Source organism: Bos indicus x Bos taurus, chromosome 4 (genome assembly GCF_003369695.1).
Source record: "Bos indicus x Bos taurus breed Angus x Brahman F1 hybrid chromosome 4, Bos_hybrid_MaternalHap_v2.0, whole genome shotgun sequence".
In the NCBI taxonomy this organism is placed as follows: Eukaryota; Metazoa; Chordata; class Mammalia; order Artiodactyla; family Bovidae; genus Bos; species Bos indicus x Bos taurus.
In genome coordinates this window covers 6015031-6143987 of record NC_040079.1, presented here as the reverse complement: position 1 = coordinate 6143987, position 128957 = coordinate 6015031, and the positions used below count along the sequence as shown (strand labels likewise).

General features: G+C 54.5%; 7 protein-coding genes and 1 pseudogene across 17 annotated transcripts; 3 read left to right on the top strand and 5 right to left on the bottom strand.

The window, feature by feature from the left end:
- Positions 1–21584: 21584 nt before the first annotated feature.
- ASB10 (ankyrin repeat and SOCS box containing 10) lies at positions 21585–37230 on the bottom strand. 3 transcript variants are annotated; one of them, XM_027538571.1, is made up of 6 exons: positions 36886–37230; positions 35831–36098; positions 30701–31220; positions 26309–26422; positions 25873–26058; positions 21585–24923 (listed from the first exon to the last, which is right to left on the bottom strand). In XM_027538571.1, exons 1-5 carry the CDS (start codon positions 37154–37156, stop codon positions 25873–25875), a joined length of 1359 nt encoding a protein of 452 aa, XP_027394372.1. In that variant the 5' UTR covers positions 37157–37230; the 3' UTR covers positions 21585–24923. The 3 variants fall into 3 exon arrangements, with proteins under 3 accessions (XP_027394372.1, XP_027394371.1, XP_027394373.1); XM_027538570.1 differs by lacking the exon at positions 21585–24923 and adding an exon at positions 25387–25725; XM_027538572.1 differs by lacking the exons at positions 21585–24923; positions 36886–37230 and adding exons at positions 25387–25725; positions 36290–36873.
- Positions 37231–39080: 1850 nt separating this feature from the next.
- Positions 39081–56652, bottom strand: IQCA1L (IQ motif containing with AAA domain 1 like). The gene is made up of 19 exons (XM_027540270.1): positions 56642–56652; positions 55479–55806; positions 54112–54231; positions 53672–53857; positions 50721–50792; positions 49166–49371; positions 48144–48228; positions 47597–47719; positions 47387–47462; positions 46944–47050; positions 43708–43791; positions 43554–43612; positions 42789–42871; positions 42517–42624; positions 41690–41889; positions 41159–41245; positions 40731–40908; positions 39782–40020; positions 39081–39372 (listed from the first exon to the last, which is right to left on the bottom strand). The coding sequence occupies exons 1-19, from the start codon at positions 56650–56652 to the stop codon at positions 39265–39267; spliced, it is 2460 nt and encodes an 819-aa protein (XP_027396071.1). The 3' UTR covers positions 39081–39264.
- A 2005-nt stretch (positions 56653–58657) lies between these two features.
- On the bottom strand, positions 58658–61326 carry LOC113890991 (late histone H2B.L4-like). The gene is made up of 2 exons (XM_027538568.1): positions 61074–61326; positions 58658–58919 (listed from the first exon to the last, which is right to left on the bottom strand). The coding sequence occupies exons 1-2, from the start codon at positions 61203–61205 to the stop codon at positions 58683–58685; spliced, it is 369 nt and encodes a 122-aa protein (XP_027394369.1). The 5' UTR covers positions 61206–61326; the 3' UTR covers positions 58658–58682.
- A 2944-nt stretch (positions 61327–64270) lies between these two features.
- On the bottom strand, positions 64271–79094 carry ABCF2 (ATP binding cassette subfamily F member 2). 2 transcript variants are annotated; one of them, XM_027538566.1, is made up of 15 exons: positions 78943–79094; positions 78033–78235; positions 73416–73628; positions 72585–72767; positions 72330–72501; positions 71095–71190; positions 69729–69831; positions 68177–68272; positions 67915–68034; positions 67734–67823; positions 67262–67372; positions 66571–66633; positions 66236–66364; positions 65565–65768; positions 64271–64894 (listed from the first exon to the last, which is right to left on the bottom strand). In XM_027538566.1, exons 2-15 carry the CDS (start codon positions 78190–78192, stop codon positions 64757–64759), a joined length of 1878 nt encoding a protein of 625 aa, XP_027394367.1. In that variant the 5' UTR covers positions 78193–78235; positions 78943–79094; the 3' UTR covers positions 64271–64756. The 2 variants fall into 2 exon arrangements, with proteins under 2 accessions (XP_027394367.1, XP_027394368.1); XM_027538567.1 differs by lacking the exon at positions 78943–79094 and adding an exon at positions 78422–78690.
- A 332-nt stretch (positions 79095–79426) lies between these two features.
- On the top strand, positions 79427–84746 carry LOC113890990 (annotated as a pseudogene). Its single transcript, XR_003510644.1, has 2 exons — positions 79427–79690; positions 82546–84746. The product of XR_003510644.1 is annotated as an HAUS augmin-like complex subunit 1 (transcript).
- Positions 84747–88599: 3853 nt separating this feature from the next.
- On the top strand, positions 88600–96245 carry CHPF2 (chondroitin polymerizing factor 2). 3 transcript variants are annotated; one of them, XR_003510642.1, is made up of 6 exons: positions 88601–90426; positions 90888–91452; positions 92147–92329; positions 93026–94822; positions 95146–95296; positions 95519–96245. XR_003510642.1 is itself a non-coding variant. In XM_027538559.1 (5 exons), the coding sequence occupies exons 2-5, from the start codon at positions 90146–90148 to the stop codon at positions 94322–94324; spliced, it is 2328 nt and encodes a 775-aa protein (XP_027394360.1). In that variant the 5' UTR covers positions 88602–88794; positions 89109–90145; the 3' UTR covers positions 94325–94468. The 3 variants fall into 3 exon arrangements, 2 of the variants coding, with proteins under 2 accessions (XP_027394361.1, XP_027394360.1); XM_027538559.1 differs by lacking the exons at positions 95146–95296; positions 95519–96245 and having other exon boundaries at positions 88602–88794; positions 89109–90426; positions 93026–94468; XM_027538560.1 differs by lacking the exons at positions 92147–92329; positions 95146–95296; positions 95519–96245 and having other exon boundaries at positions 88600–90426; positions 93026–94468.
- SMARCD3 (SWI/SNF related, matrix associated, actin dependent regulator of chromatin, subfamily d, member 3) lies at positions 94602–128033 on the bottom strand. Of its 4 annotated transcripts, none has more exons than XM_027538563.1 (14): positions 127738–128033; positions 126080–126220; positions 100694–100905; positions 98939–98981; positions 97980–98102; positions 97710–97868; positions 97406–97501; positions 97105–97206; positions 96694–96855; positions 95838–95935; positions 95538–95673; positions 95168–95290; positions 94958–95059; positions 94602–94782 (listed from the first exon to the last, which is right to left on the bottom strand). In XM_027538563.1, the coding sequence occupies exons 2-14, from the start codon at positions 126116–126118 to the stop codon at positions 94729–94731; spliced, it is 1449 nt and encodes a 482-aa protein (XP_027394364.1). In that variant the 5' UTR covers positions 126119–126220; positions 127738–128033; the 3' UTR covers positions 94602–94728. The 4 variants fall into 4 exon arrangements, with proteins under 4 accessions (XP_027394364.1, XP_027394365.1, XP_027394362.1 ...); XM_027538564.1 differs by having other exon boundaries at positions 97746–97868; XM_027538561.1 differs by lacking the exons at positions 126080–126220; positions 127738–128033 and adding an exon at positions 103717–104216.
- On the top strand, positions 106372–110362 carry LOC113890987 (translation initiation factor IF-2-like). Of its 2 annotated transcripts, XR_003510643.1 has the most exons (3): positions 106372–107343; positions 109122–109842; positions 110324–110362. XR_003510643.1 is itself a non-coding variant. In XM_027538565.1 (2 exons), the coding sequence occupies exons 1-2, from the start codon at positions 106456–106458 to the stop codon at positions 109212–109214; spliced, it is 981 nt and encodes a 326-aa protein (XP_027394366.1). In that variant the 5' UTR covers positions 106372–106455; the 3' UTR covers positions 109215–110345. The 2 variants fall into 2 exon arrangements, 1 of the variants encoding a protein (XP_027394366.1); XM_027538565.1 differs by having other exon boundaries at positions 109122–110345.
- Positions 128034–128957: the final 924 nt, after the last annotated feature.

Below are 128957 nucleotides of genomic sequence, written 5' to 3'. Positions count from 1 at the left end.
TCTCCTCTCTTGCTAGTTCATCAATGTTTTCTCCTGCCCTGCCCCTCCCACCCCTTCCCCTGCCCTTCCCATGGGTTATTCTGTTTGGAATACTAGATTCTTCACCTAGATTCTGGCACTGGCTCATTCCCTATCTCCTTCAGGTCTTTATCAATGAGAGCTTACCCGATCTTCCTTTTTAAAATCAAAACTCCCTACGCTTCCCATCTCCCTTCTCTGCTTTACTTGTTGCTATGGTATACATAACCAACTTTGTTCATTTATTTTTATTGGGTTTTCAGGCCTCTATTGCGCAGCAAGTATGTGGCTCCTCAGACACCAGACCTCTGGGCCTGCTCCCAGGGCCTCAATTCCCAAGTCAGGCCCGAGTGTCAGCCGGCACTCTGCGAGCCTTGCAAACACATTCCTAGGTCAGCGCAGTCCTGCCCATGGGGAAGGAGGCTGTGGGAGTGTGTCTGATGGGGCCGGGTGCCGTGCCGGGGTCACCTGGCTCGAGGGCACCTGGCACCTCCCGTAGGCCCCCAGCGAGGAGTGGCGGGCCGGCCCCTGGCTTGCCAAATGCCCAAGCGGGGAGCAAAGCTAGCCCTGGCAGAAGGAAGCAAATAGCAACGGGATGCCTTTGCAAGCAGTTGCTGGGCTGCCCCACGTTAGGGCTCCCCGGGAGAAAATGCCATTTTGGCCCCTAGGCCTGGGATCCAGGTAGGTGCCCAGGGTGTTCTCCCCACAGGATCCGAGCACGGTGCAGACAGACCTAGGCTCACAAGCTCTCTCCTGCAGAGCAAATGTGACGGAACAGCCATGTGGAGGTTGCCTTGACGTTCCCTGGGAGTGTGGGAGCCCTCCCTGGGCGCAGGGCCTCAGGGGCCATGGCCACTGCAAAATGAACTCTATTTTATTGGCTGTCTCTTCCTACTAAAACGTTAAGTTCCATGAAGGTGGGCTTCCCTAGTAGGTCAGCTGGTAAAGAATCCGCCTGCAACGCAGGAGACCCCGGTTCGATTGCTGGGTCGGGAAGATCCCCTGGAGAACGGATAGGCTACCCACTCCAGTATTCTTGGGCTTCCCTGGTGGCTCAGCTGGGAAAGAATCTGCCTGCAATGAGGGGGCCCTGGGTTCGATCTGTGGTGGGAAGATCCCCTGGAGAAGGGAAAGGCTACCCACTCCAGTATTCTGGCCTGGAGAATAGTCCATGGGGTTGCAGAGAGTTGGACACGATTGAGTGACTTTCACTTTCTTTCACTTTCCAGGAAGGTAGAGATTTATATATTATATATATATTTCACTGCTATATTCTCAGCATCTAGAAAGTTACCTGCACAGAGCAGGCACTGAGAAAATACCTCCTTTTTAAATGTATTTTTATTTGGCTGCACCAGGAATTAGTTGTGACATGAGGGACCTAGTTCCCTGACTAGGGATCAAACCCAGGCCCTCTGCAATGGGACCACCAGGGAAGTCCTGGATAAGTATTTGTTGACTGAAAGAAAGAAACTACTCCGGAGCACTTTCTGACTCTCCCTCTCTGTCCCTCCTTTCTCAAGCCTCCCCTAAAATATTCCCTACAACCCTGTTTCTCCAGCCCAGCTCCAGACATAAGACATCCTCTCCATAAATATTCTCCCCACTTTCCAGTGAAAGTGAAAAGTGAAAGTCACTCAGTTGTGTCTGACTCTTTGCGACCCCATGGACTATACAGTCCATGGAATTCTCCAGGCCAGAATACTGGAGTGGGTAGCCTTTCCCTTCTCCAGGGGATCTTTCCAACCCAGTGATCGAACCCACATCTCCCACACTGCAGGCAGATTCTTTACCAGCTGAGCCACAAGGGAAGCCCTAGGTCCTCTGATCTGAGAGTCGCTGGAGAGAATTTGTGTGGGGTGGGAACGACAGGATCTTATGCTAAAGGAAATCAAGGGCAACCCCAAACATCATTACTAAATCCTCTAACTTTTAATTTCTAATTTTTAAAACATGGCTTGCAGTAAACAACAACAGAAAAAAAAAAGCTTGTTAAAACCCAGCCCAGTACTACACTACTTTAACCAGCTGCTACAAAAAGGCAGAAACTAGGATTCAGGGCTTGAAGGATGAAATCATTTAGCACAGCTCTAAGCACCCAGGGGGTGTCCAATAAATCTAAATTGATGATGACTGAGATGAGGTTCCCAGGTTCCCAATCTGGCAGGGCCCTCCTGAGATCACATCATCCATCGCTCTGTCTTCACACAGATTCCGTGAAAGTCGAGCCCACACGAGCAGGCCACCCCCAGCGCTGCTTTTAAAGCCATACAGGAAGCACAGGTTCACAACCTCTCTTGGTTACTTGATCCCGGCGGGATTCTGCGTGGTGAGGGGTTGGGGGAGGGGAAGAGTTTTTCTCTGAGCCTTTATAATCATGACATTGAGGGGTCTGATAAGCAACTCTTGGAAGGAGATGGCAGGGAAATAGAAGAAAGCAACAGAGAAGGGAAAATACTGCTAGCTCTCAGAGGAAAGGGTCAGGGACAGTGAGTGAGGCTGGGGGAGGCGGGGCAGGCAACCAGGGGCAGAAGAATCAGATGATCAGTCAGAGAAACTGAAAGGGCTGAAAAGTTTAGGGAGAAAATAGAAAAAAAAAAAAAAAAATCGGGGAGTTGCAGGGGGAGAGAGTAAAAAGCCTTCCAAAAAAACAAAAACCCAACAGATGCTACACTCTAAACCCTGATGGATTTGGAGCCCAGCCATTTGCTCTTTGCTCCACCAGCGCTGGGAGCACTTTAGAACTCAAGACCCAAAGTGACCGAAACGTATTCTGAAGGACTGGCTGAGCAACAGAGCAGTCCGGTCCTTTACAACACAGCAATCCCGAAACAGCCTTACTAGTTTCTCATGAGTTAGCTAAAAAATTAATGCAAACTCTTTTATTGAATTCATAATACATACCAAATAGCTGCTACTGCTAAGTCGCTTCAGTTGTGTCCGACTCTGTGCGACCCCATAGACGGCAGCCCACCAGGCTCCCCCGTCCCTGGGATTCTCCAGGCAAGAACACTGGAGTGGGTTGCCATTTCCTTCTCCAATGCATGAAAGTGAAAAGTGAAAGTGAAGTCACTCAGTCGTGTCCGACTCTTCGAGACCCCATGGACTACACCCTACCAGGCTCCTCGGTCCATGGGATTTTCCAGGCAAGAGTACTGGAGTGGGGTGCCATTGCCTTCTCCGTACCAAATAGCAAGCACACTCAAAACAAAAATTGCACATAGAAAAATGGTTTTGACTAAAACCTGAAAAGAAGCACATCTTGTTGATAAAATTTCTATTTGCAAAATTTGATTGAGAATAATTGAACCTGGTGGATAAACTGTCCATGAAAGTAAATTTCTAACTGCAGATGCTGTATAGCTGGCTGATGTGAACCAAAAAATTTGATCAATAAAACATCGTGAAAAATTTTCCATGGGAAATAATGATCTTGGTGAGAAAATTTGGGGCAGAAGGAAAAGTGTTTCATTGGGAACAATCTGGCTGTGCTAGGTAGGGTGGCCAAACAGAGAAGCTCTGTCCTTTGTGATTAAAAGTGACATTACTGGTTATATAAGAGAACATTGACCTATATGTAAAATAGATAATCAATAAAGACCTACTGCATAGCACAGGGACCTCTACTCAATACTCTAATTACCTATATGAGAAAAGAATCTTTAGAAGAATAGATTTACGTACGTGAACTGAAGTGAAAATCGCTCAGTCGTGTCCGACTCTTTGCGACCCCATGGACTGTACAGTCCATGGAATTCTCTAGGCCAGAATACGGGAGTGGGTAGCACCTCTCCAGGGGATCTTCCAAACCCAGGGATCGAACCCAGGTCAGGCAGATTCTTTACCAGCTGAGCCAGCAGGGAAGAAAATTTATGTATATGTATAATTAAACTTGGACATGGAACTGGACATGGAAAAACAGACTGGTTCCAAATCGGGAAAGGAGTACATCAGGCTGTATACTGTCACCCTGCTTACTTAACTTACATGCAGAGTACATCATGAGAAATGCCAGGCTGGATGAAGCACAAGCTGGAATCAAGATTGCCGGGAGAAATATCAATAAACTCAGATATGCAGATGACACCACCCTTATGGCAGAAAGCAAAGAACTAAAGAGCCTCTTGATGAAAGTGAAAGAGGAGAGTGAAAAGTTGGCTTAAAACTCAACATTCAGAAAACTAAGATCACGGCATCTAGTCCCATCACTTCATGGCAAATAGATGGGGAAACAATGGAAACAGTGAGAGACTTTATTTTCTTGGGCTCCAAAATCACTGCAGATGGTGACCTAAGCCATGAAATTAAAAGATGCTTGCTCCTTGGAAGAAAAGCTATGACCAACCTATGTAGCTTATTAAAAAGCAGAGATATTACTTTGCCGACAAATGTCCACCTAGTCAAAGCTGTGGTTTTTCCAGTAGTCATGTATGGATGTGAAAGTTGGACTATAAAGAAAGCTGAGTGCCAAAGAATTGATGCTTTTAAACTGTGGTGTTGGAGAAGACTCTTGAGAGTCCCTTGGACTGCAAAGAGATCAAACCAATCAATCCTAAAGGAAATCAGTCCTGAATATTCATTGGACAGACTGATGCTGAAGCTCCAATACTTTGACCACCTGATGTGAAGAGTTGACTCATTGGAAAAGACTCTGATGCTGGGAAAGATTGAAGGCAGGAGGAGAAGGGGATGACAGAGGATGAGATGGTTGGATGAAATCACCGACTCAATGGATATGAGTCTGAGCAAGCTCTGGGAGATAGTGCACGACAGGGAAGCCTGGCGTGCTGCAGTCCATGGAGTTACAAAGAGTCTGACATGACTGAGCGACTGAACTGAATGGATAACTAAATCACTTTGCTGTTTACCTGAAACTAACACAACATTGTAAATCAACTATACCCAATATAAAATAAAAATTTAAAAAATGAGTACAGTTTCCAGCTTGTTCCCTGTGGGCAGCCTTTGTTTATCTATCCAGGGGAAATGGCAGTGGGGCAGCTTGTTATTAGGAAACATCAAGTCCTCCTAGATGCTATTGTCCTGAAAAGCAGAAATCACATGGTTTGAACCATGATTACTTGTAGGGTCCACTTCAGGGGCATTGTCCCTCTGCAGAGAGCAGCACACAGGCTTCAGGGGCGCCCTTGCAACGAATCTTCCTTGGGAGAGGACAAGAAGCCCTAACTTGGGGCCAGAGACCCCGTGGTAGGTGTTCTCCAGTAGGAAGAACAAATACCACCAGGCTCATACCACCTAGACAGGAGTCTATGGCCGCCAAGGTCAGCGAGGATGACAGGCCTGGGTCATGAGGCAGAAGAGCCCCCAGGATGCAGAACCACCTTAGACCCCCAGCCATGGGAACTCACAGAGCTTCTGCACCGTCCAGCCCTCACCCGGCCTGCTCTGGTCCAGCTGACATATAACCAAGTCATTATTATTTGCTGAGAAGCCTCCCCCCCACTACACTCAGTTCTGGCTTCTCTTCCCTCCATTTAAAGAACAACGACCTTCACAGGCAGGTCTCCCCTGGTAGCTCAGCGGTGAAGAATCCGCCTGCTAATGCAGGAGATGCAGGTTTGATCCCTGACTCGGGAAGATCCCCTGGAGGAGGGCATGGCAATCCACTCCAGTATTCTTGCCTGGAGAATCCCATCAACAGAAGAGCCTGGCAGGCTACAGTCACTGGAGTCACAGAGTTGGACATGACTTATCGACTAAACAACAACCCTCACATGCCCCAAACCCCTCTCTGGACAACTATACCCAGCTTCCAGAAGGGTGGGGTCAAAAGGTGGGAAAAATCCAGGTCATCTCCCCAAAAAGAGGCACGTGTGCGCCACCTTCATTTTACCATCACACCCAGTTTGTAATTATTTCTCTTTTTGGAGACGGTACCTTCTCCCACCCTTCATGGCAACTGACTTGCTTTCAGTGTGTCTTTCATTCGTCCTCACTAATTTCATGCCCTGCTATGCTGCTACTCCTTGCTATACTTTTAGGTAAAATAACGAATATTCACTTCCTCTCTCTCCACTCTCCCCGTGACTCTTCAGCATTCTTTACTCCAAATCCACATGAGAACTTCGTCTGTGTCACTTCGGTCCAGAGCCCCTCCCACCTTCCTGACAAGGTCACAGAGACTCCCCCACCACCACCTGCCCACCCCAAGCTTGGAGCTCCTTTCAGGGCATGCTAATGCCACTCATTGGAAAAGACCCTGATGCTGGGAAAGATTGAAGGCAAGAGGAGAAGGGGATGACAGAGGATGAGATGGTTGGATGGCATCACTGACACGATGGACATGTGTAAGCTCCGAGAGTTGGTGATGGACAGGGAAGCCTGGTGTGCTGCACTCCGTGGGATCACAAAGATTCAGACACGACTGAGCAACTGAACTGAACTGAATGTGGTCATTGCCAAGAGCACCCTTGCATGACCTTTAACCTTCCCAAGCAATTTCACACTTAGTACTGTCATCTTCAGGCAACTCACTGAAGTAGAGCTGACCTAGCAGTGGTAGTAATGGGAGGTTAGGCACCTTATTCTCAGGTGGAGAAACAAAACTGAATTTCAAAAAGATTAAATGATTTCCCAGTCACACCACTAGGGACAGAGTTGGTCCAGAACCCTGCTCTCCTAAGTCTCCAATCAGCTCTTCCTACTCTTCCCAGTAAACTGTCTTCCTCCCTCCACTTGGAGAAGTCCTCCCCAGATGCTTCATCAGATCAACAGCTTTCCTATCAAAGCCAGCTTAGGTTTAGACCTGGTCCTTATCAGGACCACTTATCACCTCATCCTCAACACCTTCCCTTAACATTCTCGGAGATGATCCTTAAAATCGCTGCAGGAGAGGCCTCAATCCCCGAATCTCACCTTTGTCCTGTAACAGGCCATTTCCTCTTCATTCCCAAGACAAAATTCCCACCTGATCTTTCTCCTGTTTGCTTTTTCTATTATTACTGGTTTGTATGAGATCACCTTACCAGTCACTATTTCTTTTATTTAAAAGTGTATTTTCTCACTTAAAGAACAATACTGCCCACTGATGGAAACAGTTTTTCTCTCCCCAAATATTTATTTATTCATTTGGTTGCCTTGGGTCTCAGCTGTGGCACGTCGGACTTTCACTGTGGCTTTCCTCCCTGATACCGAAAGGGAGTTCAAGGAACATTCTTTCCTTCCTTTCCCCTTGCGCCTCCTGTTCACTCATGGCACCTCCTTCTTTGGCCGTTGTTCTCCATCAACTGCCCAGGGGAGTGGGGATGTCAGTCACATTTCCCCACCTTCACAATCACAAGGACAGTGACCTAGAGCTGGTCTATCCACACATTCCCATCTCCTGGGGCCTTGACTCAAGCTAGTGAGTCGGTCTTCTTAGGACTTCACACGTGCTGTGCTCCACTGGGGTCCCGGCCTGGGATGATAAGAATTGAGGGCGGCTTAAGCTTGTGCCCTCCCTTCTCACTCACCAGGAGAAAAGGAGGTGGAGGCAGAGAGAGGAGCCAGACCAAGAGCAAGACAGAAAGACCCAACAACATGGCTTGCATTTTTGGATCCACATGAATCAATAAATATCCATTTTAGTTTAATTAGGGAAATGTCCCGAATATTCACTGGGAGGACTGATGCTGAAGCTGAAGCTCCAATACTTTGGCAACCTGATGAAAAGAGCTAACTCATTGGAAAAGACCCTGATGCTAGGAAAGAATGAGGGGAGGAGGAGAAGGGGGCTACAGAGGATGAGATGGTTGGATGGCATCACCGACTCAATGGACATGAGTTTGAGCAAACTCTGGGAGACAGTGAAGGACAGGAAAGCCTGGCGTGCTGCACTCTGTGGGGTCGCAACGAATTGGACATAACTGAGCAACAGTTGTGCCAAGCAACCCAAAGAGTTCTGATTACAGACACCGCTGTAACTAGAAGTGACAGGAATCACATGACTCCAGGAAAAGGAAGCCTCCTGCCTCTCTCCCACACCTCTCCCATCCAAAATAATTTCCCCCCAAAGATACCTAGGTCATCCCTCAAATTACTCATAATAGTGCCACCTAAAATTTCACAAGTTTGAAAGTTATTTGGACTTTTAAAAACCCTCCTTAATCCGTCCAGCGTGAATTATTTTAATCCAATAGCCGTGCTCCTAACACTAAGCTGAGATAAGACATATGAGGGAATAGGGATTGTGATGAAGAAAAAAGTTTTTTGTTTATCTGTTTGCTGCTTTTGGTTTTACGTTTGTTTTAACGGGAAGAAAGGAAGAACAGGCTCCCTGGGACGCAGCAGAAATGCTTTGGGCAGCCGTGTCCACAAGGTGTCTACACAGAGTTTCTCACCAACATGTAAGACAGGAAAACTGAAAAGAGGGAGAAAGAGCCAAAGAGAAAACCTGGAATCTACCTGCATTAGATACATGCAGCGTTCTCTCCAGGTATGCCCCATGTAGACTAAGTCCTCTGGATACAAGGCTATGTTACCATCACCCCCAGAAACATCTGTCCTTGCCAGTTCAGAGAGTGTCACCCATCACCGCCTCTAGGAAAGATGCCTTTCCCAGCTTAATCCCCAGGAAAGCTCCCCATCCATTTCTAGCACGTGGACAATACTGATAATTTCTCGCCCACCTATTACTTTAGGAGGCTGGACAAACCGCTTCTCATTTAATCTTCAGATCCATGAGGTAAGGATTGCTGCCGTTTATTTTACTGGTGAGACAACAGAGACTGCAGAGGTTAGTCTTCTGCCGTAGGTCACAAAAGAGGTGGTGCTGAGATCGGTATCCACTTGACCTCAGCCAAAAGGCCAAGAAGCGATTGAGATCGGTATCCAAAACCTGTGTCTGTTCCTCCAGGCAGCACGGTCTCTCTGTTATCAATGAATGAGACAGAGACTGAAACCCAATGTCACCCTGTCATAAATCCTGTACCAGGGACATCCCCGATGGTCCAGCGGTTAAGAATCTGCCTGTCAGTGTGGGGGACACGGGTCCGATCGCTGGTCTGGGAACTAAGAACCCACATGCCACGGGGCACCTAAGCCCGTGGGCCACAACTACTGAGCCTGCGCTCCAGAGCCCAAGAGTCACAACTACTGAAGCCCGAGCACTCTGGAGCCCATGCTCCCCAATGAGAGATGTCACCACGGTGAGAAGCCCGTGCACGGCAACTAGAGAAAGTCGGGGCGCGGCAACAAGGACCTGGTGCGGCCAAAAAATAGCCAAATAAAAGTTACTGTTTAGAAACCCTGACGGAGAAATAGCACAGGGGACCAGGGGCTGACCGCACAGCGCAGCTGTTCTGTCTCTCACTCGCTGTCGGGCACTTTTTCCTTCCTCACGACATCCAGTCGGTCACAACTGATCTCTTAATGGAGATCAGTTAAGATCTACCCCCTTTTATCAAAGGTTCTCTCATTCCGTACGACGGCTGTCCATGGCCTCCACTCAGGTAACACACCCCTGGTCACAGATGATGGAGCCTTTTCCACCCTAGAGCCCAGCCCTGATTCCATCCTGAGATGTGGGTGTCTGGGTGCTGCCTCCTTGACACTGACCAAGACAACTCAGCACTGAAAAGTAGAATCTGCCCCCCCGACCTGCCGACCCCTTGCTTTTTTTGTGTGTGTGTGGTGGCTTTTTTTTTCTATTTTAAAGGGAACAATTCACTAAGAAATGTATCCTTACAGACAACAGAACTGTCAAGCTGGAGTGACCTTAGAGGTTACCTAATTCAAACCTCTAATTTTACTGATGGGGAAGCTGGGACACACAGAGGCGTAATTTGGCTAAGACCACTCTGTTACACACTCCCAGTACCTGTGCATAATTTATAGGAAAGTTGTCATCCATTCCAGCACAACCCAGGGCTTTCCAAGTGGCTCAGTGGTAAAGAATCCACCATCCAATGCAGGAGCAGAGGGAGAAGCTGGTTCAGTCCCTGGGTCAGGAAGATCCCCTGGGGGAGAGCATGGCAACCCACTCTAGTGTTCTTGCCTGGGAAATCCCCTGGACAGGGGAACCTGGCAGGCTACAGTCCACAGGGTCACAAAGCGCTGGGCATGACTTACTGACTGAGCACCCACGCATGCCAACACAAACTGCTTCTCACCTTCAGTCTCGGGGTAATTTCGTCTCCCTTCTTCCTGGAACACCTGCATCGCTTCTCTTCCCATTGCTCCCAGTATAGAGTTCCGGCTTATCTAAGACGTCTACTTTAACACCTGAAGCTCCAATACTTTGGCCACCTGATGTGATGAACTGACTCAATGGAAAAGACCCTGATGCTGGGAAAGGTTGAAGGCAGGAGGAGAAGGGGACGACAGAGGATGAGAAGTTTGGATGGCATTACCAACTCAATGAACAGGAGATTGGGCAAACTCGGGGAGATAGTGAGGGACAGGGAGATAGTAAAGGACTGGCGTGCTGCAGTCCATGGGGTCGCAAAGAGTGGGACACGACTGAGCGACTGAACAAAAGCTAACATAATTCTCAGTCAAGGAATCCATCTCCCACTGCCCCCAGCTCAGAAGGAGTTTCCAGTTTCCCCCACCCTCATTTTCACAAAGTGCTTTCTCCACACAACCCTGGTCTCTGTTACTCTTGGCCCCACCGTGCCTTTTGCTTCTAATAAGACACCTCCTCTCATCTCAGGGAGAATATTCCTTTCCCTTCCATGATGGAAAGGGAGGGAAGCCACTGCCTCCGGACGACTTGCCTTGCTGTGCTGTCCCTTCCGACCACAACTGAATTCACCCGTGAAGGTCACTCTTCTGTCACACCAATTCAAGCTTCTCTTTTCCCTCTCACTCTCCCAATGAGCACTTCAAAACTTCTTCCACATGACTCTAAGCTGTAACTTTCTCGAAGAATGAGTCTTATCGTCAGTGAAATACCCCAACCTCTCCTCTCCCATTCCTAATCCAGACCTCCTGCATCACCACGGCAGCACCTGAAGAGGGCGCTCTCCACTCTTCCTTGGTTCGGAGGCAGGGAACCGCTCCCCCGCCCACCCCCACCCCCCCGCCCCTACCCCCCGGCCCCACCATTCCCTCTGGGGAGACTTCTCTCCCAGGGAGTCCTTTTCTTCCCCCTGCTCCTCTTCAAGCGCCTCTCTTCTTTGTATATCTACCCCACTACTTGTATCATTGCTGCTGCCTAACTCCCAATCCGTTTCACCGCAAAGATCCTTCTTTCTCTGTTATTTCCAAGGCAAAAATCCTTGCCTGTAGCTTCTCACTCAAACACTACCCTCAATGCCAATACTTTGCTCAGAATATTACGGTCCTCCTTTCCGGTTAAAACATTTGCCCCTCCTCATTCCAATTACTGCCTCTCTCCCACTAGTCCCAGTATAGACTATTCAAGCCCATTGCACTGAGTCTAAGAATTATGCCCTAACCTTCTAGACTCTAGGCTTCCCTGATAGCTCAGTTGGTAAAGAATCTGCCTGCAATACGGGAGACCCTGGGTCGGGAAGATCCGCTGAAGAAGGGATAGGCTATCCACTCCAGTATTCTTGGGCTTCCCTGGTGGCTCAGCCAACGGTAAAGGATCTGCCCGCAATGCGGGAGACCAGGGTTCAATCCCTGGGTTGGGAAGATCCCCTGGGGAAGGCAAAGGCTACCCACTCCAGTATTCTGGCCTGGAGAATTTATACTCCATGGAGTCACAAAGAGTCGGACATGACTGAGTGACTTTCACTTCTAGAATCTCCAGTTCCCTAGTTAACAGCAGAGACCCCTCCTCTCCCAACCCTCCCAAGTGCTGCCCTCACTGAGGCACGAGGTATCTCAATATCCATTCCAATCCTCCCAATAGCATTCTCTGTCTCACCCAGGGTCAGCCAAAGGTGGCAGCCTGAAAAAGCCTGTGAGCCCCTCCTCAGAACAGCGCTTTTAGGTGCATAACAAAGAGGATTACACTAGGGAGCAATTATATAAAACACAGTTATCAAATATTTTAAATGTATTTGAGATATGCTGCTGCTGCTTCTGAGTCACTTCAGTCATGTCCAACTCTGTGCCACCCCATAGACGGCAGCCCACCAGGCTCCCCCGTCCCTGGGATTCTCCAGGCAAGAACACTGGAGTGGGTTGCCATTTCCTTCTCCAATGCATGAAAGTGAAAAGTGAAAGTGAAGTCGCTCAGTCGTGTTTGACTCTTAGTGACCCCATGGACTGCAGCCTACCAGGCTCCTCCGTCCATGAGATATTCTAGGCAAGAGTACTAGAGTGGCTTGCCATTGCCTTCTCCGACTTGAGATATAATCACTTACATTTCTTTATCAATTCATTAAACAACAATATGTCTCCAAAAATTGTTAATTTGTATGAAAATATCTGTGATCTCTATTGGCGACAAAACTCTCAGGTACTGTGGACCCTGCGATGGTTTCTGGCCTACCTTCATAATCACAGGATGTGTCAAATTTCAGTGAGAAGCTAGTAGAAATGCAGACATAAAAATTTTTTTCCACATCCATAATTAACAGATTTCCTCACAAGGGGTCCATGGAGTCCATGTTAACAGTCTGACTCTAAATTCTGAGGCTAGAAAACCAAGCTTTTAGTTCTATAAAGCTGAAAGGAATGTTAAAAATAATCTGAACTAAAACTTTTACATTATAGGTGAGGAAACTGAAGCCTAGAGAAGTGATAAGATTTTGAATCACTTATAGGGTCTTAAGTGGCTTCCCTGGCGGCTCAGACAGTAAAGAGTCTGCCTGCAATGCAGGAGACTCGGGTTCCATCCCTGGGTTGGAAAGATCCCCTGGAGGAGGAAATGGCAACCCACTCCAGTATTCTTGCCTGGAAAATTCCGTGGACAGAGGAGCCTGGGGGCTAAATCCATGGGGTCACAAAGAGTCCAACATGACTGAGCGATAAACATAGCATCTTAAGGGCTTCCCTGGTGGCTCAGCAGTAAAGAATCCTCCTGCAATGCAGGAGCTGCAGGAGATGTGGGTTCAATCCCTGGGTCGGGAAGCTCTCCTGGAGAAAGGAATGGCAACCCACTCCAGTATTCTTGCCTGGAGAATCCCGTGGACAGAGACGAGTACAGCCCATGGGATCGCAAAGAGTTGGACAGGACTGAAGCGACTTAGCACCCACCACGCAGAGTGTCTTAAAACTAAGGTCATAACAGACACACAACAAATGTTTCCTGAATTGAACTCAGTGGCTTGCAGAAGCTGTAGAGCTAATGACTGACAAAGTTGAGACCTGAACCCCTGCGTCACTCCTAAATAAATGTCCATTTTCACTCACATGAAGTTAATGCAACATGTGCCTTTCTGTAAACGTCAATGGAGCAGTCCCTTTCCCTGTATGCTCATCCTCAAAATTTCTAGGAAAACATGCTCTCCATCACTCCCAAGAAAAATCTCCCTCCTGTTTCTAACAGAAGTCTCTAATTCCACGTCACATCATTCTTCCCAGTTTTTTTCTCTTGTGAGTAAATATATTCCAGCAGTCATAATGGATACCTGTTCAGAAACTAACTGATGGGTCGTCTTCAGCGCTCCCTGGCTACAGCCAGGTGCGTGGCTGACCTCAGTCAGCACTCAGATATCACACTAGCCTCCTTGAATGGTTTCCATCATTATTGCCAGTCTCTATTCAGAAATTAGCAAATTTTTTCTGTTTAGTTTTAGAAAAGAATGCTCGCTACCCTGCCATCGCCCTCCCAGGTTAGTCCCCCCACGTTTTCTTTTCCATACCATCTCAACCACAAGTGGTTTTTCCCTCTCCACGCTCAGCAGTGGCATTATCTTTCAAAACACTCTCACTCTATTTGTGTTGCTGACACAACAATCACATACAGAGTATCCACCATCCCTTAACTATTTGTTTTCAGGCAATCCAGCCCTTTTCCTCCTTGAATGAATTGCTGCTCTGAAACACCTCCAAATCAAAGTTTTCTCCTGAATTTTTCCGAACGGACAGCTCTTTTCATCATTCCCTAGCACGCAGCATCCGCTTCCCCCATCTTCTCTGTGACGTGTGTGAGCTCCACGTTCTCAAGTCAGCTTCGATAACTCAGTCAGAGCTCACACACCTTCACATGCAAGATCATCTCTGCCCATCCCACTCAAGGCAGAACTCTCTTTCTTCATGTCTTTTGGGGCCAACTGGTCTCTTCCCTCCATATTCCTAACACATCAACAACTTCACTACCCACCTGTTTCAAAGCTCCTTTCCCCTCATCCCTTTCACAGGACCGTTCTTACAATTCTCCACATCTGATACGTCAGCTATGGTCCACACGAGGCTACAGACCACGTGAAACGTGGCTGGTTTGAACTTGAGGTGCGCTGAATGTGTGAAACAAACACTGGATTTCAGAGACAGCGTGAACAGAGGATATCAAACATCTCATTAAATTTTTTATATTGAATAATGCTGAAATAATATTTTGGACATGCTGGGTTAAATAAATTATAAAAATTAATTTCACCTGTTTCATTTTACTATTTGAATGTGGCTAAGAAAATTATTTTAATGACATAAATGACTTGCTAGATGGCACTGCTCTGGGAGCTTCTGTTGATTCATACTTTTAAATCTTCCCTGCTAGTTCAAAATTCTGTTATCACTCCTATTAAGACATCTCTCCCAGTTATCCACATCGACTGCTCCCATGCTCCAAACTTAGAATTGCTTTCAGGGTACCATTTTCAAATCTTTTCTGCCCCCATTATTTCTGTACATGGTATTTCTCTTTGCCTGCTAATATAGCTTCTACCCTGCCATCAAATCATAATAAAGTTCTGCTTTCTTCCTCATCAATTCTAGTAGGGCGCTATCTGTCTCAACTCTCAGCAAAATTTTTAGAAATAGTCCTTCAAATTCCCAACAAAAAGAACTTCACTCACCATCCTCCAAATTGGCCTATCTTCACTGTAATTTCATTTAAATGATAGTAATTGTAAGACACTAGACAAATGTAAATTAATAACTTCAGACCCACGTTACCCATTCACAGTAGAATAGCAATTCCTCCTCTGTCACTTTAAAGATGCCATCCCGTCTCCAAAATCTTCTGTAATGAGGTTCCAACTCCATTATTCGCTCTAAGAACTCTTTTACTTCATACTAAATACTCTAATACAATTTGCCAAGCGGAGTGTTCGCTTTCCCACCACTTTCAGCATGGGCCATGTGTCATCACTCCTCAAACCGATTTTATGTCTAACGTTTCTGGAATTGCTATTTTCTTTTCTCAACTCTGTTGGGGAAAAAAAATCAAGACTGGGAAGGTGGACATGAGTGGTGAGGTGAAGACGAGTCGGGAGAGTTTGCACTAAGAGGGAGAAGAAGCCGAAGTCACAGGAAGCCCTCCCATTCATTAACTGTGAACCTTCCATTTGAAATCTCGCCTTTCTGCTCAGCCCCAGAAGCCCCACTGAGAACCCTTTCTGTGCCTCTCTTCCTAATGGGGGGATGACCTTCACTCCAGCACCTCTCAGAATTCTTCCTCTGGGAGGTCTCCTTCTCATCCTTCTTAGCAAAGAAATTCCTTGTCGTTACTCCAGGAACGATGAACAATCCCCTTTACTGCTTCCAACGTTCTCTTTAGGTGATGAAGCTCTTTTCTTCCTCGTTCTGTATATAAATTCATTTCTTGTAACTCTCAATATTGACAAACCTTAAAAAAAAATTATTCCTAGTGTTGAAACGTTCCCCTCTCTCCTACTAGTATATTTATTTAGCTCCTTCCCAGTCCTCTCAGGACAGAACTCTTGCACACACACACACACACACTTCTGGCCCAGAAATGCTGCTCCCCTTTTCCTGGAGCCAGCACTGGAAACCCCTTGCCCGTCTCTTCCAACAGGCAGCCCTCTCCATGCTCGCATCTCTGGACAAGCTGGGCGCGCAGTCCGTCTGTGCGCCTCTATTCTATTCCTCAGCGTTTCTCTCCTGTCCTTTCCTTCTGCTTTCCCCACCTCCACACCTGGTGTTCCTGCCGATATTCTACCTGCTTCAGAAAAGAGGCCCCACTGCACAGATGGGGCAAAACAAGAAGCGGGCGGAGTGGGGAACCTGAAGAGCAGGACGAGTTGCTTGGTCTCCCATGCCCTGGGGATACTCCACCCCTGCTCTCCTCCACTGGGATGTCTTCCTCTCCCCTCCGGCTCTGCTCATCTGCTCCTCAAGTGTCTGCTTCTCCTACTGCCTCCAAACCCCTTCACCCCCCAACGCCACCAGCCTGGCTCTCCCTTCTGTCTCAGGACTCCCCACCGACCCTTCCCTCCTCCTGTCCTCCTGTGGCTCCTCCCCACCCCCACCCCTTATCTTGTGGACATCTCCTCCCACGTTCCAGCTGCTGCTCTATCATTTCCTCTGGATCCTTCCCAGGAGATGCTGCCTAGATCTCAGTCACTGGTTCCTCCTGGTCCAACCAGGTACAAAAAACCAGCAGCTGAGTCCCCCAGAGCCAGAATGCCCAGGGCTAAAGGGGGAAAGAAGAGGCAGACAGACTCCAGAGCAGCCCTTGGGGTCTGGAAGAAGTACTGGCCCTTTGGACAACTCTGAGAAAGGGCCCAGGAACCCCTCCCCAGGAACAGCTCTCCTGACGAAGGACAAAGGGGGTTCCTGGCTCTCCTTGTACTAGAGTCCTCCCCCAAGCCTCCTGGGTCCCTTCCACCTGCTAAACTGGATGTGATGAACGGTTAAGCAGAGGCAGCTTCATCCTGATGTTAAAGAACTTGAAGCTTCAGAACACCACACTTGCAAGAAGTCCCTGTTTTTCTTAAATAGGGCCCACCCACCAAACTGCATAAGCTGTGGGTCTCAGCACACCTGAATCTGCCTCTGGAGAGTGAAAGCTTTTCCAGCTTCTAGGGGTTAAAGGTCAACAGGGAGGCCTGTTTGGACTAATTAGAAACAGGATTGTTTGAATACACCTCACCTCTCCTGAGAGGTGAGTCTCCTATGGAGGATTGGGGATCCCTGAACGATCTCTTAGCTGAATCTCACTGGTTCCAGGATCTTAGCTGGATTCTGGACTCCCAGGCCTTGGGGCCACACCCCACTCAGCCCTGCCTTCAGCCTGTCTCTCCGCCTCCCAGACCACCTCAGTCCGCAGTGCGAGGCCCTCGCTTGATTCTCCAAGGCCTGGCTGTAAATCCGCCAGTTCAGAAGCGACCTCCACACCCAAGAGACACACAGGTCCCCCCACCATCAGCACCACTTTAAGACGCTCCCTTTGCCCCTGCGTTCCCAGGGCCCGCAGGGGGTCAACCACCGCCTCCGCAGAAGCCCTTACTGAACTGAAAGCTGCCCCACTGCCCCCTCACCCGGGGGTCTGGCTGGTGTCCCCAGGAATCCCACACTTGCAGCTTCTCTATTCCCAGCAGAGGAGCAAGAGGTTCTGCAAGCAGCCGCGGGAGCCGGGGCCGGAGGACTAGACCGCCGGGAGGCAAGCCGCTAGTCTGGCCGGGAGCACGGGCGAGTCTCGGGGCCGAGGCTGCAGGCTCTCTGGAGGCAGAGCGGGCGGCGGATCTGGGACCTGGAGGTGGCTCCGCACAACGGCGGCGCATATGGGGCTCCGGGACTCAGGGGGCTCTGAGCAGGTGCCGGGGCTCCGAGAGCAGGCTGCCGCCTCGGACTTCCAGGGGGACCAGCCTCCCGCCCGGCGACTTGGTCGGCCCCGGGCACTTACCCGGAAGACTTGGGAAAGTCTCGGAGAAGTGCGCAGGCGGGGGCGCTGGGGGTTCTGCCACTTTCTCGCGGGCGGGCAGCGGCTCGTCGGTGTCCAGCCCGCCCTCCGGGCGTCGGCCGCCCGGCTCGGGGTGGTTTCGGGCTGCAGTGGCGGCGGCGGCGGCTGCGGCGAGCTCCGGGGGCCCGTAGAAGGCGTCGGGTGGCTCCGCGAAGCTGGGCAGCGCGGTGGTCAGCGCCACCATCGAGGGCACGGCCTGGCCCAGCCCCGCGCAGAAGGTGTTGGTCAGGCGGCCGGCGAAGGAGGCAAGCGGGGCGAGGGGCGGGAGGCCGGCGGGCAGCGGCGCGGGAGCCAGCGCCTGAGGCAGCACGAGGGGCCGGTAGGGCATGAACATGGGGTAGCCGGTGTACAGCAAGTGGCCGGAGCGCGGCGGCGGCGGCCCGATCAGAGAGTCGATGGAGAAGGCGGTGCCCGGGCCCCCGCCGCCGCCGCCGCCGCCGCCGCCCCCGCTGCTGCCCCCGGAGGCGCCCCCGCCGCCGGCTCGCTGCATGGTGCCCGGAGCAGCGGCCACCCCGGGGCGCTCCCCTCCGGGCGCCGCCGTGCGCCCCCGCGGCTCGGGCGCCCCGCGCGCGCACGCCGGGCTGGCTGCCTGGCTCCCGGGCCGAGGTGGCGGCGGGGCGCGGGCTCGGCGCAGTGTGGCTCCGGCGCCGCGCTCCTCTCGCTCATAAGGAGGGAGGGGGCGGGCAAGCGGGCGGGCTGGGGGTGTCGCCCTCCGGACTCATCCATCTTCCTCAAATTACGCTTCACTTCCTCCCTCCGCCCGCAGCCTCCGCGCCCGGGCTCCCGCTCCCTCCGCAGAGCCCGTTCCCAGAGGCCCGGCCGGCCGGCCGGCCCGGGACCCCCGCCCGCCCCCCGCAGCCCAACCAACTATTATTAATGGAGATTGATGAGGCCGGACATGCCGCTTTGTGAAAGTTTGCGGCCGCCGAGGAGGCAGCGGCAGCGGCGGGACCGGTGCCCCTCCCTCCGGCCCGCCCGCCCCCCGCTCCCCCACCCCCCTCCGGCTCTGCCCACTCGGCTCCAGGCGCGGATCCGGAGGCTGGCCCCCGCGTGGACCGAGTGCGGGGCTGCGGGCGCGGCGAGGGGGTGGGGGCGGGCGCGCGATCGGAGCGCCCCCCGCCCCTGCCCCGGCCCGGGCCGCCGCCCTCCGTCGGACTCAGGGCCAGTCCCTCAGCGTGGCCTGCAGCCTGCCCCCCGACGCCCCCTCCCGGGTCCCCCGGGCGGACCGCGCGGCGGGCGCCCCCTCGGGCGGCGAGACGCGGACGGCAGGGGGCGCGCTCCTCCGCGGTCCCGCGACTCTGGACCGCTCATCTCGGTGTGTCGTGGCGGGGAGGGTGGGGGGGTCCTTTTCGTCCTCGGGAGACCCGGTTGACCCTCGCCCCCGGCGGTCCCCCTTGTCCCTGGCTCCTCCTCACTCCCCCTCCTTCGCGGACTCCCCGGGTCCCTCACCGTGGCCTCCGTGGGCGATTTCCTCTAGTGCCCACACTGTACCAAGTACTCACCGTTCCTCTCGCCCTGCTCCCTCCATCTTTCCCATCCTTTTCGTCCTTTCCCTCCCTCCCGCAGTCTCCTTTCCCGCCCTCCTTTCTATCCCAATTCCTATTTGATGGCTCCTGTTTCTCCCTCCCTATCCCATCCGCCTTTTTCTATTTGCCCCCTCATTTCTCGCCTACATCGATCTCTCTTGTCTGTCTGTCTGTCCGGGTTTCCCTCCCTCGCTCGCTCTCCCTCTCTTCCGCTATTAATTTTCCTGATTGGCTCCCCGACTCCCGCGCCGCTGATGAGCCCTATTCATTCCCGGGCCTGACACTCTCGACCTGCCCTGGCTGATTGCTGGGGGCTGGCCCCGGGAGCGCTGATGAGCCCCAAGGGTCAGCGGCGCTAATTATCCGCTAATTGCAGATGACTCTGCTCACCTCCCCCCTTCTCAGACACGGGAATGGCGCGCCTTTTACCCTCCCCTCCTTCCTCCTGATTTCCAGAAGTAGACTCGTCAATCTAGAGGCAAAAGTCACGGGGCTCTGCTGCTGGATAGCAGCCTCAGGTCAGTGGGCAAGAAAGACTTTAAGTCAGGAAAGTTACCAGAAGAAAAGTGACCCGAGCCTCAGGAAGGAGAGCAACCCTGGCTAACTAAATGAAGGTCGTCTGCTCACTGCTATTCAGGTGGGGCCAGGGAGAGCCAAGCAAGCTTAAATTCACAGTAGCAGAAGCAGGCGAGTTTAAGAAGATGCAGTCTAAATGGAAGAAAGTTATCTGGTTCCGGTGAGGAGGAAAACTCACACTGGAGTCTCAGCGTTTGGACAGAAGGCAAGGCAGGTGGGAACTCTGGATCTCGGGGAACTTTATTCATATTGGGAGTGTCCTGTTGGCTCATGTCAGGCTGATGTATTCAAGTCAGCACCCTGAAAGACACTGCCACCAAAGAGGGACAGAGAGGGTGGGACTTGCTTTCGTTATGCTTGACTGGCAGTGCATGAGAGGCCGAGGGAGAAGGGTGTGGTTTCCACATGGTCCTGATCTGTCTCAGGCTCTGTCTTGAAACTTCGCAGAGATCCAGTCTGGAGGGACATGTCCATATGGAGGAAGAAGAGGTGCCTTACCTCAAGTCTGCGAACGCCAGTCACTACTAAAGTACAAGGGTAATCCTTGTCCATCCTCCTAAAGGTATTCTGAACCCTGTGTAAAATTGACCAAGTACTGCATGGTACCCATGTGGAAGACCAGACTTCAAAAATGTATTAAAAAGTGAGAGGTCAGTACTTGGGGTGATGACTTTACAGTGTTGGGTAGATAATAGAATCTTATTGACTTGAAAAATTACCAAGGCAACTTTGGGGCTACAATCACTGAAATTAAAGCTGTATGAGTATTAACACCACCAATCAAATATAGCATGAAGGAAGAGCCTTTTTTTTTTTTTTAAGTAACTACATTCACTTTTTGCATATGTAAGAAAACCACCAAACACAAAATTCCAAAAGTTCAAAAGTATATATATATATATATATTGAAATCTCCTCCCTGACTAGCCAACTAGTTCCCCCAGTAAAGGGCCACTTTAATAAGTCTGTCACTTTTTGATGGGATGAAATGGATCAAGTGTTGTCAAGGATTCAAGGTTAAAGACCCTCTAATCTTGAAGAGGTTGATCATCTGGTTCAAGCCAAGAATGCACTGCCCAGAACTACACTCTGTAAAGTGGAATTCTCTGCTCAAGCTGTCACAGAGCGTAAAGGCTTAAAGCTTGTTGCCAACAAGTCCCAATGGGCCACCAACTCTGAAATAAGGCGTGTGAGACTTCCGGGGCTTTGTATGGCTCTGGTGTGGTGTGTGTTTGTGAGATACTGTATTTGGTAATCCATTTATATCCTCAATCTGTTCCCTTGCCATGCTGGGGTCATGAAGTGTGACTTCTGCACAGTCCTTGACATTCAGTAGCTGAATTTGAATAAAACCCTCACATACATAGTGGCAACTGAAGCAGCCCATTTCCTTTTCCTGCCCTTTCATGGACCGTGGAACTGAGGCTGCATGGTAAATGGAAAAGAGCACTGGTTGGATTAAAAAAAAAAAAAAAAACCCTAAAATTAAGTTTCTGTTCTGACTCCTCTCTGGGCCATGTGATCTTGGCCCCCTTTTGACTTAACTTCTCCACCCATGAGCGAGAGCAATTAATATCTACTCTGAGTTTCTCAGGTGGCACAGTGGTAAAGAACCCACCTGCAATGCAAGAGATGCAGGAGAGGCGTATTCAGTCCCTGGGTGGGGAAGATCCCCTAAAGGAGGAAATGGCAACCCACCCCAGTATTCTTGCCAGGATAATCCCATGGACAGAGGAACCTGGTGAGCTACAGTCCAAAGAGTTGAAAGAGTCAGACACAACTGAGCGACTGAGCATACACTCTGTCTTGTCAGAAAGCTCCTGCAACAATCACGTGAATATAAGGAAATACCCTTCAAAATGAGTTCTTCCTTCACTAACCGGACAAAGGAAAGCAGAGTGGTCGATTATGGACGTTCCTCCTATCAGTGGCTCTCCAAACACAGCTTCTAACTGATGGGAGATCAGTACCAAGGACAGAAGCTGTCACTCTCAAACCTGAAAGGAGCCGCCTCATTTCTCTACTGAGAAGAAAACTCTCTGGTTCTCCTATTGAATCCCTGGACAGGCCCGTATAAGTAAGCACCTCCTCTCAATGTCTAAAATGGAATGCTAAAAATGCTTCTTTGGCTGCCCACGTGCTGACTTGTCCCATCTAACTACTCACCAATTGGGGAAATTCTGTACGGAAGAATTTTATTTTGAATCTACCCTCTCTGCGTGTGCCTGTGTCGACCTCCTCATCTGGCCACCCGTTCACGGACTGGGAGCCAGCACTCAGAAAAAACAAACAAACAAACGAAGTACTCTTAAGTCAAATCCAAATACACCTTCGCCTCCCCCATTGGCGGGCGAGTGTCCACTGACGGTGGGGAGCTTCGGGCTCTGTCCGCGGATACCCTCTGGTGGCAGCAGCGCGCAACTGCGTCACCGCCAAAGAGGCGCGGAGTGCTGCAGCGCCCCCTAGCGTTAGTCCGGGAGACACGCGGAGAGCAAAGGAACCGCACCAGGTGAGCCGTCCAAGGGCCAGCGCGCTGGGCGCTGCAGGTGCCTTCACTGTGAGTGCACCGATTGGGGCGGGAGGGGCGGGTGACTGTTGTACGCAAGGGTCTTAAAGCCTAGCAAACACACGTGTAGTTTCATGTATGTTGGCTGTATCCAGGTACTTGAACTCTGCATATCGTGGGGTTAAATGTGTGCCGATTGTGTGCCGCGCACGTGATACACGCGGGTAGGTTGGTGGTGGGGAGGTCCGCGCTCCAGTGCAGGGCGGAGTCCTCACGGAGGCGTGAAATTGGTTTGGAGCAAACACATTACGGAAAGCAATTACCGGGGAGAGGTTCTGGGCCCGCGGGACCCGCAGCCAGGAGGCTGAGGAGGAAGCTCCCTGGCTTGCAAGAAGTGTCTGGATGTCTAACCCCAGAAAGGACCTTCCCAACACTGCCCTGCTAAAGGGAGAACGTGCGAAGCTGGCCAGCAGCCTCCTGTATTGACCACTCCACATCGCCTTTCTTCCCTTATGCCCTACATTCTTAAAAGGCCTCCTGCATGAACCAGTGCTCTCCAGATATGGCCAGAAATCCTCCCCCTTTCTTACCACTTTTGGGGAGGCACTCCGATTTCTGTGCAGTCTTCCCAGGACCCCCTGCTGCTCCTGCTCTCCTTCCTCCTTCAGGCCTTCAAATCCTGCTCCCACAAGTCTTTTGCATTCACTACATTGCCCTTTGTATCTGAACTCGGTATTCACACACTTGTTTCTCAGACTAGATGGAAAATTCTCAGACTAGGGTGGGAGCAGGTCTCATTCACAGCCCTGTATCTAGTGCCTAAAACCTGGGACTCAGGAAGCACAAAATGAATGATGTGGATGCAAATGAACTAGAATTTCCATCAAAATGCATATACAGGACTTTCTCAGAAAAGTCATCCCCATGAGAGTCAAGATTCTCTTGGGACAGAGCTTTAAATATTTTTCACATGCAAACACATGCATTCCCCCCTATTTATATCCTTAGGCCTGTCCTCATCCTTGGATTCCAAATTCATAGATTTAAATGACCATGTCACACAGCTTCTTTGCTATCTGTAAGAGGCAGTTCAAACTCAACATCTCCCAAACAGACTTTCTGACTCCCCTGCCATCTGCCCCTTTCTTATCTTTCCCACCTTAGCAAATTAGTCCCACCCTCCATCCAGTGTTGCTCTGCCAAAAAAAAAAAAGGGTGGAGGAGTCATCCTGGACTGTTTTCCTTAAGCCTTCCATTTCTACTCCATCACCAAGTTCCATGGAGTCTCCAGAAAGGATCCCAAGTCTCACCCACTGCTTTTCCATCTCTGCCAGGGCTCCTGAAGTAGCCTCTGAACTGGTCTCTCACGCTTCCTCCCCACCTCTTCCCTCGCCCAAGCCACTCAGTAGCCAGAGCCATCTTTCAGAATACACATCAGTTCATGTCACTTCCCTCTCTCCCTCACTCCACTCATGTGGCTGGCTCCTCCTTGTCACTCAGGCCTCAGATTAAATGTCACCTACTCAAAGAGGAGGTGTCCATGTCACCTGCGCTCAGCGGCTGATCCGCTCTTGGACAATCACCAATGAAACCCTCTGCGGAGGTCTTATCACTCTGAAACTTTCCCGTCTGTTTGCTCAGTCTCTGTCACAATTGGAGTGAACTTTCTAGTGGGGACGGGAGAGCCAGGCCTTTGTGTGGCCGGTGTCCTGCCCACCGGAGGCCCTCAAACCCCTGCTGAACCAATGAATGGAATAAGGGGCATTCTGCCCAGGTCCCACGCTGGGATAAGACGGGGCTCCCGAGGACGGGGGCGGGGGAGGCCCCAAGCCGTGAGCGAAATCTGTGCCTGTCCCAAACCGCTTCCTGATTTCTTCGCCTGCGCCCACTTCCCCTGGGAGGGGGCCCTGCGGGGTCTGGCCGGGTCTGGACCGTGTACAGCCTAGGGGTCAGGCCTCAGTCAGCCACTGTCCCGACCGCTTGTGGGCCTGGGTCCCAGGCGCAGCCCTTCCCGTCCGGCTGTTCCCGCGCCCTACAGCTGGAAGCCCACGCGGGCCGGTCAGCCCAAGGGCCGTGAGGCCGGGTGGGAATCAGGGCCCGCTCACCTCGGTGATCTCGAGATCGTCTAGGACTTCGCGCCGTCGGTCCATCTCAGGCCACGCCCCCTCCGTCTCCCACCCTCTAGGCCCCTCACCTTGCTGCCTCGCTCCTAGCGACTGGTGGGAAAAATTGCGAACTCCGGCGCCTGCGCATCCTGGGCCGCTAAGAAATCTGTCCGGCGACCTTGACGTCACGGGTCACCGTGCACTGGATTGGCTGCCCCGTGGCTCCGAGCAACGCCACCTCCCTCCTGTGGTCGCAGACGGGCTCCTGGCTGTTGGGACTGCCTGTTCTTAAAATCCCGGGACTCCAAAGACCCTCAGGGACCCTCTCCTTCTCTCTTGTTTGACAAATGCAGAAGCTTGCGTCCAGAGCAGGAAGAGACGTCTGTTCCGCAAGTTAATGGCAAAGCTGGGACTAGAACCCAGGGGTGTTACGTCTCAGCTCAGCTCCCGAACCCAGGTGTACATCCGACCTATGGGACAGGCAGCAGGCAGAGTTTCAGCTTTTCTAAACCTGCGTCTTTCACTCTCGCCTGGTCCAGGGCTACGCCAAGCTGGCTGCCCTGTGCATCCACCTCTGGTTGTCTTCCTGCCCTCACTTCGCTGCCCAAGCCTGGGGCTGCCTGTACCGCCCTGCCCCACAGTCCGCCCGGCCTCATTCCACAGCCTCATTCTCTTTACCCAAGCCTCTTTGCTCCCCCGTCCTCCCGCTGGCTCTCTTTCAGGCCTTTTCTGCACTATCTCACCTGATGGCTATTCCCCCTCATCGTGGCCAGAGGGTCAGGTCTGCCTGGGATCCCTCAGTAGCTTGTGGAGGCCAAAGGAGGCAGGTGATAGAGCTGGCACCATGGGGCAGATCCAAGGGACCCCATAAATCTGCCCATCTCGGGTCCCCGTGAACCAGCCAGCTTAGAGGAGGGGCTATTGGAGACAGCATCCAATAACACAGGCCTGCATATTTTTAATGTGAGCACAGGGTTTGGACAGTCTGGAGGGGGCCTCAGGAGACACTCCCTCCCCCGGGAGAGTATATATCATTTGCCATGAGTCCTAGCTCTCTCTCCATCAGATGTCACTTGGCCACCTGGTCCGTCTGCCTCTCCTGGGGGGAATGACAGCACTCCTCCCTGTGGAGTTGGGCCTCCTGCTGAGAGGGCCACCTCGGCCTGAATCCGTTCAACTCAATCCCAAGTCCCAGGCGCTGTGAGCAGTGGGCTGGCATCCCCTAGGGTCTGGGGCATCTGCTTTCAGACTCCCTCAAAAGGCAATGGACATCTGGAAGGAGAGGGGTGGATTCAGAAAGGTCTGGTGGTCTGGGGAGTTCTGTCTAGGGCCCTGCCCCCACGTTTATCTTGCCTTGGACCCATTTCCACCCCCTCTGGCCCCCAGCGACTGGGGCGGTCTGCAGAGCCTTGGGCTCACCTAGTAGAGCACATCCTCGAAATCCAGCTGCAGGTAGCGGAGCAGGCGGGGCGGCAGGGGCAGGCGAGGCAGGGCGTGGGGCAGGCAGGCCGCCAGGTGGGCACGGAGCGCACAGCGGCTCAGATGCTGCAGCGATCTGGGCTGCCTCACCAGGGCGAAGAGGGAGGAGTAGAAACGATGGTGCTTCTGGGGGCAGAACGAGGGGCTCAGAGGGAGCCCTGGGCAGGGGGCACCTGCTTCTAAAGTGGGGGGCGGGGTGGGAGTCTCCAGGAGCCTCTTAGAAGTCAGGAGCATTTCAGGTATTCACTCTGAGTTTTCGTTTCCTTAGTAACTTCTGTGGGGGCCGAATGGGGGAACCCACAGGGCTTCCCTTTAGGAGCTGGAAGTCTCTTGGGGCAGGCTGGGTGACTGTGTGTTCAGGGTCCGAGAATCTGACCTGTAGAGTTTCAGGAGGCACCAGGCCCACGGCGTCCTCAGGAAGCTTCACGACACTGTAGGTGTTCATCAGGACCTCAATGGTCCGCGGGGACGTGCACCAGCGCTCCAGCACCTGCAGGGGGCAGAGCTGCGTCAGTGCTCCAGGGGTTACCACACGCGGCTGGTCCCTGGCGGAACAGGCCTGGTGACGAGAAAGCCAAGGAACAGCTATTGTGGGTTGAACTATGTCCCCCAAGAGATATGCTGACGTCCTGATCCCAGTACCTAGAAATGTGACCTACATAGAAATAGGGTCTTTGCAGATGTAATCAAGGTAAAAATGAGGTCATTAGGGTGGGTCCTAATCCAATATGACTGCTGTCTTCATAAGGGAAAACGGACACACAAGGAGAATGTCATGTGATGATGGAGGCAGAGACTGGAGTGATGTGCCCACAAGCCAAGGCACGCCAAGGATTGTGGACAGCCACCCGACATTAGGAGACAGGCCTGGCATAGATTCTCCTTCTGAGTTTCTGGAAGGAGCCAACCCTACCTACACTTGGGCTTTTCGAATGTCCAGCCTCCAAGAACTGAAAGGGAATACATCTCTATTGCTTTAAGCCTCCCAGTTTGCAGTACATTGTTATGGCCATGACAGGAAACCAGCACAACAGCTAGCTTTTCTACTTTGCGTAATTTATGCCAGATATTTTCTTAGCACTTCACGTGTGTTGACAATTCTCAGCCCTGCCGGTATGGACTGTTGTTGTCCCCATTTTACAGACAAGGGAAGCTTAGGCACAGAGAAGTAACTTGCCCAAGTTGTGGTTGCAGCCATCCAAGGCCGGCGGTGTACTCTCTGCCCTTAACTACTTCCTTCTCCTGCTCTCCTATCTGCCTCTACAAGGCTCTGTGCTGCATCTTCCTGGGTGGGAAAGCGGTCCCTAACCTGAGGCTGGAGCTCCTGAGCAGACAGAAAGGTCAATCACGTATAAGGCAGAACCCGCTGGTGCCAGGGGAGGGATGGAGACGGGGCAGGAGTGCTGGGTGGTCCACGAGGGATTCACAGAGAGGGAAGCTTGGGCTGTAAAGGCGAGGAGAGCATTTAAGAAGAAGGAAAGAGGCCAGCAGACACCTGATGTGGGAGTGCGCCTAGGATCAAGCTGCAGCCGGGTTCATCTTTCATTCTTCCTTTAACAAACATTTACTGAGGGTCACTCTGGGCCAGCACTGGGGGACCCAGCTGTGAGGAGGAGACACAGGTCCTTGTCATCTGGGAGCTTCTCTTTCTGAAGGAAAACTTGGGATTTCCCAGTGTTTAAGAATCCACCTTGCAATGCAGGGGACGTGGGTTTGCTCCCTGGTCAGGGAAGTAAGATCCCACATACTGCAGGGCAAATAAGCCCGCGTGCTCCAAGAACACATGTGCCTCAACGAGAGAGCCCATGCACTGCAATGACTGAGCCAGCATGCCACAACCAGAGAATGCATGCTCCATGACAGAAGACCCCACGTACTGCAATAGAGCTCTCGCGTGCCACAAGACCCGAAACAGTCAAATAAACAAATATCGAAACAAAAAAGAAGGAGCACACAACACATTAATAGCCACTTACGTATATGCCGCTACAAAGAAAATAGGCTCAGGGGCTAAGTGCAGTCAGGAGGGCACGGTCCTAGATGGGTGGTCAAGAAAGGCCCGTCTGAGGAGGTGGCCTGTGCTGTGAGGGGCGAGCCATGCTGGGCAGCAGCTTGTGCTGGGCCACCGTCCTCACGGTCAGAAAGTCAGCCGTGCACAGCTCGGACATACCCAGGAACCATCATCTGCTCCAAGCCTGCACCTGATGCATGTAAGCCGAATCGTGCTTCAGCCACTCTGTCTCTTGCTGTTTCTCAGGCAGTGGCCCTGGACCTTCCATAACACCTGAGAACAGCTGAGAGCAGTCACTCGGGCAGCGTTCCTGAATGTAAGCTGCGCACACTTGCATGTAACACTAGGGTCTCTAATACCCCTGCCTGCAAGGAAAGGAGACCTTTCTGCCTGGCAGGCTGGGAGTGCTGCACGTGCTGGATATTGCTGGGCAGTGGGAGCAGGTGGAAGGCCTTGTCCAGGGAGAAAGCATCTCACACACCAGAGTCCCTCTGCTTCTGTCCCTGCATCTGGGCAGTGCTTACCGGAACCGCCCCAGTTCGTCTGCCTGGAGCAGGCCTCTTGGTCTCGCTCCTTCTCAGAGCTTCGGGCTGGTTATGTATAACTTTCCTGTTCTTACCTGCTGCTACTGCCTGCCGCTTATGCCAGTCTCTCTGCCCTTCCCAGGCCACTCTGGGAGTTCTGCCTCTGCCCTCCGCCCGGAATACCTGTATCTTCCTCCTCCATCTCTCCAAGCCCTGCCCATCCCAGGTCCCACCCCCTCCAGGAAGCCTCCTGCGGCTATTCTAACCTGCAGCACTCCATCCCTTGTCTAAAAATCCCCTACATTGGGATCATGCCCAACAGCTTCCCAAGTGCTTTCATCTACATTATTTAACTTTAGAACAACACTGGCTAACTGGCGAGGAGCAGTATCTCGAGGTTAGGCCTTGTCCAAAGGGCTTGATATATGTGACTCATTTGTTCTCACACTAACCCGTGAAGCAGGCATACTGTTATATCCCTATTATAAAGAGGAAAACGGAGAACTGGAGAGATTGAAGCAACTTGCTGATGGTCACACAGGTAGTGTCCTTGGCTCCAGAGCCTGTGTTCTCAGTTGCCATCTACCTCACGGGGTTGTTGGGAGGACTGAAGAAATCCATGCGTCTAAGGTAACACACCTTAGAACAGGTCTGGAGCGTGGTCAGGGCTGTGTTTGTTTCTATTGTTCCCACTAAGTTTAAGTCAAGACTGTATCACACGCAAGGAACAGGGGTTCAAAGAATCCCAGGACTTGCCTAGAGTCACATGAACAAGCATCACAGCCAGTCCCTGGCTCCAGTCTGAGCACCCAGACCAGCATGGTGGCTTCTGCAGCACTGGCTGGGGGCTGACAGTGGTCACCGATGGGCCAGGGAGAAGCTCTGCGCTGGAGGACAGGCAGCCCAGCCAATCCCAGAGCAGCTACAGGTTGTGGGAGATGAATGCCAACTGTTTGATCACCTGGGATACTGTGGAGCCCAGATGAAGGGACACAGGGGGCACTTTGCTGTGTTGGCCTGTCCCCAGGGCAGTGAGGACAGAACAGGGCTGCAGGGGCGGGCAGTGGTGTCCCAGAATATCCGTTCGCTGCTCTGCCTTCTCTTCCCACCCCCTCCCCAAAGGGGAATCATTAGCTGTCAGAGCCACTGTCAGATTACCAGGAATTGCTCCTCTCCTAATTATCTGGTGTTAATAGGAGATTAATTAGTGTTAATTGTTGATTTTCTTGTATTTTCCCAAAGGGGAGACCAATCTGCCGAACTCTCGGGCTGTTTAATTATTTGGCCTTGCTTAGGAATCTACACAGATGCTTCTAGGTTTATGAGTGAAGGGGAGAGGTGGGGATAGCAGGGAGCGTCCAGGACTGGGCGGGGCTGGATGGTTCAAGCCCAGAGGCGGGTGAGGGACCTGCACGCAGCCTGCTGCCCTACACCCATCCTGACCCAGCCCCTATGAGAACCAGGGTCCCCACCCCGGGGTCCATCATCCTCCGAGATATTATATAGCCCTTTCCAGACACAGCACAGCATGGACAGGGTCCCCTGCCAGGGCATCGGTAGCGCATGTCTTCCGCCTGAACCCGTCTCGGGGATATTAATGTTAAATATAAGGCAGAGATTGGAAATTGACAGTGAGTGTGTTTTCTTTGGTGCCAGCATAACAGCTGCTGGTGCCCCTGGTGCATGTTCTGCTAAGCTCTCACGTCCATCTGCAGATGGTCAGGAGGCCTTGAAGCTCAAGACCAGGCTTATCACTCTGCCCTGGGCCAGTGTTTCCTGTGACTGGAGTTTCTCTCTGAACGGGTCCCACTGTCAGGGGGAGCTTCCTAAACGCTTCATTCATCAGCTCTCTCCTCTGAGGAAGAAACTAGCCCTTTTGGCCCCCATCAGACCTGATTCCTCCTGTCTTTTCAGATCCTTTAGAGACCGGCCCCTCCGCCCTCGGTTCACATTCATCACCCACGCACGTATACACACACGCACATGCAAACACGTGGATATGCACAGCACGCAGTGGATGTACATGTGCGCAGGCGCACAAGCAAACATTCCCCACCTGCTGGTGTGCGGTTTGCGCCCTGCTGGGCTGGGCTTTCTCGACGAAAGAAACGAAGTACTGACTCCCCCGCCCCCCGGTCTGGAGCTACCTACATCCAGAGCAACCGGGCGCCGATCGGGTCTCCCCACACCCCTACCCCGCTCTCGCGGCCCTCCTTCCGGCCCCACCCGGTACCTTGGGGAGAGCCCCTGGCCACACGCGGACGGCACCGTGATTGAGCAGCGCGCGCACCGTGCGCTCCGGGCTCTGGGCCAGGGCCGCGGCGGGCCCCTGCAGAGCGCAGTGCAGGGCCGTGTGTCCCCCGTAGTCCATGGCGTTGGCGCCGACGCCGCGGGCCAGGAGCAGCTCCACGACGTCCGCGTGGCCGCGGCGACAGGCCAAGTGCAGGGGCCGTTGCCTGTCCTTGTCGGCGGCGTCGGCGTCGGCCCCAGCGGAAAGGAGCAGGCGGCACAGCTGGAGACAGCGGGCCGTGGTGGCCTCGGCGTCGGCGGGGGACATGCAGCGGGCGTCACAGGCGGCCAGCAGCGGGGTCCAGCCTTCGACATCGCGGGCATCCGGGCAGGCCCCGCGTCTCAGGAGGAGGTCCGCCAGCTCCACGTGGCCCAGCCGGGCGGCTACATGCAGAGGGGTCTCCTCCTCCTCCTCCGACCGACCATCCACTTTCGCCCCAAATCTCAGGAGCAGATCGGCGCACCTAGTAAGGGCAAGACAGCCGTGGGGGAGGAAGAGAGACGTGCAGACCTTCGCCCCTGCATGATTGCTGGTGTGAGCAAAGCAAACCCCGGACACCCTTGGGCGGCCCTGGTGCTGTCTGCCAGTCCCCTTCCAGCCTGCCTCGCACTAAGATCCTGGCAACATTCTGCAGCATCTCCAGTGCCCTCTCTCAAGCCCCGTGCTCTCGGCAGAAGTGCCCTAAACCCTGGATGGGAGCAAAGGCGCCAGCAGCCCTTGCTCAGTTAGAACAGGCGCCTTCTGTGGGCACCACATGCCCTGACTTGGTTCATTCCCAGGGCGGGTTCAGATGAGGACACCGAGGCCGTGAGGGTGGAGGGTCTTGGCGGGTTCACACAGCCAGTGAGGGAAGAGTTAGCATTCCGGTCCAGGGACACCAGGATGGTTGGAGGGCTCTGCATGCTGGAACTGGAGTGGGGAGGGACCTGAAAGTGGGCACACATGGAAATTGGGGTGGTGGGAGAAAGACCAACAAAACCAAAATTGGCCAGCCAGATTTGCAGCAAAACAGTCCTCTTAGAAGACTGTGTATTACTATTACTGCAAGGACCTGTGCCCCAGAATTCAAGGCTAAGGGAACTCAGTCTCTTTGAGCTCCGGCAGAGCTGTAGAAAGGAGATAATTGCTAATACCTAGACTCAAGAGGTTGTTGTTAGTACCGTATGAGACAATGCCTGAAAAACTATCAGCTATGGGAAATAGATGGGGAAACAGTGGAAACAGTGTCAGACTTTATTTTTCTGGGCTCCAAAATCACTACAGATGGTGACTGCAGCCATGAAATTAAAAGACGCTTACTCCTTGGAAGGAAAGTTATGACCAACCTAGATAGCATATTCAAAAGCATAGACATTACTTTGCCAACAAAGGTTCGTCTAGTCAAGGCTATGGTTTTTCCTGTGGTCATGTATGGATGTGAGAGTTGGACTGTGAAGAAGGCTGAGCGCCGAAGAATTGATGCTTTTGAACTGTGGTGTTGGAGAAGACTCTTGAGAGTCCCTTGGACTGCAAGGAGATCCAACCAGTCCATTCTGAAGGAAATCAGCCCTGGGATTTCTTTGGAAGGAATGATGCTAAAGCTGAAACTCCAGTACTTTGGCCACCTCATGCGAAGAGTTGACTCACTGGAAAAGACTCTGATGCTGGGAGGGATTGGGGGCAGGAGGAGAAGGGGACGACAGGATGAGATGGCTGGATGGCATCACTGACTCGATGGACGTGGGTCTGAGTGAACTCCGGGAGCTGGTGATGGACAGGGAGGCCTGGCGTGCTGCGATTCATGGGGTCTCAAAGAGTCGGACACGACTGAGCGACTGATCTGATCTGATCTGAAGAATTGAAAACATCGATGGGCAGCGGAAGTGGGTGGTATAGATGGTGCTGGATCATGGGGCTTATTGTATTATCCTTATTGTATTATCCTGTCCACCTTTCTACAGGTTTGAAATTCTCCATAATGATTAAAAAATATTTATTGATTGATTTATTTGTTGGCTGAGCTGGATCTTAGTTGCTGCATGCAGGATCTTTAAGTTGCACTATGCAAACTTAGTTACAGCACGTGGATTCCCTGACCAGGGATCAAACCCAGGCCCTCCACATTGGGAGCACAGAGTCTTAGCCACCGGATCACCAGGGAAGTCCCTCCATAATAATTTTAAAAATATGTGTACTTAATCAAGGGGCTCGGAGAAGGCAATGGCACCCTACTCCAGTACTTTTGCCTGGAAAATCCCATGGACCGAGGAGCCTGGTGGGCTGCAGTCCATGGGGTCTCGAAGAGCTGGACACATCTGAGCGACTTCACTTTCACTTTTCACTTTCATGCATTGGAGAAGGAAATGACAACCCACTCCAGTGTTCTTGCCTGGAGAATCCCAGGGACCGGGGAGCCTGCTGGGCTGCCGTCTATGGGGTCGCACAGAGTTGGACACGACTGAAGTGACTTAGCAGCAGCAGCAGCAATCAAGGGGCTTCCCTGGTGGTTCAGATGGTAAATAATCTGCCTGCAATGTAGGGGACCAGGGTTTGATCCCTGGGTCAGGAAGATCCGCTGGAGAAGGGAATGGCTACCCACTCCAGCATTCTTGCCTGGAGAATTCCATGGACAGAGGAGCCTGGTGGGCTACAGTCCATGGGATTGCAAAGGTCAAACACGACTGATCGACTAACACTTTCCCTTTGTTTTTTTTTTTTAAAAAAGGAATGATTATCACCAAGTGTGATCTCGGGGAGCCGGGCTGGAACACAGGGACTTCACTAAAAATGTGGGGCTTCACAGAATGGCATTGTCCGATTCTGTGGCCACCAGCCACATGTGGCCACCAAGCACTTACTGGATGGCTAGTCCTGACTAAGATGTGCTGTAAGTGCAAAGTACACACCAATTCTGAAAACTTGGTACAAAAAAAGAATGTAAAATATCTCATATGTTCTTTTTATATTGGTTCCATGTTGAAATGAGAACATTGTGAATACATTGTATTAATTAAAATATATTATTAAAATTAATTTCACTTGATTCACAGATATTTATAAGCTCATGTTCATGGCAACATTATTCACAATAGCCAAAACATGGAAGCAACCTACATGTTGCTTCCTACATGTTGCAACCTTTCTATATCATGCAACCTGCATGATGACTACAAGCAGTCATCAATAGATGACTGGATAAATAAAATGTGACATATTCCATGGAATATTATTCAAGCCTTTAAAAGGCAAGAAAATTCTGTTACCTGCTACAACCTGGATGAATCTGAGGACATTATGCTAAATGAAATAAGCCAGTCACAACAGGACAGATACTGTATTATTCCACTCATTAGAGGTGTGAGACCATTCCAATTCATTGAGTCCAAAAGCAGAGGGTAGTTTCAAGGGGCTCGGGGGAGGGGTAGGGAGTTATTGTTCAAAGGATACAGAATTTCAGTCTTGCAAGATTTAAAAGGTTCAGGGGTTAGATGGTCCTGCCAGTTGCACAACTGTGTGAAGGTACTTAGTGCTACTGAAATGCACACTGAGTAACAGTTAAGATGGGAAATTTTATGTTACATGTAATTTACCACTATTTAAAAATGAATTTCACCTGTTTCTTTTTCATATCAATTAAAAGACACTTGCTTCTTGAAAGCAAAGCTATGATAAACCTAGACAGCATATTAAAAAGCAGAGACATCACTTTACCGACAAAGGTCCATATAGTCAGAGCTATAGTTTTTCCAGTAGTCATGTATGGATGTGAGAGTTGGACCATAAAGGAGGCTGAGCTCCGAAGAATTGATTCTTTTGAACTGTGGTGCTGTTCAGAGTCCCTTGGACTGCAGGAAGATCAAACCAGTCAACTCTAAAGGAAATCAACCCTGAATATTTCCTGGAAGGACTGATGCTGAAGCTGAAGCTCCAATACCTTGGCCACCTGATGCGAAGAGCTGACTCATTGGAAAAGACCCTGATGCTGGGAAAGATTGAAGGCAGGAGAAGGGGACGATAGAGGATGAGATGGTTGGATGGCATCACCGACTCAATGGCCATGAGTCTGAGCAAGATCTGGGAGATAGTGAAAGATAGGGAAACCTGGCATGCTGCAGTCCATGCAGTTGCAAAGGCACTACTTAGGGACTGAACAACAACAACAGAAAATTTTAAATTACATATGTGACCCATGGTATATTCCTACTGGGCCGTGCTATCATAGATACATCTTCAAACATAATATGAGTGAGTCAGTAGAATCCTTTGAAGGCCAATGAAGTTAACAGGAGGGAGAAGGCCCAAAAAGGGAAGCCCAAGGATCAAAAACGGGGCCATTCAGGGACAAGATGTGAAAATTGGCAGGTGTATGGTCAGTAGAGAGAAGACCTCTGTTGTATGTACAGTTAGTACACAGATGTGCCAAGTTTCCCTTTGCTGGGATTCCAGACTCATCAAAAAATTGTGAGAACTTACTCTCTAAGGCCCCCGATACACAGAGCATAACTATTTGGGTCACTGTAAATGAATATCCCCTACAGTTATAATACAGGGTCACATTTGGGTATAGCCATCCGTTTCTTGTGAGTTTGGTTAGTGGGGTTCAGTCCCTGAGCCCACTGATCTGAGGGTGCCTGCCAACATGGAAACGCCGGACCTGCCAAGTTGCAAACCAGACCCTGCCCTCAAGGACAACCGCAGGCTCCAGCTGGGGGTCTTCTGTCCTCTACAGCCTGTCTGGACAGTAGAGGGCAGTTCCCCGAGGGCAGGATCGGGCCTTAGTTACAGGGCTGTGTGTTGTGCTTCTTAGCACAGTGCCTGGGATGTAGGGTAAGCTCAGAAAAATGAAAACCTTAACCACCTCCCCATAACAGATCCACAACTTCCCCAATGCAGGCCATGTATCCAGGCCCTGCCACAGCCCTCTGCCTACACTGGGGAAGCAGAAACCGTTCCAAGCACAGGCCATCCTAAAGTCCACTCCGACCAGCTCACCGGACCTGCCAGGCCCAGACAGGCTCCCTCACCCTCCCTGCGGCTATCTCTGCCTCTCCCTTAAAGAGGGGAGCAGAGTGGTTGGGGTGAGGGGTCACTCACTCGAGGCTGCCAGCCCCCCCGCAAAGGTGCAAGGGGCGCCTCCCGTCCTGGTCAGGGATGTTGGGATCGGCTCCTGCCACCAGCAGCACGTGGACGCAGGCGGCGTGGCCCGCGGCACAGGCCTCATGCAGGGCAGTCCGGCCCCCGGGGGCACTGTCGGGCCTTGCCCGCCGCCTCAGCAGCAGCCGCAGGATTTCCACGTGGCCCCGGCTGGCCGCCACGTGCAGGGGGGTGGTCAGCTCCTCTTCATAGGTCAGCGACCAGAGTCCTAGGGAGAGATGGGGACACAGGACCTCAGAGCCTGGGTGGAGGCAAAGACCTGCCATGCAATGGGGGGTGGGGGTGGGAGGTGGGCAGAGGCTGGGAAGCCAGAGCCCAGGCTCCTTCCCAGGCTTCCCTCCCACCCACCCCCCACTTGGAGCTCCGAGTCCCCCCCGCCCCCATGACCCTGGCCCATACTCAGAGCGCGGATGTTGAAGCGGAAATCTCTCCATCGCTCTGGGTCGCTGGTATCAAAGATGGAATCCGGAGCCAGGCCGTTGCTGGAGTCGGCCAGGATGCGGGAGACAGAACCCACGTCCCCGGCCAGCACTGCCTGCCAGAAGGCCAGGGCAGGTCCCGAGGCCGTGCGGGTGACAATGGGCCCTGGGCCAGACTCCGGGGACCCTCCGTGGGGCTTCTCCACCAGCCTGGCACAGAGGGCGTGTCTGTCACCAGGGGGCTCGCCCAGCCCCCTGCACTCTTCTGGGGACCAGCTCATGAGGGCAGGGTGTAAGCGTGCAGGGGGTGTTGGGGGAGGGGAGGCGGGAGCCCAAGAGGAGGAAGAGGGGGACGGGCCAGCGTCTCTGGGTCCTCAGCGTCTCTGAGCCTGAGCTGGCCACTCACTGGGCTTCAGCAGGAGCTATTCTGGGCTCCGCATGACTTGTCTCCTGGGCCAAGGTTTAGGCAAGCCTCGGGCTGGAAGGGAAACAGCCCCGGGGCCTGCTCCTTATCCTCAAGCTCTGGGTGCCACCGCGCCCGGATCCCCTGCCCTCAGCCGCGTCTGGGGCCCTCACCCCTCTGGCAGCTGGTCCAGCGAGGCTCCGCCGCCCGACTCTCCAGCAGCAGGTCGGCCGTGCTGTGTGGGGGGAACAGCTCCTGCAGCCTCGCCAGGTCTCCCGTGTACAGGGCGTTCTGTAGCGCCATGTCCGGGCACAGCAGTGGCGGGCGCCCAGGGCGCTCCTGGGCCTCGTGGGACCAGGCCCCCCAGAACTGGCCGGCCGGGGCCGAGGGGGGGCACCCCAGAAGGCGTCCCCGCTGGGGAGGGGAGCTCCTACTCCCAGGCATGGCCACTTTCAGGGCGAGAGCAGGGCCCTGGGCTATGCTGCTGGCAGTTGGGGCGGGTGGATTCTGGGCTGAAGCCAGGCTCAGGCCCTGGGGGGTTGGGGGGGTGGGAGGGGCAGGGAGCACACAGAGGCCATGCCATAAATAGCCCATCCATAGGCCATAAATAGCCTGGACATCCCAGCCTTGCCAAGCAAGGAGGCCTCAGGCTGGGGAATTAGGGAGGAGCCTGGAGGAGGTGGTCAGGGCGGAGCTCAGAACTTCCCCCGCAGAGCTGGACAGGCGGCAGGGCTGAAGGGACCACCCAGACGTGGAGTCCAACCTGCAGTTTCCTGGGTGAAGGGAAAGGGAGCCCCGGGGGCGGCGGGGGGAGGGGGTGGTGGTGCTGTGGCCAAGGTGTGACGTGGTGTTGCAGGGGTCGGGGTGGGGGTCAATCCCAAGCTGCTGTCTCTCAGGCTTTCTCATCTGTCCTGTGCTTCATGGAGCCAGCTTCCAGCAGCCCGGCTCTGACTTTAGAGGTAGGGCAAGAGGGGGCCCTGCCTTCCGAATGTCACCAACTACCCCATACCTTCCCGCTCCCAAACGCAAGCTAGGGGTCTCCAGCAAACAGCAGAGAACACCTCCCCCTGTGTGAGGAATCCCCACCATGGGTGCTCTGCGCTGGGGACAGAGGGCTCAGCCTGCAGGCAGCCCAGCTTGGCGCTGACCCTCATCTCCCTGGGTGACCCCGGGGGTCTCCCATGCCATCATTACCTGGAAATCAAAGAGGAAGTACTCTGTCCATTGGGGGTACCTTAGGATAAAGAGAGCACTTCTCCAGGGGAGATGAAAAGGGGAGAAGGGAGAAAGGAAACTCGAAACCAGCCCCCAGGGGGACCTCCTGCCCAGCACAGGACCCTCTCAGGCCGGTCCAGTGGTCTCCTCTCCCTTGGCTCTCAAGACACGGGCCACACGCTTTGACCTTTATTCATATGATCCTTACACAGCTTTTTCGGCGATCACCCTGGGGCTCCCAGAACTCGGTGGCATGGTCATCCCGAGCTCCCTAGGGTCCCCCTCGAAGCCCGTGGGTGGCCCTCCACCAGGAGCAGGAGGCTGCGTCCCTTTCATCCCCCACCTCCGCCACCGAGGGTCATAGGAAGGAATGCAGAGCTCCGGCAGGTGGGAATGGGAGAGGTGGTCTTCAGAAGAACGCTGGAGACCCCTCAGTGAAGATGCTGGGTCTGCCCACAGCCCTCGCCCTGCCCACGGGTGCCTGCCTTTCCCTACCGCCTTTTACCCTAGAACCATTTCCCCTTGCCCCTACTCCGATCCACTGCTGCCCCAGAGACGCTTTTGTAGAAATAAACCCTAGAATAGAAGGGACCTTGGAGATACAACCTCTCCTCACTTCACTGAAGAAGGAAACTGAGGCCCAGAGACAGGAAAGGACCACGTGAGACCACTCAGGTTACAGCCAGGGTCTGCTGGTCCCATGCTCCGGCTTTTTTTTTTTTTCCTTCTACACTTATTGTAGACCTTTTTTCCCTTCTTTTCCTATGTTTCTCCCTTAAACGCCTCTGACCCCCCACGTGGCAGTAGTACTAAAGAGCTCGCCTGCCAATGTGGGAGACATTAGAGATGCAGTTCAGTCCCTGGGTCAGGAAGATTCCCCTGGAGCAGGGAATGGCAACCCACTCCATTCTTGCCTGGAGAATCCCATGGACAGAGGACCCTGGCGGCCTCCAGTCCACGCGGTTGCAAAAGGTGGGACACGACCGAAGCGACTAAGCATGCATACACGAACACCTCGGGGAGGGAAAGGGCTGGGGAGCCAGGGCGGGGAAATGACAGCAGGCGAAGACACCAGGTGGGGGTCAGAGGAGTCTGGGAACCAGAGCGGAGCCGGCTTGTGAGCAGCGTGGCCGGGGGTGGGGAGAGGGTGGGTGCAAAGTGGAGCAAGGCTGAGCCGGGCAGGGGCACAGAGAAAGGGGCAGGAAGCATGGAAATGGACAAAGAGAGCAGGTCCCCGAGCCGTCCGGCCGTTTATACCTCTGCCCCGCCCCTAACCCCTCCTGGCCCGTGGGGCCCCACCCGTCCTGCTCCTAATCTCAGGCACCCCAGCCTCAGCATCACTTCTTCTTCTTCTTCTCCTTTGCCAGCTTGGCTTCCTCAGCAGCGTCCTGGTCCTTGAGAAGCTTCATCCTCTTCTTGCCCAGTGGGGTCTTGAAGTACCAGTCCTGGGTTGCAGGAAGGGTGAAGGTGACGGGTCAGACCCTCCGCTCTGCTGGGTGACCTCGCTCTTCCCTTCCAATGGATCTGTGTCTTCTGTACGCAGGTCCTCTGCTCTCCTCTGGGGTCCTAGGGTTCCTGCCAGAGCCCTGGTTTCCCTCGCTCGTCACCGGATACTCTGGGCCATGGTCAGGGGCGAGAGGCCTCCTCCCCTGCCCTGTAGCCCCTGGTCCTCCCCCAGCCATCCCCGGGGTCAGTGGCTGTGGGTGCCCAGCTGGCCCTGCCCACAAGTCCTTCCCTTCTGAGCTCTGTGGGGAGCAGATGGAGGGATCCAAAGTACACTATGGGCCTGGGACGGGGGGCTTCAGAGGGCTGACTCCCCCATTGCTGTTGGTCCTGAACCCCCCAAAGCCTCACCTTCAGGGACTCCTCCTCCTCCCTGTACACCGGGTCCAGCTTTGCCAGAGGCCCCAGGAACTCTGAGGTCAGGAGGGGCCTCTTGGACAACTGCAGGAGCCGCCGCTCGGTCAGCACTGCCTGGATGGCTTGGAGGATGCAGCCAGCTGTGTAGCCGTCAGACACCTTGGCCAGGGCACTGATGTCCAGGTGCTGGGTCCCCTGGGCTCCCTGGGCCTCGATCATATGCCTCCAGAGCACTGCGTGCAGTTGGGGGTGGGGGACACATGGCAGGGAGAGGCAGTGGGCACCTCCGTGTCTACAGAGGAGCTCTGTGCTTCTGGAAGCCGCCCGGCGTCCAGCAGCAGCCCTCCTCCCGGGGAGGTAAGGATCTTCCTCCCCACTTAACATGGCAAGCGAGACTCCGAGGACTTGAGAGGCCTGCCCATGTCTACAGAGGCACACCAGGCCCCAGGCCCCAGGGCAGCTTGTCTAGCCATCCTTCCAGAGCACCTGGAGTGGAGGTCAGGACTCAGCAGGGGCAGATGGGGGAATCGGGGAGCTTTGGCAAGGGCAGTCCTTCAACCCCTTCTCTAACCTGACCCCACATTCCCCGGCCTCACCATGAAAAAAGTGAAAAAGTGTTAGTCACTCCATCGTATCCGACTCTGTGCGACCCCATGGAGACTGTAGCCTGCCAGGCTCCTCTGTCCGTGGGATTCTCCAGGCAAGAATACTGGAGTGGGCTGCCATTCCCTTCTCCAGGGGAATCTTCCTGACCCAGGGATCGAACTTGCATCTCCTGCATTGCAGGCAGATTTTTTTACCATCTGAGCCACCAGGGAAGACCTGGGTTGGGAAGATCCCCTGGAGGAGAACAGGGTTACCCACTCCAGCATCTTGGCCTGGAGAATCCCACAGGCAGAGGAGACTGGTGGGCTGCAGTCCACGGGGTCACAAGGGGCCTCACCATAGCGAGAGGCATAATCGGGCCGAGGCAGGAGGAGGATGCGCTCGTAGGTGCGGCAAAGGCCCTTCATCTCGGCCACCTGCGGCCGGTCGGTGGTCCCGATCAGCATCACGCGGTCCCCGGGACTCAGCAGCCGCAGGGCCTTGGTGAGGTCCTTCTTTATTCGCTTTGGGTCCATCTGTTCCGGGGACAGTGGGGAGGGCGGGGTGGGTGGGAACCAGGGACATCATGCTGGCTTCTAATTCACAAACCTCAGCCTCACAAGGACTGCGGTAGGGGTGGGGGCAGATGGGAGGGGCCGTCGGTCCCGCTTTAAGGGTAAGGAAGTAAGGCAGGAGAAGGACTTGTCCGAGGCCACCTGGCGGGTGAGGTCTGGAGTGACGTGAACACACCCACGCCTGCCAGCCCTGCCCACAGGCTCTGCCCACCTCCTCCTCTTCTTTGGGGACTCGTTTGTAGAAAGTCTTCTCCGCATTCCCAATCCAGATCACAGAAGGCTGTAGGTATCGAGCCACCTGGACACATCAGAGAACAGAAGCCCAAGGTTAGACTTTCCTTGGGGAAGGGTCCCCTCCCCATCTGGTCAAACCCAGGGTCAGGGCCATCCTCGGTCAGTGGCCGGATTTGTTCACACATCCTGCCAGCCCCACCTCTCCGCCCTTCCAACACCCATCACCCCACACCCTGGGGTGGGGGGTGGTAGTGCAGGGGGGGCTATGTGTTCAGCTTCATCTCTGCCAAAAGAAGAAACTACCCTGCCTCCTACTTCCTTCCCACCTCCCCCATCACTGGGGCTTTGGGAATCCACAGGCTCCCAGCAGGGACTGACTGGTAGGGAGACCTCACCAGCTCCTGAAACGACACTGCACCTGGGTGACCCCCCCGACCTCCCCGCCAAGCCCACCCGGCCCTGTTGTCACAGTCTGAGAACTCGAGATGCCGTCGGGAGACTCCCAGACCTTAAAGACAACGTGCACCAGCATCTGCACCCCAGTCTTGCCGGGGTATTTGCCCTGCAGGTTCTCCGGCGACAGGTCGAAAAGGTTGGCACCAGTCTCCGTGCATACGGCCTTCACCAGCATCTTCTTGCCCATACCGGAGGGACCCACCAGGAGGATGGAGCGGATGAGGGGAGCCATGGAGTGTATATCTGGGGAGCCTGAGAGAGAAGATGGAGGGGGTTGGCTAGGGGCCGGCAGGGGGCCGGGGGTGGAGACGTTGAGTGAGGGGAGGCCATGGTCCCCAGGCTGGGCAAGACGAGGGTCAGGTCATGGCTGCACTCTTCTGCCCCAGGGCCTGGACAAAGCCCCCGCGAGAGGCAGCCTGGATGGAGCCTAATGGTTTAGCAAGCCTAATTCCGAAGGGCTACATGGGAAGGGGGGCACTGGGGGGGAGAAGGGGTTCAGAAGAGAGCCTCCCTCCTCCCAGTGCCCCTTCTTTCCATTCCACCTGTTTCCACTCCTGGATTTTGAAGGGATGTAATTAAAGGGCGTAAGCCCTTCAGAAAGATCCAGCCTCTGGTGTGTTTCAGGCGGTTGGGGGCTGGTTTTCTGGGAACAGGACAGACTAGGGGAGATCGCTCAGGACTGAGGGAGGGGCTGGAAATGTGGGGTCCTCAGCAGACTGAGGGCCTGCCTGGCTTCAGGGTGTGACCTCCAGGGGGGCCCTGAGGAAGGCACAGGGGGAGCCCAACACGCGCCCACAGCCCAGGACGGATCCACCTGCCTCGGCCGCCCACCCTGAAGCCGCACTGCCCCAGGGCCTGCCTCCCCGCCAGGCCTCTCACCTAGCCGCAGAATCCCATACAAGGCCATGTTCTGCCGGATGTCAGCCAGGGAGGGCATAGGCAGCTTGTTTGCCAAGTTCAGAGCCGATCCGAGATAGAGGCAGTCACCTGGGGAGGGGAGGAGGGCACAGCTGGTGAGCAGCACACCCGCTGGGGCAGGGCACACGGGGAGAGGGGTCACGCAGGGCTGGCAGTCGGCTTCGGGGATGGCCACAGCCAGGGGAACCGCTCCTTGGTCCAGCCCTGGAGTAGGCGCTGGGGGGAGGTCTCACCAATGTAGTCTTTCAAGGGCACTGTCTCACTCTTCTTTAGAAGGCCTAAGACGACGAGCTCTTCAAACAGGGAGTCCATAGGCCTGGCAGAGGGTGGCACAGGGGGGCGCCCAGGACAAAGGGAAAGGGACATAGATTGGCGGGGGTGCTGCTGCAGGCAGGAGCAGGGGGCAAGGGGGACTCGCCAGTGGTGCCCTGTCTGCCTTCCTGTGGTCAGACAGCATCAGAAGGCACGACGCTGGCCCGCTGGCCCAGCCGGCAGCGTGCCCCAGCTGGGTGCCCTGGGGTCTGAATGGCGTGTGAGAAGGACCCTCTGAGACCCAACGTGGGTGACACACAGCCCCTTCCTAGAAACCACACGGAAGATGTACACACTCTGGGAGGCTGGGGGCGGGGCTGGCCCCAGTGCACTCACACCACCAGAGGAGTGGAGAGGGGCCACTGGCAAGGATGCCCAGCGGGATGCCCAGGGGTGGTGGGGGAGAGCGGAAGGAAGGAGACACAGGAAGCAGGGAGCGTTTGGAACAACGCCCCACTCACAGCTCATCCCCAATCTCCACTTTCCAAGCACTTTCTTGTGCTTGAGTTCATCCTCAAGGCTCTCCCGTGAGTTTGGCGGGGCAGGGACTCAGGTTACCGAGGACGGGGGCTCAGGGAGGTTAAGTGACTTCCCCCAGGTCACACAGCCACAGAACCAGGCCCTGACATCAGATCTGTCCTGGACAAGGGCTCACTCCACCACCCCCAGTGAAGTGCAGGCTCTACCTGTCTGGGGTCAGGTCTTTTTCCTTCTTCTTCTTCCCAGGTTTCTTGCCCGCCTTTTTCTGGTACAAAGCAAACACAGAGGCAGTGGTCTTCTGTTCCTTGACTCCCCCGCCTGAGAGCCCTGCCTTGTTCCAGCCCCAGCCCCTCGTCTTGCCTTTGGAGGCTTCACGGGTCTCGTCTCCTCCCTGTCCACGGCCAGCCTCAGGTTCTTCAGCTCCTGACGCATCAGATCATCCACCTGGGGGCCGGCAGGGGGTGTGCTCGGGTGACCAGGGCTTGGGAAGGACAGGTAGGAGGCTGAGGATGAAGTCGGGGTCAGGGGGCCCTCAGGGAAGATCCAGCCCAGCCCAGTGATGGCAGCTGGTGGGGGTGGAAGGTTCTTTCAGAATGTCCCAACCCTGACCCACATCTCACTCATGCTCAAGCCTGGCATTCGTGTGGGCAGAAGCTCCGAGGATGGAGCCAGTCAGCTTTCAGTTCAAGCCCCAGTTCAGTTCAGTTCAGACAGTCGGGTCCAGTATTTTGCAGACCCATGGACTACAGCACGCCAAGCCTCCCTGTCCATCACCAGCTCCCGGAGCTTACTCAAACTCATGTCCTTCGAGTTGGTGATGCCCTCCAACCATCTCATCCTCTGTCATCCCCTTCTCCTCCTGCCCTCAATCTTCCCTAGCATCAGGGTCTTTTCCAATGAATCAGTTCTTCACATCAGGTGGCCAAAGTATTGGAGCTTCAGCTTCAGCATCAGTCCTTCCAATGAATATTCAGGACTGATCTCCTTTAGGATTGACTGGTTGGATCTCCTTGCAGTCCAAGGGACTCTCAAGAGTCTTCTCCAGCACCACAGTTCAAAAGCATCAATTCTTCAGTGCTCAGCTTTCTTCACAGTCCAACTCTCACATCCATACATGACTGCTGGAAAAACCATAGCTTTGACTAGATGGACCTTTGTTGGCAAAGTAATGTCTCTGCTTTTGAATATGCTGTTTCGGTTGGTCATAACTTTCCTTCCAAGGAGAAAGCATCTTTTAATTTCATGGCTTAGGTCACCATCTGCAGTGATTTTGGAGCCCAAGAAAATAAAGTCTCTCACTGTTTCCATTGTTTCCCAATCTATTTGCATGAAGTGATGGAACCAGATGCCATGATCTTAGTTTTCTGAACATTGAATTTTAAGCCAACTTTTTCACTATCCTCTTTCAGTTTCATCAAGAAGCTCTTTAGTTCTTCTTCACTTTCTGCCCTAAGGGTGGTGTCATCTGCATATCTGAAGTTATTGATATTTCTCCCAGCAATCTTGATTCCAGCCTGTGCTTCATTCAGTCCGACATTTCTCGTGATGTACTCTGCATGTAAGTTAAATAAATGAAGTGAAGTGAAGTGAAAGTCGCTCAGTCGTGTCTGACTCTTTGCAACCCCATGGACTATATAGTCCATGGAATTCTCCAGGCCAGAAGACTGGAGTGGGTAGCCTTTCCCTTCTCCAGAAGATCTTCCCAATCCAGGGATTGAACCCAGGTCTCCCGCACTGCAGGCCAATTCTTTACCAGCTGAGCCACAAGGGAAGCCAATATACAGCCTTGACGTACTCCTTTCCCTATTTGGAACCAGTCTGTTCTTCCATGTCCAGTTCTAACTGTTGCTTCTTGACCTGCATACAGATTTCTCAGGAGGCAGGTCAGATGGTATGGTATTCCCACCTCTTGAAGAATTTTCCACAGTTTGTTGTGATCCACACAGTCACAGGCTTTGGCGTAGTCAATAAAGCAGAAGTAGATATTTTTCTGGAACTCTTGCTTTTTTGATGATCCAACGGATATTGGCAATTTAATCTCTGGTTCCTCTGCCTTTTCTAAATCCAGCTTGAACATCTAGAAGTTCATAGTTCACATACTGTTGAAGGTTGGCTTGGAGAATTTTGAGCATTACTTTGCTACTGTGTGAGATGAGTGCAATTGTGAGGTAGTTTGAGCATTCTTTGGCATTGCCTTTCTTTGGGATTGAATGAAAACTGAACTTTTCCAGTCCTGTGGCCACTGCTGAGTTTTCCAAATTTGTTGGCATATTAAGTGCAGCATTTTCACAACATCATCTTTTAGGATTTGAAATAGCTCAGCTGGAATTCCATCACCTCTACTCTTGCCTGGAAAATCCCATGGACGGAGGAGCCTGGTAGGCTGCTGTCCATGGGGTCACTAGGAGTCGGACAGGACTGAGCAGCTTCACTTTGACTTTTCACTTTCCTGCATTGGAGAAGGAAATGGCAACCCACTCCAGTGTTCTTGCCTGGAGAATCCCAGGGACGAGGGAGCCTGCTGGGCTGCTGTCTATGGGGTCGCACAGAGTCGGACACGACTGAAGCAACTTAGCAGCAGCAGCAGTTACTAGCTTTGTTCGTAATGATGCTTCCTAAGGCCCACTTGACTTCACATTCCAGGATGTCTGGCTCTAGGTGAGTGATCACACCATCGTGGTTATCTGGGTCATGAAAATATTTTTTGTATGGTTCTTCTGTGTATTCTTGCCACCTCTTCTTAATCTCTTCTGCTTCTGTTAGGTCCATACCATTTCTGTCCTTTATTGTGCCCATGTCTGCATGAAATGTTCCCTTGGTATCTCTAATTTTCTTGAAGAGATCTCTAGTCTTTCCCATTCTATTGTTTTCCTGTATTTCTTTGCACTGTTCACTGAGGAAGATTTTCTTATCTCTCTTTGCTATTCTTTGGAAGTCTGCATTCCAATGGGTATCTCTTTCATTGTCTCCCTTGCCTTAGCCTAGTCCAGATCCACTGTTTCAAGTCTGCGTGGAGGACTTTCCTGCTGGTCACGTTGTAAGAATCTGTCTTACAATGCAGGGCACGCAGGTTCAATCCCTGATCAGAGAATGAAGATCCCTTATGCCACAGAGCAACTGAGCCATGCTCCACAACTACTGACCCCTCACCCACAACTAGCGAGTCCGCGTGCTGCAATGAAACGTCTCAAGGGCCAAAACGAAGATCCAATGTGGCCAAATAAGTTAAATAAAGTCTGCATGACCTTGAGCAATTTTGTGACCTCTCAGCCTCGGTTTCCTCACATGTGATGTCAAGAAAATCAAGGCGCCTGCCTCATGTGTTGTTGGAAAGATTGTGTGATCCAATGCTCCCAAGGTGGGCAGCACAGGGTGGGCAGAGGATCGTGGGTATGGCCCTGGCATAGAGCCCCTTGCGTCCCCCTCCCTCAGGGCTGCGTCAGAGGACCCCGGGGACCAAGATGCACCCAGATGGAGCCAGGACTACGCCGGGCAGGCGGTGCCTAGAGGCAGGGTGCTGCAGAGGCTGGCGGGCCGGGGGCCGGTGGGCAGCAAGGATGGAGCCTGATCCTTGGAGGCCCCGCAGGGACGCTCACCTGTATCCGGATTTCCTGTTCCACGTCTTTCCTCTCTTCTATCTTGAGGGTCTCAGAGTCAAAACTCTGGCTGGGAAAGAGGCTGTCAAACCGGTTCTTCCACAGATCTGCCGGTGCAGGGGCGTGTGTCCGGGATCCAGATGTACACACACACTCACACTCACGTGCACACAGAAGCTCACAGGTCCATGCACGCCCGCTGGCCCAGCTCTCCTCTCACCGAACTGCCTGGCACTTCCACCCAGACTGCAGATCGAGGCCTATGGCCACAGCATTCAGACCCACAGCCCAGGGAGCACACCTCACGCCCCTCTCCTCTTTGGCTTTCTCCCCTCAGCCGTCACCCGCACGTCCCCACGTCCCCACACGTGGCACGGGCCCACTCTCCCGGGGACCAAGGTCACCCCAAGACCCCACAGGCCTGACCGCCCCTCTTCTCTCACTCGTGTACTCCTTGTGGCCGGCGTTAATCGCAGGGACGGATTTGGAAGGCAGTGCTCTAAGCATCGTGTCCGCTTCCTAGAACAGAGACATCCTCCCCTCGAAGCCCTCACCTGCGTGCATCACCGCGCATCTGGGCCTGATCTTCCCAGACCCGCCTCCCGCCAGGAATTCTCTGCCCCCTTGGTCCGTGGCTCCAGGCGGCGCCTTACTCCCTTCTTGGTCTTTTCTCCCTTCTTCTTCTGTTTCTCTTCTTCCTCCTTTTCTTTCCCCTTACTTTTCTCTTGCTCTTTTTTTTTGTTCTCCTGGACTTGCACCTCCAGTTCCATCCTCACCTGTGACAGACACAGGAAGATGCTTCGGGGAAGACCGAGGGGGTTGATACGAGTCAGAGAATCCCAGGGCCTGAGCTAGGGGTGGACCCAGGATTCCCAAGGCCTCGAGTCACTGGTGGGACCCAGGCGCCGAGAGTCCAGGAAGAAAGGGGCTCAACTGAGCAGGTGGGTGCTTGCTCAGAGCTGCTGCTCTCCCCGGGGGTCTCCATGGAGGTGGGGAGCTGGAGTCACAGTGCTCTCATCAGACACATCTCCTCTCTCTGACCCAGGGGGCCTTCTCCAGCTCCTTCTGGGGACCCCCTCCTCCACCACATCTGCAACCTCCCACCCATCCCCCACTACCCTCAGCTGACACTCAGGTTACTCTCTCTAACCTCAGATTCCACCTAACAAAGAAACGCCTCCATTCCCACCTCTGGGGTACCTGTTCTGGAGTCTTGTCTGCAAAGATCAGGGAGGATCCACCTAAAGACTCGTCTGGATAATCAGGGAATCGGCCGGTGAGGGCACTAAATGGACATAAGATGGTCGGAGAGATGGATGGATGGAAGGATGGGTGGACGGATGGCTGGACAGAAAGGTGGATGGGTGGATGGGTGGGTGGATGGATGGACAGATGTATGGATGGGTGGATGGGTGGGTGGATGGACAGATGGGCGGAGGAACAGAAGGATAAATGGATGATGGATGGATGGACAGATGGGTGGGTGGACGGATGGTGGATGGACGGATGGTGGATGGATGGATGCATGGAAGGATGGACGGATGGGTGGATGGGTGGGTGGATGGACAGATGGGTGGGTAGACGGATGGGTGGATGGATGGATGCGTGGACAGATGTATGGATGGGTGGATGGGTGGGTGGATGGACAGATGGGCGGAGGAACAGAAGGATAAATGGATGACGGATGGGTGGTCCCAGGGGGTGGGTCCATCCCATGGACAGATGGGTGGATGGGCGGAGGGGTGGACAGACGGGTGGAGGGATGCATGGATGGATGAACAGATGGGTGGAGGAACAGAAGGATAAATGGATAATGGATGGGTGGACAGATGGGTGGGTGGACGGACAGAGGGGTGGACGGATGGGTGGCTGGCTGGATGCGTGGATGGACGGATGGATGAAGAGGACAATGGAGAAAGATGAAGAACAAGGAAGACAGAGGGAGAGGGAGAGGGAGTGGATTGTTACAGAACAGAGTAGGGAGACCAGTGAGGGGGTGTCCCTGGACACTTTCCCGTCTTATTCTGGCATTTTCTCTGCCATCTGGGGAAGCAGGAAGTCACGTGTGGAGCTGTTCCCGCAGGCTGGGGGCCCCGAGTTTACACCCCGTGTGTCAGCAGCATGTCAGGGGTTGGGGGGTAAGCCGGGGTCGGGTGAGGAGGGCAAGAGGGGGGTTCACAGCGGGGGAGAGGGGTGGGTCCGCGGAGGCCGGGGACACTGACTGGCACTCAATGAACCACTGTCGGATCTGCTCCTTCATCTTCTCCTTCATGTCGGGCCCCTCCACCTCCCTGAGGTGGTCGTGGGCCTTCACCACAGCCAGCTGGAACTCCTCCTCCTTCTCGGTCTGCCGGAGCCTGCGCACATCTGCCCCGAGGCTGGCCTGGGACCGGGCGCCCATGGGCTCCACCGGGCTGGCTGAGGGGAGCTGGGGACGTGGACGGGGAGGCAAGGGGCTCAGGGGTGGGAGTGGGGCGCCCCAGCACCCCCTCATCCCCGCACAGAGCCCCGCGCGCACACACACCCACGCGGAACAACAGGGCTTGCCTGCATCAGGAGAAATTGTGTTTGGAGCCTGAAACTCGTCTGTGTAAATTACTCTGATAATGAGTTTGCTAGATGCATCCGGGCTGGCCCCCTCCACCCCGCCGGCTCCCCCAGCACCCGCGCCGCCCCCCGTCAGCCTCCGGCCCCAGCCCCACCCCCACGCCCAACGCCCGTGTTGGCAGCCGCTCCGCAGCCACTTTCCCGCCTCATTGGCTCCCAAATGTATTTTAAATATCACTCTGTGCAGAGACAATTACTGAAAACGCTGAGCTCACACTGTTGATGGGCCCAGGCGGCCGGGCTCATTCCTCACCCACCAGTCGTGCCATGGCCCCCTGCCCCCGCGCCCCACCAAGACCCGACCCAGCCCTGGCCTCCTGGGGTCCGGCTGCCCCGGTCATCAGCGAGCTCCGACCTCCGCTCCCACGCGTGGGGCCGCCCGGTCCCTCCCTCCTTTTGAAGCCCCCAGCCTCCTTGGAGCAGCCATCCCAGCCCTGGTCTCCAATTCTTCTGCCCCCAACCCCAGCAATCCCTCCCAGACCCTCCTCCAATCTCCCTTTATAGGCCAGGCTTTTGCGGCTCTGCCCAGGGCCCAGCGCCCTCTCAGGGATCACAGAATCTCACCCCTGTGATGGCTTCCTCTCCTAAGTCAGCAGAGACCAGCTGGGGGCCGACCACCGCAGAGCAGAGGACTTGGGTCTGTCTTCCCCGCCCTGTACCCTCACCCCTTTCGGCCCATGCTCCCCGCCCCCACCCTCCACGTGCACATTCGTGCCCATCACCTAGTTCACACTTAGCCATTCTGCCTGCAGGGCAGAGGAGAGGAGGGAGTCGGGGATCCCAGAGTGAGTGGGGAGCCTGTGCCCTCTGCGGAAGGCTCTGGGGTGAAGGGGGTGTGTCCTCATCCCAACTGGCCCCCCCACATGCTTCTCCCAGAGGCTTCAGGAAACCCACTGGCCCTGGGAACTGGCCTCGTGCCACTGCGGGGCCCACCCCCTGCAGCCTCTCCTGCCAGCTCCATCATGGGCCAGGGGACAGGATGCTCTGAGCCATCGTCCCTCACCCCACCCCATGTATGACTTCCTTCCAAGGGGCTCTCGGCAGGGGGGAGCGGGAAGGGACGTGGCTTGGCAGTGGCTTTGTGGTGACCCTCCATCAGGGTCCCCAGACCCCCTTCCCGCAGTCCTCAGTGGAGGGAAGTATGCACAGGGCTGGGGGCAGGACGCTCACCATGCCAATGAACTCCATCTCGGTTCGCCGGTCCTGCTGAGTTCGTTTCCTCTGCAGGTAACCCTTCCATACCTGGGGGGACACACGGGCCCGGACACTCCCACACTGCCTTTCTGCTGGGACGCAGGGTAGGGGGCAGAGCTCTGGGGAGGGCACCTCTAGGACACAGCTCACTGGCCACTGACCCCTGAGCAGAGATAGCCCAGATGGGGTGGGGCCGGTCTGCACTCAGACGCCCGGCACTCTCAGAGCCCCCCAGGAATTCCCTCTGTCTCATCTCTACCTTCTAACCTGCCTTTAAAAATATTTCTTTTCTTAGTTGCGGTAGGTGAACTCTTAGTTACAGCATGTGGGATCTAGTTCACCAACCAGGGATCGAACCTGGGCCTCTTGCATTGGGCGTGCAGAGTCTTAGCCAACGGACCACTAGGGAAGTCCCTAACTTGCTGTATCTTTTGAGGCACAAATCAGAGTTCAGATTCCACCTCCTCTGAGAAGCCCTCCCCACTCTCACTTCTCAGCATACTTCCAGCATCTGGAGTAAATGCTTGCTTCCACTCAGGCCCATAGACCTGGGTGCTGTTGAGACCATGCAGCTCCCCTAATTAATTCCTACGTGTTACAAGGAAACTGAGGCCAGAGATGGGACACGGCCTCTCCCAGGTCTCAGGGCCGTTCGGCGCAGAGCCAAGACCAAGGCCCTGTTTTTTGACTCCTCACCAAGGGCTCCTCTCCCACCTAATCTTGGGCCCGTGGACAACCCAGTGCCCTGGGGAGGAGAATAGAGGGAGGCAGGGCCAGTGCCTCATCTGGCAGTTTGAGACAGAGCCTCAGCGGGCAGGCTCCTGGCCAGGCTTTGTCCTCCTTCTCCCACAATGAGCACAGCAAAGACCCCTGATAACTGAGGGCCTCACATACTCTCCCCTCTGATGAGGCCAGTGGGGAACCCAGGACCTGGGACGCAGTGTTTCCATACCCTCGACGTCTGGAGACAGGGACGAAAGGACTCGCTTTGACTTTCAGGTTGGGGGAGGATGCTCCAGCTTTGGGGCTGACCCACCTTCTCCAAAGGCTTGTTTCAGCGAGCCCCGAGGGCGAGGACCCCCTGTTCACCCATGGAGCAGCCAGACCTGGGTACGGGACGCACAGCACCCCAGCCCGAGTTCCCTGATTTGCAATCTGAAAATCTATCTCGCTTGGAGAGGACATCTGTTCTCAAGGCTGCTGTCTGTTAGTTGGCTGGTTTGCTCTGGATTTTGGGGAAGAAGTCCTAAGTCCCCTGTATTGGGCTGGGAAACAGAAGTTTTTGAGGCTCTGGGACTTGATAGAAGATGGGAGAGGAGCTTGACTTAAGAGAGAAAGCTCCAGCAGCCCCAGGTCAGCAGTCCTGGGCCTTCCTGCCCTGGCGTTCTCTAGGGCGCCTCCCATCTTATCAAGCTGGTAACCACTGCCCCCATGTGGGTCGGCTTAGCAGCACCTGGGGGGAGATCCACAGGGCTGCCAGGAGACAGAGGAGAGGCCGGCCCACCAAGACAGTGGGGTGGCACGGGGGATCTAGAGATGGAGCTGGGTGTTCTGTAGTGAGGTGGGAGGGGGTGTGATGAAAGGGTGACCTCGGGCGGCCCAGATCCCGAAGACACCTGGAGTCATCAGTTCTCAGACTCCATATTCTTCATCATGCTTCCTTTTGCCTCAGCTACCCGGAGGCTCAGGCTACAATTCAGTGACTCATTTCTTTGCCTTTCTTTTATATTTTTTCAGTGATGACAGAATGATAACGTTTACAGGAGACTTGGGAAATACAGAAGAGTTACACATGGTTCCACTACATATCACAACTAATATTTTTAAGTAGGTAAACTAAGATTTTAGCTGGAGCTTCCCTGGTGGCTCAGACGGTAAAGTGTCTACCTGCAGTGCAGGACACCGGGGTTCGATCCCTGGGTCGGGAACATCCCCTGGAGAAGGAAATGGCACCCCACTCCAGTATCCTGGCCTGGAAGATTCCATGGATGGAGGAGCCTGGTGGGTTACAGTCCACGGGGTCGCAAGGAGTCGGACATGACTGAGAGACTTCATTTTACTCACTTTCAATATCAAACTCTCAAAAATTCATAGAATGAATAGACATAAAAGCAGAAGGATATAGCAGGCCGGAAAAGCTTTTGTGACTTATTTTTCACCGTCTTACAAGTTTTGGGGATGATCATCTACTCTGTTCTGCTGCTGTATTATGGATCTTTCTCCCGTAATTTCAAATTTTTATTTATTATTGTTATTTTAAAAATTTTTGGCCGCACCATGTGGCTTGTGGAGTTTTAGTTCCCTGAACAGGGATTGAACTCAGGTCCTTGGCAGTGAGAATGAGGAGTCCTCACCATTGGACTGCCAGACAATTCCCTTTCTCCTCTGATTTTAATGATCCTTCTGTTTGGGGGGCTTTTATGGCATCCCACTTCAAGTCTTTTGGGGGAGATGGAGAACAAATAATAAATAAGATACATGTTTATTACCGATGAAAGTCCCTAGCTTAACATCTCGGAGAAGGCAATGGCACCCCACTCCAGTACTCTTGCCTGGAAAATCCCATGGACAGAGGAGCCTGGTGGGCTGCAGTCCATCGGGTCACTAAGAGTCGGACACGACTGAGTGACTTCACTTTCACTTTTCACTTTCATGCATTGGAGAAGGAAATGGCAACCCACTCCAGTGTTCTTGCCTGGAGAATCCCAGGGATGGGGGAGCCTGGTGGACTGCCGTCTATGGGGTCTCACAGAGTTGGACACGACTGAATTGACTTAGCAGCAGCAGCAGCTTAACATCTAGTTGTGGGGCAGCAGAATCCAAGCGCCTGTATTTCTGTCAGGCAGAAATACTGCTGAGCCAGGCAGGCTTCCTGGAGGAGGTGACTTTCCTCCAGGGTGCCTGGTGTGGGGGGTGGGGGGGTTTACCTTCTGTATGGTGACGGCTGCTTCGTCCTGACTGAACTTGAACCGACCTTCCTCCCGAATCTTCCGGTCTCGCTCCTCCTCTTTCCGAATCTCCCGCATGAAGGTGGCCCGGAGCCTGCCTTGCCTGGCCCGCTCGGCCTTTTGCAGTAGGATTATGGCCTCAGTCCGGCTTAATATTGGAAAGCTCTGGCCACAGCAGGAGCAAAGGAGGAGGAAATGAGGGAGGGTTTGCCATCTCCAGTTGGGAGACCAGTCCCCCAAAGACGTGCTGGGGGCATGTCCCAGGGCAGTGAGGTGCCCAAGTCGTGTGCCTCTGCCTTGGCGGGGGAAGGTTACGAGGAGCATAGCACAGCCGTGAGGGGGCCAGGACTACCCAGAGCGCACTCTGAGGTGGTGAAGGACAGGCTCTGTTCCAGGGCCGGGCTGTCTCCCTGACTCACCCCCTCTGAGATCTCTGGCTTCAGTCTGGACAGCAGCTCCACCAGCATGTGTTCTCGCTCCTTCAGGATGCTGGACCGCTCCAGCTCGAAATACCTGGGAATCGGAACCTCCAGGTCTGCCTTTGGGGCAACACAGGAGGAGAGTTGGGAATAAACCTCCAGACACTCTGGCCAAACCGTTACCGCCTTCAGCTGCATACACACCCCTGGGGCTGGCTTCCTCTATCCTAGAGCTGCGGGGTGGCGGGGGGGGGGGGGGGCGTGGAAATGTACAGATTTTGGGCAGATGGCCCCTAGACTCATTCCCCTCTTCCTTTGACCCTGTCATGTGGCCAGAGTTGAATTCTGAAGGATCATGGTAGGTAATGGGCAGTGGTCCCAGTCCTAGCTGTACATCTGAGTCAACTGGGACCCAAGCTCTTAAAATGCAGGCTCCTAGGCCCTCCCTGGGCAACCACATCAGGATGGCAAGGCCTGGAGAAGGTCTGTTTTATCAAGCCCACGGAAACTCTGAGTCCTCCTTAGACGTGGAACAGGGAGCCCTGACCTTGGGGCGGGCTGGAGGCCAGTGCAGAAGCGCTGTGCTCTGGGACTTGCTGATGCACAGACATCCACTGAGGGTCTTGTGAAAATACAGAGGCAGAGTAGTGGTTTTGGGGTGCAGCCAGAGATTCTGCATCTCTAACAAGCTCCTAGGTGATGCTGATGCTGCTGGTCCATGAACCACACTTTGAGGAACAAGCCTCCAGGGGACCCTTTCCAGCAATCCCCTGCAGAGGGGTTCGTGGATTCTCCGAGCCAGACAGAACTTCCAGCCTGACTCCCCAGCCACCCTTAACTACTTTTTTTTTTTTTTTAAGATTTATTTATTTATTTTTGGCTGTGCTAGGTCTTCGTTGCTGCACACAGGCTTTCTCTAGTTGCTGCAATGGGGGTTGCTCTCTTGCTGGGGACGCACAGGCTTCTCACTGCGGTGGCCTCTCTTGGGGAGCTCAGGCTCCAGGCTCAGTCGCTGTGGCTCATGGGCTCAGCTGCCACATGGCACGTGGGATCTTCCCAAAGCAGAGATTGAACCCGTGTCCCCTGCATTGGCAGGGAGACTCTCAACCGCTAGACGACCAGGGAAGTCACCTCCTAACCACAATGCGTGGATTTTCCAAACCCCATGGTCCGATCGCCCTGCCCGCCTTCCCTTGCAGATGACATCCCAAGGCCTGGGGTGTCCGAGGAAAGTCAAGGCCACCCCTACTCCCAGCTGGCTGGGGCTTGGTTTGTTTCCACAAGGAGGGGGAAATCAAGGCTAGCCCTCCCCCCAGCTCCCCGCCCCCCGAGCTGGGGTGGGTGCACTGCTTGAGCAGCCCGCGCACCGGGGTGAGCTTTAAGTCCTGCAGGACTTGGTCCAGGCAGTGGGTCTCACACAGGTCGGCGCGAACCAGATCGTCTTTGAGCTCCAGCACGCGGCAGGCCACGCTGTCCAGCAGGCGCCGCAGCAGCCGCCGCTTCTGCGGCTGCACCATCTGGTCATAAAGGGTGTCGAAGCGGCGCAGCAGCCCCAGGTAGTGCAGATAGAGCGAGGAGAGCCGGTACTGGAAGGGCTGCCGTTCGCTCTCGGAAACGGCTTCCCCCAGCAGTGGCTCCTGGTCCAGAAGCTCTTCCAAGATCAGGTGGGAGGAGTCCCAGAGGCGCTGGTAAGCTCTGGGAGGAGAGGGCGGCAGGGGGCGCCCTGAGCCTCAGAGGAGCGGGTGGGGGGCAGCAGGGGGCGCCCTGAGCCTCAGAGGAGCGGGTGGGGGGCAGCAGGAGGCGCCCTGAGCCTCAGAGGAGCGGGTAGGGGGCAGCAGGGGGCGCCCTGAGCCTCAGAGGAGTGGGTGGGGGTTCTGAGGAGGGGGCGCCCTGAGCCTCAGAGGAGTGGGTGGGGGTTCTGAGGAGGGGGCGCCCTGAGCCTCAGAAGAGTAAGGGCGGAGGGGGAGGGATGGGCTCCCCTGAGGCGCCTGAAGACCTGAACTCGAGGTCCCAGATGTGATGCTAAGGAGACTCATGGCCCCGGGGTGGAGTTCTGGGAAGGGAGAGACCTTCAGGGAACTGAGATGGTGCCCCAGGGAGACACCCTGAGGCTTAGAGAAGCCAAGGGACTGGGGCTCCTGGGGCTGGAGCCCACTGAGGGAGGAACAGGGAGGGTGACGAATGGGCACCTGCCACGGGTCCTGCCAAGGGAGGGGCCTTTCGGAGTCTGTGGCTGGTCCCTCCAGGCTGGAGGGACACCCAGCAATGCTGCAATGGTCTAGGATGGTGGGCTGGAAGCAGGGGTGAGGGCGAACTGTAGAGAAGGGGACTGTACGGAGGGACTGTTCTGGAATCAGTAGCCCAAGGGAAACCTGAGCGCAGGCAGGAGCGGCCAGGGTGGCTGTGTGAGTGTCCGGGGTCCAGGTGGGGCCGGCCCTCAGAAGCCCCTCTCCCACCAGCCTTGTCCCCAGTGGCCTGGCCCGAGGACCAGGGAGGCGCCATGCCCTTCGTTCTCCCCTCCTTCACTCACGCCTCGGACATGGTGCCCAACTCCACTCTGCCCTTTGTGAGCTGGTCCTGGAATCCACAGAATGTCTGTGGTTCCACCCGGACTCCGCTCCACAAAGCCAGAATAGCCCAGTTTTAAGAGTTCTGTCCCATTGTCTCAAAGTTCTAAGGCTATGAGGGCAAGGGGTGCAGGTACAGGATTGGGGACCCTTATCTCGGAGGACACCTCGGAGGTGGCATGCCAGAGGGCGTGGGCTCCCTTGTAGCAAGCCGTGGCCAGGGTGGACAGTAGGGTCAGCCGCGGCCACTTCCCTTGCAAGGATCAAATGAAAGAATGGGCTTTGTTTGACGTCACCCTGTAGACCGTGAGGTTTTGGATGGTTGTTAGTCCTAAAGGCATTTGTCCAGCTGTCCTCTCGGCTGGAGACCAGGCCAAGCCTCCCTATGCTCGTGTGTGACTGCACCGCAGGGGTGAAGGGGCAGGAGTTGGGTTTGGCAGGCCTGGGTTCACGCGGCTTGTGGAATCTTAGTTCCCCAACCGGGAACTGAACCCAGGCACGCGGCAGTGAAAGTGCAGAGTCCTACCCGTTGGGTAACCAGGGATGTCCTCATGCTTCCCCCTTTAAGTGAGCACAAACACGCCAGTTCCCCTGGGGTCTGACATCAATTCACATGATTCGAGTGAGCTGTACCTGTGTAAAGAATGGCGTTGCAAGGAGTAGTGGGTGGGTCTCAGTGGTGTTTGGGGGCTCCTTCTGAACTCTCTGTGGGTTTCCCCATCACTGCTTCAGGCTCACAAGGACATTCTTTGGAAAATTCAAAGCATATCAGCCTGGCTTGGGTCTGCTGGGGTGTGCTTTTGGCTCAGTGTCGAGTGGGGAACGTCTGAATAAATATATGAGGCAAGGGGCAAAGGACAGGGGAGGAGAGAGACAGAGGCAAAGAGGATCGGGGGAGGAATCCACGTGTCCCCAGAGCTTCCAAGGACGTTGCCGAGATGCAGATTCCCATCCAGCACTCTGAGCTGGGGCCCAGGATTCTGCATTCCTAACAAGCTCCCAAGGTGTTACAGAGCTGCTGGTCTGTGAGTCACGCCTAGAGTAGCAAGGAGTGTAAACACAGCACAAGTGGGGAGGAGCTGAGCTTCTGGGCCAGGTCTCCTGAGCCAGTCTTTTTCCTGCCATGGGACAAAAGCGTGGATAATTAGTTCTCACCACGTGGCATCTCCACCGTAGGCTTGACAACGGAGGAAACATGCATGACATATGTTGGGTAACAATTCAGCCATCATTACAGCGAGCCTTTCAATATATGAACTTGAAGTTACAAAGGGAATGTAAAGGATTTTGGACTGTTCACTCAGTCCTAGCCAGCCCTTCACTCCACCGCCGCAGAGGCTGAATTAGAGACAAAAGGAGACTGTGGTCGTGTTATGTAGTGAATCTAGGTGCCGGGTGGACAAGTGGTTATGGTACTATTTTTGCTTTTTTTTTTTCCCAAAATAAAATGGGGGAAGAAAAGTTAGGAGTCTCAAAAACATTCTCACCAATTTGTTCTGAAATTAAGGGGAAGAAAACCTTAGGGGAAAATAAAAACACCTTCAAGGATCCCAGTAGGTTACTTCAAAGCTGGTTTGGGCCTTTAGTTTTTGTATCTTGTAGATCTGTGTAGCCCCTATGCCCAGCACAGGACAAAAATAATAGTCTTCTAGAAATGGCCTCACAGAACCCCATCCCGAAGGAGGGATGCACGTGGAATTTCAGGCCCGGAGAGGGCGTGATGGAAACAGCCAGCGGCAGACTCGGGATTCCAACCCAGACCAGGTCGTGCCTCGTCTCACCTAAGAACAAGACTGCTGTACATTTACAGTCACATGTCACTCATGGGCCCCACCCAGAACGCAGGTGTTAAGAGGTATGAGGTATGCATAAGTGTTCTTCTATCTTGGGGGCGTGAGAAGTAGTGACACCCTGCCCCACACCACACCTCCCCTCCACACACCCCTTTTGGAATCAGCACAACACCGGACGGCAGTGCAGCCTTTATTAAGGCCGGGCCCCGGCTCACTTGGAGCTCGTGTACTTGGTCACGGCCTTGGTGCCCTCGGACACAGCGTGCTTGGCCAGCTCCCCAGGCAGCAGCAGACGCACGGCCGTCTGGACCTCCCGGGACGTCAGTGTGGTTCGGCCCGAGTACTGGGCCAGCCGGGCGGCCTCACCGGCCAGCCGCTCAAACAGATCGTTCACGAACGAGTTCATGATGCTCATGGCCTTGGAGGAGATGCCGATGTCGGGGTGCACCTGGGGAAGCAGCAGGAGCAATCTGTTAACAGGGGGGCTCTGCCTGATGCCACAAGCCCCACCCCCAAGTTGGGGACCGCAAGGCTGCCTCATCACCCTCTTTCCAGAGGCCAGACAGGTTACTACTATATCCAAGTTAAAAAACAGAAAAGTTTGTCCCAACTGCAAGAGATAAGGAATGCTGCCTTTTTTCCCCCCTTTTTCCATTTAATGATTTGCAGTGTTTTGTACCATGGATGCATCATAGTTTATATCACCATCCCTCTCTTCGTGGACATTTAAGGGGTGTGCTTTACTTTTTGCTATTACATCGTGTTATAACAAATACATGTCTTTGAACACTGAACACTTGTACGAGCAAGCTGGTTATCCCTAGAAGTTCCTAGAGGGCTGGTGCATATAACTTGGTAGATCGTTAACCAGATTATTTTCCAGAAAGGGCGCACTCGGGACACACTCTCCGCACCAGCCTGGGAGTGAGGAGACTGGGATCTGGGGCTGTCCCGTGAGTCCTGTGGGACCTTACACAAGGCACTTCCCTCTGAGCCTGTTTCCTCTTCTGTCACACCAGCTTTTGAACTAGGTGATCTCTAGTAAAACAAATGGGAGGGACCTTATAACAATCCTAACACGTGAGCAGGCAGACACCATTTCTCTGAGAAAAGTAAAAGTAAAGTGAAGTCGTTCAGTCGCGTCCAACTCTTTGTGACCCCATGGACTGTAGTCTACCAGGCTCCTCCGTCCATAGGATTTTCCAGGCAAGAGTACTGGAGTGGGTTTCCATTTCCTTCTCCAGGGGACCTTCCTGACCCAGGGTCTTCCGTGCTGCAGGCAGACACTTTACCATCTGAGCCGCCAGAGAAGCCCATTTCTCTGCGAAGTGGGAGGGAAGTGACTGCTGACATACACATCAGGCCAGTGATGGAGGTGAACGAGCACCCTGGCTCCTGGCCCGGCCACTCCCTCTCCACACAGCCGCTAGTGGCCACGGATCTGACAGCGGGAAACCTGAGCTGGACCCTGGTCATCACATCTTCTTCCCTCGAGGTGCCAGGGCAGTGGCCCCTCCTCGACCCAGGGGACCCGCTCAGCAGCTGTCTTCGGGGAGCCCAGTCCTGCCCCAACACTCCCTTCACAACTTTGGAGCTGAAAAGCTAGGCTAAGCTGCAGGGGGCTCACTAACACCGGCTCCCACCCCACTTGCATTGGGACCCCGGAGTCTTCTCTGCTGCTGCCCTTTGGCCCGTCCATGTGTGTGCCGGGCCCACCCTGTGAGAGCGCTCCTGGAGACCCTGGCCGTCCGGTCACTCAAACTGCTTATGGGATTTCAGACCGGAGACAAGGCCCATGTCTGGGGTCTGGTCTCACAAGGGGTGAGACTCAGGCAGGGGAGGGGAGGAGACCCAGGGCAGGCAGCTCCCTGCCGGGCCCAGCTCTGCTGAGCAGGGCAGAGCATTTGAGGCCAGGCGGCCTGGGATCCTTCAGACACCACGGTTGCGTGCCCTTTGGTGGCAGTGCGTGAGTCCCAGGGGTAGATGGTCCTCACAGGCATGCTGGGAGTCTGAGTGTGGGTTACGGTTGGGGCTTACCCAGGCTCAGGGCCGGCCAGGGATGGGGGGCTGGGGTAACCTCCACTGCTGTCAGGTCACGTGACCCAGTCACCCCGCTGAGCCCTTAGTACTTTAGGTTCCTTATCTATAAGGTAGACCAACCCCTCAGCCCCTCAAAGACGGAGCACCGCCCAGCTGGGGGGTTCCCCCAAGACTGCAATTCACTGGAGCTACTCCTCGCTTTGGCCACAGCTAACTAGTCCCTCTTGTTTGGACCAGCCCGTTTGACACCTGATCACCGTCAGCCCTGCACTTTCTGGTGGTCTTCCTTTACTTAAACTGTCCCACCTAAGGTCCCACATGACTGTTTTGTCTGTCCCAGAGCCCTGTAGCCTCTGGACCGGGGTGGGAGCACGTTTGAATTGCCTCCTGCCTGTCACAGGCACAGGACAGACACGGAGCGGCCTCCCGGGGCCTCTGAGATGAAGAGAGACCCCACAAAAGGGGCACGGGGGCCTCTGTGCAGGGAGTGAACTCCATCTAGGCCCTTTCCAGGCTTTCGCCAGCCCCCGCCCCACGCCCATGGTGGCCCCCCCATGCTCACCTGCTTCAGCACCTTATAGATGTACATGGAGTAGGTTTCTTTGCGCCGGCTGCGCCTTCTGGACTTCTTGTCCCCAGGACTCCGGCCGCGCCGGCCCCCAGACTGCTGCAGCTGTCCGTGCTCAGCGCTCATCCTCCTGGTCCTCCCAGCAGCCTCCTCCCACGTATTGGGCGAACTTTTAAGAGGTCAGCTGCCCGTCCACCTGGAGGGGCTGGGGGCCAGCACCTGGGCTCAGGGGCGGGGCCGGGCCCAACCCTGTTCAGAACGTGCTCTGCGTTAATCCTGAAAGAGCCTAATGGCTCCTTCCTCTCCACCGCCCCCAGGACTCCATCTCTGAATAAGCCTCCACCAGCCCCCTTCCCCACCCTTCTGTCTCCCAAAATACTTGTAACACACACGTTAGAGTTCAGGCTGTACGCTCACTCAGCACCCGTGTGCTCGAATGGATGGCTGAGTGCTGGAGAGCTTCAAGAGGAACACAAGGCCCCCAGCACCGCCCACCAAGTGTTATTCACTCAGTCTCATTAGTGTTATTCATTCATTCACTTTGTGACCCCACTGTAGTCCGCTAAGCCCCTCTGTCCATGGAATTCTCCAGGCAAGAACACTGGAGTGGGTCGCCCTTCTCTGGGGCATCTTCCTGATTCAGAGATCAAACCCGGGTCTTCTGCATTGCAGGCAGATTCTTTACCATCAGAGCCACCAGGGAAGCCCCCCTCCCCTTCTCCAAGGGCCTACAATTTAGCTAGAGAGATAAGACTGTTTCACCGGAAACCATCAGGGAAGGGTGAAAGGGTAAAAAGTGTGTGAAACTGAGTTCGGGAAAAAAACGTAGTGAGGTCACCGCAGAGCACCAAGCTGAGCTCCCTGTGTTATCTGGAAGCCACCTGCTTCACATGTGGTCACATATATATGTCAGCGCGACTCTCCCAATTTGCCCCACTCTCCCCTTCCCCCGGGTCTACACGAACCTCCTCTACCCTTTGTCTCTGTTCCTGCCTGGAACTAGGTTCATCTATACCATTGTTCTAGATTCCATATACATGCATTAAAATATATTTGTTTTTCTGACTTACTTCTCTCTCTATATATATATATATATATTTTAAAGATAGGCTATAGAAATAGACAATTGATTTTAAAAAAGAAGAAACCTCTGGCTTCAGGAAATAAATGGGGATTTGAAGCTGGTCTGGTAGGATGTGCGTGTGTGCACAGTTGTGCCCGACTCTCTGCAACCCCATGGACTGTAGCCCGCCAGGCTCCTCTGTCCATAGGATTTTCCAGGCAAGAATACTGGATCAGGTTGCCATTTCCTTCTCCAGGGGATCTTCCCTACTCAGGGATCAAACCCGGGTCTCTTGCGTCTCCTGCATTGGCAGGCTGATTCTTTACCACTGTGCCACCTGGGAAGCCCCTGGTAGGATAGGTACAATTTAACTGGGGAGAGAGATTTTAGTTAGGAGGAAAGGGAGAAAGAAATCAGTGGGTATGGTTTCGGGGAGGCAGAAGATGGAGCAGAACCTGAGCCCAGACAGGTGAAGGCAGCAGGAACCACAGCTGGCAGGGCCTGACAGGGAGGGTTTCGGTGAAGGCGGACTGGAAGAAGCCGGAGTGAGAAACACGGGGTGCTGTCTGTGAACACGGGGCCCCCATGGAAGTAAGCTGTGAAGGGAAGGGAAAAAAAGGTGCTGTTCTGCAGAGAAGGTGGTCTCACTTTGCACCTTGTGTGACTATTTCAGGTCCGTGAATGCTGTGGTTAAGGAAATCGAGAGCAACGGGATAAGCCCAGGCTGTGAGAAGAGGGTTTTCTCAATAAAGAGGTGGGGAGGAGCCAAATGAGCATCACCTGCCATAGGCGCCTGAGCACCCTCCACCGCACCAAGCCCACACGCCCCCAGTTCCCACCATTCAGCTGCGGCTGCGTGCCGGGGGTTGGAGGAGCAGGAGGGCGACTCTGGATCCAAGATAAGGCACTGATTTTAGGCACTTGTAGAAATGTGTCTTTTGTGGGATTTTTTAAACATTTTAAAAAATGTTGAGGCTGGCCTTTTTTCTGGACAAGCTGACCAGCCTACTGTGTCCTTTCCTCCAGGCCTGGAGACCCCTTCCCCCTGTCCTGGAGATCCCAACAGACTTCAGCGGGAGTTCTTCACACAACCAGGCCCTCCCTTGGCCAAAGTAGCAGCTCGTCTCTGTTCTCATTATCCTCCTAACCAAGCCTCTGGACACTCAGGACAGACTGACGAGCCATTTTTCTCCGGGCTCCTGCCGTGAGGCACAAAGCAACCAGGCCAGGCCCCTGGGGGTCAGAGGGTGGAGTCCCTCACTCCAGCCTTGGGATCCAGGGCTCAGCTGCAGGCACTCACCTGATACCCTATTCCCTCTGCCCAGGGCAGCTCTGGGACTCCACAGCCATCTGAGAAGACCCTACTCACCTTTCAAGTTAGAGCACCGATCCCAGCTTTCTGGGCAGCTACTCACGAGAAACTTCCCTCCCTTTTAAGGTCTCCTGTGTAGCCTACCATCTAAGTTACAAGTTAAAGGGCATTGATTTATGCCCTTTTCTGTCTTTTTGGCTTTCCCATTAGACCATGAGCTCCTCGGGGGTTGAGAGACCATCTGGGACTTTTTTTGTGTTTTACTGTCTTAGAAACCATGGCTGTGTATGTTTCCCCACTGCGGGAAACAGGGATGGTTGCTGATTTCAGAGGTGAAGGCAGGCAGGAAGCCTGGTGACACAAAGGCTGGATGTGCTATTAAAGTTCAGTCAGGCTATGCAAAGCCCTGGCTTGGAAGTGTTGATAAAATGGACACAGCGCTGATGAAAATTAAGGCTGTGGACAGGTTAACATCACAGAACTTCTTGTATCCCACCAGGAATACAGCAGCAGCAGCACTGGGGAACGCTCAGCAATGTTAATTCCTGGTCTCATCTAGACCTACGGAACCAGAAACTCCGAGGCGAGACCCAGCAGTCTGTGATCAATGAGTCTTCAGCTGATTCTGACGCACGTTAATGTTTGTGAACCACTGGCCTAAGTAAAGGCATGAGTTCAAATCAGAAGAGAAGAGAGTTCTTCCAGTGCCCACGGACAGTCCTCCGTTTGCACCCAGCCCATGCTGAGGGCAGGTGAATGGTGGCACCGCAGGGAGGAGCAGGAGAGGACCCAGAGACCCAAGGAGAAAGGCGGGGACCATGGCTTCTTCTTTCTTTATTGGATGCTTTGTAGATGTCACGCAGGTCTAAAAGTTACACCGTTAAATAATTATTTAAAAACCAACCAGGATTAAGGCCCTGGTCCAGAGCTCCAAACCAGAAGCAGAAAGGAATGGGGGCGGTGGGCTGGGGGGGTATTCCTCCAACATCACCAAAACCCAGAGAACGAGGATCCTAAGCTTTTTCACAGGCCAACCCGGGGCACGGGCCTGCGGGCTGACCCTCGGAGGCCTCTGGCTGCATCACTATCAGGTCAGAACCAGCGAGGAGCTGGCGGGAACAGCCAGCCGAGTCCAGACATGGACACAGTAGCTGGAAGGACACGAGACGGACAGGTCCTGTCCAGCTGTGGACAGGATCAGAGTGCAGCTAAGGCAGGTGGGGGCAGGGGCTGGGGAGCAGGATTGCAGCAATGCAGGATGTGGCCCCGGGGGCCCGGCTCAGCCGGCCGGCCGGCGAGGCCTCACACGTTGTGGGTCCGCCTGGTGGGCTGGGGCTCCTCGCCCACCAGCTTGGACTTGAGGTGCTCCTTGTAGGCGAGGATGTCTCCAGGCCACTTGGTGATTGTCTGCTTCTCACAGACCCAGATTTCCTGTGCAACCTGGAGAGCAAACCCCAGACTTAGTCACCCTGGCCAGCGCCCTTCCCACCCCGGCCCAGGAGACTGTTCCCAGCTGAGTCTGAGAAGAAAACCCCACAAGCTCCCACCGGCCCACATCCAGCTCCATTTCACCCCCTCAGCGTTTCTGGGGATGGTCTAATCTAGACACCCGCAGAGGGTGGGGCCTTCCAAGCTGGAACCTGCCGGTCACCCCAACTGCCAGTTCCCCAGCAGGACCCAGACCTGTTCAGGGCCTCACTCTCGGCTTCCTGCGTTCCACCCCGTCTTCCTCACAGCTTCAGAGAAATGACCAGAAGCTTTCTCCCCAGTGACAAGCAGGAGCCCTCTGTCTAATCCAGAAGCTCCTTAGCACAATACTATTTCCAGGCTGAAGAATCCTGGAAACAATAGCAAAAGCACCCTGTTCGCTACTCAATTCTCCCCCTGATTTTGGCCAACGATGCCAAGTAGGCTAACAGCCCCAAACAGCTAATGAAGAATTAAAGTATCTCTACGAAGGCTTTCTAAGTTTCTCAGAGAAACCATAAGATCTGGTCCTCTCCACCCTAAGTCCTGCGCCCTTTTCCCAAACACGGTAATGTGGATTCAGTGTCCCCCATGTGCCATGGGGGTGTTCTACCCCCAACCGCATCCTGGCCGCGAGTCTCACCTGTTGGATGAGTCTGAAGTCATGGCTGACCAGCATCATACCGCCCTCAAAGTCATTGATGGCATCTGCCAGGGCATCGATGGTCTCAATGTCCAGGTGGTTGGTGGGCTCGTCCAGGAAGAGCATGTGGGGGTTCTGCCAGGCCAGCCAAGCCAGACACACTCGGCACTTCTGCCCATCAGACAGGTTCCGGATCGGGCTCACCTGCGTGGAACCAGGTCATTTACGAGGTCTGGGGTTGCCCTCACCAGGCATCAAGACTTACCTTTCCCCATGGCTTCTCTGTTATCACACAGACAGCAGGGCTCAGGAAGACCCCAGATCACACAGTAAGACAGTGGCACCCTGCCAGTCCCTCAAGGGCCTAGAAGGGACACACCTGGGAGTCTGAAGCCTGCCTTGGCACAGGGTCTTCACGCAGTGGAGCCGTCAGGGGACCTGAGTCTGGATCAGAGGACCCTGCGTTCTAGGTCTCAATTTCCCTTGCTTTTAACACCATGGCCCATCCTGCTAGTCTGGGGGCAAGGGCATGTCAGAGACCAGCACGCGACCCCCCACCCTCCCTTGAGACTTTAGAGCTCCAATCTGTAACCACCTAGAGCAGAGGAAAAAACAGACGCCCAGCCCGTGTGTCCCAGTTGCCTGGGGTCCTCCCACCCCAATCCGCTGACCTGCTGTTTCCCAGTGAGACCGTATCGCCCAATGATCTTCCGCATCTCCTCCTTCTCCTTGATCTCGGGGTAGCATTTCATCATGTACTCCAAAGGCGAGAGGTCTAAGTCTAGCTGCTCTTGTAAATGCTACAGGGAAAAAAAAAAAAAAAGAACCCACCCAGGTGTGCCTGGCGTTCTTCAAAGGCAGCCTGCTGGGGTAGCTGCCGCGTACCGTCTCTCTACCTCTCCCTGGGCAGCTGTTCAAGACTGCAGAAGCACCCGGAGCTGACCTGGGCACACTCGGCCCTGCTCGCACACCCTGGGCAGCTCCCTGCTCCCCGCCAGGACTGTACCTGATGGTAGCGCCCTATCTTGACATGAGAGTGTTTTCGGATCATTCCATCTGTGGGCAGTAGCTACAGGAAGATAAAAAAAAAAAAAGAGTAGACCGTGGAAAGATAAGCACACAGACAAGGAAACCTGGTCAGAAGCAGACAGGAAGCAAACATACGTTCACACCAACCAAGACTCCTACAACTTCCAAAACAGAACCTGCACCACCACCTCACAAACTGCTCTTCTGGCCACTCGGAGAAAATACACTGAGACAGATGTTCTCAGGGGAGGCAGAGACACACACCACATGATCCACTGGGTAGTTATTAAAGGACTACTATCCCCTGCACTGAACTGTGACAGAGGACTCGCAGGGGTCCAACATACGTTTTCTACAATAAAGACGTTTCTAAATGCAGAGCCGCTCCTGTGTTCTAAATGCTCTGAACGAAGACACGGGAAGACGGTGAGAACAGGCCTGGGTTGTCTCTCACAGGCTCTCTCACACACACACTCCTTCTCCCAGTTTTCTCTAAGAAAATGCCCCAAACATCACTCTGGCCAGTGATGACCCGCCCCCCAGAGGACGGCTCACTCGTCATGAGAGCACGCAGGCCCTCTAAGACCAGTGGCCCTTGCATGCCGCCCCCCGGCCCTGATACGCTGGCATCTAATGCTGGAGTCCCACGCCCCGACTTGGCACCATACCTCTCCAGTTAGCAGCTTCAGAAGAGTTGACTTCCCTGCTCCATTGGGCCCCACCAGAGCCACTCGGGTGTCGAGATCGATACCGAACTCTAGATTGTTGTAGATGCAAGGCTGAGGGGGGCGGGGGAGAGAAACAGACCCAGGGGTAGGGTGATCAATACAACTGGCAGAGCGATCTCGCTGAGCCCCCAGTCACCACTAGAGGCGGCGGGAGTGAGGAGGAAGGAAGCTCCATGGCAGCCCCCTACCACTGCCTCCACCCACCAGTGCGGCTGAGCAATGTCCCCTCCAAGTACTTGAAGGGGACCCCCACTCCTCTAAGGCTCTCAGTGAGGCAACCCAGGCTGCCAGGTCTGGAAACTCCCCAGCACCACAAGGGTTAGTAGATGTGGTCAGCAAACAGGACGCTCTTCTCGCCAGCTGACACCTCATACAGTGTACCCCAGCCTCCCAACCACACCCAAGTACTCACCCCATCTTTCGTGTACTTGAAGCTGACATTCTGCACCATAATAACAGGTGGAGGGATCTTGCCACATGGTGGGAAATAAAATGACAGCGTCTAAGAAGAGGATAAAGAGGTGTTTATCAAGTCAGGTCCTTCCTTATCCATCTCACCTTAGGCCACATAATTCCACCCAACCAGACCCTACCTTGTCGCTCACAACCCTCTCTGTCAGTCCTGATGCCATCATTTTCTGTAGCGTCTTCTCCTTGCTCTGGGCCTGCCGGGCCAGCTTGGCACTGCCATGACCAAACCTAGCAATGTAGTTCTGAAAGAGTGCAGAGAGGGGGCTTGCGTGTGGGCAGGTACCCCGTGATTCATCTGAAAAGAGGGTAAAGGACTTCTCTAGCCCCCTCACCTCCCCAGACGCCTTCCGTCAGCTCTCTCGGAGGAGGAGATCGTGACCCTACCTTCATGTGTGCGATCTGATCCTGCTCCCAGTGAAACCTCTTCATCTGGTTCTCTTCCAGCTCCAGCCGCGTCTTCACATACTGATCGTAATTACCCTGCAAGAAGACGCACCGGGTGAGATGGGCAGCGCTAGCCTCGGCCCTGGGTCCTCACTCAGGGGGTGTTCGAGATGGCACCTGACTTGGCCCTGGCTATGAGGTGGTGCAGCGGGGGAAGAGGAAGTGCATTAAAGAAACATATTCTGGGACTTCCCTACTGGTCTAGCAGTTAAGACTCTGAGCTCCTAATGCAGGTGGCCCGGGTCTGATCCATCATTAGGGAACTAGATCCCACATGCCACAACTAAGACCCAACACAGCCAAATAAATAAATATTAAAAAAAAAAGAAGCATATCTGAATTTAGAAGCTGAGGTCTTTTCAGACTATGTGCCTCTCCTTCCTAGAGCAGGGCTTCAGACTAAATCCTCGGGTTAGCCATAAAGACATCTACAGCCCAGGCAGGAGCCCTGAAAACCACTGTCGTACTGATCATCAAGAGGCTCACAGCCTTCCAAGGTCACGTGCATCCCCTCCCCACCTGGAGAGGCTGAAGCCCCAGGTGGGCCACGAGAACTGCCTCCAGGTGGGAAGACACCAGACCAGTCAGATTTAGGACCTGGCAGAAGGCAATGGCACCCCACTCCAGTACTCTTGCCTGGAAAATCCCATGGATGGAGGAGCCTGGTAGGCTGCAGTCCATGGGGTCGCTGAGGGTCGGACACGACTGAGCGACTTCACTTTCACTTTTCACTTTCATGCATTGGAGAAGGAAATGGCAACCCACTCCAGTGTTCTTGCCTGGAGAGTCCCGGGGACGGCGGAGCCGGATGGGCTGCCGTCCATGGGGTCCCACAGAGTTGGACACGACCGAAGTGACTTAGCAGTAGCAAACCCTGCACTATGGATTTCCATGGTCTGTCTGAAAATACCCAGACTCAAGCTAAACATCCATCAGAGTCTGACAAATAAGTTACAGGACAGCCACGCAATGCAATACCATGCAGTCACTGGAAAAAAAAGGGGGCAATTTAAATATACTCGTACGGAAAGCTGTCTAAGACATATTAAAATTTAAACTCAACCAACAGGATCATGGTATAGGTACATAAAATTTTTTACAAATGCTTGCAAGTACATGTGAAATTTCTGAAAAACTATGTAAGAACTATTAACACTCCTCTGGTGAGTACAACTATGAATAAAGAGGAATTCTATTTTTCATAAGCAGCTACTCAAGAAGGCAGAGGGCAGCAAGGCCTGCCTGGGCACCGTGAAGAGGCAGCCTCTCTGCATAAGGCAAACATACACCCTGTGCACAGGCTGCCAATCCGTGGCCTATGGCCTGAAAGCAATTACTTTGGGACTAAAATAAAACAGGCTGCAGAACTCCCTGTCCACATCTTTTTATAGCAATAGGTAGAAAAGGGCTGCTAAGTCAGTTTTTTTTTAAAGGAGAACTTCACGGAACGGGTAAGCACAGAGGGCACTGCGGAGGAGCTGGGCCCACTCACCGTGTAATACTTGAGCTTCTTGTTGTGCATGTGAATGATGTTGGTACAGACACCATTCAGGAAGTCCTGGGAATGGGAGACGAGGACCAAGATGCGCTTAAAACTGCAAAGCCAGAGAACCAATCAGGGAGGAGCTCAACACGGTAGACAGTTCACAACAGGGGAGCTGAACGTCGGGCCCAAAAAACCATCATCCTTTCCCATCCTTATGCCTGAGCGTCCTTTAGATTTCCTGGCCAATTCCCAGCTCTGAGCTGCCAGTGCTCAATCTGTGTATAAGGACACTAGACGTTTTTCAAAGTGTGGCGAGGCAGTCGAAATTCCTCAAACTTCTGTTTTAACTTTCAAAAGAAGGGAGTGGAGATGGCAGTAATAGTGATGGTAAAATCAAAAGTGTGCACAAGCACCCATAAACACATTTAAAGCCAGAAGAGAACTGGAATGGGTATAGTAAAAATCACCAGGCTCTCCTTTTCATATTACTACCTTCATAGCTCAGTTGGTAAGGAATCTGCCTGTGATGCAGGAGACCCAGGTTCGATTCCTGGGTTGGGAAGATGGCTTGGAGAAGGAAATGGTAACTCACTCCAGTATTCTTGCCTGGAGAATCCCAGGGGCAGAGAAACCTGGCAGGCTACAGTCCATGGGGTCACAAGAGTCAGACATGACTTAGCAACTAAACCACTCCTTTTTATAAAGGTAGCAGGTCACTGAAGAGACCATGGAAAGCCTTCTTCTAGAACTGGGGCAACTTTCCAGGTTATCTGGCTCTCAAGCAAAGGACCACGGCCATATGGGCTATTTTTCTCTTTGTCACTGCATCGTGATCTTATATAAGGATCCTTGTTTAATATGATACAAATACAATTAAGAAAAAATATTATCTTTAATAAAGATGTTATACTTTAAATAATAGGAAAAAAAAATAAAACAAAAAAATTCATATATTTAAGACTAAACAAAAGCTAACAAAATGGCCTGCCCTAAAGACAGTTACTGGGCTTTGCTGGTGGCTCAGTGGTATAGAACCAGCCTGCAATGCAACAGACATGGATTTGATCCCTGGGTGGGGAAGATCCTCTGGAGAAAAAAATGGCAACCCACTCCAGTATCCCTGCCTGGAAAATCCCACGGACAGACAAGCCTGGCGGGTTAGAGTCCATGGAGTCGTAACAAGTTAGACACGACTGAGCGACTAAACAAGAACAAAGGTGGCCACCACCTCTTCAGTCTGGTCTCCCTCTGGCCTCACTTCGCTCCATTGCTCACTGCTCTAGTGTCACTGTGGGCCTGGGTGTCATCTCCCCTGGACTCTGCTCAGCCCCTCCCTGAGGACCTGCCCCTTCCCCCCAGCCCCGCCTCTTACGTCTTTAGCTCTTCTTCCAACCACACACAAGCATCGAGGTCCAGGTGGTTGGTGGGCTCGTCCAGGAGCAGCATGAAGGGTCGAATGAAGAGGGCTCTGAAGACAGGAAAGGAGACAGAACCACTTCAGTCTACCACGTGCTACACAGGAGGGGACGGCCTGCCTGCCACCTGCAGCTCTGGTCAGGCCTGCGCTGAGTCCTGAAATCAACTCTAGGGTCTACACCTCAGACAAAAGGTGAGAAGTAGGAGAGAAACCAAAGATGAAGGGTGGGGGTTAAAGAGCAGAAAATAGAACTGGGAAGCAGAGGGAAGATATAGCTCGGACGTGAGGCTGTAAAAGTTCCTTTTGAGTCTACACGTCTCTTACACTGAGGTTGGTGACCATTGGGATACACAAAAGGATACAGAAAAAGTACACTGCTAAAAAGCATGCAGGTGAAACCTAACTGGTGGGTTTGTGAGACTCTAGCAAAGAGGCCCAAGAATGTTCTTTTCTTAGATGGCATCTCAAGCAGGAGGAACAAGGGGACAGCACTGGTCCCACCCCCGCGGTCACCACATCTGCAGCGCTTTTTAGAAAACAGGTTTCCGGACGTCTGACTCCAGCACAGATGCGAAGAGGCCAGGAAATCCGTGTGTGTAAAAGCTGCCTAGTGAATCTGAGGCTACAACTCCTTGCCGGCTCATGAAACCAAGGCTCTTATGTTCCAGGGCACACTCACGCAGCCTTGCTGAAGCAGTGTATCAAGCCTCCCCAAGGCTCTGCGCAGAGATGGGTGGGGGAGGGAACCACTTACGTGACTGGGGACTTCTTGGGGGATTGGTGCGGAAATGACGGCCTACAGAAACTGGTTCCGGGTCAGGTCAAGAGAGGCAAGAAGGACAGATACCCTAGTGGCTGCCTAATAGTTTATCTTTATACAACAAGAATTAGAAAGGCTGAAGCCCAAAAAGCAGGGGGGGAGAGCAGTCGAGAGGAAAGAGACAGACCCATCCTCCCATTTACCTAGAGCTGGCCCTAGGATTCCTGAACACAGCGCCCAAGTCCAATAGGGACCACTTGGGTCAGGAAGCTCACTCTTTAGCTCATGTACATCATCCCCGCCCATCCACACTGTTGGTATCTGGCACAGACTGACAACCGACCCCTGTTCTAAACAGTTCTGTGGGAGACAGCACTCAACCCTGAGAAGAGACAGGGTGCCACGGAGGGCGGAGGTGGGGGAGACGCACCTGGCAAGGGCAACCCGCATCCTCCAGCCCCCACTGAAGTCTTTGAGCTTCTTGCGTTGCATGGCAGGCGTGAAACCCAGTCCGTGCAAGATCCGCGAGGCTCTCATCTCCGCCTTGTCGGCATCCAGCTCCTCCAGCCGCTCGTAGAGCTCTAAGAGCTTCTCACACTCCGCTGTGGATGGCGCATGGCCAGTGAGGCTCCTGGGGCCTTTCCCGGGGAGAAGCCACCCCATGCCCCTGGGTCCGGAGCCCTACCGTCCTCGTGAGCCAGCCGCTCAGCCTCCCTCTCCAGCATGGCCCGCTCCGTGTCCACTTCCATCACACACTGCAGGGGCGTCTTGTCACTAGGGGGCATCTCCCGAGTCAGATGGTAGATGTCAATGTGCTCGGGGATGGGTACTTCACGTTTCCCAATAGCAGAGAGCAGCATGGACTTTCCTGAGAGGGGCAGGCGACAAACAGGCAGAGAAGGGGACGCTCACCACAGCTCTGCCTGTCACTGCCCCACATCAGTCCCTCCACTCCAGTCAAACCAAGTTAGTTCAGTCGCTCAGTCGTGTCTAGCTCTTTGTGACCCCATGGACTGCAGCACGCCAGGCTCGCCTGTCCATCACCAACTCCCGGAGCCTACCCAAACTTATGTCCATCACGTCAGTGATGCCATCCAACCATCTCATCCTCTGTCATCCCCTTCTCCCGCCTTCAATCTTTTCCAGTCAAACTAAGACCTCCCTGTTTATTGAGTCCTTTCTTTCCTTTCATTCATTGAAATCCTATGACTGCCCCCTCCGTGGGACACGGTTCTGCCAGGTCCTGTCCCAGTCCTCCTCTGTGAAGTCTGTGCACCTACAGACACTTCACACACCACTCCCACCCGCTCCTACCCACTTCTCCAGCACCTACTGCCTGCAATGACTCACGTGGTACTTATCACATGACTACTCTGTATGGGTAGGTGGGCACATCTGGCTCCCACCCATATTGCAAATGCCCAGCTTTGTACACAGCTGGTGCTAAGGAAACACTTGCTGAGCAACAGATGAGCCAAGAAGAGATACCTCCCACCTTGCTTTCCAAGGGCCTCACCAATTCCATTCAAGCCGATGAGGCCATAGCGACGGCCTGAGTTTAATTCCAGTTTGGTGTCACTGAGCAGCTCTTGACCATGGAAGGTGAGGGAGAGGTTGATGATGTGGGCGTCGGTACTGTTGGGGTGAGAGGCGAGGACGCCAGTGACAGCTCGAGCAGCAGCTTTCTTCATTTCGAAGTCCTCCAGCTCCTTGGTCAGCAAATCCACTTCTGGGGACAGAAAAGAAAAGCAATCTGGGAAGAGGGCTGTAAGCCATGCTAAGCTCTTACACAAAAAGGCACATCTTGGGGCATCTGGGTGGCTCAGTCAGAAGGGCATCAGACTTTTACTGTGAAGGCTGAGGGCTCAGGCCCCTGCTTGGGCATTTGTGGCTTTTGCCCTTCTTTAAGTTACCACGTATTAACACATAAAAATCCAAAGGCTGAATGCGTGTCCTGAAGGACCAGGGCTGAAGATCAGGTTGAGCTGACTCAGATGTTTCACAAGCTTTAACAGGGTGTACACTACATGTAGTTCGGCCCTGGTATCCTGCTTTCATGGACATTTTTTACTTCACAACTTGTCCTTTTAATTCTAACTTCTCTTGTTCTTAGATGATATGACGCATGGTAGCAATGGCTAGAACTCCAAATTGTCCTCTATGAGTGTGTATTAAAGAATTAGCTGTCGTTCAGTCGCTGAGTCACGTCTCACTCTTTGTGATCCCCATGGACTGTAGTCCACCAGGCTCCTCTGTCCATGGGATTTCCCAGGCAAGAATACTGGAGTGGTTGCCACTTCCTTCTCCAGGGGATCTTTCCAACCCAGGGATCGAACCCGTGTCTTTTTCATGGGCAGGCAGATTCTTTAGCACTGAGCCATCAGGGAAGCCCCCAAATTAGTATCAATGCCCCAGAGAAAGCAGATGCTACAGAGGTGCAGCTCTCTTCCTCTACAACCTAGAGAGTTTCCAGGTGCTAATTCCAAGAAGCTATACTGCCTGGAAGGAACCAGTACGAGAAAATACAGAGGGGTCCAGGGCAGTTCTGATGGAGGAGAGGAATTTAAAAAGTCTTTCTACACAGTTGAGTCACCAGGTTTTTCACAGCCCCATTTTGTGCCAATCCTTGTTCTAGATCTTGAGAAGACAGTGTAGAGAGAAGTTTATGATCTAGATAAGGAGTTAGTACGGAGAAGGCAATGGCACCCCACTCCAGTACTCTTGCCTGGAAAATCCCACGGACAGAGGAGCCTGGTAGGCTGCAGTCCATGGGGTCGCTGCCAGTCAGACACGACTGAGCGACTTCACTTTCACTTTTCACTTTCATGCACTGGAGAAAGAAATGGCAACCCACTCCAGTATTCTTGCCTGGAGAATCCCAGGGATGGGGGAGCCTGGTGGGCTGCCGTTTATGGGGTCACACAGAGTCGGACATGATTAAAGCGACTTGGCAGCAAGGAGTTAGTAAACTTTTTCTTAAAGGGCCAGATGGTAAATATTTTAGGGTTATAGCCCTAGTAGCAAAATCACAACTATTACGTAGGTACATCCATTACCATTTGAAACATAACCACTTTAAAAATGTAAAAGACGTTCTTAGCCTGGGAGGGGGTGGCTTACAAAACAGGCTGGCCACATTTGGCCAGCTGCCTGCTTTTGTAAATAAAGTTTTATTGGGAGACAGTCACACCCAACATTTTCATGTTGTCTATGGCTGCTTTCCACCACAATGGCAAAGCTGAACAGCTGCATCAGAGACCAAATGGGCCACAGAGCTGCAAATATTCACTATCTGGATCTTTACAGAAAAAGTTTGCCGATCTCTGGACTGTATCTCCATGTGCTCAGGCAAGAAGATCAAAATGAAAGGAAAGCTACACAGCCAACCCTCTGTATCCACAGTTCTGTATCCAAAATCATGTTTAATTCAAATGTGGGTTAAAAAAAAACACTTCAGAGAGTTCCAAATAGTAAAACTGGAATTTGCCACACACTAGCAACTATTTCATGTATTTATGTTGTATTAGGTACAGTAAGTAATTTAGAGATGTGCCAGGTTATATGCAAAGACTACATACGCCATTCTATGTAGCAGCCTTGAGCATCTGTGGATTCTGGTACCCACAGGATCCTGGGACCAAACCCCAGCAGACACCGAGACACAGCTATACAACTTTTCTCTTGATCTTTGACAGTTTATTGGAGAAGAAAATGGCAACCCACTCCAGTACTCTTGCCTGGAAAATTCCATGGACGGAGGAACCTGGTAGGCTACAGTCCATGGGGTTGCAAAAAGTTGGACACGACTGAGTGACTTCACTTATCCAGTTTACAGCATCTATGACCTAAATCATCTCCTGAGCTTTAAGACTTATACCTTACTGTCTTGGCCTATAGCATCCTAGAAAACAGGCTCAAAAGATAAGTGAACAGCACTGAATAAATGGGAGAAAGGATTCTGGAATAAACTTTATCAGAAGGAATACTGTAGACTTCACAAGCAGCCCCTTTCTATTCATTTCCCAAACAAGGGGACCAGATGAACTCCAGTACCCATCCTAAAGGGTCTCACATTCGAAAGGTTGAGTAGTTTGTCAGAAGTCACTTTCTTTGATATTTCTTGATCTTTCCATATCTCACTACCTAAAGAAGACCATGTAGCAATGGTAACTACCAGGTTGGAGAATTAAGTAATTCCAAACTCAGAGAAGAGAGCAGACCCAGTCTTGTGAGAGAGGACAGATTATCCATTAGTTATGAAAGCAGAAATGACCCTGGGTCCCTGGCAATAAGAAATATTTTCAGAGAGAAAGCTGGGAAAAAAACCCAGATTTTATATTTTAGAACAGTAGCTCCCTGAGGAAGCAGGGTGAAACCCAAAGCTCCCTTATGACTGAGTTAGGGGTGGTACAGCTGGGTTTGCCCTGACAAATTCTGGTTTTCTAGGAAGAAGGGCAAAGAAGTTTGTAATGGGAACTGTGGACAAGAGTCTCAAAGTGGGATTCGGTTGTCTACTTTTCCAACTCATCCAGAAAGTACTACAGAATTGAGGCTTAACCCCTGTCCCTGAGAGCCTAGAGGGAGCCCTACTTGACAGATCACAAACCAGCCCTCTTGTCCCCTCCCACCGTTCTTACCTACCTATCTCCCTGCTCCCCTGGCCAGGAGGAAAATCTCCCCGCTGCCCTGGCTGGAAGGAAGGCTGCCTGACCTGACCACACAGTCCTCCCTCACAACTCTTATTCTGGAGACGATTCCTACCATTTAACTCTCTCCTCGCAATCATTTTAGACCCTGTTTTTTTTGGAATTCCTGTCTCTGTTGCAACTTGCATGAATAATTCTCTCCTCTTGCTACTTTACCTAGTATCTCTGTCTGCAAGGGTAATCATGCAAAAAAAGAAGTATTACCTAAGACACAGTCCCTGCACTCAAAGATCAAACAATTCAGATGGAGAGAGAGATACAATGAAGGTAACGCTGGGACTCCCCTGGAGGTTCAGTGGTTGGGACTCCTTACTTCCTCTGCAGGGGGCATGGGTTGAATCCCCTAGTCTAGGAACTAGGATTCCATATGCCGTGTGGTACTGGCCAAAGAAAAAGCAACCCTAGAGATAGTGTGTGTGTGTGTGTGCGTGCGCACGCGCTCAGTTGTATCCGACACTGTGACCCCATGGACTGTAGCCCACCAGGCTCCTCTGTCCACGGGATTCTCCAGGCAAGAATACTGGAGTGGGTTGCCATTCCTTCTCCAGGGGATCTTCTCGACCCAGGGACTGAACCTGGGTTTCCTGCATTGCAGGCAGATTCTCTACCATCTGAGACACAGGGAAGCCCTGGATAGATAGTACAGGGATATAGTGAATAGCAGTATTATTGAGGTCAGGCTTGACAGGGAAAGATTTTACCACCTTGAGCTGGGCCCTAAAAGAAATGTCAAATGTAGCTAGTATAAAAATTAGAGTATAAGAACCTCAATTTGTAAGTGGACAGAAATGTGGTGACTATTCAAGGGACAACAGTAGACAACAGAGAAGGCCTGTTTAGAAAGCTTTTAGGAGCAAGGAAGAAGGCTGGCACAGACAACCAAGAGCCTGGAATATTCTTTATCACACACTTCCCTGTTTCCCCATCTAGACTGCAAGTTATCAGAGGAAAGCCCATGCTTATAGTGCCTCAGTATTCAGTGATCTTGTGTCTAATACTTGAGAAGCGCTTGTAACAGAAACACATCTCTTTCCCAGGAAAAACCCATAAAACAATTCATATGTTTCTGTCTTGTTGGTATAGTCACTGCCCCAGGAGGACAAGGGTATCAGGTGGCAAACAGCCTGGCACACTGCCTCCATGTGTAGAAATGAAAATTCAGAAAGGGGCAGGGACCTGACCTGCAAATCTAGAAGACAGGGCAGCAAGGCAGCACAACAACTCTCATATTTGCTTGCCACTGTGTATGTGAGAACTGTGTTCAGTTTCCTTGATCAAGCTCCAACCCTACTGGTTCGGTTCATCATGAAAAGTTTGTGGCACCAGATACACTCTCTGGCATCTCCAGCATCCCGACTCAGATTCCAGCAGGGGCATCCACTGGGTCCCAGCAACCATCCCAGGAACCCACCTCTCCCTCTATTCACCTGTGGTCTCTCGGCCATTGGCCTCCTCATTTCTCTCCTCTGCCACCTGTGGCTCTGTGATGGCATCTCCGTTTTCTTCATGTCCTTTTCTGGGCCGCTGTCGGGCTTTGGCAGCTTCCTTCTTTTTGGCTGCCTTCTTCTTAGCCAGGTCGGAGGGCATGGTGATGAACCACAGGGAAACCGTTACTGTTCTTCCAGAAAGCCTGAAGGAAGGCAAACACCCCCAAATTCTAAACTTCCGCACAGTGCCTGGGCCTTGTGCTCCATCAGTTTCAGGAATTTCCTAGCAAGCTTCTGTTACCCAGCTCCGCCCCAGCCTAAAGTCGCTTCCAACTTTTGTCAGGATGTCTCCAGCCAGTTCGGCTTCTCTGCCGCTCTTCCCATCTCACCAGCTCTTCCCTCAGGGCTTTGTCCACCAATCCCCACGGCCTCGCTCTGAAGACGCTCCTCCTTTCAGGGCCTCCACTTGAGGGACCGGGTTCTGCCCCTCGGGACAGGTCCCCGGTCTCCAGTTTCCCCACAACTTGGCGCTCCACGCTCCGGCCGGCCGCCTCACTTTCCCGGGCTTCCTCCCTCCCGTCTACCTCAGGCCTCCTCCCCGTCTTCCCCATCCACACCACCCGGCCGCCGAGTCCAGCTTCTCCCCGGGGTGCCCTCGTCTTCTCCCCCACCCCCCGTTGTGAGTAACCCCCGAAGTCTCTTCATTCGCCACCCACCACCACCCCTCCGAGCCTCCCCCAGCCTCCGCCCGTCAGCTTCTCTCTCTTGGCCCCTTTTCCTCCCTTGCAGTCGCCTCCATCCCAGCCCAGTCCCTCCTCCCTCTTCTCGTCCCCCCCTCCGCCTCACCCCCTCACCGGCCTGCACCCTCCCCCGCCCCCGCCTCCTTCCAGCGCCCCTTCCCCCAACTCACTGGGCCTCGCCGCTCGGCCTCTGTCGCAACAGAGCGGCTTCTTGAGCTCCTCCGCGTGCGGCCGGCTCACCAGCCAATCACGGCCTCGCGCGGCTCTCGTCGCGCCGCCGCGCAGACTCCTGGGAAGTGTCGTCCTCCGGCCACCGCTGCCGAACCTGAGACCCGCTCCTCGAGAACTACCGCGGATCCCAGGGGCCTCGCGGGCCGGAGTGACGTCATCACGATGCGCGCGGCTGAGGGGGACTGGAGTCCCAGAGCCCTCTCTGCTAGCGGTCCGCTTCGGGCTCCGGAAGCGGCGAGTCCCAGTTTTGCTCCTCAGAGGAGCGGCTGGACTGTCCCTGGCTCCCCTGCCGCTGGAATAGCTGAGGGGTTATGCGGAACTACCGGCTTCATCAGGGTCGCCAAACCGGCTCAGACAGCAGGGCGAGCTACTACACTTCCCAGCAGGCGTCAGGCTGCAATGGGTCGAAACAATGGCGGGGGGGGGGAGCGGGACGGGGAGGAGGAGGAGAAGGAGAAGGAAAGGTGAGCCGACCGGTGAGAGAGGGCCGGGAAAACGCTCATCGCTTCCAAGAGGATGCGAAGAACAGAATTATCCCTCCGTGAAGGAAAGGCGTCCTCGTTCCGTGAAACCGAAGCTTTAGAGGCTGGTCCAGTGATAACCAAACTTTAGATGGTGCCGAGCGTTGTTCCTGAATCGTCGCTGCTCTGCCTATCCACTGCAGAACTTGTTAAGTTTCCATCCAAGGTCCGTAAGTTTGATGGGAAGAGCCCTGAAGTGAAAATCAAGACTTCGGAGTTTACCTTTAATAACGTCACTTGCCCGTTATTTTTTTTTTCTTTCTTCCTTCCCCCTCGTTACTTTTCATAGTTTTAAAACCCCTCACGGGCTTCTCATAGCCTGCAGTAAGCAAATCCTAAATCTGTAGTCTATCAAATACTTCTCCAGGTTTCCGATCAGTAATGCCTCCCACAGGGACACGGCTAGGGGGAGCAGAGGAAGCTGTTATTTCCGGCACTGGAAACGGCAAATCTCAGTTTGCTCCTCGGCTTAAGCGAAGCACCTGATCCAAAAGTAGAGCCCCCGACCCTTTAAAAAAAGTGAGCTCACTTCACTTCCTCATAGAATTAGTTTTCCTTCTCAAACTTGATGCTCCAGCAGAATCTAATTACTTGCGTTTCTGAGGTAAGCCATGCCATTTCACACCTCTTGGCCTTTAAGCATGCCTTTTCCTAGACTAACTCACCAACGTGTGACTCATAGCTGGATACTAGAGTTGCAGTGGTGGTACGTCTTTCCCTGGTCTCACGGAGCTCACAGTTAAGAATGCCAACTGAAAGTTATTGCTCACCATCCGGTTTTAGAACGATGAGGTCACTAGCTACTGCAGTCATGGAGCATCCACACACCTTGAAAAGAGTTCAGGACAGAGATCAGGAATGAGGCACTCTGTGCTCTGGGGAAAATTGACAAAACAGACCTTAAGATATTTTCTGGGGAAGATTTTATGAGCCCAATTTCTTGCATCTTCTCATGTCTAAAAAAGTGGAGACAAGGGCTCTTTGTGGCTAGGAACAACCTTCTGCCAAAATGTGTGTTTGACTGTACATACCCCTCCTCCCACCACTTCCACCAGCCACCAATCATATATATACTCACCTCTCCTACTTCTTCAGAGTAGTTTCTCAGAGCTATCTGAGAGGTTGTCTCCTGGGCTATAGTCCTCATTAGGCCCCCAAATAAAACTTAACTCACAACTCTACCGACAAGATGAAAAATTTAAAAAGGAAACAGATCATAACATGTAGGTAATAAGTGCCATACGAGCCAAACATTGTTCTAGGTAGAGATATACAGACAATAGTTCACTGCTTGCAGTGCCCTTCTTTATGAAATAAGGAAGTTATATATGATTGTGGTTCACATAAAATTACTCATGCAAACACCTAGCCTCCTGGGAGGTCTACAATATGCCTGCCTCTCCCAGCCTCAATAAAACGCCTGGTTACAGGCAGGTTTCAGGTTACAGAGAACTAACATAATTATGCTCCTTCATTTATGCCATCAAATTTAATTCCCCCAACAGACTATAAAGTGGGTATAAATACAATTTTACAGATTGGAAATAAAGGCACAGAGCTATTTAAAAAATAACGCTGCTGGTAGGAAACAGTACCAGTGTTTGAAGCTCAACTCTTCTGGTACTGGGAACCATTCCAGCTATGTAAAGTGACTTGGGATGGCAAGGACTAATGAGTTACTTCTCTAAATCTACCTGCAGACCAACCAATCACGTCCATGATTTCCCATAAATTAACAGTTGCTGGGCAAAGTCTCCTCCACAGTAAGAGTGGCCTAGAAAAGTTAGAAGTTCTGCCATTTTCATCCAGGGTTTAGGTCTTGCAGGGGACAGACCTGGACATGAAGGGAAAGTTCAGTTCCGTTCAGTCACTCAGTCGTGTCCAACATGCAAACATGTCGTCCTCTGTTGTTCCCTTCTCCTCCTGCCCTCATTCTTTCCCAGCATCAGGGTCTTTTCCAGTGAGTCAGTTCTTTGCATCAGGTGGCCAAAGTATTGGAGCTTCAGCATCAGTCCTTCCAATGAATATTTAGGATTGATTTCCTTTAGGATTGACTGGTTTGATCTCCTTTCTGTCCAAGGGACTCTCAACAGTCTTTTCCAATGCCACAATTTGAAGGCATCAAGTCTTTGGCACTCAGCCTTCTTTATGGTCCAACTCTCACATCCATACATGACTACTGGAAAAACCATAGCTTTGATTAGACAGACCTTTGTCAGCAAAGTAATGTCTTTGCTTTTTAATATGCTGTCTAGGTTGGTCATAGCTTTTCTTCCAAGGAGAAGAAATTTCATGGCTGCAGTCACCATCTGCAGTGGTTTTGGAGCCCAAGAAAATAAAGTCTCTCACTGTTTCCATTGTTTCCCCATCTATTTGCCATGAAGTGATGGGACTGGATACCATGACCTTAGTTTTTTGAATGTTGAGTTTTAAGCCAATTTTCTCACTCTCCTCTTTCACTATCATCAAGAGAGAGGCTCTTTAGTTCCTTTTCACTTGTGCTTCATCCAGTCCAGCATTTAACATGATGTACACTGCATATAAGTTAAATAAGCAGGGTGACAATATACAGCCTTGACGTACTCTTTTCCCAGTTTGGAATCAGTCCGTTATTCCATGTCCAGTTCTAACTGTTGCTTCTTGACCTGCATACAGATTTCATAAGAGGCAGGTAAGGTGGTCTGGTATTCCCATCTCTTTAGGAATTTTCCACAGTTTGTTGTGATCCACACAGTCAAAGGCTTTGGTGTAGTAAATAAAGCATAAGTAGATGTTTTTCTGGAACTCTCTTGCTTTTTTGATGATCCAATGGATATTGGCTGTTTGATCTCTGGTACCTCTGCTTTTTCTAAATCAAGTTGAACATCTGGAAGTTCTCGGTTCACATACTATTGAAGCCTGGCTTGGAGAATTTTGAGCATTACTTTGCTAGCGTGTGAGATGAGTGCAATTGTGCAGCAGTTTGAACATTGTCTGGCATTGCCTTTCTTTGGGATTGGAATCAAAACTGACCTTTTCCAGGCTTCTTCCGTGAGGAGCTGCTGGAGAAGTGGCGGGACTGGCGGCGATGGAAGCTCTAGAGGAGAAAGAGGCGCAGCCAAGCATCTTCAAGACCTTCTCATGGAGAGTGTGAATTTTTCCCCTGCCAGTCTCTCCAGCACTGGTTCCAGGTATCTGAATGCTTTGGTTGACAGTGCAGTGGTCCTTGAAACAAAGGATACCTCTCTAGCTAGAAATCAAGCTTGAATTGGCCAAACTTGAGAAAAATCTAACAGCAACTTTAGTATTAGAAAAATGTCTGCAAGAGGACCTCAAGAAGGCAGAGTTGCATTTGTGTACGGAAAGGGCCAGAGTTGACAGTCGTCTTCAGAACATGGACTTCCTGAAAGCCAAGTCGGAGGAGTTCAGATCTGGGATTAGAACTGCAGAGGAGCAGCTTTCAGCCCGAGGAATGGATGCTTCTCTGTCTCATCAGTCACTGGTAGCACTTTCAGAGAAATTGGCAGAACTAAAACGACAGACTATGCCTTTGAAGAAAAAATTGGAGTCCTATTTAGATTTAATGCCGAATCCATCTCTTGCTCAGGTAAAAATTGAAGAAGCAAAGCGAGAATTAGATACTATTGAAGCTGAACTTACAAAGAGAGTAAACATGATGGAACTGTGACCAGAGCCAAATAAATTTCACCTTTCTTAACAAAGTAGATCGAATAGGACTTTAAAGAATTTTTTCCTTGTGACATTCCGTATAACTTAATTTCTGTGTTCTTAGATGAAATAATGTCATTGTTGATGAAATAGTGGTGTCTGGTTGTGTATTGAATTTTTATGTGCAAATGCATAGTTTTCATATGAAGAAACATTGGTTTTCTATGTTGTTAATGGCTTGATGTCCTTCAGTAGCTCTCTTAGGTGAACTCATGACAGTCATCATGTAGTCACTCACGAGGTCAGCTAAATGAAAGGGAAAGATTCTGCAGCTTCAGTTATGTTCCTCCCACGCCCCCTTCTCCTGGGATTTGCTATTGTTTTTTCTGATCTGCTTACCTGCCTAATTCCAAATGTTAATGTATGTAGGAGTTTGGTTTATGAAAAAGATGACCTTTTAAATCAGTAATAGAGAGATGGATAATTTAACACATGCTGCTAAATCTATACTTTACCCCTTATATCAGGATAATTTCAAGGGATCAAAGATTTAAATATTTTTTTAAAAGATAGTAAAAGAAATCATAGAGGAATTTTAATATTTTGATTTTTAAATAATCAGAGTCAGAAACTTACAACTGAAATCCAGGAGCCATAAATAAAATGATTGAAATATTTGAAAATTTTGAAACACTAAAACTTCCTGTATGGGAATATCTCTTATAAATAAAATCAAACCATGATAAATGTAGTCTAAAGAAGAAAAGAGAGATTTTTCACTTTGCACCTTTTTGTACTTTTAAAAATTTTGCACCATGGGATCAAGAATCAATTCGTTTTTTAAAGATTACCTAATTGACCTTAAAAATTTCCCTCTCCTTTCCCACAAATATGTGGCTAAATATAATGCAAAAGACATTTGTATTTCCTTTTTTGGAGACTGTCCATATCCTTTAGCCATTTAGGTATGATTGTTTCATCTGTTTCTTAACAGTTTATAGGTGCTTCTGGTGTGTTAGCTAAATTAATCTTTTACAATTTGAATTGTGAATATTTTCCAAGGTTGTCATTTGTTTCTTAACTGCAGTGCTTTTGGTAAGGTGACTTGATGGATCAACTGTGGAAATAACCACCAAAATCCCTCCCACCTTTGTGCTCTCCCCCTTTGTACTCTAACCTTGCTACTTCTCACATCAAGAGGTGGAGTCTGTATCTTCACCTGTTGTATCTGGTTTGGCCCTATGATTTGTTTTGACCAATGAGACAAATAGCAAATAGGACAAAACCAAGGACTAAAAACTCACTATGCGTTGGAGCTTGCCATCTCTTACTGAGACTACCATGTGAAGAAACCTGGACTATTGGAGGATGAGCAAAGAAAGGTAATTCAGCTGAGCCCTGCTCCCACCCCAAGACCAAACAGGTTGCCGACTGCCAGATATGTGAATGAGATCTTATACTGTCCAGCCCTACTAGCAGACTGCATAGATCAACCACGCTGTCCCAGGCTGGAAGCTCACAGAGTCAACCTGTAGAATCATAAGAAATAATAAATGATTATTGTTTGAAGCTTATTTAAAAAAAAAAAAAAAAAAACTGACCTTTTCCAGTCCTGTGACCACTGCTGAGTTTTCCAAATTTGCTGGCATATTGAGTGCAGCACTTAAACAGCATCATCTTTTAGGATTTGAAGGGAAAAGAAATGGGGAAATAAGAGGGAGAGAGATCAGAGGAGAAAAGGCCTGGCTAAATATGAAAATCACTGAAGGTCAGTGCTGGAACAGGAAGCAGCATCCAGCCTCTTCATTTAAAATACAAAGAAACTGAGACTCAAGGGAGGAAATGTTTCACCCAGAGTTACCTAGAAACCTAGTAACTGAGAAAGGTCTCGAACTTTACTGTTCAATGTGGTAGCCTCTAGCCAGATGTGGCTATGGAGCCCTTGAAATGTGGCTAGTCTGAACTGCGATATGCTGTAAGTGTGAAATATGCATGAGGTGGGGGTGATTTTGAAGATTGCATGTGGATAGGAAAAAGATTAAAATATCTCAATTTTTATATTGATTACTCTATATGCAGAGTATATCATGGGAAATGCCAGACTGGGTGAAACACAAGCAGGAATCAAGGCGGATGGGAGAAATATCAATAATCTAAGGTATGCAGATGATACCACCCTTATGGCACAAAGCAAAGAGGAACTAATGAGCCTCTCTCTTGATGAAAGAGCAGAGTGAAAAAGCTGGCTTAAAACTCAACATTCAAAAAACTATGGTCATGGTATCCAGTCCCATCACTTCATGGCAAATAGATGGGGAAACAATGGAAACAGTGAGAGACTTTATTTTCTCGGGCTCCAAAACCACTGCAGATGGTGACTGCAGCCATGAAATTTCTTCTCCTTGGAAGAAAAGCTATGACCAACCTAGACAGCATATTAAAAAGCAAAGACATTACTTTGCTGACAAAGGTCTGTCTAATCAAAGCTATGGTTTTTCCAGTAGTCATGTATGGATGTGAGAGTTGGACCATAAAGAAGGCTGAGTGCCAAAGACTTGATGCCTTCAAATTGTGGCATTGGAAAAGACTGTTGAGAGTCCCTTGGACAGAAAGGAGATCAAACCAGTCAATCCTAAAGGAAATCAATCCTAAATATTCATTGGAAGGACTGATGCTGAAGCTCCAATACTTTGGCCACCTGATGCAAAGAACTGACTCACTGGAAAAGACCCTGATGCTGGGAAAGATTGAAGGCAGGAGGAGAAGGGGACAAGAAGACAAGATGGTTGGATGGCATCACTGACTCAATGGACATGAGTTTGAGTGGGCTCCAGGAGATGGTGAAGGACAGGGAAGTGTGGCGTGCTACAGTCCATGGAGTCTCAAAGAGTTGGACGTGACTGAGCAACTGAACAACAACGTGGTCAAATGTTAATATTTGGGATATATTTAATATAAAATATTAATTTCACCTGTTTATTTGCTTTTTTAAAAAAAATGTGGCCACATGAAAAGTTTAACATCACTAATTATTAGAGAAATGATACAATGTGAGGTATCACTTCACACCTGTCAGAATGGCCATCATCAAAAAAATCTACAAATAATTAAAACTCTGGAGGGGGTGTGGAAAAAAGAGAACCCTCCTACAGTATTGGTAGGAATGTAAACCATTGCAGCTCCTATGGAGAATAGTACAGAGGTTGCTTAAAAAACTAAAAATACAGTTGCCAGATGATCCAGTAATCCCACTCTTAGTAGGAAATGGCAACCGACTCCAGTATTCTTGCCTGGGAAAATCCATGGACAGAGGAACCTAATGGGCTACAGTCCAAGGGGCCATGAAGAGTCGGATATGACTGAGCACCTAAACAGCATCAGATCAGATCAGATCAGTCGCTCAGTCGGGTCCGACTCTTTGCAACCCCATGAATCGCAGCACACCAGGCCTCCCTGTCCATCACCAACTCCAGGAGTTCACTCAGACTCATGTCCATCGAGTCAGTGATGCCATCCAGCCATCTCATCCTCTGTCATCCCCTTCTCCTCCTGCCCCCAATCCCTCCCAGCATCAGAGTCTTTTCCAATGAGTCAACTCTTCGCATGAGGTGGCCAAAGTACTGGAGTTTCAGCTTCAGCATCATTCCTTCCAAAGAAATCCCAGGGCTGATCTCCTTTAGAATGGACTGGTTGGATCTCCTTGCAGTCCAAGGGACTCTCAAGAGTCTTCTCCAACACCACAGTTCAAAACCATCAATTCTTTGGCGCTCAGCCTTCACAGTCCAACTCTCACATCCATACATGACCACAGGAAAAACCATAGCCTTGACTAGATGGACCTTTGTTGGCAAAGTAATGTCTCTGCTTTTGAATATGCTATCTAGGTTGGTCATAACTTTCCTTCTAAGGAGTAAGCGTCTTTTAATTTCATGGCTGCAGTCACCATCTGTAGTGATTTTGGAGCCCAGAAAAATAAAGTCTGACACTGTTTCCACTGTTTCCCCATCTATTTCCCATAGCCCCAGAATATTTAAAGTTTACATATATGGCTCACATTGTATTTCTAATGGACGATGCTGGTCTGGAGCCTAAAAACCATTTACCACCTACCCTGTGCCAGTTGCTGAGGGGAGACCAAATTGCAGTCAATCTGAGCGTAAGACCAAAACACAGTGAAGGGGGACCAAAACACAGTGAAGGGGAACCCGGCTGCTGTGTTCCATCCCACGTGCCTCCTAGAACCTGTTCCTGACTCTACCAGCCCCAATGTTCTCTTTTAATGAGGAACTTTTCAAGTAACACCTCTTTTCCTCTTTTGAAATAAAGTTTGTTTGTGACAACCTAACTACATACATAAATTTCAAAAAATTACAGTGTAATGATAACAGAAGAAAGAAAAGGAAATCCTTCACAAGAAAAGTTACTTCCCTGTGCTGGAAAACATCATTAGTCACTCACTTGTTACAAAATGGTAACAAGTACATTCAAGGGACAAAACTCAAGTACAGGCTTCTTTCCATTTACAATATAGTTAACATTCTTTGAAAATTCAGCACACGTTACAACCCTGCAAAATTACTTAATTGTTACATATAAAACACAGACTCAAAAAGTAGTTGATTTTAACCATTTTTCCCCCTCTAAAATGAATCTTTGTAGGACATTTGAAAGCTGTGTAAAACAATTCTAATGCGATACAATCTTGCAATGTACATGTAGCATTCTCCCCTCAATTCTTTGACAACAAAGCTGCCTTCCTGCATTTCCAAATTGCCCCCTAGAAATGTGCCATCCTGGGTGGGAACCCACCATAGTTGCTTGAAGGCCCACCTGACTTCCAGCTTCTCTTAACCTGTTGTCCCCTCACTCAGCAGCCTTAGCTGCTTTGGCTTCCGAGTTCTTGGGCCAGTCTTCCTCTTTCCGGGCTTCCTCTTTCTGCCCGGGTAACATACTGAATTTTCGATCGCAGCATTCCCAAATCCTCAGTTTAATTCTTCCTGCCACACTTCTCCACTGGAGTCTTTACTTTTCTGCATGGTACTTTGGACAGTTTGTAATTTCGACCTAAACTTAAATGTTTATTTTTTTTTTTTTTTTGTCAATGTGTGTTTAATACCCGTCTCCAACTGAGGGCAGGGACCATGCCCACCTCATCAACCATGGGTCTGGAACTTAGAAGGCAAACAACAAACATTTCTGAAATAACTTGAGTAGGTAACTGGGTTCCGGAAGCCCGCTGGGGGCAGTAGCCCAAGGAGGTAGAAACGCGCTCATCGAAGGGGAGAAGAGATTTTTCCTAGGGTAGAAGGGAGTCGAAGTTGAAGATCTGGGTCATCTTCGGATTCAGGCTGGGTCCACTCGCATCAGGGGCTGCGGAACGCGGGCCGGCTCCGGGCGGAGGAGGGCGGAGGGTGGGCGGGATGAGCAAGTCACCTACCCCGGCCCGCAGGCGGCGCCGAGTTGGGGCGGGACGACCATAGAGAGCGCAAAGGCGGAGCGAGCGGCCGGATGCGGTCACCATAGAGACGGGGACTGACAGCGAGCGGAAAAGGAAGGAGTGGGCCGGGCTGTGAGGTGGCAGCGGCTGCGGTGGCGGAGCCGGCGCTTCGGCGGAGCTCTGGGGTCTGTTCTCCCCTTCGCGTCCTTCCCCACAACCCTGCAAGGGGGCGTCGCTCCACAGGAGCGACCCCAGCTCCGGTCCCAGCTCCACGTCCTCGCCCCCCGGAGCTCCCCGGGACCGGCCATACGCCGGCCGGCGGCCGCCCCTTATTATCGGCCCGCCGTCGCCCCCGGCCCGGAGCAGGGGCCCCCCTTCGGCGGGCCCCCGGCGTGTCCCCTGGGTGTCCGCCGCCCAGTCGAACCTGAGAGCGGGGTCTTTGCCCTCCTCTCCCCGCGTCGCTCGAACGGAGCCTCCCTGCCCCCCCTTCCTCTGACAGCCCGTGACGCAACCAGTTCTTATTTCTGCTGCAAGAAGAACGGCTCAAGCTCGCTCTGGGCCTCCTTTCTTAGGCCTGAAGCTGGTCTGTAACGGCGGAGAAAGAGACGTGGGGCGGGGAGTTGCCGGGCTTGACACCCGAGCATCCGTCCGCCCGCGCCAGCTTCTTGTAGTCCTCTCGCTTTGCTTCGGGTGCCTGGGGCCTTGGGAAAAGGCAGCCACCGAATCGCTCTTGACAACAGCCGGAGTGGCTTGTCACCGGCCCGGTCTCTTCTTGGAGGATGGTGGGCAGCCTCGGGCTCTCAGCACCGGGGGTTCAGAGAAGAATGCCCTGCCCAGCAGCTCCATCAGCTTTTGTGCTCCTCTGAGGCTGTCCTCCGTGCTGAGTCACCACATCCCTCCACCTCATTAGGTGGGGCGGAACGTCTGTGCGCGGTGCCAGTGGCTCCTGACCGCTCCTGACTGCCAGGGGGAGGGGTTCCTCTGGCCCGAGTGTTTCCTTAACGCGGGTCAAGAGAGTAGGAAGGCCTGGGCTCCATCTCTGTGACTTCCCAGGGGTCGGCAGCCCCTTCAGTGAGTGAGTGAGATGTATGCTCCTCCCAGATGCTCTTTGAGAAAGGCCTGTGGAGTTAGGTTCCTCTAGCTGGGTGCTGGTGTTTTGATGGCCAATGTGCTTTTCCCTAACCCCAGCTTTATCAGTTGCTGCCATCTCTCTGCTTAGATAGTGTTACCAGATGTATGTAGTCCTTCTTTGGGGGTTGGGTTTGGCAGGACTGAGTCTTGCTTCTTTCTCTTCTGGACTAGAGGACCCCACTGTTGGTGGGTGAAATTGATTCTAACATTTACTACCATTTGGACTGAGGGTTAGAACCAGCACCTTGACAGCAGAAGACAAGGCAGGAGTTTCTTGGGATCCTGGGCCCAGAAGCAAACACAACCTTGTTCTCTTGTTGACCTCACTGGCCCCAGGCTCCCTTGTTGAAAGAGTCTGTTGGTCACTGATTGATCTCTTGAGGCTGTGCCCTCCAGGGCACACACATGGCAGGGCCCACCGCCATGCGGCTGAGCTCAGTGTTGGCTCTGCTGCGACCAGCACTGCCCCTCATCCTAGGGCTGTCTCTGGGGTGCAGCCTGAGCCTCTTGAGGGTGTCCTGGATCCAGGGGGAGGGGGATGATCCCTGCGTAGAGGCTGTGGGGAAAGCCGGAGGGCCACAGAGTCTAGACTCAAGAACTCAGCTTGACCAAAGCGACGAAGACTTCAAACCGCGGATTGTCCCCTACTACAGGGATCCCAACAAGCCCTACAAGAAGGTGCTCAGGTGAGTTAACGTGCACGTGTGTGCATCATCCCCACACCCCACTTTAGGGTTGCTCCGAGTCCTTGCCTCCACATCCTATCTGTGGTCACTGGTAATCGTCGTTAGCCTCCCTGAAGCAGTTCTCTGCCTTATTTACCATCATGGTTCCAGTTTTTTTTCCTCCTCCTCAGGCCTGAGAAAGCCTCACCCATTGGTGTTAAGTTAGTGGTTGGATGTTCTTCAGCAGGGCAGGAGTTGCATCTAATCCATCTAATCCATCCTGGGTCCACCTCTCCCCGAGATCAGTTCCAGTGTCAGCTACTCAGTAGATGCTCTCACCAGTAGCTCATTAGTGTTGATGAGGAGGTCTCCCCCTTCTCATCTCATCCCCAACTCACTAATTCCCCGGGGAAGGTATACACTGGACACGCTGGGTTCCTAAAGATTAGGGAGTTGACCCTGGCACACTGGTCTCCCCGCAGGACTCGGTACATCCAGACGGAGCTGGGCTCTCGCGAGCGGTTGCTGGTGGCTGTCCTGACCTCCCGGGCCACGCTGTCCACTCTGGCTGTGGCTGTGAACCGTACGGTGGCCCACCACTTCCCCCGGTTGCTCTACTTCACTGGGCAGCGAGGGGCCCGGACCCCAGCAGGGATGCAGGTGGTATCTCACGGGGACGAACGGCCAGCCTGGCTCATGTCTGAGACCCTGCGCCATCTTCACACGCACTTCGGGGCCGACTACGACTGGTTCTTCATCATGCAGGACGACACGTACGTGCAGGCCCCCCGCCTGGCGGCCCTGGCCGGCCACCTCAGCATCAACCAGGACCTGTACCTGGGCCGGGCAGAGGAGTTCATCGGCGCTGGCGAGCAGGCCCGGTACTGCCACGGGGGCTTTGGCTACCTGTTGTCACGGAGCCTCCTGCTTCGGCTGCGGCCACATCTGGATGGCTGCCGTGGAGACATTCTCAGTGCCCGACCTGACGAGTGGCTCGGCCGCTGCCTCATTGACTCTCTGGGCATCGGCTGTGTCTCGCAACACCAGGTGAAGGCACTTTCAAGTTAGTCCTCATCCCCTACAAATTAGCAGAGACCAACAGCTGGTCTCGAGGCTGGGGGGCTGCTGGCTCTTTCCCCGCAGCTCCTGGGGTGGTCGTCGTGCCCTCAGCCCCAATCGCCCCTCTCACTCTCCCTTGCCCACCTCTGGCAGCCTTAGATCCCTGGAGCGTCAAAAGTGGCGTCTTGTCGGGGACCTTCTGAGCAAGCCTGAAAGGTGTCCCTTCCTCACCAGTCTGCCCCCATCTGGCCCCTCGCCCTCCTCCCAACACGTGCACCGTCTCCAGTGACCTGGGAGTGCCCTTGAGGGGCCCGCTCTCCTGGAGGAGGAGGGTGGCCCGGGAGCCTCCCTGTTGGTTGGAGAAGAGGGGACAATCCCAGAGGGGCCCTCCTCCTCCACCGGAGTCCTGGCCGTCTCTGCTGGCTCTCGGCTTTCATTCTTTTGAGAAACAGCAGGATTCTTTGGGAGACGAGGTCATCCTAGCTGCCTAGCAAGCGCTCTCTTTTCCAGAATCCGGTGAGAGTAAGGTGAAGGTTGAGGGGACCCCAGAATGAGCTCCTATGCCCTTCTGGCCGCCTCGGCGGCAGTGGCAGTCACAGGTGTGAGCGCCAAGGGTGGTCAAGGGTGGTTGGGCCAGGCAGTTCCTCCCTGTGTGGCACTGATTGGTTTCATGGTCCCCCAGGGGCAGCGGTATCGCTCGTTTGAACTGGCCAAAAATAGGGACCCCGAGACGGAGAGCAGCTTAGCTTTCCTGAGTGCCTTCGCGGTGCACCCTGTCTCCGAGGGAACCCTCATGTACCGCCTCCACAAGCGCTTCAGTGCTCTGGAGCTGGAGCGGGCCTACAGTGAAATAGAACAGCTGCAGGTGAGCCGGGGGACCAGGGCTGCAGGTCAGAGGGTGCTTCAGATGTCCAGGCTCACGTAGGAGCAAGAGGGGAGGCGGGCCAAGGCAGAAGGAGGCTGACTGTACCGATCAAACCTCATTGAAAAGCACCCCAGGGAGAAGGGGCTCGGGGTGCTCTGGCTGAAAGCTCCTGGCACGACGTGGGTTCACCTGAGAGGATCTGCAGGAGAGCTCTGAGGAGCAGGCTTGGCACCAGAAGGGTTTCTCTCCTCTCCAGTAATGCCTCGCCGAAACCCCGCAGTCCCTGGACTTCTAGCACTGTCCTTAAAACGCCGAAGGGCAGAAGGTAGAAGAATGCTCTAGTTGATGGCAGGGGGTTGTCCGAGGTGGGATCCAGGTGAAAACAAAGGTCTCCTTCTGTGAAGAGAGCGTGAGTCCTGTGAGTGAGGAAGAGAAAGTCCGTGGAGCCCCAGATGTCAGGGTCCCCTGCCCTCCACAGTGGCACTCTGCCCACCCCATCTTCCTCCCCACAGCAGCTGTGTGTGGATGGTGGGTCCGTGTGCCCCATACAGACAGGCTGTCAAATACAGGCCGTTCAGCGCCTGGCCTCACTGAGTGTTGATGGAGTCAGGACAGACCTCAGAACCCAGGACGCTGGAGCGAGCTGGGGTCCCGACTCCCTCGCCAGGCACTAACGGGGCGTCCCTCCTGCTCTAGGCTCAAATCCGGAACCTGACCGCGCTGACCCCTGAGGGCGAGGCGGGGCTGAGCTGGCCCCTTGGGCTCCCGGCCCCCTTCACGCCGCACTCTCGTTTTGAGGTGCTGGGCTGGGACTACTTCACAGAGCAGCACACCTTCTCCTGCGTGGACGGGGCCCCCAAGTGCCCCCTGCAAGGGGCGAGCAGGGCAGACGTGGGCGACGCTGTGGAGACGGCCCTGGAGCAGCTGAACCGGCGCTACCAGCCCCGCCTGCGCTTCCAGAAGCAGCGGCTGCTCAACGGCTACCGGCGCTTTGACCCAGCACGGGGCATGGAGTACACGCTGGACCTGCTGCTGGAGGCCGTGACGCAGCGGGGGCACCGGCGGGCGCTGGCGCGCAGGGTCAGCCTGCTGCGGCCGCTGAGCCGCGTGGAGATCCTGCCCATGCCCTACGTCACCGAGGCCACGCGCGTGCAGCTGGTGCTGCCGCTGCAGGCTGCCGAGGCTGCCGCGGCCCCCACGTTCCTGGAGGCCTTTGCGGCCGGGGTCCTGGAACCCCGAGAGCATGCCTTACTCACCCTGTTGCTGGTCTACGGGCCGCGGGAAGGGGGCCGAGGGGCCCCAGACCCCTTCGTCGGGGTGAAGGCGGCAGCGGCCGAGCTGGAACGACGATACCCCGGGACGAGGCTGGCCTGGCTCGCTGTGCGAGCGGAGGCACCTTCCCAGGTGCGGCTCATGGACGTGGTCTCCAAGAAGCACCCCGTGGACACGCTCTTCTTCCTCGCCACCGTGTGGACCAGGCCGGGGCCCGAGGTCCTTAACCGCTGCCGCATGAACGCCATCTCCGGCTGGCAGGCCTTCTTCCCGGTCCACTTCCAGGAGTTCAACCCCGCCCTGGCACCACAGAGACCGCCCCCAGGGGCTGGCCCCGACCCCCCATCCCCTCCGGGTGCAGACCCTGCCCGGGGGGCTGCTGGAGGGGGCAGGTTTGACCGGCAGGCTTCGGCAGAGGGCTGCTTCTACAACGCGGACTACCTGGCTGCCCGAGCCCGGCTGGCCGCCGACCTGGCAGGCCAGGAAGAGGAGGAAGCCCTGGAGGGGCTGGAGGTGATGGATGTTTTCCTCCGGTTCTCAGGGCTCCACCTTTTCCGGGCCGTGGAGCCAGGGCTGGTGCAGAAGTTCTCCCTACGGGACTGCAGCCCTCGGCTCAGCGAGGAACTCTACCACCGGTGCCGCCTCAGCAACCTGGAGGGGCTGGGGGGCCGCGCGCAGCTGGCCATGGCCCTGTTCGAGCAGGAGCAGGCCAACAGCACCTAGAGTGCTCGGGCCCCGCACCTCCACACACAGCCCCTGCCGGCCCCCGCCCGGGGAGGCAAGGTGCACGGACAGATGGGAGAGCTCGCTGCTGTGTTTTTTTTTTTAATAAGAAAATGTTATTAAAAGTGTCTTCTGCCAAACTGTTTTTAGGTCTAGGAAAAATGGGAGTAAGGAGACTCTGAGGGAGGGGGTGGGGAGCTTCCCGGAGGGACCCACTGCCCTCTCCCTGGCGCCCCCAATCCTCCTCCCACCCTAGTTGCCAATGACCACACGGCTGTTATCAGGTAAATGACCTTTAATCCAGCCCCTGCCTCGCCCACAAGGCTTCGGGGGTGACAGCCAGGCCCCAGGGGACAGGCCGGGGCAGGGCCGGGGACCCTCAGCGGCACGATTCCCCAGCGCGCCTAGGTGTTGCGTACGACCAGCGACTGCTCCAGCTCCTGCCTGCGCTGCTGGATCTGTAAGGAAAGGAGAGCAGGCGCAGGTGACCAGTTGCTGGTGAGTGACAGGCCCCACCCGCCTGGAGGAGCATCTGGGAGCTGGGACGGCCCCATGCGGCCAGGGGTAGGGTGGGGGTTTCTCTGGGGGTGAGCGGGGAGCCGAGGGCGCTGGGGGCGGGGGGCGGGCTCACACCTTGCAGTAGAAGTAGCGGCTGACGGCCTCCTGGGACCAAGGCTGGTGGTAGAACTCAGCCCGGCGCTCCTCCTCCGGGTTGCCCGCCACGTCTGTCATCACCTGGGAGGGAGCAGCAGGGTCATCCTGAGCCTGGACACCCCCGCACGACGTTCACTGTCTCCCCGGCATGCTTGTCTCCTACCCAGCGCCCCCCGAGGCCCCCTTCACCTTGAGGTCCCGACTCTGGGAGCGGAGGAGGTCCTGGATGTAGCCCTTGGGGTCTCTGGAGAAGCTCAGCATGAAGTCCCTCTGGATCTTGAGCTGGTTGATGGACTCAATCGTCTCGTGGATCTGCAGGTAGAAAGACACATGCTCTCACCTGGCCAGGCTGAGATGGGAGAAGCGGGGGCGGGGGGCGTGGCGGGGGGCTTGCCGCTGTCCCCTGGAAGGGCAGTCCCCGAGAAGGGGGCGCGGGTAGAGCTCCAAGTCCCAAGGGCAGGGCCCCTCCCCGTCCTCTCCCATGTCCTCGTCCTGCTGTGTCTGCGCATGTGTCACCGTCGGGTCACCGTCCTGTTGCAGTGCCAGGCTCCAGCCCCACCTTACTGTCCAGAGCGCTGATCTCCTGCTGGTTGGCCGTGGACAGCAGGAAGCTGCTCATCTGTCCCTTCAGGGGCTCCTCCACTTCCACGTCAATGTCGTAGCATGCCGTCTTCTTCTGGTCCGACGGGTCCACGCTGCCAGGGAAGGCCAGCCCTTGGCGTACGTGCTGCCCCAACGGAGGCCAAGGGCCCCCGAGGCCTGATGCGGGGGGTGGGCAGAGCGAGGGACAGGGGTGGGGGGGGGGGCGGGACCACCACAGTGACTCCCAGCTCTGAGGAGCAGGGTTGGGGGGCCTCACCTGATGACATGGTTGATGACAATTGGGTCAGGGGGCAGCAGAAGGGCTGTGAGGCGCTGGGGAATCTCAGAAAACTTCAGCCGGGGACAGTCAAAAATCTGCAGTAGGAGAGAAGTTCCCTGCTCTGCGCTCAAAAGAGCCTCCGTTCTCAAAAGGCCCCCCAAGCAGCCACCTCTCACGGGGGAGGCCAGCCCTGGGCCTGAGGCCTGCTTCCACCGCTCACGGCGCAACCCCGAGCCGCTCGACTTCACACCTCGGCCTCGGTCTCTCCATCTCTGGGAGCCAAAGGCAGAGGCACTGATCTCAGGGGGCTTGTTAGAATTAAATGCGTCAGTTATACACAAAGTGCCTGAAGCAGCGCCTGGCATGCGGTGAGTGCTCAATAAACATCGACTGTTGTTTTCACCACTCAAGTCTACCTGTGGTATTTATTTTAAAGTTATATTAATAATAATCTCTAGTTTGGCAGAATCACTTCCACAGCAGTTTGATTCTCCTAACTGCCCAGCGGGTGAGACGGGACAGGCGTGGTGAAGATAAGGAACAAGGCTGCAAACAGCTAAGTGATGGACCCGGTGTCTGGACCCAGGGCCAGAACCTGGGGGCCCTAGCTCCAGGTGCCAAGAACATGTTCCCCAGAGCTGCTAGCTTTCTGGGGTTCCCGACCTTCCTCACCTCGGGGGTGGGGGGGCTGAGACGGGCAGGCTGCAGCACAGGGTGGTGTCGTGGCAGAGCCCAGATGGGAAGCCGGGTCTCCGGCTCTGAGATCATTCCCAATGGAGTCAAGGAGGCAGGGTGGTGTTCCTGAGCAGAGGCCTTTCCCCTCCCCATGGCCCCAGGCTCGGGGAGAGGGTACCTGCTGGAAATACTTGTCGCCGTTGATGTATTCCTTGTCATGGGAGTCCTGCAGCCGGTTGGTCTTCACATATTGCCACAGGGCCTGGACGATGGCCGAGCGGCTCTGTGTGTGCAATCCCAGCAGTCGGGCCAGGCGGGGATCCAGTTTGAACTGGGGAGGCTGGACCAAGGAGGCCGTGAGAAAATGAGACAAAAAGACAGCGGGAGGGGCTCGGAACTCAGGGGCTGCGGGGCCTGGGCTCCTTGGAAACAAGCTTCTGGAGCAGGCAGGGTGGAGGGGAGAACGGGGTCTCTCAGGGCATAACAGCTTGCAAGCCAAGGCCCACCCCAGCCAGGAGAAGGGTACAGGAGGCGGGATGCTGGGGGGGATGGGGGGTGCGGGGCGGTGTCTGGGGGTGAGGGCACGTACCTGGTAGTCCAGCATGAGGAGCAGCGTACAACGCACACTCAGGTCCCCTGGCCTCTTCACCTGGAACCCATCCGTCTCCTGAGTGGTGGGTGTCCGGTGCCACTGTCCAGGGGTAGGAGCTGAGTCACCTCATAGGCCCATCTGAGCTGGTGGGGCCTTGGAGCTCTGGGTGCAGGACTGGGGGGCTGGGGAAGGGGGTCCCCGATCCAAGTCTGCGCCACTAACAGGACTGCATTCTAGGTTCTTCAGGACCGTGGTCTGTGGCCAGTTCAAGGGCAGGAGGGGTCTGGGTCTTTCTTACCTCCACGAGGTGGTTGTCAGGGCCATAAAGGTCTTTGTCCAGCTCAATGACCAAGCTCTTGAAGAAGGACGAGAACTTCCGCTTCTGCTTGCTGGGCTGTGGGAGAGGCATGGACCGTGGGCGCGGAACAGGGCCCACGGGGGCAGAGTGAGTTGGGAGTGGGTGGGGGCTGGCCAGGTAGGGCCGCGCAGTCAGAAGCAGGCCTGGGCACGTCTCTCTGGACCACCCTCCCGCAGCCAGGGCTGACTTCCCCAGCCCTTGGTGCACACGTCCAGTACCGGCCTAAGTTCAGCCCCATACCCACCCCAGGACACCTGGAGAGACCTGGGCCAGGACGTACGTCATCCAGGAGCTTCCCCTCCACCCGCAGCTCCCAGGAGGCAATGCTGCCGTCAGAATCCTCGGCATCGGGCTTCGCAGGGTTAAAAGTATTGGAGATATAAAGACGCAGCTTGCGCTTTTGCTGTAGAGATACAGAGTGTCATACAGAGCCAGTCCCCAGGGGGCCAGCCCCGGCTTCTTCCATTCAGGGACTAGGACTTGGCGCCCTCACCCCGCCCCCAAGCCAAGGCACCTTCATGGGCCGCTTCAGAGCCTCCTGGATGTCCACCCGCTTCCTCATAATGGTCTGATCCAGCTTCCTCTCAAACGCCAGGAGGTCCATGTAAGCCTGGGACTCTGGGACCAGCTCCCGGATCTGGAAGCGGGGAGGAAGCGAGGCAGGGAACCAGGGGCTCAGCCAATCTTGCAGGTTGGAACGTGCGGGTGTCACGTGGCCCCAGGAGTGTGCGAGTGTGGCGGGCGGGGAGCTGGCCACATTCAGGGCAGGTAACTTGGACAGCGCAGACGGGACCTCTGAATCCAGCCATGAAGGTCTGGATGTTACAAGGATGAAAACCACTACGGAGATCCATGCGTTTCATCACTAGGGGAGGCCGGAGCAGCCATGGAGGCCAGCAAGTGCTTAGGGCTTCACCTGCTCATCCTGTCCTTTCCCCTGTCACACAGCCTCTGGGTTCCCTGGGGCGTCTGTGAAGTGGTCAGGGGCCCCTCGGGTCCCTGAGACAGGAGACGTCGCAGCTTGGGCCTACAGTGACACCTCACCCAGATGCTCTGCTCCAGCTGGGGTCTCAGCCGTTCTCTGGACCCAGCTCGGCCTGGGTCCCCTTGTGCTGCTGGGCCCTCCGGCCAGCTTCTGTTCCCTTCGCTCCTCTGCCAGCCTGCGGTCCCTGAGCTCTCAGCCCCTTTGTCCCCTGCCTTTATGTCTCTACAGACCGCTGGAATTCAATCTGCGCCCCCGACCCAGACCCAGGATCCTACCCTCTCTGGCTCTGCTTCTCCCCTCTGTCCCACCCCGTCCTTCTGGCCCTGGGGGAGCCTCATTTCTTAATTATCTTTTTAAACAAAAAAAGTGAAAGTGACTATGATGTTGAAGCGCTGCTCCTGAGGGGGGAGGGGAGGAGGGGAGAGGAGGGCGGAGCAGGAAAGGGTTGGGGGTGGGGTGGGCTGGGGGCTGCTATGAAAGGCACTCACCCTTTGAGGGAGGATTTTGTCAGCCATCTTCCTCCTCTTGGCACTGTACATTTTTTAAAGAAAAAACCAGGTTACCATGGCGACAGATCTGGGAGTAAGGAGGCCACCTGCTAAATTATCCCGACATCTCAGCCCGCCTGGCTGGGGTTCCCACAGCCCGCTCATCTGCCCACCCGAGGGGCTACGCCGCCGGCTGTGTGTGGCTCTGTTCTCTCACGGGGAGCGGAGATGACTCCGTCCTTTCTCCGGCCTGGGAGCCCCTTTTCTGCCCCGCCACATCCCCAGGGCCAGAGAAATTAGACTTGGAAGGGGCTCGGAGCAGGGGCACTGCAGAAACGTTTGGGGAAAGCTGGGCAGCGGTGAGGACAGAGTGGGGGGATACATTGTGAGGACTTTTTTTTTCCCTTCTCTGAGAAAGGGGCACACAGCCCAAGGTGGCTGAGCTGGTGGGGAGGGGAGCCGACCCCCTTGCCCCATCCCAGGAGCAGGAAGTGATGCTGTGAAGCTGGTGACGACCAGCACCCCAGCCACCCTGGGCTAGGAAGGGGACCCTGATGGGCAGGGTGTGCTCACGCCCTTGGACCTGCCAGCAGAGCCCAGGGACACACCCACAGGTATCCAGAGAGAGTGGGTACGGATGTTCCCCTCTTGGGTGTGGCTGGCGGGCTGGACCTGGGGTAGCAGCTGGGACTTGGACTCTGCTGGATCCACTAGCTGGTTCCGACTCCCAGAAGCAACCCCAGAAAACCCTTGGCGAGTAGAACCCAGCCTAGGGAATGGCTGCATACTGCCCCCGTGTGGTGGTCTCAACCACTGCCCCCGTCCCTGGCCAAAAATCGATTCAAGGCTAGACAAGCAGGTTTCACTAAAGGGCTGATTTGTTTTGAAGAAACTATCTCTGTGAAACTCTCCAGTAGTACAAGATAAATCAGGAACTCTACAAAAGAATGACTCACTTTGGAAAGAATTTCTCATGGGCTTCCTATAAATGGTGAATTTTCCTTGACATGTAAAAAAAATATTTAATAATGAGGTAAAATCCATATTGCACCTTTTATAGGACTCCATCTGGTGTGCAAAAGGAAGCATGTGTGTTTGGCTAAACAGTGAAACCCACAGGGGTATCTTCCTTGCCAGGCACCAGCAGGGGCTTTTGGGGGTGCCACCGGCTGGCTCAGACAAGGAAACAGGCTGGCCCTTGGTGGCTTGGGGGCAGACCCAGTCCAGAAGACAGACCATGGCAACTCCTCAACATTTGAGTGCCTAAGAATCACCAGAGAGCGCCAGGGGGCAGAGACTGCCCACCCATGGGGCAAATCCCAGGCTCTCCCGCCACTGGCCAGGGATTCAGATTAAGAAGATTCGGAGTGGGGCTTTCGAGGAGTCAAGCCAGGGGCGCTTCTAAGGAAGGCGCACTGGACAATCGCGCTAGGAAACGCAGTCTAAAGCTCGGCCCTGAGCCCTGGTGCCACAGCCCCGCCTCCATCCCCCGAGAACCAGGGGACTGGGGTGCAGACAGGGACAGAGCAGGTGACAAGGAGAAGGGCGCGACGGTCACCGCCTGTCTCCACCGTGTGGGCACACAAAGGAACCGGGCCAGTGCCCCCTCAGCCCACCTCCTGGGAAAGCATCCCACCCGGGACGCCTGCTCCCTGCTGACCCCTCTTTGCCCGGGCTTCCCACCCCGTCCCTGCGGGTCCCGCGTCCGCCCCCTCCGCTCTGGTCACCGCCCCCCCCCCCCCAACCCCCGCTTACCTACGGCTCCGCGCGGGGGCGGTGGGCACCGGCTGGCCCTGGCTCTGGGCCTGGCTCTGGCCGGGCGGGGGCGCTGCTCGCTTGCGGGCGGGCTCCATGCCCGCGGGGGCCAGGCCGGGTCGCACGGCGGGGCTGCCCATGTACGGGGAGCCCGGGGGGCCCATGGGCGCCCCCTGGTGGGGCATCCGGGCTCCAGACGGCATCCCGGGGCGCTGGGGAGGGGGATGGGGGGGCGTGAAGCAGACACAGGCACCCGGCGATCAGAACCAGGGCTCAGGGCTCCAGGCGCGCGGAGCTGCGTCTCCCCCCGCCCCCGAACCCCGAGACCCCCGGCCCGTGACCCTGCAGCCGACGGCGCGATGCCGATGGGGCTGGGAGGGGTGGGGAGGGGCGGGGGCGCCGGAACCGCGCGGCTTTGGCGGAGGGGGCGGAGGGGGGGGGTGGCTTTGCGTCTCGCTGCAGGAAGCTAACTGAAGCCAGGCAACTAACTGCACAGGGCATCGCCAGCCTCGGATTTGCGGAAGGTGCCGCGAAGATGAATATTAATGGCGCCTTTCAACCTTTTCAAAGGATGCTCCTATCCACACGCTCCTCTGCAAGACGGACTGAGGGGGCCTTCTATCCCCACTTGACGGATGAGGCAACCGCGGCTCAAGGAGAAAGGCAACCTAGCCAAGGTCGTGCAAGGCCCTTTCCTGAGGGGCCCGGGGTTTGTGCTCTCTGCTGCTTTCGTTTAGTTCAGGGCTGGGCTCTCTTGCTCCGGACTTCTGCCGCCTGCCTTCCCGTTTGCCTGCTTCCCAGTCCATTTCCAGGGCTGTCCTGCCTTCCCTGCCTTCAACCCACTTTCCTCTCTGGGCCCCTTCTTTTGACCCTTCGGTCCCAATCCCCGTCCCCTTGCTCTGATTCCCAGCCTCTACCGTCAGGGGCTTGGCTGAATTAGCCCATCCGCATAATTTACTCTCAAGGTGAAGGCTTGGAGGTAGGGCTAGAAGCAGCTTGAGGGGCTGAGGTCAGACCTTACCAGGATTCTCCTATTGAGGGGGGGCTATGAGGCTTAACTGGTGATGGGTGGTCCAGAGGGCTTGGGTAGGTCAAAAGGATGGACATTTTCTCTTACATCTATCTCTCCCTTCCTGTCTGCCTGAATCACCAGAGATGGCCCCATCCTACAGACTCCCCACCCTACCCCAGTGAGGTCAGAAGTCTGGGTTCCCAGGGGGCCACAGGGAGGCAGGTGAGGCAGGTGTGTGCCCTTGCCACTACCCAGTGCATCGAGTGAAGTGTCCCACAGACTCGTAAAACCTCATTATCCCATTCCAGAAGAGGGGCTGGGGAGGGCCCAAGGGGCTGTCAAGCAGGAGGGAGATCAGGGAGCCACGGTTGCAGACCTGGTGCCCCTGTTATACTGTCTGAGCACCACCCACTCCACCCCAGGGGTGCAGCTGCTCCCCAGAACAGGGAGGCACCCTGCCCCTGAGCCTAGTGAATCTCCTCGCACTGTCTCCCCCTCCCCCGGTCCCTCCTGCCCTGTGCTGTGTCTAACCCTAACCCCCAGCCAGCCAGCTGTCTCTGCCCATCGCCGCCTCGGCAGTGAGACCTGCCTGTCCATGTGTCTGCCTCCCCCCCCCACCTGACCCTGTCACTCACACCTCCAGGGTGGTGGCCAGAATGGAGCCCAGGCCCGCCATTCCCCACCAGCACAGACAGGGCACCGGGAATGGGGCTCAGGCCACCCAAGAACTGAAGCACTGAGTTGAGTTAAAAAAAAAAAAATCCACGTGTACAGACTCTCACTCCTAGATGGGCCTTTTATTGGGACACCCTAGGCAGCAAGATCAGGGCTGGTCATGAGGCTAACCAACATGGGGACCCCTTGGAAGTTAGTCCAGAAACCCATGGGCCTGGAAGACAGGCTGCTTTGGGAAAGCCCCTTTCCTCATCAGCTGCTCTCCCATTTAACCAGGCTGGTGGTACTCACTGATCTGCTAAGGAGACCCCAAGAGGGAGGCCTCCAGAGCCCCTAGAAGGCTGTGCTGGCCAGCAGGGATGGGTGATCTGCCCGAAGGGCCAACATTCTAGGGGCTCTGGCCTCTCTTACTGAGAATGTGCCTTCCTTGGGGTCACAACCAAATTTGGCCATAGTAAACCTGACTGCTTCCTTTCTGCCCGGCTTCAGCACCACTGGCCGTCCCAGGTCCTGGAGCCTCTGCCTCTCCTATGCCACAGCCCTTCCAACCCGTCCCCACCCCCTCAGGCCCCCTGGGCTTGCTCAGGCTCCCGGTGGGCCTTCTAAACCTGCCCCTTTGGTCTCCAGGCCTCCGGTCCCTGACTCCAGCTCTTCCTTCACACCTTTGAGGCGTTAAGGACATCAGCTTCTGGTGGTGGAGGCTGCCAAAGGATCCTCAGACCCCTTAACCTGGGGTCTGCCCCTAGAGAGGGCCTCTCTCTGGCCCCGATTGGCAGAGGCCAGGGGCAGAGCCCCAGAGCCCTCAGCCCGAATGCAAAGGTGGTTCAGCCTCAGAGCTTCCCACTCACAGGGCCGCCAGGGTCACCTGCTCCTTGCTCCCGAGACACTGTCCCAACTGATGAACAAGCAGCCCAGCACAGCAATGCCAAGTCCCACCCCCCACTCCCAGGGCAGGGGTCGCACCTGGGCCCCACCAGGAAAGAAGGGAAGACAACCCATCGGGTTGTCCCCACAGGGGACCCACCCACCCACCCACCCACTTTGGGGGAGACCGTCCCCAAGTTCTACCCCCAAGCCCCTGACAGGAACCCATGCAAACGCCTGTCTTCCCCGCCCCGGGGCACCCATCCCCAGCCAAGCCGCCTGACGACGTGTTCGGGCGCCCCCGGGGCGCGCCGGCACGGGGCTGGGGCCGGGCCCGCTGGGCCGCGGCGCTCCCGCTAGAGGGGTGGGGTGTGGGGGGAGCGGGAGCCCCCTCCCGGCCTCTCCCGACCTTCCCTCCATTCAGCCCGAGCCAGCTCGCTCGCCCTCCCCCGCTAACTTTTCCCCCACTCACCACCCCATGGACCAGAAACTCAAAAAGTTTGCTTTTCGTGGCTTTGCGCGCCCCTCCGGCAACTTCGTCCGCGGCCATCGGGGTGGGCTCAGCGGCGCCTCTCACTCTCTCTCTCTCTCTCTTGCTCTTTCTTTCCCTTTTCTGCCTTTTTTTTTTTTTTCCTCCAACTCTCCCCTCTGAGTCCTGCTGGGCTCTCTCACACTTCTACTCGAGCGGAGTGGGGAGGGGGCCCCTTCAGGGCTGCCCTGACGGCCCACGGCCCACGCCGCCGCCGCCGCCGCCGCCCGCCAGCCGCCGCGGCTGCCGCATTCCTGCACTGATAAGACAGAAATAGTCCGGCGGCCCGGGGTCCGCCTGTTGACTCGGCGGGGACGGAGAAGCCTGCCTTTCCCAAGCCTCGCCGGGCCCAAACAGCGCAGATAAGCGGCGAGGCTCGCCGGCCAGCGCGGCTCCGGGCCGCTGGGCAGCGGCGCCGCCTGCCCGAGGCCGCCCGAGGGCCGCGGGGAGGCGGCGGCGGCGGCGCGGGGAGGGGACGCGAGGGGAGGCGGCCGGGGGGCTCGCCGGCCACCCGGCCTCTCTCGCCGCAAATAGTTTTTCGCTTAGGGAATTCTCCGGCAGGGAACAGGCCGGGAACAGGCCGTTCCAACTTTGCCCCCAAGTGGCTCCTGCCGCATTTCTGAGGCCCTTTTCCCCAGAGACCTGGCAGGCCAAGTAGGGAAACATTTCGCTGGGAAGGAATCCGGGGTGGGTGGAGGGGGTGGTGGTGGCGGGGGGCGGGAGTCGAGCCCGGAGGAGGCCTTTCTCCGGCACCGGGCGGCCGTGGTGGGTGTGCCCCGGAGGCGGTGTGCCCTGCAGTCCATAGATGTGTGCGCCCTTGTCTCACCGCCGAGTGTGTCTGCACCCTGGTGTGGGCACGGCCGGTGGCCGTGGGTGTGGATGTTTACGTGCGTGCACAGATAAATGCCTCCTCTGTGTGCCTCCCTCTACCAGAGCCTCCGGTGTGCGCGCGCGCGGGCGGGCGCGGGTGCGTGTGTGTGGCTGGACACGGTCTGTGTCTCCCCGCTCCGGGTGTCTATTTCGGGCTATGTGAGTCTTTGTCTCTCTGTGACAAAGTCGAGGCAGTAGGGGAAATTTCGGAGAGAGGGAGGTGGGCCAGGCTCGTGAGAACGGGAAGGGAAGCAGTGGGGGCAGGCAAGGAACTGGGGTGGACGGATGGGTGGGGAGGGGGAGGCCAGCGCGACCTGACGGCTTTGGAATGGGGTGTGGGTGGGAGCGGGGGACCTGCAGGAGCTGGGGCGCTGGGTATGGTAGGGCCAGCCTCTGGACCCCAAAGAAAGCAGGGGTAGGGGTGGAGCCGTGAGGGAGCCCCAGAAGGGGTGGTATGGAGGGAGCTGGGGTGAAGGAGGGACAGGAAACAGGAGGGGCAAACCCTGCGAGTCCCCAGGCTGGGAGCCCTGGCCCCGCCCACGCCCCAGAGGCCACACCCTTCTCCCCGCCTCCGGGAGGAAGCGCCCCAGGGGCTTTGGGACCAGAAGGGGTCAAGTTTATGCCTCCAAGGGCTGCATTGTCCGTACCCAGGTGAGGGCGGGGCAGGGCCCTGGGAATTTGCTGGAAATTTTTATTCGAGGTTAGATCCTGAAGACCCAGCGTACACTTTTTTATTTGAGGTTAGATCCTGAAGACCCAGCCTGACCCTCAACACTTTAGAAAGCCGTCAGAGGTCGGGACCAAGAACCCAGGGAGTGGCTCTGCCTAGGGAGTCTTTTTTTGCCTGCAGCCTGATTTCCTTGGCCCCGTTGTGCTTCTGGCTGTCACTGTCCATTTCAGTGCCCACAGCCAATCCCCTGAAGGGCTAGAGAAGGCAGGTGGTCCATGCAGCTCCTCCTCTACCTTACCAGGGACCTAGAGAGCCCCTTCCTACCACACCTCTACCCAGGCTTCCCCCACACCCACACTCACAGATAATGGGTCCTGATGGGTGGGAACGGGTGGTTGTTTGCCACTGGCCACGAAGGTGGCTGCTGGTAACCTGGGGAGGTAATCTCTCCAGTCTGTCTAACTTCCAAAACCCCTCGCTCATTCCCATCTCCAAGCCTCTGCTCCTGCTATTCTTTTGCCTGGAATCCCTGAAAATGCTTCTCTACTTGTCCCAATCACATTCATACCTTAAAGCCCGTCTGGAGCCCCACCTCCTCCAGGAAGCTTTCCTTGGTTCCACTTCCGTGCACAGATCTTTCTATTCTGTGAATGCCCATTACCATCTACCCTGGCCATGAAATGGCACTTTGCTGCTGACTAATGTCTCATGTGCCTGAGTTTCATGTGTGTTATGTAGAGTTTTCCAAATGGGCTGCAGCCCCATGAAGTCTGGGGCTGGTTTTCAGGTCCATTGTCCCCCCCCGTGCCTGCACACAGGGACTAGACCTGACCAATGCCTACTAACACTTGCAACCACCCAGAGCTCAGTGGGCCACTGGACAGAGCTCACCCTCTGCCTCTTACCTGAAGATGTGAGTCATCAAGGGCACCCCACCTCCTGGTGGGTGCTTCTAGCAGGGACATGTCCCCCTGGGGGACAGGGACAAGGGCAGACACCTCTAGCTTTGTGTAAAGCTTGGAGCTCTCAACTCTTGGGGAGGCCTTTGGGAGAAAGAAGACAGCACAGGAGGTAGATGGGGCCAGTGGGCACACTTGGCATTTGTGAGGGGCTGGTCTTGGTGGTGGGCAAGACTGAAGGAGATGGTCAGGCCAAGGAAGGGATCTGGTGGTACTGAGGGGAGGGTCACTCAAGTCGACAGACAACACCTTCCTGGGCCACCCCAGGCCCAGGGCCTCGCTCTGCAGCCTCTCTCTGGAAGGCATCCTTACCGACACAGAGACAGCAGATACATAGTGCATATGTGTCCCCCAGGGCGCAAGCACCAATGCAAAGGCCAGAGGAACAAGGAGTCACGTGAATTTGCACCCACAGGCACAACTCAATCACGATCTGCCCACTCACAAGGCCCTCACCAGCAGACTGCTTTTACAGGGGCGACCCCAGGTATGCCCCCACCCCCGGGGCGGGGGCTGCCTTCAGACCAGAAAGCAGGGGCGCCAGTGTGGGTGTCCCGGGGCCAGGACTCCCATCTCACAAAGGCCAGGATCCTCAGGGCTCAGCCCCAGAAGGGCGCTCAGCAAGAGCCACGCCGCCTGCTGGCTCCTGCTTCCCGCCCCGGGTGGGCAGGAGGGCCCCGGTTTCAGCGGGCAGGGTGCCCTCCTTCCCAGCTCGACACGGCCGATGGGCCCAGGCCGCGCTCCGGGCAGGCCGCGCGCGTGTCCGCCCGGAGCCGGAGTCCCCCCTGCCGTCCCCCCATCTCTCCTTCCCTTGCCGAAGCACCACCAGCACCAAATGGCAAAGCGCCTCTCCCCGCGCGCGCAGAGAGATGCGCCGCGACCGCCGGGACGGGCTCGGCAGCCTCCCCCCTCTCCACGGTGCCCGAGCCGGGGGCGGCCGGCGCTGGGGGTGTGTGGGGGTGGGCACGGCCCGGCCCGCGGCGGCCCTCCCTCGCCCTCGCCCGCCCGGGGAACCGGGCAGCGGCGGGAGCCGGCCCGGGCATGCGCACTGCCGCCTCCCTCGCGGTGAAGGTCAGCCCAGGGCCTAGCTGCGGGACTCAAAGGCGGCGGCGGTGGGGGGGGCGGGGGTATGCAGCCGAGAGACTTTTAACTCTTTCCCGGCGGGAGGATGGCCACCAAGGCTGGGCCGGGGCGCCCGGAGGGTCCCACCCTCCCGCCTTCCGCGGGGGTCCCCGCGGCGGGCACACGGCTGGGGGTGGGGCGGAGGGGGCAGGACGGGGAGGAGGGGCAGAATGGAAAGAAGGAGGCTAGGAGAGGAGGGAAGCCGATCGGGAAGGGAGGACGGCGAAGGAGGAACAAAGGAAGCCAGGCTGGAGGGGGAGACCGCGTTCCACCGCCCGCGTCCCCGTATCCCCAGCAATGAAGGTCTCCTTAGGTCCATGAAATTACCCCCACAGACTGTGTGTGCGTGTGCGTGTGAGAGAGATTGAGAGGGAATGAAGTGAGACCACTGGATCAGGCTGAGAACCCCTGATTTTCTGTGTTCTGGCCCACCCCTAAACCCAGCTTCCACTTTCTCCGCTGGTCACTAAACGCCAGGGCATGCCAGAGGGGCCGAGAGGCAGCTCTGATCCAGCTGACCTGCCTAGCCCAAGCCCCAGGCCCCCAGGAAACCTTGGCTAGACCTCAGGTTCTGGCCCAGTCCCCAGGGCTGGGCCAAGAGGAGTCTGCACCCTACGCCCCACCTCTGGTGAGGGGCTTCCTCCAGCCAGCAGGCAGGACCTTGGTAGACCAGACCAGGGGCATGGCAGGCACAGTCCTCCCCCTCGTCCTAGCTACTCCCCCCAAGCCCTTCTGAGGCCAGAGTAGCGTCCCTCCTCCTTCGAGGATGTTTCTGGGCCCAAGACCTGCTCTGCTGCTCTCCAAAGGGGCTGTCCGTCTCCGTGGGACTTTGTCTTTCTGTGTCAGTTTTGCAAACACAAGAGACACAAATATGATAGAAAGAAGCAAAAAAAAAAAAAAAAGTAGGGTGCCAAGACCGTCATGTGACCTTGGGCAAGTCACTGTACTTCCCTGTTCCCTGGACCTCTGGGGCTCAGACGGAAGGCCCACCTGGGATTCACAGCGTGTTCCCTCACTCCCCTCAGGGCCACCATTAATCAGGTCGGGCTTCTCTGGTGGCTCAGAACGGTAAAGAATCTGCCTGCTATGCAGGAGATGAGGGTTCGATCCCTGGGTGAGGAAGATCCCCTGGAGAAGGGAATGGCCACCCACTCCAGTATTCTTGCCTGGGAAATCCCATGGACAGAGAAGCCTGGTGGGGCTATGGTCCGTGGGGTCGCAAAGAGTCAGACACAACCAAGCAACTAACACTTCCACTTCCTGTAGCAAAAAGCAAGCCACACTGGCCTGGACCCATTCTGAGAGGATAGGTGGGTCTGTGGGGTGGTGTTTCTCCAGGACGCCGAGGGGTGCTATCACTGCCCCAGATGGCTCCCACAGCCTCAGGGCACAACCCAGGGCATAGCTCTGCCAGAGTGGGGGAGCGGCAGGCAGGTAGGTGTCCCACAGAGCCATCCTTGCTCCCTACTCATCTTCCAGCACCCGTCTGTTTGGGTAGATTCAGTGGCAAAAGCAAGAGGGCTCCAAGCAGAAGGGGGCTTCTCCCTCTCTTTCTTGGGGAGTGGGGGTGTAGGTGCCTACCTCGCTACAAAGCCTGGGGAGACCCTCTCACACCCCCGAGGGGCTGCAGCCAGCACTCTGCCCTGCTGGCACCCCGGCCGTCTTCTTTCTTGGCGGACAGGGGCCCCATCCAGCACTACTGATTTCCTCTCCTGTTTGTCCCACAGCTGTTTGACACCTGTTTGACACCAGGAGAAGGTGCTGGTGGCCAGCACCCCAGCCCTCACCCCAGGAGGTTAAGCTCTGCTACAGGGCTCTGACCAGGGGGTTGGACGGAGTCCTGCGAACCACTGCATTCTGAGGCCGGAAATGTCACCTCAGTCAAGAAAACTGATACCAAAAAAAAAAAAAAATCATCCTTACTTCCTTAAAGGATTTTTTGGGAAATTAAGCCAAGTGGTAGCAGGCAGTGGAATGTACAGATAAAATGTCCAGGGGACCCACCCAAGGCTAGGTCTCCAGACCTCTGTAACTCCTTTAGGAGGGAAGGGTGAGCCCTGCTCACAGGGTCTGAAAGGGCCCCCTCTCCTCTTAACACTAAGGTGCCATTCTGCCCTGGTGTCCCCTGGGCCAGGGTTGGGGGCTGCCTTCCTGCCATAATGCCTTTTGTGTGCCCACTGTGTCCGGAGTCATCGAAAGGCCCAGACTCCCCTCAACTCCTGTACCCTGGGCCCCACAAGGCTCTGTGCACCCCTCTTCCGCAGCCATCTCCCAACCCAAGTTCTTCTCCATGTGGGCTGTCATAGGAAAGTGTCCAATACACTCAGCCATTTCTGTGAACATCCGTTTTGCCTTCTTGCGGCAGAAACCACTGAGTAACCACTCCCCCTGAAATCTTCTGTGCAAGGCAGTGGTATTCACAGAGTCCGCCTTGCCACTGGCCTCCAGGTGGGTTAGGACCCTCCTTGCCCCTCGCTGCTGCTGCTTCCAGACCCCTGGCTTTGCATTTTACCTCCATGGCGCCTTCTTTTCTGGAGCATCCTAGCTCCTGGCTCACAGCCATTCCCTCTGTCACCCCTGACCTCTTCCTGCTGCTTTCCCAGGTCCTCATGGACAGTCCCTCCCACACGTCAGGGCTCTGGGTTCCTGGGCTGCCTCTCCTCCCGCGATTCTCTGCCCTCCCTCAGTCACTCATGCCAGCTTCACCTCTTGCATCCTTGTCATTCCAGCCCCACCACCAATCTCAGCCTTACACCCCACTCTCTGACCACCATCTCCCTGTCCAGCTCCCTGACATCCAAAGTCTGTGATGCCACTGGAACTGCTGGTCCGTTTCTCTGACCTGCACCCCTCACCACAAACACACCTTCTTACACTTACTCTTTCTTATTTTTAGTTATGGTAAAACATACCTCTATGGTTTTTCCAGTAATCATGTACAGATGTGAGAGTTGGACCATAAAGGCCGAGCGCCCAAGAATTGATGCTTTTGAACTGCGGTGTTGGAGAAGACTCTTGAGAGTCCCTTGGACAGCAAGGAGATCCAACCAGTCCATCCGAAAGGAAATCCACCCTGAATATTCATTGGAAGGACTGATGCTGAAGCTGAAGCTCCAGTACTCTGGCCATCTGATGCAAAGAGCTGACTCATTGGAAAAGACCTTGATGCTGACTCATTGGAAAAGACCCTAACCCTAACCCTAACCCTAACCCAGATTGAGGGTAGGAGGAGAAAGAGGGTGACAGAGGATGAGACGGTTGGATGGCATCACCAACTCAGTGGACACGAGATTGAGCGAATTCCAGGAGATGGTGAAGGACAGGGAAGCCTGGCATGCTGCAGTCCAAGGGGTCCCAGAGTCCGACATGACTTAGCAACTGAACAACAAAAAACATACATAATGTAAACTTTACCACTTTTACTTCCCTTGCACATACTCTTGGCGCGCTTATTTAAGAGTTAAACCGGCTTTATCAACCCCTCCCCTGCACTCCAGGACCTGATGTGGCTGGAGAAGACACGCCACTGCAACGACCTGGCCCCACTGTCTTTTCTGGAGCTTGGACTTCAGCTGGCCTCATCTTGCCCACCGGCCCCCTCCTTCTCTAAACCATCAGGTCCTTCCCCGCTCTCAGTCTCCTATGTGAGTTTTCCACATCTTCTTTCTCCTCCAACCTCCTCCTCTCTCCCAGCTGATGCCCTTGCTTCTCCCTTCCCGGAGAAAAGAGAAGCTTCTGAAGAACTTCCAGAGATCCCACCTTATCCTCCCACCTCCCGGCAACCGCTCCCCTGGTTCCTGCAGCTGAGTTCTCTGTGCTCCCACCTAAACCCGGCCATCCCCCTGCATATGAGCTGCTGTCCCCCGTCTGGAACGCTCTGGGCCGTGGCTCCAATGCTTCAGCCCCGCACCATGTTCCTGTTCCCTGCTCCACAATCATTCCTTGGAGATCTCATCCACCACCCAGTCTCAGAGTTGTAAATACCTTCTCTATGTTGACAACTCTCCAAGTTTTCCTCCAGCCCATTTTCTCTCCCAGCCCTTAGACTCACGTAGTGTCTACTCACACACTATCAGTTCCACCTGGATCTTGAATAGATTCGCCCACAACAAAACCCCCGCTCTCGCACCTCAAACACAGCTCGCTGCTCGCCCTCCTCACCCTGCTTCCCACTGCTTTCCACTGCTTCGGCAAGCTGGGCACATCCTGGAATCCTGTCTTTTTCTCCCACCCCACATCCAATCCAAAGGAAGTCTTGTTGGCTCTGCATCCAGAACCCAGTGCTTCTCGCATCTCCACGGCTCCCAGCCCACTCCAACCCATGAGCAGTGAATAAGCTGGCTTCCAACCTGGACCCCAGTGGTCTACTCTCAGCACACAACCAGAGGGGTCCTTTAGCAAAGGGAGTCAGATGCCATCACTTCTGCCCCCACAAACTCCCCCCATCTCATTGCCAGTGAGGGCTGAGTCCTGGGGCTCCCAGGACCCAGTCCCATCACCCCTCCCGGCTCCCTCTGTGTCCTTCTCCTGCACCGCCTCCCTCTTCTCTCCGCTCCTTGGAGCCTGCTGTTCCCTCTGCCGGGAACATGCTTCCTCCAGCTAACACTGTCGCCTCTCTAAAGTGCTTGTTCTAATGTCCCCTTCTCAATGGGACACTTCTGTCCACCCTGTTAGAAGCCTCCCTCCCCCTCTCCCTCCCCCCTGCACATTCTTCTTTCATCCTCCTGGGTTTCTTTCCGAAGTCCTGAACACCTTTCTTTGTCCTGTATCATCTACTTATTTAGTACATTAGCCTTTCTCTTCTCTTTCCCCCCTTAGAATGTAAGCTCCGCAAAAACCAGGATCTTGATGTCCTGTGTGTGGATAAATCCCAAGGATCTGGCACATGGCAGAGACTCCAATATCTCAGGTATTAGGCGCTCAATCGTGTCCGACTCTTGCGACCCCATGGACTGTAGCCCACCAGGCTCCATGGAATTCTTCAGGCAAGAATACTGGAGTGGGTAGCCATTCCCTTCTCTAGGGGATCTTCCCAACCCAGGGATCGAACCCAGGTCTCCTGCATTGCAGGCAGATTCTTTACTGACTGAGCCACCAGGGAAGCCCCAATATCTCAAAGGTGTGAGTAATGAGAACCCACTCCAAGTCTACTCAAGATTTCCAGCGTGTTTCCAAACGCTGGGCGATGTTACAATCTGTGCTTGAGGTTAGCAAGATTAACAGCAACAACATCAGCTCAAGCACTTTCATTAACTGGTCTAACTGAAAGGTCTAACTGTCCTGTGGGGGCTGGGATTCCCTTTCTAGAGATGAGGAAAAGGAGGCACTAAGAAGGTATATGACCTGCCCAAAGCCGCTATGCTGTTCTAGGGCTGGGACTGCAGAGCGGGTCTCCCAACGTCAAGGTCCCTCCCTGGCTTCTCTCCTTCACCTCAATCTGCCTCTCTGGTGTCCCTTCATGGAGAGCCTTCCTGCTGGGGACACACACACACACACACACTCCTCCACCTTCCCCAAACACCTGTTTTTTAAAGAAGGAAATCAAGATCCCCGGAGGCGTGCACATTTAAGCTGAATTACCCTCAATTATCTTTTAAAACTCACTCTCCAAAAATCTCAAGCAGAATGTTTCAAACATTGGGAATATAAATTCCAGAAAACTTGCCATCAAGGTGTCTAAAATTCATGTCAATGTGTTGGAGGAAGTTGTGTTAGTTCCTGTGTATGAATTACCTTTTAGCCAAAAAAATGAATCCTAGTTAAACTCTGAACAAGCCCCTGGCTCCTCGCTCCTGTGGGTGGATCAGTGGGCCCTTCAGGGGCTTCTCCTGGCTGGACAGATGGATGCATACGTGTGCATCCACAGAACTCCTGGCTGGTACCCACGCACATGGTCTACCATGTTGGGATGGCTCCCTGTCCTCCAGGAATCACCCCAGGTGCTTCCTTTGGGAGCACGTGGTTACCTGCCCACAGGCTGTGGGCAGCCCCAGTGCCACCTCGTCCTGCCTTCCTGATACCACTCGACGGTCATGGGTGTGGAGAACTCACAGGGTCCGATCTGGTCTAAGAAGGTAGGAGAAATGATCCGAGCAAAAGGCAGAAGTCTCTATCCGTGTGCAGAGGGCCCGAGGTTTCTTGGGGAACCAGGCAAAAGTATGTGGGATTGAGAGACAATGGTCTGGGAATCAAGGATGTCATGGTCAAAGCCAGGCCAGGCCCCTCCCATGTCCCCACACAGCACACCCCAGACGTCTCTGGGGCTCGAACAGCTGCTCATGAAGCCCCACAACGGGGCAGGCAGGGGGAGACAGAGTGGGTGGTCTCAGGGCCTGGACCTGATTGGGGGATCACTCCTGGTTTCCGCAAACCTGTGTAACAGGCCAGCGGGTGCCCTCACCCTGCACCTGTATAGTGAATCCCCTCCAGGTAGCCCCTTGGCCTGCCCTGACCCATGCCCTTATCCCAGATCTGGGCACTTGCCTGGGCCCACTTGCAAGCCACTCTGTCCTGGGCCAGAGCTGTGACCACAGGGCCTTACTGCCCTGCCCATTGCTCCATCTCTTCTGGGGTCCTGTCCTCCCAAAGGCCTTGAACCTACTGCCCTGGGGGAGGTCTCTGCAAGCTCCTCAGTGTGATGGCTCCGAGCTTGGACTCAAGAATGGGGCTTCTCACCTGTGGCAACTGTGGACATTTAGGGGCTGGATAATGCTTTACTGTGGGCTTCCCTGGTGACTCAGATGGTAAAGAATCTACCTGCAATGCAGGCAATGCAGGCTCGAGCCCTGGGTGAGGAAGATCCCATGGAGAAGGGAATGGCTACTCACTCCAGTGTTCTTGTCTTGAGAATCCCATGGACAGAGGAGCCTGGTGAGCTGCAGTCCACGAGGTCACAGAGTTGGACATGACTGAGCAACTGACACACACACAATGCTTTCCTGTGGGGCCGTCGTGTATTGTATGATCTTAGGAGCATCCCTGGCCTCTATCCAATAAATTCTACCAGTACGCTCCTCTCCCCACCTCTAGAGGTCCTTTGTCCCTAGAGGGTGAAACTGCCCAGGGTTGAGAATCACAACTCTAGAATCAGACAGTCTTGGGTTCATGCCTGGCTCAGCCCCTGCATGACCATAAATAAGTACAAGTCACTTGACCAGTCTGAGCCTCATTTTCCCCATCGGCAAGACATGGAGCCCATCACCTAACTCATGGTGGATGTGAGGATTAAAACGATGTCGTATACGTGGGCAGACCAGCACAGCATCTGGCGCAGAGTGAACTGTTAATGAAGTGCCTGCTATTACTAGCTTCTGATGCTAAGCCTGCCGGACCTTGTGGGCTCGGCCCCTGCCTGACCCCTGGGTCCTGCTGCCGACCACCCCCCAGCTAGGGAACTGCTGAAGACAGGAGCCCTCAGAGCCCTCAGCTGCGGGCCATCAGGAGTCCCACAGGAGGGTAGCCGTGAGGGGTCGGCCAGGCAATTATTCACAGTGGCCAGGGAGCCACAGGGGAGTCTGGGTTCTACCCAAACCACTGGAAGCTTCTTTGACTGGAGAATGACCATGAGTACACAGGGTGGGAGGGGCTGCAGGGAAGGAGGGAAAGGAAGACGCTGAGAAGCCACCACGAGTAGTGAATCAACTGGAAGGAAACCCTTGGGTCCAGGGAAGCTGAGGTTTGGGAGCTGCTGATGGAGGCATCTGAAGGACACGCGGGGCCTCCCACCATGCCCCTGACCCCTGACCCCTGCTGCTGGCCCCTTCCTGTGTCCAGTGAGCCCCCACTATGTGACGTCTTGTACGTGGTACCGTTGATTCACACACTGGACACAGCCTCGGCCCCCCAGGACTCTGAGTTTGAGGACTGAGTGGGAACGGACGGGGCTGAAGGCATGGACAGCATGGAAGACAGAGAAGCACACGGCAGCTCCTGCCCCCGATGGTGAAAGCCGCAACGCGAGGAGGGGGGAGCAGAGGACCAGTGCACCTCACCCCAGAGCTCTGGGCTTCCTTGCGGAAAAGATCAGCAAATGCCCCCGAGAGCGTCCTCCTCGGAGGGACTGTGGCCTGCTGGGGCCGTTGGCCCTGGTGACTGTGGTAGGGCCACCAGCAGCCACAGCCAGGCCCCAGGGTGATGATGAAATCTGTGAGTTTCTGGGAGCTGCACCCAAACCCTGGCAGAGACAGTGGGGGCACCAGGGCTGAGCAACGGCAGAGCTGCCCGAGGACGGGCTGTGGGTACTGCTGAGCCAAGTACCCACAGGGTACCAGACTGCCCACGTATCTGTGGAAAAGAACCGCTGGAGGCCTTCCACCACCTCCGCGTGTTCCCACACAGAGCCGGGTGCGAAGCTGGTGTCCGGCAGCCAAGAGGCCCAAGGGAGTCCGTGGTGGCAGCAAGTCAAACTGTTCCTCCGGGCCCTGGTTCCTCCTGTGGTGGGTGTGACCCAGGTCACCTCCTGGAGGTTCTGGCCACCCAGCACTCATTAACTCCCTTCTCATAAGACAGGACGCCACCTTCTGAAGGGGCTTCCCTGATGGCTCAGTTGGTAAAGAATCTGCCTGCAATGTAGGAGATGCGGGTTCAAGCCCTGGGTCAGGAAGATCCCCTGGAGAAGGGAATGGCTACCTACTCCAATATTCTTGCCTGGAGAATCACATGGACAGAGGAGTCTGGCTGGACAGTCCATGGCGTCGCAAAGAGTCGGACACGACTGAGTGACTACACCACCACCACCACCACCTTCTGAAGGCAGCTCTCAAAGTCCCCTGTTATGGGAAAATGGTGTCCCCTCCCTCCACCCAATTCCTTTGCTGGAGACCTAACCCCAGTACCTCAGAATGCCATCTTTAGAGATGAGGTCTCTAAGAAGGTGACCAAGTTAGAATGAGGTGGGTCACTAAGGTGTCCCTAATCCAATATGGCTGGTGTTATAAAACTGGGGAGGTTACGACAGAGACAGGCAGACACAGAGACAACGTGAGGAGACACAGGCGGAAGGCAGTGGCCTACCAGCCACGGAGAGAGGTCTGGAGCCCAGCCTTCTCTCACAGCTCTTGGAGGGAACCAGCCCTGCCCACGTCTTGGGCTACCAGCCTCCAAACTGTGAGAGAATGCATTTCCATTGTTAAAGCTGCCCAGTCTGGCACTTGGTCTTGGCAGGTCTAGCAAACTTATCCTCTCAACACTGCTCCTCACTATTCCTTGGGCTCCATGCCCCCCAACCCAGCCGCTCCTCTCACAGCCTCTGGTTTGCCTGAAGCCACGGAACACAGGGTGCTCAGAACAGTGTGCTTAAATAAACAACGAGGTCCTACTGAATAGCACAGGGCACTTCATTCAATATCCTGGGATAAAGCATAATAGAAAAGTATATGAAAAAGATGGGAGTTCCCTGGCAGTCTACTGGTTAAGATTCTGCGCCCTCTGACTGCCGAGGGTCCCGGGTCAATCCTTGGTCCAGCAAGTAAGAAAGCCCTGTGGTGAGGCCAAAAAAAAAAAAAAGGATGTGTATATATGTATAACTGAATCACTTTGCTGTTCAGCAGAAATTAACACAACATTGTAAATCAATTCTACTCCAATAAAAAGTTAAAAAAAAAAAAAAGAGTGATGTGCTTATGAGCAGAACACAGGGCAGGCCCTGGGGGCTGGAAGACCTGAGTCTGAGTCTTCATTCCATCGCCTATCGACGGGAGGACAAAGGGCCAAGCTCTCTAGCCTCAGTCTCTTCGTCTCTAAGATGAGTTCAGCATCATTTCCCCTCTCTCACTGCATTATTGTGAGTAGGAAAATGGAAACAAGAGGACACGTGTGAAAATCCTCTAAGTCACAGAGGACTGAATGAAGTTCTCACTGTTCACAACACAGCACTCTCTTGTGAACACTCGCCCCACTTTGGCCTTGTACCGAATTTCCTGTCAATTAAAAACTTGACTCCCTTTCTATTTTGTGACAAAACATCTCTCCCCATTCCATACTTCTAAAGTTGCCTTTTTGGATTCGAGGATATTCCTCTTGTAAGAATTAAGTGGTTTTTCCAGCTCAAGAGCTTTTGGATCTCGACTCTTTCATCCAATATATTTACCTACCCCCCCCCTTGCCAGTTGAGCATCATTCATAAATCCAGTGAGTGGGACCGTCTCTCTTCATCCAAATCTTTATGGAATGTACTGAAAAAGGCACAGGACAAGTCCTCTCTCCAAATGATCTACACCCTGTTGGCTTAGCCCTCAGTTGGCAGCAAAGTTACTCAGTCACACTAATACCCAGTGATGTGCTGGAGTGTCATGTTGGTAGTTTAAAATCAGCTCCGGTAGAGTATTTATACCACAGAAATTAGCAGATGATACAAATCAGATTTCAGCTCCCCCTTCCCACCCTGTCAAGAGCCAGTTGTAAATATTCACTAGCACACTGCATTCAGGCCACCTGTGTGTGTCTTACTCAAGCTACTGGGAGAAACTTTGTCAAGCTGTTTGGCCTCCAAATGAACACATGAATCTTTATGGAGCTTAACAGCTGATAAAACGATTCAATATTCTTGATTTAATTTGGTTCTTTCAACATCCCAGGAAATTAAAAGTCTGGCTTTTGTGACCCATTGGACTGTAGCCCACCTGGCTCCTCTGTGACATTTTTCAGGCAAGAATACTGGAGTGGGTTGCCATTTCTTTCTCCGGGGGATATTCCTGACCCAGGGATTGAACCAAGGTCTCCTTCATTGCAGCAGATTCTTTACCTGCTGAGCCATCCACGAATAGGTTTACTATTAGTGAAAAGTGAAAGTGAAAGCCGCTCAGTTGTGCTCTGACTCTTTGTGACCCTATGGACTATACAGCCCATGGAATTCTCCAGGCTAGAATACTGGAGTGGGTAGCCTTTCCCTTCTCCAGAGGAGCTCCCCAACCCAGGGATCAAACCCAGGTCTCCCACATTGCAGGCAGATTCTTTACCAGCTGAGCCACAAGGGAAGCCCAAGAAGACTGGAATGGGTAGCCTACCCCTTCTCCAGGGGATCTTCCTGACACAGAATTGAACCGGGGTCTCCTGCATGGCAGGCAGATTCTTTGCCAACTGAGCTATGAGGGAAGCCCCATTAGTATACCCATTTTAAAGATGAGTAACACAGGTTAATGATTGACTTAGAGCCAGATCGCCAGTAGGGACTCAAATGCTCATGTTCTGATCTCAAGGTCAACATTCTCTTCCGCTCATCATCTGACTGCTCCCTCACCCCTGCTGGTTGTCACAAGCATCCTGAATTCCCCCAGCATCCCCTGCTCTGGGTTTACAACATGGACAAGTCGACAGGGAGCATGTCCAAGGCCCCGGCCCTTCCCATAAGCAGCATATCTCTGAGAACTGATGAATGATGCTTCTCTGCCTGGGAGAGGGTCCTTGAGTGTTTGACAAGACTCTGCATTTTGTTTCTGATTCACTGATGACAGGAGGCCACCTAAAATGACAGCAACCCTTCGTGCTGTGTGTCTCAGACTGGGGCCCCCTGAGAAACACCGATGTAGGGTTCAGGGCCTGAAGGCTAGAAGAGATGACAGGTGACAGGTGACAGGGTAAGGAAAGCTCGAGGTGGATGCTGCAAGCTGGGAGAGCCAGACAGGCTTCACTCAGCCCATAGTACGTCTCAAAACACTTTTAAAAAAACCTTAAAAGTGGGAAGCTTTCATATAAAAAGCCAGATTCTCAGAATCTCTTAAAACACTGGAAATCTGGCAACACAGATGGAGTTGAGGGGCTCTCTTTCTGAAGGGGTGTGAGCTGTACAATCCACAGCATCCTGTTCCCTATTTTAGGGGTTGGTTGAGTCTCTCACACCCCTAGGGCATGCATGCGTGTGCACGCTAAGTCATGTCCGACTCTGTGACCCCATGAACTGTAGCCCACCAGGTTCCTCTGTCCATGGGATTCTCCAGGCAACAGTATGGAGTGGGTTGCCATTTCCTCCTCCAGGGGATCCTCCCCACCCAGGGATCTGAACTGGCATCTCCTGCCTTACAGGTGGATTCTTTACCAGTAGTGCCACGTGGGAAGTCCGTGTCCCTGGAGACCCAGCAATCAATGGGAAGTAGGGTGGATCTTGTAGACCATGACAACTAGCCTTTGACCCCTGCCTCAGAGCTGGGGTGAAAGGGGTCACTTATAAAGGGCTGGTTGCTTTGTCCTTTGGGGGCTGCGGTTTGGGTCATGGCCCTTCTGAGGAAGCAGTAGACAGAACTCAGCTGGGACTCTTCCCTGACCACTGGGACGTTCCCTAGCCTCTGTGTACCTCAGTTTCCCATCTTAAAAGTGGTGATGATCATATTTAACTCACAGTGTTGTGGTGAAGATAAACCAGTTAAGCCACGGGAGAGTCTGCAAACCCCAATAAGCCCTCGGTCTACACTGGCTGTCCTAGTCTGACCCCAGCCTGCTTCCCTGACTTTCTTCCTGAAGTCGCAGCACTGGGCCTCAGGTGCTGCGAAGAAAGTGGGGTCTGTCCACCCCCCAGGGGGCATATTTTCTAAGACTGTTTTCTCCTGAAGGAATGGGCCTGGGTAGAATGGGAGTAAAGGAAAAAGCGAAAGAAGAGTCGCTCAGTCGTGTCTGACTGTTCAGGACCCCAAGGACTGGAGCCCGCCCCCAGGCTCCTCTGTCCATGGGATTCTCCAGGCAAGAATACTGGAGTGAGTTGCCATTCCCTTCTGGGGCGGGGAGGGGGGGAGGGTATTTTCCCCGACCCAGGGATCGAACCTGGGTCTCCTGATTGCAGGCAGGTTCTTTACCATCTGAGCCACCAAAATAGGGGGAGGGGTGATAAAATTGGGGCTCAGAGGGGAAACAGGCAAGAAAAAGCAAAAGCACATGATGCACCTGCCAGTGGGGGCAGCGGGGAGTGGGATTCGCAGACTGGCGGACGTCAGCCTCCCCTCCCTCTACTCGGGCCGCCCCCACCGGCAGTACCTTCCCCCGCGCAGGCATCGCCTCCTCCAAGCCCACCCACCTGGCCCGCGCTGTTGATTCAGCTGCGGAGACCGGAAGGAATCTGTTTGCAAGTCCAGGACAGACGGAGGACCACACTTTTTTTTTTTCCAGCTAAAAAAGTCATGAAAGGCCGAGAAGGCAGGCCTCCTAAAGACTGCGTCCAGCTGGACGGCCAGATGCTGCTGGAGAGATAGCGGAGGCTCACAAGGTAACCGCATCTAAGTTCTCAGAACCGGCCCGGAGATGCCCTTCTTGCTGGGGGGTGGAGGTTGCGGGGATTGGGATGGGGGCGTGCGGAAAGCCCCCGGGGCTTCTCCCTGACTCCAACACAACCCGCGGCAGTAAGCACAGCGGGCTGGAATCTACGGAGACACGAGTCACCATAGCAGTGCCCTGGGGTCCACAGACGACACCTGGAGGTGGCACAGCGCCCAGCATCACGTTTTAACCCAGCGGTGATGAGGGGCCGAGGCCAGCCATGGTGTGCGGGCCTTGAGCAGAGAGCTCGGTCTGCAGCATTGCCTGAACCTTTCTAGACGAGGTAGTAAGCCTCGTCTTAACTGCAGACCCTGAGCCTGAGAGCTAAGTGCTTCTGCCCAGGTCGGCTGGGGCAGGGACCGGGCAGAGTTCAGTCTCTAAGAAGGCTTGGGGGACCCGGAAGCCTATGCATCCTGCTCTCCCAGTGGGCGCCAAGGTCCGAGCAGCCGGCACAGGCCCCCAGGTAGGGACTGTCTGAAGAGATCAGAGCTGGACGTTCCCCAGAGCAGATGCAGGGCCTGTGGGAGAATTGCCTCCAAGCTGCTGGAGGCTGTCAGATGTCGTGGAAGCAGAGGGCAGAGTTCAGTCTCTAAGGAGGCCTGTCATGGAAGCAGAAAAGGGGTCCATCCCCTGTAACTCCAAGGGCAAGACCAAGGTTGCGGGAAGAGCCTCCCTCAGCACAAAAACGACTGAGGAGCGGATGATTTCCTGGATCACGGTGAACAGGTTCTATCTGCGAGGGACTGCCCCAGGTGTGGCCCCCCAGAGCGGCTCAGGTGTTGGCAGGTCAAGGCGGGCAGGCCCACCCTTGGGTTGTGGGCGCATAGAGAGTGTGGGGTCAACAGTGCAGAGGGATCTCAGGCTTCTTTAGGGTCAGCTGTCAGGGCCACCTGCTCTCTCCTACTGCCTTATTCATCTGCTCATTCATTCAAGAAAGTGAGAATTCCCTGGCTGCCCAGTGGTTAGGACTCTGCGCTTTTCACTGCTATGACCCAGGTTCAACCCTTGGTCGGGGAACTAAGATTCCCCCAAGCTGCATGACCATAAAAAAACACATGGTTTTGTGTTTTTTTCCCCAGCACTATTCTGAACAAGAGCCTGGCAGGCTGCAGTCCATAGGGTCGGAAAGAGTCGGACATGACTGAAGCGATTTAGCATGTACACGTAAGATATAAGAAGGTGGAACTTTACACCTCAGGTGGGGAGAGAGTGCCCCTTGAAGAAGTGGTATTTAAGTCAAGACCTGAATGATGCTTTCAACGATGCAATCCGGCATTCCCTGCCAAATAGTTGCTAAATCCCTGGCATCTGTGTCTAGCCCTCGGAGGGTTCAAGACCTGGGGGTAAGGGTGTGTGGCTGGGACTTCCCGTACCCAGGCTCACCTGTCAGGCACATATACTGGTGGTGGTGGTGGTTTAGTCGCTAAGTCGTGTCCAACTCTTGTGACCCCACGGACTGTAGCCCACCAGGGTCCTCCATCCATGGGATTCTCCAGGTAAGAATACTGGAGTGGGTTGCCATTTCCTTCTCCAGGGGATCTTCCCAACCCAGGAATTGAACCTGGGTCTCCTGCTTTGCAGGCAGATGAACTGATGCAGGTCTTTATTTTCCTATGAGGATAATCCCCTTCCCCAAGAATGTGACTCTGTACTTGATTCCTGATTTTAAATAGACTTCCCTGCTGCCTGACACATATTGGAAACTGTTGTAAATACTAACAGGCAGTGCATCCTTCCAGTTGCTCTAAATTTTATCTTTGGATTGAGCACAGTCAGCAGGACTTAAATGGCCGTGATGTTCTGTCAGCCCTCGGCTGCGCCCGAGGAAACTGCTGTGGAATTGTTGAGGATGTCGCTAAAACTGTCACACAGGATTCCCCTCACGTCACCTCACGGGAGACACTTCTCGGGGTCTCCGGGCCAGAAATCATAGTCTTTGGGGGGCAAATGGTTAGGTTTTTGTCTTACAGGCAACTGTAACTGCTTACATTTGCCCTGTTATAAGTGTAACACTTAACACTGCCCTGTGACACCGGGCCTCCTCCCACTCATCTCACCCTGGGCCGCAGCGTCCCCTCCCCGCCCTGCGGTCCTCTGCCCCGGGCCCCTCACTCTGTGTGTCTTTGCAGACCACCTCAAGCTCTCTTGGAACGAGGCGAGTGCATCTTTCCTGCCTGCCTCTCCCTCACAGCGTACTGCGAGTGCATCTTTCCTCCCTTGCCCTCCCCTCACAGCGTACTGCTCCTCACTCCAAGCCCCAGAATGTTCTTCCGTCTGGAAAGGAAGGCCGACACGGGAGATGATCCAAGTTTGTTACATTCCAGTAAAGGCATGGACAGCCACAGACTCCTGAGACGATTTCTCACATTTCCTGGAAGTGAGTTCGGGTCACAGAGAAATGGGTTTCACAGCGTAGGAAGCAGATCGAGACGTGGGCCAGGCTGAGGATGTCCCACACAGCCATGGCCGCCCCCCACAAAGTCTCCCTCAGCCATGTCCCCACAGGTCCCTGTGAGGTACTGGGGGTCTGCAGGTCCCACACAGCCATGGCTGTCCCCCCACAAAGTCCCCCTCAACCATGTCCCCACAGGCCCCTGTGAGGTACTGGGGGTCTGCAGGTCCCACACAGCCATGGCTGCCCACCCACAAAACCCCCCTCAACCATGTCCCCACAGGCGCCTGTGAGGTACTGGGGGTCAGCAGGTCCCACACAGCCATGGCTGCCCAGTCACCCTCGGCCGAGTGTCCCCCAGCAGCAGCTGAACCCTCTGGTGCAGCGATTCAAGAGGGCTCAGAATCCAGCCCAAATCAAGGGCCGTGTGCTCATCCTGAGTGTCTGTGGCTCTGGGTCCCCCGGTGACACCTCTCCAGGTGACACCTCAGCTCATTACTTCTGCCGCTCACAGCTCACTGACAACCAGCTCTCACTTGCAATCACACTGCGGGCATTTGGGGTGAAGACAGCTCCAGCTGTTGCACGCCTGGCCTGCCTGCCCACCCCTCGCGCCGTCTAGACGCTGGCACGGGCCTGTCAGCATCCAAATGACAGCACGTGCCCAAGCCGCCGGGCGTCAAAGCCCGCTCCCTGCCTGCAACTGCACATGCAGAATGAAGGCCAGTTTTATGGTAGTGAAGTGAAAGTCGTTCAGTTGTGTCCGACTCTGTGATCCCATGGACTGCCATGGAATTCTCCAGTGGGTAGCCTTTCCCTTCTCCAGGGGATCTTCCCAACCCAGGGATTGAACCCAGGTCTCCTGCATTGCAGGTAGATTCTTTACCAGCTGAGCCACAAAGGAAGCCCTTTTTTTTTTTTTTTATGATAATGGGGACTCCAAAATGTAACGCCAGAAACCCCACAGCACCTCACTCCTCACCACCTTCATCATGTGGGGAGGTCAGAGTACCCAACTCCCCAGGAGTCTTAGACTGAACCCTTGATTCAATGCATGACCGGGGCCTCTCGGGGACGAGGGGTTACTAAGGTGCCCTTACTGCTCCCAGAGCCTCCTGACCCCCTGGGGTCTTCTCAAGCCTCCCCTCCCTCTCCACCCACCCCTTCAGCTAGGTGACCTCCTCTGGTCCTCTGGGCAAGGCCTGGAACAGCCCAGGGCACCCACCTACTGCTGCTGGGGACCCCCTTAGGGATTATCTCAATGCACCCCAGAGCAACTGCAATTCACGAGGATTCACCAAGTGGAGGCCTGACTCTGGGGTACCTGGGAAACTCGGCTGACTTCCCATCAACCAGCCCCACATTTGACCTGGCCTCCACCTTCAGATGCCCCAGAACTTCAGAGCTGCCTGGGAAGAATGTATTTAGTAGACTAGCTCACACCTTTTACAATCCAACCCCACAAACTAAGGAACACATTCGCCCTTAACCTTGGCGGTGGTTAGGTTGCAGGATAGGGGGTCAACCTTTGTCTGGGGGCCTGGATGAGCTGCACCTGTTTCCGCAGTGACCAGCACCAGGTCACGGCCTCTCTGCCACCCAGTGCTGCTCCATCTCTGGGCCAGCCAGGCTGCCCCTGCCCCATACCACCCTGGGCCCAGCCTACCAGAGGGGTGCAGGGCAGAGAGGGGCAGGACTGCCTTGGACTTCAGAGCAGTCCAGGCAGGAAAGCAAGTTCCTCTGCTCCTTCCGAGGGAGGAGAAGCTGAGACTAGCACTCTTACTTGGTCCACCCCCTACCCTCGTATCACCAGTCTGCCCCACCTTCCTGTTCTCCCAAAATGAAAGTCGCTCAATAGTGTCTGACTCTTTGCGACCCCATGGACAATTCTCCAGGCCAGAATACTAGAGTGGGTAGCCTTTCCCTTCTCCAGGGGATCTTCCCAATGCAGGGATCGAACCCAGGTCTCCTGCATTGCAGGCAGATTCTTTACCAGCTGAGCCACCAGGGAAGCCCCCTGTTCTCCAACGCCTACTTCAAATCGCGCTACTTAGGGCACTTCCTGTGGGCCGGCCAGCCAAGTCTGCTCCCTCTGCTGGACTGCCGGCCTGAGGGCAGGGACCGGGCCCTCACACCTCCAGGGCCCCCGACAGCACCAATCTGTTACCAGGTGATGCCCACTGGTGAGGCTGGACTGGGAGAGCTCAGACTGGGCTCCAACCCCCTCCCATGGATGGTCCGGGCTCTGGGGCAGGCAGCCTTTCCATGCAGTGCCTCAGTGCTTCCTTCTGGACCAGGGACACCGCCCTGGGACTAGCCAGGCTGTCCCCCTCTCTGCCACGCTGCCGGGAGGAGACTCAGGAGGATCCAACTCATGTGCAATGGGCCTGAGAGCACCCCTGAGCCCGGGCCTGCCTCGTGTCAGCACAGGACTAGCCGCCACCAGACACCCAACAACAGGGTACCACCATCACCCCTCCTGCCCCAAACAAAGCCCTGCCTGGGGCTCAGAAGGCTTGAAGATGTGCGCCCTAGCATGTCCGGGGTAGGTTTCCAGGGCCCAAGTTGTACCACAGCTCAGCAGGTTCCCCTTGGCTGCAGTAAGTGTGTGTGTTTGTGGGGTGTTATGGGCGCATGTGAGCACTTACACACAGGTGAGGGGCACGGAGGTGTGTGTCTGGGGGGTGGAAATCTGGGCACAAGCCAGGAGGAAGGAAGAAGGAGGAAGTGGGACAAGCCAGAGCCCCCAGACCATTTTCACATGAAGCAAAAATTTGGCTTCAGGCTCACGTGTCCCTGGCTCCAATGGCCGTGCAAGGCAGGGCCCAGGGACGGCGAGAGGTGAGGGACACCGAGCAAGATGGGGGGTAGGGGTGGGCGGGGGTTGTGGATAGGGGGAGCTGGCAGCAGGGTCTGGGCAGAGGCTCCGGCCCTCGCAGGGCATGAGAAGAGGCACTGCCAGGGGCCAGATGGGGGCGGAAGTGCCAAGAGGGGGCCGTGGAGTGTGAGCAGAGGCCCAGCCACTCCGGGGCTGGTGGGGAAGGCAGAGCCTACCTGTACCACGGCGGGCGGGTGCTGAAGGCCTGCGGTCATAGGTGGCAGGGTCCTGCAGCGGGGGACTCATCCAGTGCCCCCTTGGTGCCCGTGCCCAGAGCCTACCGTGCCTGCAGCACCAAGGGCCATTCTGAGGAGGATCTGAAAGAAGAGGGCAGTGGGAGGGGCGGCCCAGACCCTGAGCACAGAGCAGACTCACAGTGGGCCCGAGGAGGCGGGGGAAGATGCTAGAGGGGCCCCACGTGTGGGGCATTCCCTGGCACGGTCTGAGGAAGGCAGGAGGTGCACTGAGCAGGAGCCAGCCCGGCTGGGTGGTTCAAGAAGGACTGGTGTGAGAGCAGAAAGCTGTCGGAGGCCAGGTCCTCCTGGCAGAGTTGGGAGGATGAGAGCAGAGAATGCAGGCAGAGCCCGGGCCCTGGCAGGGCAGGGCAATCTGGGAGACTTGGCAGAACGGAAAGGTGGACCGTGAGCCAGGATGGGAGCTGGATGCCTTCTGGAGCTCAGGCCCCATCCCAAGGGAATCCTGGGGGTGGCCAGTAGGTAGAGCTGACCTGCTCTGTACTCCGCCCAGCTCACACAGCCCTGCCTGTGCGCACAGCCTTCCTGGCTTTACTCCCACGCGAGAGCAGGACAGGTGGGAGCGAGGGTCACTACCAGAGCAGATGGTGGGGTGTCGGGGGGCAGTTCAGTAAGTATGGGGGGGCTTGAGAGCAGTTGAGGGTCACGTGTAGGTGGTGTTGGCCGGAAGGGTGTGGAGGAAGGGGAGGCAATGAGATGGGGACGATGCCAAGAGGGGAGACAATACCAGGCCAGGGCTGGGAGGAGGTAACCTGCGGGAAGGTGGGAGACAGCGGGACGATCTGAACGGGGGACAGGTGTCCAGGCCAGAGGATGCCAAGTGGAGATGGGGAAGGTGCCAGGCAGGCAGTGGGCAGGAAGGGAGATGTCAGGCTGGGGAAAGAGGGCAGGTGCCAGGCGGGGAGTGGGGAGGAGGCAGAGGGTGCCAGTCAGGAGCAGCACGAGGAAGTGCCAGGCGATGGGGAGGGGTGTGGGTGCCAGACACGGGGGAAGAGAGGAAGGTAGCAGGCAGGAGGGTGCCAGGCAAAGGGAAAGAGGGGAAAGACAGGGGAGAATGGGGAGGTACTGGGTGGGGGGGGAGGGAAAGATGCCAGGCAGGGGTGAGGAGGGGGGAGAATGCGAGGGGAGGGATGGGAGTCTGCCAGGCATGGAAGAGGTGCAAGAGAGGGAGTGGGGGAGGTGCCCGGCAGGGGAGGGAGAGAGTCAGGAGGGGGGGGGGGCGGTCAGGAAAGAAGGAGGGGAGGAGGAAGAAGCAGAAGACGGCTGCCAGGTAAGGGGAGGTGCCAGGCAGGGGAAAGAAGGGAGGTGCCAGCCGGGGGTGGGGGGGACAGGGAGATGCCAGGCCAGGGGAGGCGGGGGAGATGCCAGACGTGGGGGGGGGGGGCGAGGGATGCCAGGCAGGCGGGAGGAGAGGAGATAGCAGGCGGGGTGGGGGAGGAGGGGTGCCAGGCAAGGGAGGGGGGTGATGTCAACGCAGGCAAAACGGGCACCGACAAACAGGGAGGCCGGGGCGCCGGCGCAGCGCGGCCCGGCGGCGTCTCCTCTGGTGGCCCGGGGACCGCGCGGCGCGGGTCGCTCACCTGCTCCCCCGGGACCCCGGCCCGGAGCGCGGCCGCTCGCTCCCCGCTCGGCGCTCGGCTCGGCCCGGCGCCTGCGCCGCCGCCGCAGCCCGGAGCGGGGGAGGCGCAGGGAGCGTCTGCAAAGAGCGAGCGGCTTAATAATGAGTTAGGGATCGGAGCGGACGGCGTCGCCCCGTGCATCCGCACTTGTGATCGCCGGGCTCGCAGGCCCGTCGTGAGCTTCGGGCTGAACACGGATGCGCTGGAGGTCTGCAGACGCGCCTGCTCCTCCGCGGGCTTACCCAGACCGCCAGAGCATCCCGAGTGATCGCAGGCGGTACCCACTCCAGGACACACACACATACACACACCACACCACACACACACCAAACACACCCCCACACACATTACACACACACCACATACACACACACCACACACACACATACCACACCACACGCACACACGCACACACCCCACACACACACACCACATACACATACATACCACACCACACGCACCACACACCACACACACCACACACGCAGACACACATCACACAAACACACCACACACATATGCACACATACCACACACACAGACACACATCACACACCCATACACACCACACACACACTCACCACACACATACACACCACACACACCACACACACACCCCCCACACACCAGGCACACAGAGACCACACACACAACACACACACCCACACACACCACAAACACACACACCCGTGCTGGGACAGGTTCGGACCAATATCCCCCACCCCATTATCTGCTTGCACACTCATGGTCTCAATCTGAGTAAGTGAGTGAAAGTCGCTCAGTCACGTCAGACTCTTTGCATGTGTCAGATTCTCCAGGCCAGAATACTGGAGTGGGTAGCTGTTCCCTTCTCCAGGGGATCTTCCCAACCCTGGGATCGAACCCAGGTCTCCCACATTGCCAGTGGATTCTTTACCAGCTGAGCTATCAGGGGAGCCCCAAGGTCTCATGTGGGTCCCTCCAGCTCTGCTCCTCTCTCTGCAGGGACTCTGGAAGCCCAGATGAACCTCTCTGCTCACTCGCCCACCTCTCTATCTCTGTGAACCTGACTATCTTGAGAGCCTGGCATAAGCGAGATCCTACAATAGCTGCCCTTAAGTGACTAACAGCTCACTAGCATAGGACCTCAAGGTTCTTCCATGTTGTAGCATGTGTCAGAATTCTCTCTCTTTTAAGGCTGA

Excerpts from the sequence above, each read along its gene's own strand:
- CHPF2 (XM_027538559.1), top strand. The coding sequence starts at position 90,146 with ATGGCAGGGCCCACCGCCATGCGGCTGAGCTCAGTGTTGGCTCTGCTG. Across the intron at positions 90,427-90,887 it reads CCCTACAAGAAGGTGCTCAG|GACTCGGTACATCCAGACGG; the intron begins GTGAGTTAACGT and ends GTCTCCCCGCAG. Across the intron at positions 91,453-92,146 it reads GCTGTGTCTCGCAACACCAG|GGGCAGCGGTATCGCTCGTT; the intron begins GTGAAGGCACTT and ends ATGGTCCCCCAG.
- ABCF2 (XM_027538566.1), bottom strand. The coding sequence starts at position 78,192 with ATGCCCTCCGACCTGGCTAAGAAGAAGGCAGCCAAAAAGAAGGAAGCT. Across the intron at positions 73,629-78,032 it reads CAATGGCCGAGAGACCACAG|AAGTGGATTTGCTGACCAAG; the intron begins GTGAATAGAGGG and ends TTCTGTCCCCAG. Across the intron at positions 72,502-72,584 it reads GCGGCTGGCTCACGAGGACG|CGGAGTGTGAGAAGCTCTTA; the intron begins GTAGGGCTCCGG and ends CGCCATCCACAG.
- SMARCD3 (XM_027538561.1), bottom strand. The coding sequence starts at position 103,794 with ATGGCCGCGGACGAAGTTGCCGGAGGGGCGCGCAAAGCCACGAAAAGC. Across the intron at positions 100,906-103,716 it reads AGTTTCTGGTCCATGGGGTG|CGCCCCGGGATGCCGTCTGG; the intron begins GTGAGTGGGGGA and ends CCCCCTCCCCAG. Across the intron at positions 95,060-95,167 it reads CCCAGAGTCGGGACCTCAAG|GTGATGACAGACGTGGCGGG; the intron begins GTGAAGGGGGCC and ends GCTCCCTCCCAG.
- LOC113890991 (XM_027538568.1), bottom strand. The coding sequence starts at position 61,205 with ATGAGCGCTGAGCACGGACAGCTGCAGCAGTCTGGGGGCCGGCGCGGC. Across the intron at positions 58,920-61,073 it reads TCTATAAGGTGCTGAAGCAG|GTGCACCCCGACATCGGCAT; the intron begins GTGAGCATGGGG and ends CTGCTTCCCCAG.
- LOC113890987 (XM_027538565.1), top strand. The coding sequence starts at position 106,456 with ATGGTCAGGCCAAGGAAGGGATCTGGTGGTACTGAGGGGAGGGTCACT. Across the intron at positions 107,344-109,121 it reads CCGCCTCCCTCGCGGTGAAG|CTGTTTGACACCTGTTTGAC; the intron begins GTCAGCCCAGGG and ends TTTGTCCCACAG.
- IQCA1L (XM_027540270.1), bottom strand. Across the intron at positions 47,463-47,596 it reads GAGAAAAGACCAAGAAGGGA|GAAGCGGACACGATGCTTAG; the intron begins GTAAGGCGCCGC and ends TCTCTGTTCTAG. Across the intron at positions 41,890-42,516 it reads GTATGGGATTCTGCGGCTAG|GCTCCCCAGATATACACTCC; the intron begins GTGAGAGGCCTG and ends CTTCTCTCTCAG.
- ASB10 (XM_027538572.1), bottom strand. The coding sequence starts at position 36,590 with ATGAGCTGGTCCCCAGAAGAGTGCAGGGGGCTGGGCGAGCCCCCTGGT. Across the intron at positions 26,423-30,700 it reads GGCCAGGGGCTCTCCCCAAG|GTGCTGGAGCGCTGGTGCAC; the intron begins GTACCGGGTGGG and ends TGCCCCCTGCAG. Across the intron at positions 26,059-26,308 it reads TGCCTCCTGAAACTCTACAG|AAGCACCATCGTTTCTACTC; the intron begins GTCAGATTCTCG and ends TTCTGCCCCCAG.